Source organism: Tauraco erythrolophus, unplaced genomic scaffold (genome assembly GCF_009769465.1).
Source record: "Tauraco erythrolophus isolate bTauEry1 unplaced genomic scaffold, bTauEry1.pri scaffold_50_arrow_ctg1, whole genome shotgun sequence".
NCBI lineage: Eukaryota > Metazoa > Chordata > Aves > Musophagiformes > Musophagidae > Tauraco > Tauraco erythrolophus.
In genome coordinates this window covers 248,467-388,704 of record NW_028238618.1, presented here as the reverse complement: position 1 = coordinate 388,704, position 140,238 = coordinate 248,467, and the positions used below count along the sequence as shown (strand labels likewise).

At 52.2% G+C, this 140,238-nt stretch overlaps 7 protein-coding genes across 7 annotated transcripts in view; 3 read left to right on the top strand and 4 right to left on the bottom strand.

Moving 5' to 3' along the window:
* The window catches only part of LOC147525910 (coiled-coil domain-containing protein 63-like), a 5,737-nt gene extending 782 nt beyond the window's left edge, over nt 1-4,955 (top strand). Inside the window, exons 4-12 of the mRNA XM_086630811.1 lie at nt 577-690; nt 1,187-1,368; nt 1,611-1,792; nt 2,212-2,432; nt 2,889-2,963; nt 3,366-3,558; nt 3,898-4,104; nt 4,664-4,767; nt 4,872-4,955. Coding sequence (XP_086486937.1) covers nt 577-690; nt 1,187-1,368; nt 1,611-1,792; nt 2,212-2,432; nt 2,889-2,963; nt 3,366-3,558; nt 3,898-4,104; nt 4,664-4,767; nt 4,872-4,955 — 1,362 coding nt within the window. The remainder of the gene's footprint in view (nt 1-576; nt 691-1,186; nt 1,369-1,610; nt 1,793-2,211; nt 2,433-2,888; nt 2,964-3,365; nt 3,559-3,897; nt 4,105-4,663; nt 4,768-4,871) is intronic.
* A 68-nt stretch (nt 4,956-5,023) lies between these two features.
* LOC104375552 (myosin regulatory light chain 2A, cardiac muscle isoform) lies at nt 5,024-8,682 on the bottom strand. The gene is given in 6 exon segments (XM_086630816.1): nt 5,024-5,122; nt 5,254-5,302; nt 5,373-5,457; nt 6,641-6,745; nt 7,612-7,687; nt 8,599-8,682. Coding segments are annotated over 6 exon segments (450 nt in total). The 5' UTR covers nt 8,635-8,682.
* Nucleotides 8,683-19,005: 10,323 nt separating this feature from the next.
* LOC147525909 (uncharacterized) lies at nt 19,006-47,748 on the bottom strand. Its single transcript, XM_086630810.1, has 18 exons — nt 47,572-47,748; nt 47,218-47,340; nt 46,581-46,742; nt 46,383-46,433; nt 46,154-46,245; nt 45,904-46,006; nt 45,533-45,736; nt 45,148-45,261; nt 44,869-44,943; nt 44,365-44,529; nt 44,086-44,207; nt 43,823-43,888; nt 42,993-43,146; nt 42,751-42,838; nt 42,509-42,617; nt 21,162-21,274; nt 19,487-19,617; nt 19,006-19,413 (listed from the first exon to the last, which is right to left on the bottom strand). Exons 1-18 carry the CDS (start codon nt 47,746-47,748, stop codon nt 19,006-19,008), a joined length of 2,457 nt encoding a protein of 818 aa, XP_086486936.1.
* A 7,380-nt stretch (nt 47,749-55,128) lies between these two features.
* On the top strand, nt 55,129-58,627 carry LOC147525908 (sperm-associated antigen 4 protein-like). The gene is made up of 6 exons (XM_086630809.1): nt 55,129-55,188; nt 55,742-55,826; nt 56,399-56,511; nt 57,102-57,269; nt 57,626-57,715; nt 58,460-58,627. Exons 1-6 carry the CDS (start codon nt 55,132-55,134, stop codon nt 58,625-58,627), a joined length of 681 nt encoding a protein of 226 aa, XP_086486935.1. The 5' UTR covers nt 55,129-55,131.
* A 14,006-nt stretch (nt 58,628-72,633) lies between these two features.
* On the bottom strand, nt 72,634-85,746 carry LOC147525907 (uncharacterized). Its single transcript, XM_086630808.1, is given in 10 exon segments — nt 72,634-72,651; nt 72,920-73,048; nt 73,478-73,548; nt 74,049-74,228; nt 75,119-75,432; nt 76,376-76,436; nt 80,886-80,922; nt 82,002-82,817; nt 82,819-83,547; nt 85,516-85,746. Coding segments are annotated over 10 exon segments (2,586 nt in total).
* Nucleotides 85,747-109,474: 23,728 nt separating this feature from the next.
* Nucleotides 109,475-110,422, top strand: LOC147525906 (olfactory receptor 6E1-like). Its single transcript, XM_086630807.1, has one exon. It carries the CDS (start codon nt 109,475-109,477, stop codon nt 110,420-110,422), a length of 948 nt encoding a protein of 315 aa, XP_086486933.1.
* Nucleotides 110,423-131,382: 20,960 nt separating this feature from the next.
* On the bottom strand, nt 131,383-132,330 carry LOC147525905 (olfactory receptor 6E1-like). Its single transcript, XM_086630806.1, has one exon. It carries the CDS (start codon nt 132,328-132,330, stop codon nt 131,383-131,385), a length of 948 nt encoding a protein of 315 aa, XP_086486932.1.
* Between the last annotated feature and the right edge of the window lie 7,908 nt (nt 132,331-140,238).

The following is a 140,238-nucleotide window of genomic DNA, read 5'->3' as shown; positions in this document are numbered from 1 at the left end:
CTGGCAAAAGGCACATGACAATGACAGATGGATAGAGCCAGGGTCCCATTCAAGTCAGCAGCACTGGCTAGAAAAGGGAGGTCTGACTCGCAGCCTTCTTGTCCCACCGGTGTCTGCAGCTCCTCTTTGATGGCACGTACCTGCCTGGGGTCACGCAACATCCCTCTGCTTTTCCTTTGACTTCTTTTTTCTCCTGAAAAAAGAGGCAAAAATGGAGCATTTTTGTTCCCTGCCCAGCCAGCACAGTATCACTACCAAAAAAACCGTCCTCGATGCCTCTTCTGCTCTGCACAGTGCTGGCTGTGCGTTGTCCAACACCTGCTGAATTTCCCTCCACAGGCAGCTGTGTTTCCTTCGTGACACAAAAATAAATCCATTCCTAGTTATGGTTGATGTTTCTGCATGTGCAGGATGGGATTCTTTGGGATTAATGCTGCCTCTCTAACTGGGAGCTCATTAATGACACGATTGCTGTAGTTCAGGTCAACAGAGGGTATTTTCTTTGGCTGAGTGTCCTGACAAGAGTCCAGAACGTAAGGGTGGAGATGATACTTTTTTTTTTCTCTGTGTGTGCAGATACCAGAGCTGGAAAAAGAGATTGTGAGGCAGATGGCATTGAAGGTGGAGGAAGCCAACAGTAGCAAACAGCTACAAAAGCAGATGAAGATGCTGGAGATGCGGCTAAACCACGTAAGCAAGCGTTTTGCAGAGCTTTGGAGACCACGGGCAGGACCACGGTGGGGCCTCTGTGCAAACCCCTTTTTGGTGAGGACAAAAGGTAACGGTGCAAATGCATTTGGTTGACACAAGCTGCGTAAAGGAGCTGGCTTGTTCCCCTGGCCTGATTGCTGCCAGGCTTTCTCAAAGGCCCCTTCTAGCTTGGTGACAGCTAAATGCAGCACTGGTGCCATGCCAAGAGGCCTGAAGGTCTGCGCCTCTTTAGTGGTAAAACCAAGCTGCCTGAAGCACCTCGCCTTGGACAATGGCAGCTCCAGGTCTCTGCTGCCATCAGCCAGGCCTACTGTTGCCCCCTCTGTCTTGGGGAGGAGGATAGTGCGGGGCCAAATTAACATCTCTTAACATCGCTTGGGCTGTGTTTGTCCCAGCCCTGGTCAAGGTCTTTCAGCAGAGACCTGAGCCTCCCAGTCCTGCACCAGCTTCAAACCGTTTGCTTCCCTCTCCCCAGGTCACTGTCCAATTTGATACCACCGTGACGAGAAACAGCATGCTCAGAGACGAGATTGAAAGCTTGTGGATTCAGAAGAAGATTTTGGACAAAAACTACCTGAAGATCAATAAGAAGCTGGATCACCAGAGGAGAGGGATGGACGCTGCCGTTAAGGAATGTAAAGAAGCCTGCGAGCAGCGGTACGTGGCCTTGCGAACCCTCTGTGACAACCTTGGCACAGACGGGCAGTGCTGGTGATGAGTGTCAATGTGAAGAGAGGGTGACTGCAACTTCAAAGAGGGCATTCCCTGCTCTCGATGAGAGCTGGGCGCGAGGGGCTGGGTGCCTGGTCAGTGCAGGGAGGCCGGAGATGCACGGGAACTGCCAGGAATGCAAATCCTTGTACCTACACGTGGTGTAACCTGCTGCTGTCTGTGGGCAGGATGGAGGCTCTGGCACGCATTTCCTCTGCGAAAGAACAGCATGCTGAGGACACCAGCAACTACAATATTGAGCTTCAGGAGCGGAAGCGTGTCCTTGCCCAGGACACCAAGCTGAAAAGTTTCATGTTTATGAAGAGTACAGATCGCTCTGAGCTGGAGCAACAGGCCAAAGCCAAAAAAGGTATCGGATGAGGGAAAATACGTGCAACAGGGACCGCAAACCAGGAGTCCGGGGTTGGCAAGGGGGCTGCTTATAGCGATTTATAACGCTGCACGCCAAGGCAGGACCTCTCCCCTGCAAGCCAAAAGGACAAACAGTGATGACCAAGTGAGACCAGCCAGCACCCCGCGTCTTGGGGTGCCCATGGGCCAGAGGGAGGGATGGGGAGGCAGAGACCTGCCGCTCTGTGCACCCACGGCTCCTTTTAATCCTCCTGGAGAGGGATCCCACTGTGTTTGCCCCCTTCCCTCTGCCCTTCCAGCACTCCTCCCCCCCTGTGCCGAGCTCCTTGCCAAACCCCACCACACCCACAGGGGAAGGCTCTGCAAAGGGCAGCCCGTGGGGACACGCACAACTCAGGGTCTCCGTTTCACCTTCAGCTTTGAAGGCAGCCAAGGAGGAGAAGCAGTTCCGATGGGAGACCTTCGAGAGCTGGGAAGTGACTTATGAATATCTGCTGGAAATGGCAAAGGACAGAGACCTTGATGGGCTGGTGAACAGCTTCCTCCTAAAAGAGCACAACAACTTTGTGCGCTTCAGCTCTGTCGTTGAGCTGAACAATGAGATAGAGCGGATGCAGCAGAGGATCCGTGACCTCCAGGTCTGTTCCGGGCTCTTCATCTCTTCCCTTTCTCAGCTGGTACTTTTGAATTGGGGTGGTTTTCCCCTCCCATGTGTCCAGCATCACTGCCCACACCAGAGCCCAGCTCGCAGCCTGCCACATGGCATGACTAGGGGAATGCAAAGGGGCAGCCAAAAATATGACTCCACTAGTCAGACCCCGCTGCCTTCTCAGAGCTAAAACTGTTTCAATGCTGCCACCATGTACCCAGCACAAATACTGCACTATCCAGGAGGGCCAAGAGCCACCTCAGCCACCGGTGGGGCTGGCTGCAGTGGGAAGTGCTGCCCATTGTGGGGTCATCACCTGCCCTCCTGGGCTGGGGACAGTGGTCCCCAGAGGGGTCAAGCGGGACGTCCCTGGTCCCCAGGCTCGGTTGGGCACATCTGGTGGACATTCAGCCAGTAATCCCTTCACGTGCTTGTGTTCACACAGAACGAAATTGCATCTCTCGTGAGAGAGCAAGAGGACGCCGAGAGCAGCAGCCTTGATGTCCTGAAGGAGCTGGAGGTATGGCAGCCCAGATTTCCCTCTGCAAGGGCAGCAGATCCTTGTCCATCCCAGCACGTGTCCTGGGGAGTCTGGTCCTGTCAACAGTGCTCCGGCCAAGGGCTGGAGAGGTGTGGGCGGAAAAGGGCCCTGGAGTGGCTTTGGTAGCCCTGTCTCCTGAGAGGCCCCAGTGCATGGTGAGAGGGTGACTGCAGGGCTCCTGCCAGCCCTGGTCCTCCAGCGCCTGGGGCCTCACCTGTGGGTTGGGGAGCTTGGGACCCCCTTCGTAGGGTCTTTCTTCTGCAGGGACAGGAGCATCCCTGAACTGGGATGTCTCCAGTGTCCATACTGGAACTGACCAGCACTGGGGTGGGGGGAAGAGCAGGGGGCTGGTGTGACCTCTGCCAAAATCTTTGCTGATAGGAAAAACTCGGGCAGACAACTGAGGAAGCGAACTGGCACGAGGACAAATGCAAAGAAAGCAGCAGAGTCGTGGGCCAGCTCAAATCCACTGTGGAGGCGCTGTTCAAGAAAGCCAAGTGCGACCTGTCCAGGATAACGACCCGACTGGGAGAGAACGGGGAGATGTCCCCTCTGAATGTGCAGCAGTTTTTCGGTGAGTCGGGGCTGCCCGTCTTTCCCCGCCGTGTGCCCTGGCTCTTGTATGTCCCCACCCCTCGCACTCTGCTGTCGTTCGAGCTGGTTTTCTCCCCTTCCTCCTCCTGTGTGGGTGTCCAGTTCCCAGCGAGTCTGGGAGCTAAGGAGCTGTATGAACATGCCCATGGAGCCCCAAGCCTTCCTCTGGGCTGTGGGTGTGGGACCCCGCCCGAGGGAAACCAACAGGCCCCAGTTGCCCACTGGCACAGTCCCGTCCCAGCGCGTGCCCAGCAAACAGCCGGGTGGCTCTGGGCAGGGCTGGGCGGGGGCTCTGTGGCACAGCTCTCCCTCCCACCAGGTGTCATGGAGGAGATGGTGACCGAGCTCCTGCTGGCGGAGTCGTTCCGGCGCTACGTGTCGACCCAGGACACGTACCCGCCCCAGCCCATCGCCAACCCGATGCTGGGCGGCGCGGAGCTGCTCCATGGGATGGATCGGGCCCAGCTCTGCCCACCGCCCCCCGCTCTGGAGGACACCGCGGACACCGTGGACGCCACCGATGGCCGTGAGTGTGGGAGGTGGGAGGGAGGGGCCACGGCCGTGCAGCCAATCCACGAGCGCCCCCTGGCTGCTCGGCCAATCCCCTGCTGGCCAGCTGTCCTCCCTGGCCAATCCCAACCAGCCCGGCCCACCCCCGGGGTGTGGTGCTGTGACGGGGCGGCCATTTTCTCGTGCAGTGGATGTTATAGGTTAATTTCAATAGTTTGGCGAGAAAATGATTCTCAACAGCCAATAACTGTAAAATTAATAGTTAAAATTTATTTAGGGCAAGCAAGCAAACAGCGCTGGGTGCGCCGGGAGTCTCCGCTCCACCAAGACGCCCCCCCGCCGTGGCAGTTTTCTTGTATTTATACAAACACACTCACAGCCCCCCCAATGTCAGTCTCTCCCAGGAAATCATTTCCATAGTCCCCGCCTCAGGATGCGCCTCAGGCTCCTCCTTGACACGCCTCCTGGTGGTCGTGGGCAGGGGTCTTCAGGATGAAGGCTGGAGGTCTAGCTAGTTCCTGAGACGATGGTGGTTTCTATTTGATTGGCAAATTCTAATATGTCACTTATTACAGTGGAGGTGCCGCTGGACCGTGGCCAACTGCACCAGTTGGTTCTCCAGAGCCGGGAGAAGGAGCAAGCCAGCGCTGCCAGCCCGGGCAGCAAGGGGAGGAGCAGAGTCCGTGGGGGGAAAGCCCGGTGGAGGCAAATTAAACGTTTTTAGACTTGAGCTCTCGTCTTGTTCTTCGCCCCGGCTGTCACTCTGGTTCCCTTCTGCTCCAGAAGGAGCCCAACGCCTTCTGCTGCTCCCATTGCTCCATGGGTGACATTTTGCTGCAGCTTCGCCCACTGCTGACAACAAAATGATCCCCCCGGCCCTGTGCGACCTAGAGAGAGGCGATCTCATGGCACTGGCAGCGGCGCTGAGCGGGGCCCTAGTCCTTCTCTTCGCCGTGCGTAATGACGTGGACCAGGTTTTTGTAATCCAGGTTGGCAGACATGTCTGGAGGGAAGGCTGCGAACATCTGATCGATCTGCTAGGAAAGAGCCAGGGTGGAAAGGTGGTGCAAGGAGGCGATTGTGGCTGGGCTGGGAGGAGGGAGGGCTGGGGTCTCTCGGCATGGAGGGCATGAGGGGCTGGCAGAGGGTGGGAAGGAGCACGTACCTCTTCCTGGGAAAACCTCTCACCCGGTGTCATCAGCGTTTCTTTGATGCTGCAAAGAAGAGAGCGCGGTGAACACCGGGGAGACTGGGGTGGGGATGCCCGCCCTCCCCCCCGGTCACCCCTGCACTCAATAGGCAGATTTCAGGCCTTTCCCCTCTGGATCAAACACCTTGAACGCGTTCAGGATCACCTCTGGATCGGCACCTGCAGGTGACATGGCCAAGGCCATTGGAGGTGGCAGAGGAGGAAGTCAGCCGTAGCCTCCTGCTTCGCCCAGCCTTTGGGGGGAAGATGGGGGCAGGCTGGGAAGCGGGGGTCCCGCAGGAATGCTGACCCTGCAGCCGGGGTCTCGAGCGCAGGCGGTGGCACATAGCAGAGCAGGTGTAGGGTTGTTGTGTGCCCTCAGAGCAGGCTGTGAGGCCGCCTGTCTGGCATCCGGTGTCTTATCTAATCTTTGGGGTGTATTTCTAGAGCTCCAGGCACCGGCCCTAGGGGCCTCGGAGTCTCCTGGAGATCTGCCGGGAGGCTGCGTGCCTTGGGTTGTGTAAGTGACACAGGAAGCAGCCGGACCGGGCCGTTGGGTCAGAGTCATGCTGTAGCCAGTGCCCTTGCCAGGGTGGCCGTTGGTGTCAGCAGGCTCAGAGGTGCTGCAAGATCTTCTGTCCCCTCTTTCTATGGGAACAGCAGCATCACAGCCTGTCGGGTTTTTTTAAATGGCTGGGGAAACTGAGGCTCAGAGACCTGCTCTTACCACCCAGCAGACTGGGGAGACATGGGATGAGATGCAGGTCTCTGGACAGGAAGCCCCAGCCCTGCCTTTGGGACTGTTGGTACTGCAAGTCAGCATGAGTTTTGGGGTGCAGGGACCTCCCTGGGGACAGTTGCTCAGGGTACATGACGCTGAGTTTGTCCTATCTGCAGTGTCTTGGGATGGGGAGGCAGGGAGAGCATCCAAGTCCAGGATTTGGAGGAGGAGGACTGGAGCTCTTGGGGAAAGAGGTTGTTGCCAGTGATGGTCTCAACAAAGCCTGTATCTTTCGGGGGGTCCATGTGCTGCCACTGGGAGAAGCTGGCACTAAGGAATGTGGGAGGGATGGGTGAGGGAAATAATTTCACAGGTATCCCATGGTCATCCCAGGTGTCACCTCTTGGCATCTTTGCTCTGACTCACTTGCTGGGCTCTGCACACTGCAGTATGGCAGTCGGTGCCACCTGCCTTCACTTTGTCAGCTCCCACCTGAGGCCTCCATGGAGCCTCTGACAGGTCTCACCTGGAAGGGTGATGGAGGCCCTGGGAGTTGGGTGGCTTCTGCAGCTGGGGTGGCATATCGGTGGTGGTGTGTGGCCCCACTGACACCCCTCCCCAGCTCCCTGGGTGCCTTCTCACCCTTGAGTTTCTCACCAAACATGGTGAGGAACACGGTGAAGTTGATGGGGCCAGGTGCCTCCTTTATCATCTTATCGATCTCCTCGTTTTTCACATTCAGGCACCCTAGAGGAGAGCAGCTTTGGGTGAATCGTGTGTCCCTGTCCAGCTGCAAATCCGTGCAGACCTCCGGGCTCTGCTCTACATGCTGGAAGCTAAAGGACACATCATGGAGCTTTGCCCTGGAGATTTTTCCCCCATTTGAGGGAAGCAGCGCAGCCCTGGGGAGCCACCTCTGCCCAGGAACGGCGGTAGCAGGAGCGGGAAGGGGTAGTGGGCTGCAATTATCCACCTCTGGTTTCTCGGGCTCCAGATCACAGAAAAAAGGGCTGCAAAGGGCCGAGCTGTCCTGCTTCCTTCCCTCACTGCCCCATGGATCAGCCTGCTTCAACCCTCCTTGGATGACGTTTTGGGTCAAAACCACCAGGGTCGTGGTTCCTCCTGGCCTCCAATGTCAGAAGTGAACAGGACTGAACGCCTACGTCCTTCTGCCTGAGGATGGGTTGTCTTTGGGACTCCCTGGCCCCATCGCTGGTTTGTGCTGGCCTCCGTGATGAGGGAGCCAAGCTCCCAACTTCACAGCTTCCCACAAATCCCGTAAATCCCCCCAGTGCCTGTACAGCCGGGGACGCCGTGGGATGGGCACAGCCACGCGAGAAGGCAGGGAGCGTTTGGCTGTGGGTAACCCAGGAGCTGGCTCTTCTCTGGGACCTACAGGATCAAACACCTGCTGCTGCGGGAGCAGCTCTGAGTGCCCCCGTGTGGGATCTCACCGGCTGGTAGAAGCAGTTTGGATCAGGGGGTTTTTGGCAAAACCGGAGATCCAGTTAACTGCTGGGGCTTCGTTAAACGGGAGCTCACAGCTGGGTTCTCACTTAGGAGGTCTAACATCGTCGAAGCTGTTGAGGGGAAGGTCCGAACAGGGGACTCACCGAGCGCAGCAAAGGTGTCTCTCAGGTCTGCCTTGTTGATGAAGCCATCCTGGTTCTGATCCATGATGGTGAAGGCCTGGAAGCACAGGAGGAGGGCAGGGAGCACAGGGAGAGCTGTTGGCCCTTGCAAAGGCTTTAGTACCCTCCTCCTCCTCCCTTTGGCTTGGATGGGACAAGGGCACTTTGAGCCTTGCCCAGGATGGGGCTTTGGGGGTCCTCACTCAGCAAGGGAGCAACAACTTGATCCAGCAGCAATCCTGGCTCCTGTGCCCTTGGGCAGCGTGGAGTCACAACGTCCTACAGCAGCCCAAACCCTAATGCCCTACAAACCCTCTGCCTTGGACAAACCCCTCTTGCCCTGGAATGAGACCAACTGGGGAGGACAGCCTGAGCCATCAGCTCCCCCAGCTGGGACCAGTTATCGCAGAATGACAGAACGGTTTGGGGTGGGAGGGACCTTCAAGATCATCCAGTTCCAACCCCCCTGCCACCCTCCACTACACCAGGTTGCTCAAGGCCCCATCCAACCTGGCCTTGAACACTTCCAGGGATGGGGCAGCCACAGCTTCTTTGGGCAACCTGTCCCAGTGCCTCACCACCCTCATTGTAAAAAATATTTTCCTTATAATTTCTTCTTATATCTTATCCCTGTAACTGGGATCTACCCAGGACTGTGCCAGCCATGCAGGGGGTAAGTCATGCAGAGCTCCTGGCACAGTAGGTGGGAGCTGGCTGGGAGACGTGCTCCCGCTCTCCCGGATGCTGCTGGCTCCTCTGCGGGGTGCGGGCTCCCAGGAAGCTTCGAGGCGATGCCGTATTTAACAATGTCACTGAGTTGTTATTCGCACTTTTAAAATAAAATGACTCAAAACCAGGCGTGCTGCCTCTTGTCGCAAACCAGCTGCCACCCATCTGAAAGCGCGGAGGAAGGAGCTCAAGGTCACGTTGCATCAAGGACCCTCGGTCGTTTCTACCAAACCCACCTACCTCTTTGAATTCTTGGATCTGGGCCTGCTCGAACATGGAGAAGATGTTGGAATTAGCACCTTCAATCCTCTTCTTGGCTTTCTTGGGTGCCTGCAGGGGTTCAAGTGTGTATCACTGGCTCACTGCCTTTTTGTGGTGTGGAATAAAAGCGTGGAACTGCCCTGTTCTTAGTCGTGAGTCCTTCACGGTAGCTCTGGGCTGGTGCTGTCACTGCGCTTGGGTGCTCGGTGGTTTTCCTGTGTTTTGCTCAGGAGCTCTGGGCACACACAACCCTCTAAGCTACGGAGGGACATCAGGGTTCCTGCTTAAATTACAGCTCTGTCTTTGCTTTCCTGGTGAATTTAGGCAAATAGGTCCAGGGAAAGATGAGTTGGGAAATTGCGTTCCCCCTAAAAGGCTACGGCAGGTAAAGGGATCGGCACTGAGGTGAGATGTTCCCTGATGGAAACCCGGGTCTGGGAGCGGTGCTGAGGTTGCACGCAAGGGCTGTAGTTGTTAGGTGCTTCCTTACCTTTCTGAGCCTCTTACTAAATCACCACTTATTAAAATGTTTGCTTATTAAAAAATCTGCCTCCTCCTACATCGAGGCTTGAAACAACCAGAAATGGTTTGATGTGTCTTTTGAACAGGAGCAGAGGACAGAGCCGTGCGCCCTCCCACCCTGCCCATCATCCCTCGGTCCAGCCATGCGCTCCAGCACCTTTTCCCTCTAATTGGGGGGGTCTGCCAGGAGGAGGCAGCGCGGGATGGTTTTAGGGGACACACGGCCCTTCCTCTCGCTGCATGGAGGAAGGGGAAGCAGAAAGATAGCGTTTGGACCCCAAAGTGGTCTGCTCCAGTTAGAAAGCTCTGCTAGCGTGCGAGACACCTTGCTGTTCCCCGTGGGATGCTTCCCATGCAGCCAGATGCTCCCTGGCTTGCGGACCTCCTTTCTGGAGCAGGAGGGATCCTTGGCCATCAGCTCCCTGTCACCTCCACCGCTCCGTGCCCGTTAAAGCTATCCTGGTGAAGAAGCTAACAGATCTTGCCTTTTCCTGCGGGAGCCTCAGGCTCTCGGTACTCACCATGGCTTCGCACAGCCGCCGATGTTGCTGCGAGAGGTGTCTGGAGTCCTCACAAGAAATACATCCCACTCCGGGTTAAAAATAACCCCATGCCCACTTTTGGCTGTAATAGGTAAGTTAGCCGCCCCCAACCCTCTTGTCTTGGACTTTTCTCTGTCCCTCTCTCTCTAATCTGGAAGAGCAGCTTGTCGTTGTCACCGGCTGACGGGACATGTGAGCCAGAGAGGGTTTCAAGGTTAACGCAGTGCCAGGCGGCCCCGCAGCTCCCACACTGGAGATGCCGACCCATAGCGGGGACGGCACAGGAGCAATCCCACCTGTGTTTGTCACTCGGGCTGCGGCCGGGCTTTTCCTCTCCGATGGGATGTGCGGGAGGACTTGGTCAGGGGGGGAATCCCCAGCTACAGTCCCCCAAGCCTTGCGACGTGGATGTTTTGCTGTGGTCCTGCCAGGCATCTTTGGGAGCCTTCATTCCCCATCGCAGGGCTGGCATGCTGGAGGTGGAGGAGCCTCCTGGCCCTGGGTGCAACACGGTCACATAGTTTGTGGTGCCCGAAGACCAGAAGCAGCTGCCTGGCCACTCCATCTCTGGCCAGAGGGGACCGTCCCTGCCGCAGCAGCAGCTCGGATGCAGCGCCCCATCCGAGAGTGCTGGGATGAGGCCGGAGGCAGATGCCGAGCTCCCACAAAGCTGGGCAGGCACGCGGGGCTCCTCTCTCATGTGTCACCCCCCACCGAGGCACCTGTCGTCCAGTTAAGCCAAACACTTGCTCGCCCTGGTCCCAGCGAGACGCACACAAAGAACTCTCCCTATCCTGGGAGCTGGCAGCCGGTGTGGGGCCACATCCTGCAGCACCCGGGAGCGGTGGCAGTCACACCGCCCGGCTGCTGCGGCTTATCGGCCCGGGCATGGCACGGCCACCCCGGCCAGAGGCTGCATTTCTGCAGCGGGAGCCCCCGAACCCATGGGTGGGCAGGCAGAAATCCTGCAAAACCTCTGCGGGGGTCCGAGACCTGTCCCCACCGCCCTCGCAGAGCAGAGCTGCTGGCGATCGGGGCGGTTCTGGTTTGTCTTCCGTACTTTTAGCCTGTTAATTTAATTGTCTTCCCTCCCTCTCGTCTCGCTCTGGTGGCACCGGCGTGCTGAGGTGGGAAGGTGCTGGTGGTCCAACGGTACTGGGGTGGGAATGGTGTTGGTGGTCCAATGGTGCTCTTCAGCTGCCGCCGTAGCCCCCTAGGCTCTGCTGTGCCCCTCGTGGCCATGACCCGGTGGCTGGGCCATGGGTGGCTGCCGGACTCATTGCCCGGCATCGTCCCCTCCATGTGCCGAGGAGGTTGGAGGGCGGGCAGGGAGAGCTGAGACAGGGCTGGGAACAAAGGCAGCGGGAAACCGGATCCCCGGAGCGCCAGGCTCTGCCCAGACGCTGCGCTCCTTCCCCCAAAGGACACAAATACCGTGTTTGATCCCTGGCACTTGCCGTTCAATAGCACCTCGACACCCAGATGCCACGGCTGAGCCAGCGAGGATGGCATTGCAGGGAGGATTTAAGTAGGCAGCAGGGAAACGTGTAGGGAAAAGTGCCCGGAGAGGAGAAAACTCCTGATCTGGGAATGCCCTCCTCATCTGGACGGAGCTGCAGCTGAGGGAAGGGATTTCAGGATGGGGTTTGGGGTCTGTCTGAGCAAAAGGGCAGGCAAGAGAGCCGAGGGGCAGAGCTGGAGCGAGGAGCAGCCCCGGGCACACGGGCACAGCTGGGAACGAGCCAGATCAATCTCAGCACGGACGCTCCCTCCTCTTGCCAAGTTCAGCTGGATTCATTGGCCAGCCGAGCTCAATTACCTTAATTTGTGGCATTAAGGAAAAATCCGTAAGCATCAGGGAAGTGATGTGTAGCGGTTTAACTGGACCGGTCGGCCATGGAGCCACCGGCACTGCCTGGGCACTGCCCATCTGCGGCTCCATGCCCGTGCCGGGGCATGGCTTCCCACACGGAAGTAGCCCTGGAGCCACGGAGATTTCCCAGGATATTTTCTGGGGAAGGGAAAAGCACCGTTTCTGCCTGCCCAGCCTGGAAGAGGTCAGACCTCGGTGTCTCCCTTGTGTTGCCCACGTTGTGGTTGGGGGTGAGATGGTGGCTGGGGGCTTTGAGGGCCCGTCTGTGTGCCCAAGGCGGAGCACGGCGCGGGAATCCTGGCCGGGGACAGGGTGCAGATGGCTGCCTGTGTTTGTGCCATAATTTGTAAGACGGTGCATCTGCTCTGCTTGCTCACTTCTTGCTGTCAGACACCATCCTCTGTGCTGCACGGGCCACATCCTGCACCTCCCCTCCAGTGAGGGCCCCATGCCTGGGGGTGGAGGTGGCTCCGGGCACATTTCCTTCCTCTGCTGTGGATACTGGGGGGCTTACTGGCAGCCAGGAAAACCCGGGTGCTTTCAATATATATGTACGTACATAGATGCCTCTAGAGCTCCGTAGTGAACAAAAGAGCAGTTGGGAAGCGGCTGCAGCCTGTGAACGGATGTCAGGGAATAACACACGTGTGTGTGCCACGGCAAAATCAAGCGTCATCCGTTCTTATCTGCAAAAGAGCCTGTGTTTTACGTGAAAAAGCCTTTCTAATTAATGGGCCAGCCCCTCTCGGGCTGGATAAAAAATGGAGTCAAAAGGATTTGATTAACCCCCACTCTTGTCAAGGCGCGTGCTCCGCCTGAGCGAGACGCGCGCCTGCGCCCCAGCCAAGTCCTGCCCGTGGCCGATAACGGGCTCCCTTCGTCCCATGGAGCCCGGCAGCTTCGTGCCCATGGATAGCCCCGAGTCCGGACATCGACGGAGCGGATTTGGGGGTGTCCTGGCCCCAGGGCCGGGCGAGCGCGGCTGTGTCGCCGTGTCAGGGTGCTGCAGCCCGTGCAGCCGCTCGCTCCACGCTGTTGCGGTTCCCTTATGAATATCTTTTGCTCCAAGTGTTATTTCTTCCGTGATCGGATACTTCTGACTAAACTAGTGCGTGTGTACACACGCCCGTACATTCCCCTTCAAACCCAGGTAAATTACCTTTGACCAATACATTTTTCCCAGGAAATCAATGCATTTTAACAATGGACAGTATTTATGAAATTGAATTCTTTATTGAAGCTAATGCAACGCTCTTCTATTTTATGGATTTTTATTAAACTAATGCATTTTAAATTAAACTGTTGTGTATTAACTACAACGGCTGTTGGTACTTACAGTAAAATAATGTTTGCTGAAATCAATACATATTCCAAACCCAGGAATTTCCAGTTAACAAGGCTATATCAAGTGTAACGAATGCATGTAGCTACTTAATATGATGCCTATACACACTGGCTGGTATATTTGTTTATTGGTAATGATTATTTTTAAAGGGAGAAAGCTTATTAAAGGTAGAAAGACGGATTGCTGTGCAGCTCAGAGCTGCAGTTTGAAGCCAGCCGCGGTGGCCACTCTGCCCCTGGTGCTGATGTTGAGGGGGGCCGTGGGGGTGGCCGGTGTGTCCCGGAGCTGGCTGGTGGCTGAAGGCCATCTCCTCCACCACAGACGGCCTCTGCACCCTCAGCCACATCCCTGTGCCTCAGTTCCCACTACATGGAGGTTCAGGGGCTCATCACACTCTCCCACTCCCTCCTCCACAGTCCCTTTCTGCTGGCAACGGCCTCAGGAGCCTTCGGAAGGTTTTATCCGTCTCCCCTTGGTGTTCAGAAGGTGTCAATGTTTAACGGCTCGTTCCAGACAGACTTAATTTAGCAGCTTTGCCTGATTCAGCTCCATTTTCACTTGGAAGGATATGTCACCGCAGTAATGTGAGGAGGATTTGCCTAGCTCGGGAGAACTGGGAAAGAGCTGCTGCCCGTGAAGCAGAGCCAGGAGCTGGCTGGCCTGAGGATGGGGCAGGTTATGGGAACGAGTATGGATGATACCCACATCCCCGACCCGCTGGCCCATCCCGGGGATGTGTCCCGCGCTGTGCACAGGATGCAGCCCCCAGAGGAGGTGGCCGGCCTGGCTTCCTGAGCCACAGCATTGACAGGGGAAAGCCATAAATAGCAGCATTAGCTGCTGTGCACGTGCTGAATGGCGCCATGGTCGAGATAATTTGGGTGAAGAGATAAAAGAGGAAAATTAATTAAAGAGCATGTGCTAATTGTAGGGGGAATGTGCCTGGAAATACGTAGCTGAGGCAGGGACCGCGGCCGGTGGAGGGGCCCGGGCACTGTCGCACCCAGGGGGCACCGAGGGCTGAGGCCGGGCACGGCTCAGTGCATGTTCTGCGGGAGCCGCGGCGGGCACCGCGGGGAGACGGAGGGGTGCCGTGCCCCCCGCGGTGTCTCACCCTGCGCGCTCCTGCGCCCCGCCCACGCCCCTCAGTGCCCCGTCGGGGTGCGCCCCCGTCGCCCCCGCCCCGCCGCGCCGTGTCCCCCCGCGCGCCCCCGCGCCGGGCCGCGCTGCAGCTGCCGCGGCGGCCGCCAGGTGGCGCCGTTGTAGCGGGCGCGGCGCGGGCGCCGCCGGTCCCGGCGGGGCGGGGGGAGGGGCCGTGGCGCCGTGAAGCCGTCGGTGCTGCGCGCGGGCGCTGCTGAAAGAATCTGTGGGAAGGGGGGGAGGGGCTGGAGCGGCCCCGGCCCCGCTGTGGGGGCGTCGCTGCGGCGGCCCCGGCCGCTCCCGCGGGGGGAGGCAGCGACCCGCAGCGGGGGGCGCGGGGCCGGCGGCGGGACCTTTCCCGGAGCGCAGGGCCCGGCTCCGCTGGTGACGGCGGGCAGGGGCTGTGCCGCCTTCCCCCGCGCGGGGTGGGCACGGGGCTCCGGGAGCGGCCCTGGGCGGCTGCAGGAGGGTCCGCTCTGCCCGGCGCCCGGGGCTGAGGCTGGGCTGGAGCTCCCGGCCAGCCCCAGTGCTTGACTCGTCCCTGCTCGCCGCGACGGCACTGCTGGCCCTCGGTGCGGCTCCTGGTGTCCCCCGCCCCGGCTGCGGGACGAGGCGGCCGATGGAAATCGCCGTCGCCGCTGGCACACGGCTGCCGCTGGCACACGGCTCCCGCGGGCACACGGCTGCCGCGGGCACACGGCTGCCGCTGGCACACGGCTGCCGCGGGCACACGGCTCTCGCGGGCACACGGCTCCCGCGGGCACACGGCTGCCGCTGGCACACGGCTGCCGCGGGCACACGGCTCTCGCTGGCACACGGCTCCCGCGGGCACACGGCTGCCGCTGGCACACGGCTCCCGCTGCCAACATCACCCTCGGCCGCCTAATGGGGCCGGATCATGGCACAAAGGACTTACCATGTGGATCACAAACGGCAGGAAGGCGAGAATAATTAAACGCCAGAAATGGCAGTGTGCTGACATCTATTATTTTTTTTTTTTAAGTACACAGAAAAGCCCCTTCCATATTTTAATTAAAAGCCTTTCAGAAGGGGAGGCAAGGGGCTGCCGTTTACAACAGGCTATTGTCGAGCGCACAAAGCAAACCATTCTGGAGACAAACTGATTTATTAACCTGCAACTCGCAGCGCTCCCCGGGGCCAGTGAGCCCTGGGTGTCGGGAGGGCAACGGGACAGGGCTCCCCCTGCCCTCCCCAGGGCACCCCGGGGCCATCCAGGCAGTGCCCGAGGGGACACGGGGGCAGCAGGGACGGAGCGTGCGGCCCCGCAGCTCTCCATCCCGCTGCGCGGCGCGGGGCACAGCCCTGTGATAAATGAGTGAGTCCCAAACAGAACTCCAATTAAAGTTTACAATTTACTAAGCGAATAAAAGCAAGCAAATGGTGCTGGGTGCGCCGGGAGTCTCCGCTCCACCAAGACGCACACCCGCCGTGGCGGTTTTCTTGTATTTATACAAACACACTCACAGCCCCCCCAAAAAGGTCAGTTTTTTCCCATGAGATCATTTCTATAGTCCCCGCCTCAGGATGCGCCTCAGGCTCCTCCTCGACACGCCTCCTGGTGGTCCTGGGCAGGGGTCTTCAGGATGAAGGCCGGAGGTCTTCCTCACGTGGGCAGGGGTCTTCAGGATGAAGGCCGTAGGTCTTCCTCACTGTGCACTTTTCACCTCTTCTCTAAAATTCCCGATTTGGCTGCGTTTGCAGAGCCAAACCGGTTCCAGCCTGGCCTGTCCTTGAGTGGACATCTGGTTGTCTCTTACCTATCACTGCCTGAAGACAAATGTTAGTTCTTGTTAGTCCTTATCTTGCCCACATGGGCTGGTTTTTGTCTCCCTTCCTCCCTACAGATGTGTGGGTCATGAGTTACGACTTCGCTGGCATTTGTCTTATCTCTCTCACCAGCCTCCTCCCTGGGCAGCCAGCAGGGACTGGCACTTCACAACTTAATTAAGGCAAGCAATAATTCATACAGCAGTTAATGTAGCAGTTAGTATTGAACATTTAAACAATAACTTGTTAGTATTTAAAAGCAAGCAATAACTAATATATACCCTCTTATGTGATTTTGGGTATTTCTATATTCCCTCTGTCAGCCCCCCCTTTTTATTAAATCAAGTAAATTCTTTTACTTGCATAAGTTTCCTGATTGATATAACACTTTGTGCACTGAAAATATACACACCAAACCCACGTGTACAGCAGTGTCAGTAGCAATATTAAAGCAGCTGCAGCTATTAACAGTATTGTCACAGGATATTTTAAATGACTGAAAAATCCTGGAGCTGAAGGTGACCACCTGAAGAGAGCTTCCCAGCGTTTATGCTCTCCATCCTTTTCTACTTTTCACCATTTCCTTTTATCTCGTTTTGCATCACGATGAACTGTCACCAGATCTCTTTGTTCTGCAGTGCCAGAGCATCCTGTGTGTCACTCTGGTGGTCGGCAGCATCATGAGGCATTTCGCAGGTTTATGTTTTTGCATTTCACAGAGATCTTAAACTATGATAATCATTTATCTTGAATGGGCACACCCCGTTCCTTACCACCATATTGACACAAATCAAACGAACATATTTCACATTGGCTACCCCGAAACTGGGGGTCGGGGCAGCTACGCAGACTCTGCACCCCCCAGACGGTGATGATTATGCTGAGCCTAAAGATCTGCGAGAGGGCGACACACCCCCTCAACCTCCAAACCCCGACCCGCTTACGGAGGGACAGAAACGAGCAAAATCCTTCTGGGGTGGGTGAGCCGAGGGAGCCAGGGGCGCCGCTGGGAAACCAGAGCCTGAGGAAGTCCGGGCGAAACCACCGCCCCATGCGCCCCGAGATGGCGCCGAGCGGCAAGGGGGAAGGCGGGGCGAGAATGCCGCCGGCGGGAATAGGGAGGAAGTGCTAGAAGTGAGGAGCGCATGTGAGTGGGAAGGGCAGGAGAAAGGGAAGGAGAAGGGTGGTGGGGCGATAGTAAAAGGGAGGGGAGTGCGAGCCAATCAGAGCGTCAAGGGGCGGGGAGCCAATCAGAGCGTCGAGGGGTGGGGAGCCAATCAGAGCGTCGAGGGGTGGGGAGCCAATAGGAGCGTCGAGGGGTGGGGAGCCAATCAGAGCGTCGAGGGGTGGAGAGCCAATCAGAGCATTGAGGGGGGGGGAGCCAATCAGAGCGTCGAGGGGCGGGGAGCCAATCAGAGCGTCGAGGGGTGGGGAGCCAATAGGAGCGTCGAGGGGTGGGGAGCCAATCAGAGCGTCGAGGGGTGGAGAGCCAATCAGAGCATTGAGGGGCGGGGAGCCAATCAGAGCGTCGAGGGGTGGGGAGCCAATCAGAGCGTCGAGGGGTGGGGAGCCAATAGGAGCGTTGAGGGGTGGGGAGCCAATCAGAGCGTCAAGGGGTGGGGAGCCAATCAGAGCGTCGAGGGGTGGAGAGCCAATCAGAGCATTGAGGGGCGGAGAGCCAATTGGAGCGTCGAGGGGCGGGGAGCCAATAGGAGCGTCGAGGGGTGGGGAGCCAATCAGAGCATCGAGGGGTGGGGAGCCAATCAGAGCATTGAGGGGCAGAGAGCCAATCAGAGCGTCGAGGGGCGGGGAGCCAATCGGAGCGTCGAGGGGCGGGGAGCCAATCAGAGCGTCGAGGGGCGGGGCGCCAATCAGAGCATCGAGGGGCAGAGAGCCAATCAGAGCGTCGAGGGGCGGGGAGCCAATCGGAGCGTCGAGGGGCGGGGCGCCAATCAGAGCATCGAGGGGCAGAGAGCCAATCAGAGCGTCGAGGGGCGGGGAGCCAATCAGAGCGTCGAGGGGCGGGGCGCCAATCAGAGCATCGAGGGGCGGGGAGCCAATCAGAGCGTCGAGGGGCGGGGAGCCAATCAGAGCGTCGAGGGGCGGGGCGCCAATCAGAGCATCGAGGGGCGGGGAGCCAATCAGAGCGTCGAGGGGCGGGGAGCCAATCGGAGCGTCGAGGGGCGGGGCGCCAATCAGAGCATCGAGGGGCAGAGAGCCAATCAGAGCGTCGAGGGGCGGGGAGCCAATCGGAGCGTCGAGGGGCGGGGCGCCAATCAGAGCATCGAGGGGCTGAGAGCCAATCAGAGCGTCGAGGGGCGGGGAGCCAATCAGAGCGTCGAGGGGCGGGGAGCCAATCAGAGCGTCGAGGGGCGGGGAGCCAATCGGAGCGTCGAGGGGCGGAGAGCCAATCAGAGCATCGAGGGGCGGGGAGCCAATCAGAGCGTCGAGGGGCGGAGAGCCAATCATAGCATCGAGGGGCGGAGAGACAATCAGAGCCTCTAGGGGCAGGGAACCAATCAGAGCATCGAGGGGCGGGGAGCCAATCAGAGCGTCGAGGGGCGGAGAGCCAATCAGAGCGTCGAGGGGCGGGGAGCCAATCAGAGCGTCGAGGGGCGGAGAGCCAATCAGAGCATTGAGGGGCGGAGAGCCAATCAGAGCATCGAGGGGCGGGGAGCCAATCAGAGCGTCGAGGGGCGGAGAGCCAATCATAGCATCGAGGGGCGGAGAGACAATCAGAGCCTCTAGGGGCAGGGAACCAATCAGAGCATCGAGGGGCGGGGAGCCAATCAGAGCGTCGAGGGGCGGGGAGCCAATCGGAGCGTCGAGGGGCGGAGAGCCAATCAGAGCATCGAGGGGCGGGGAGCCAATCAGAGCGTCGAGGGGCGGAGAGCCAATCATAGCATCGAGGGGCGGAGAGACAATCAGAGCCTCTAGGGGCAGGGAACCAATCAGAGCATCGAGGGGCGGGGAGCCAATCAGAGCGTCGAGGGGCGGAGAGCCAATCAGAGCGTCGAGGGGCGGGGAGCCAATCAGAGCGTCGAGGGGCGGAGAGCCAATCAGAGCATTGAGGGGCGGAGAGCCAATCAGAGCATCGAGGGGCGGGGAGCCAATCAGAGCGTCGAGGGGCGGAGAGCCAATCATAGCATCGAGGGGCGGAGAGACAATCAGAGCCTCTAGGGCAGGGAACCAATCAGAGCATCGAGGGGCGGGGAGCCAATCAGAGCGTCGAGGGGCGGGGAGCCAATCGGAGCGTCGAGGGGCGGAGAGCCAATCAGAGCATCGAGGGGCGGGGAGCCAATCAGAGCGTCGAGGGGCGGAGAGCCAATCATAGCATCGAGGGGCGGAGAGACAATCAGAGCCTCTAGGGGCAGGGAACCAATCAGAGCATCGAGGGGCGGGGAGCCAATCAGAGCGTCGAGGGGCGGAGAGCCAATCAGAGCGTCGAGGGGCGGGGAGCCAATCAGAGCGTCGAGGGGCGGAGAGCCAATCAGAGCATTGAGGGGCGGAGAGCCAATCAGAGCATCGAGGGGCGGGGAGCCAATCAGAGCATCGAGGGGCGGGGAGCCAATCAGAGCGTCCACCTGAAAAAATGCCCTTATAGGGCAAACCCCTGGCCGAGCAGAAGGCGGGGCGAGCCGAGGGGGAGGGAACGGCCCGCGTGCACGGGAAGTGGGCGGGGCCGGAGTCCGACAGAAAGCTCTCGGAACCGGAAGTGAGCAGCCAGTCGAGCTCCGGCTCCGGCTCAGACACCAGCTGCGGCGAGTGGCCCACAGCTGGCCCAGACTCTGAGGGAGAGGCAATGGGGGCAGATAGAGTCAAACGCCAAAACATCCCCATCCGAATTAAAGGAGAGCCGAGAGGGGCACAAATCCCTCTCACGGATGGGAGGGAAATAAAGACAGTGTGCGCCGACTGGGTCCCATCGGCCAAACTAGCATTCCCGGTCTGGGTGACGGATGGGGGACAGAGGATCCACTCGCCAATGAACCCTAAGGATGTACAAGCGATTGTTAAAGCAACGGCGGACAAAGGGCTTAATTCTGCCATGGTCTCCACCCTCATAGACGGTGTCTTCGGGGGAGACGACACGCTCCCGTTTGATATAAAACGAACTTGTAGGCTGATCTTTGACGGGGCAGGGATGATTGTTTTCAAACAAGAATGGGAAGACAACTGTGTGAGGCAACTGGCCCAAGTAGCTGGGGCAGATCATCCACTACATGGCTCCAGCCTGCAAATAGGGGGGGACTATTTTTTATTAAAAAACAGGAAGTAAAGAGCAGCACAGCGATTGGCCCTAAAGCCGTAATCAAAAACGATAACCAGCAAAGAAAAGAAAGCTTGCCGATTTCCACCCCCATTCCAACCAGTCCCCTACCAACTAAGCAAATAGTTCCCTCAAGCGAACCAAGTGTGAATCGCCACTATTTGTCCAACAAGCCATTTTTTGATGTGTTGGATGCTACCTTTCGGTCGCTGAATCAATCAAACACGAATTTCACGAGCTCTTGTTGGTTATGGTATGATGTGTATCCCCCCTTTTATGAAGGCGTCGCCCTCGATGTTCCCTTTAACTACTCATCAGACAGCAGCCCAACCCAATGTAGGTGGAACACACCACGGAAAGGGATCACCCTGAACCGAGTCAGAGGCCAGGGCGTGTGTTTTGGTAATACCTCACTGGTGAACCAGAATGGTGCTGTTTGTGCGAAAATTGTTGCGGTTGATAGGACCTATAGATGGGCAATCCCATCCGTATCCGGAATGTGGATCTGCCACCAATCAGGGGTAACCCCTTGTGTGTCCCTTAAACTTTTTAATGACTCTGCTGACTTTTGCGTGCAAATTTTGATTGTTCCCAGGGTTCTATACCACCCAGAAGAAGAGATGTACCATTACTGGGGAGAAGCTGACAACAGACTCCAAAGAAGGGAAGTACTGACAGCCGTAACAATAGCGACGCTGCTTGGTTTAGGAGTAGCCGGTACGGCCACGGGAGTGACCTCCCTAGTGACCCAGCAACGAGGCCTGTCTCAACTGCAAGCCGCCATCGATGAAGATTTGCAAAAAATCGAAAAATCTATGACCTTTTTAGAAAAATCCCTCTCCTCGCTCTCCGAAGTCATTTTACAAAATAGGCGGGGATTAGACCTCCTATTCATGCAACAAGGAGGCCTTTGTGCTGCCTTGAAAGAGGAATGCTGCTTTTATGCCGACCACACTGGAGTGGTTAGGGACTCGATGGCTAAACTGAGAGAAAGATTAGCTCAAAGAAAAAAAGACAGGGAAGCCCAACACGGGTGGTTTGAATCATGGTTCAGCCATTCACCATGGCTAACCACCCTGATATCTACCTTGATGGGCCCAATCGCAACGGTCATGCTGGCATTAATCTTCGGACCCTGCCTGTTAAACAGGCTCGTGTCGTTTGTTAAGAGCCGGCTAGAGAAATTAACATTATGTTCGTAGAACACCAACAATTACTTTAAGAATGTACTTATTTAGCTTTACCCCCAGTCACACCCCGTTGCTCCCAGTCACCCCCCATTTACCACTTACCCAATGGGCCTTATGTTCGTTATTATGACACTATGATGTATATTTTTAAACTTTAGATTTTTAAACTCTGGACCTTCTAGCAAAGATTTTAGATTTTTTAGACTACCTCGTTAAGCATAGGGAGGGGGGAAATGTAGGTAGTTAAGGCTTGGCGGTTGGAAGATGTTGCAGAGCCCTTCTGTGGACGGCCCAGAGTCATGACCATACACCAATATGGTTAGAAAATCACGCTCCGTTTATTACAAACAACACACAGGTTATATAGCGGAATGTGGCGTGACACGACTACATTCTTCAATTGGCTTGCTGAGCGTAAACACACTCTCGTGGGCTATAGCGATAGAGCAGCGCTAGCAGACCACAGGTAATAAGCTCATCCCTTCAGTCTCCTCATTGCGGTCATCGGAGAGGCATCCAGGAGGCGTGCATCTTGGCAGGCTATCAGTCTACATTTCAAGGCCATTGAGATAACTTGAAGGACAAAAGTAATCTAGCTGGTAACCTTGTGCTCTGGGGCCCAAACAGGGATTGTCCATACCCGAAAGAATATTATTGCCAGTCTCGGAGAGGAACTCCTCCACATTTCCCCCTTTTTGTTTTTGGACAATCCATAGCCCTGGCACTGCTTTAAGGAGGACCCGAGAGGCACACTTCAGGACACACCGTGCTAAGAGAATCATAAACAGCAATGCAACTAATATCGTTATGCCTTGTATGATTAATCCTTTTATCCAACCTGGTATGTTCCAACTACCGAACCAGTTTGAGAACCGGTCATCTTGTGTCATGATATGATGCATGTTACTTTGGAAATTTGCAAGTTGCTTATGAATGCTTTGAGAGTGGTCAGATAGGTCCATACAGCACATGCCTTCAAAGTCAGTACAACCATGGCCTTGAGCTAACAATAAAAATCAATAGCAGTGCAACTTTGCAATACAGCATGCTGGATATCATCTACATCAAGCAATAGAGAAGTGAGAATATTAGAGGTAAGATTAAATTGTTTCAATGCCCAACAAGCAAGCTTAGCCAACTGACTATTAGCATTGCCGTCAGAGGCTCCTGGAAGGAAGACAGATAGTGCTGCTATTTCAGCTGGATTCAGCAGCTGCACGTTGTCATTACAAGTGCCGTCAAATTCTTTTAGGCTCCTCTTACCCCGACTTGTTCGGGTTGTTCGTTCAGCTAGAAAATCATGAATGCTAAGGGCAAAGAGAGTTAGGCGACCCAAATAGCAAGGACCACCGATAGCTCCTTGTGGAATTCTGGCCCAGGCACGATCTTCACAGATCAGAAAAATTCCGGGGGGCAGGAGCGTATCGTGTGTAAATACTTTCCCAATGAGTGCTCCAGTTTTTACATCTCCCCCATCGATGTGCCGGACACATTGAAACGCGGTTTATCTTGGAAGGAAAAGCTGTGTCCTAATTTAGCCTGATAGGCTTGCTTCAGCGTTTGGAACCAAACCACTCCAGAGCCATTTAGAAGTTGCATAGGAGGGCGAATGGTTTTACATATGGCGTCGTGACTCATCAACTGGTTCCATAAACCAGAAACATTTTTCCATGTTCCTGGTAACAGGCTACCTAAGAGATCAAGTTCTTGCAGTCCTGCGGGGAATGGTCACATTGAGTGATCTAATCAAGGCGGCTTGGACTTCCGATCCTACATCGAAAGGCCAATCCCACCCACTGCAGATCCGTCTCATGCCACTGGGTTATTGGTATGAGAGGGCAGAGGCATTGACGAATCTTTGAAACTCTGTAATGTTAGTGCTATTATTTGGCCAAAGTATTGGCACACCAATAAGGCACGTGCGAAATGGGTCAGAGGCACTTTGCATAGATAAACAGAATTGTGAGACGTTGGTTTTGTTAGCCCAGGTGACCCAACTTATTCAGTGTAGTTAACACTTCAAACTCCTGGTGCCACTCCAACTCCTGGTGCAAATATTGAAGCTGCAATGATTTTAGCTGGTTTCCCAAATTCTGCTCTGGAATTGCACTAGCTATCATAAGCATGTGTGCTTCGCTTATTCCGGGTGTGTCTATGACTTAGGATCATGGTGGTATGAGGTAAATACATTCCTAAAGTCCCTATAGTGCATAGATCTCCCCTTATATGCGAAGGAATACCCTAAGCTCTACTATAGCCCTACAGAAGCAGTTACTAGCATTTTGTTTTGGTACAGCCTTGCAGAAGCAGTTACTGGCATATTGTTTCCCTTTCTGGGAGTCTCACCATCTCGACTATGCCCAAGATTCCGCTGAGCAGGACGGTGTCAATCAACAGGGTCATCATGGAGAAGGGAGGCAGGCACAGCACCTTCAGGGCGTCCCCTGTTTATCCACACAGTGTGCTCTGCAGCCTCCCTCAGCTCCGCTCTGAGCCATCCTTCTTACACCCTCAGCAGAGTCTATGACAAAGGTACTGACACGGCGTTGCCGCACGCGTGGCCAGTGCGTGCAACAAGGCTGCCCAGTATGTGCTCTGCTGGCCAACAGCGGTTTTTGCGAATCGCAACATGTTGTTCAGTAACAATCCTCCTAACTTCCTTTTTCAGAGTTATGTGCTCACAACTAAGTCCAGTTAGTAATTCTTTGTCATTAATTTGGTACCAGTTAATTCTTTTCCTTCCAGTAGCTACGGGTGGAATCCATACACCTTCCAATCGGAGAAAACACACAAAGCATATATACAAGCAACTTTCACACACGTGATATACCTAACAATGAGAAACATAAGAACAGTTGATATATTAACATGAAATCTTCTATTACAAGTCTGTCCATTTGAAACATTCTCCTCATTCGGTGTTTCTGTGATCTCTGCTTGCTCTGCTAATTCTTGGATCTCCCTTTCTCTGTTTGTAGTTTCAAAAGTCCTGGCTGGCTTTACGTTTCTTGCTGGTAACCAGTATGGACCTGTGGGAAAGAGAACACGAGCATACCCTCTTCCCCATGCAAGCAGAGACACAGGGCCATCGCATGAGTTGAGTCCAGTTTCTTATAACATGCTGTTGATTTTTCTGCAAAAATGGCACTGGGTTTAAAATTGTGATCCACAGCCGTAGTATGTTGCCTAGAAGCAGACAAATTAAGAAGATTTAAAACATATGTGGCTTTGTCCAAGGATTCTTGCGGGGAAATATACAGAAGACTCCCCCTTTTTTGTTTATCAAGCATTTGTTTTAACATCAAATGAGTTCGCTCAATAACAGCTTGTCCCGTAGGCAAATGAGGGATACCGGTAGTGTGAGTCACTCCCCAATCCTGTAAAAAGGCACCATACTGGATCACTGTCTGTCCTGATTTTCTTTGGTACTCCCATGGTTTCCTTCAGTGTGAGCAGTAGCAACAACAAAGGCAGAAAACATATCAACAGTTACATGGACGTATTTAGATCAAAGAAACGATTGAATATAAGTAATATCAGTCTGCCATAATTCATTGGCACATAAACCTTTTGGATTTACTCCTGCTGGAGTATTTGAAGGCACAATACGTTGACGGTCAGGGGAGACGTGTACAATCTGCTGAGCTTGATCTGCTGTCGGACCTGATGGGAAGTATCATCAACCACCAATTGACAAACTGTAGGACTGATCATCATTCCTTGAGGCAGTACAGTCCAATGATATTGTTGCGTGGGTTGTTCATCGTTAAGTACTGGAACTGAAAAGGCAAATCTAGGACAATCGTTAGGGTGTAAATAAATAAAAGAGTAAAAAGGTAGAAAAAACCCAGTCTTTTAAATCAATCACCATCAAATGCGAACATTCTGGAATCTTGATATACCCGGTTGTAATGTACCCATTGGTGAAATGATTGCATTAATAGCTCTTAAAACTTTCAACGTAAATCTCCATTTTCCTGATTTCTTTGGGTTAGCAAATATTGGAGTATTCCATAGGGTAGTGGAAGGAATTATATGTCCTAATTTGAGCTGTTCATCGCCTAATTTTTGAGCCCACATTCTGACACCCTTTATTAAATCTGCAATTGTTTTTGCCCGATTTCTGATAGGATCAAGAGCTCGCCTGTGCAAAAAGTATTCATTTGATTCATGTCAATATGGGACAATGGATGTGCAAATAGGTGGCGAGGAGTAGGGTGTGCTATTCAAGATAAGTGATTGTCTTAGTTTAAGATCTCTGTGAAATGCAAAAACGTAAACCTGCGAAATGCCTCATGATACTGCTAACCACCAGAGTGACACACAGGATGCTCTGGCACTGCAGAGCAGAGAACTCTGGTGACAGTTCATCACGATGCAAAACAAAATAAAAGGAAATTGCAAAAAGTAGAAAAGGATGGAGAGCATAGATGCTGGGAAGCACTCCTTAGATGGTCACCTTCCGCTTCAGGATTTTTCAGCCATCTAAAACATCCTGTTATAACACTGCCAATAGCTACAGCTGCCCCAATATTGTCACCAACACTGCTGTATACATGGGCTTGGCACGTACTTAAGAGGATATCTTCAATTACTAACTGGAATAGCAAGACATCTGCAGCAGCTGGATTTTCTGTTTGTCTCTGAACTGCTGTTTGCAGCCGATCAAGGAAATGTTCATAAGGTTCCCGTGCTCCCTGCCGAATGGAAGCAAAGGAAGCCTCCCCGTCCCAAAAATCAGGGACACGTCTTAATGCTCTCATAGCCAATTCAGTCAGTTGTTGGAAAGCCACTTGCTGTAACCCTGCCTGTGCCTGATTTTGACATGTGTGACATTTTATTCATCCCAAAATGTTTAGCTCTCGATTTAAGAAATTTAACACCTATAACACTTTAGCTATTGTTTCATTGGGAGATTTCCCTGTCATTCCCCCTTTTTGTTTTAAAAGCATATTCTCCAAAGTACCATGTGCGTATTCTATGATCGGTTGCCCAGTAGGATTGTAAGGAATACCAGTAACATGCTCAATACCTTATGATGACAAAAATACATACGTCTGATAAGAAGTGTATGCCAAAGTTCCTGCAAACATAAACCACGAGGACTAACACCATTCACTGGTGGCATGATCATATTTTAACAGCTAGCACACAATTGTGCGATTGAGCGGGCTCGTTGTCGTGTTAAACCAAATTGTCACCTAATAGCGTCAGCGTTCTGATGGTAGCAGTCATGCAAGATTTTGCCTGTATTAACGAGTTTGGTACCAGAGCTGCACTCGTGAGAGGCTCAGCTCGCCTGTTCCCTTCTGCTATAGGCCCTGGCAGCGTGGTGTGCGCTCGCAGATGTACCATGGAATATGCATGTTTACGGTTTTGCAACACTGATATTAACTGTTGGAATTGCTGGAACAAAGGAGGATTAGTTATTTCCCGCAACACCGATCGAGACGATCCAAGTCAAGATGTGCTGTCTCTTGGTAAAACCCGGGCCACGGGCAGCGGCGAGGCGGCCGCTCTCCAGGCGCGGCCTGCCGGGGGGGGGGGCGGGGAGGGGTGGCGCGGGGGCAGCGGCGGCGGGGGGTCAACCCTGCCTCACCTCAGCCGAGCGGGGACGACGATCCATCCGCCCGGTGCCGGCCGCCCCGCTTGTTGTTGCTGTCGCTGTTGTTGTCGTTGTCGCGGCTCCGGCCGCTCGCGCTCCGTAACCGCTGCCGACCCCTCCCAGCGAGGACCATCAGCTGCAAAAGAACCGACACGCCAGAGGAGGGCAAAGCAGGGTTAAGTTTTGGGTGGCAGGGGGCTCCTCCTTGGCCCGACGACAGCGATGACGAAGCCGTACAGTCACCACCCCCCGAGTTCCCTTGGGCTGGCACTTCCGCTTTGTGCCCAGTTGGCGCTGGAGGGGCGGCGGGCACTTCCTCTGTTGTCCCTGAGCAAGCTGGGGGCCCCGTAGGCTCTTTAGACTCAGTTTTTTGTTCGGACACAGTTTCTCCCAGCCCCTCGGCTTGTTTCCACACCTCAGTGATAGTAGAACAGGTGGGAGCTCGCACGGCTTTTGTTGGGCGTAAATGTCCGACCCCAAAGAACTGCGCAATACGGGAGGGCGGCGGCGGCTCCTCGTGCGGCTCGCCAGAGGTGTTATCCGGCTGCAGGGCTTCTATGGCCGCAGCAGCAACTTTTCGCTCAGCTTTGATCTCCCACAAGGTGTTAATTACGACACGCCACGTCTGTCCCACTTCTTTTGCTGTTTTTTCCTCTTTTCCTCCCGCTAAGGTGGCCTCCCAGAGATGTTCTCCCACTTCACGCCATTCATCAACATTAAAGAGTAGCGGACAGGTTTTACAATGTCCATTTGCTTTCGCCCACTTAATGAGGCTTTCTATCTCCTTAACGTTAACCGTTTCTCCTCTCTTAGAGAATATACTGGTTAACAACTTGATTGCCGCATCCGTTTCCATCGCAGTCTTACCTTGCAGGGGTTCGCTCGGCCGCTGCGAAACTTCCAGGCTCCAGCGATTCTCTTCATCCCGTGCCCTTCCCTGCTGCCTCGTCCACAGGCTCCCAATACCGTATTCACGATGCTATGGAGACTTCCGCATTTAAGCGAGTTTATCCGCATTTAAGCGAGGTTTTCCGCATTTAAGCGAGTTTATCTGCATTTAAGCGCTTTTTCCGCATTTAAGCGAGTTCAGGGTCCCTGCTCATGCGCCACTTGTTGCAGAGCCCTTCTGTGGACGGCCCAGAGTCATGACCATACACCAATATGGTTAGAAAATCGTGCTCCGTTTATTACAAACAACACACAGGTTATATAGCGGAATGTGGCGTGACACGACTACATTCTACAATTGGCTTGCTTAGCGTAAACACACTCTCGTGGGCTATAGTGATAGGGCAGCGCTAGCAGACCACAGGTGATAAGCTCATCCCTTCAGTCTCCTCATTGCGGTCATCGGAGAGGCATCCAGGAGGCTGCATCTTGGCAGGCTATCAATCTACATTTCCTTTTAAGGCCATTGAGATAACTTGAAGGACAAAAGTAATCTAGCTGGTAACCTTGTGCTCTGGGGCCCAAACAGGGATTGTCCATACCTGGAGAGAGAATATTATGGCCAGTCTCGGAGAGGAACTCCTCCACAGGAAGATATCGCGCTGTACGGATAGATAGGACCCCCGCCCCGGATAGCCAATAGCGGTCAGCTCATGATGTAAGCAGACGGAAGCGACGTTGTAAACCCAAGCTATATAACGCTGTGCCACTCACCAATAAACGCCATTTGCCATCCACCACATCGGTGTCTGTGAGCAGATGGCCCGAGCGGCCAGGGGTTGGTCGCCGTGCCGTTCCTGAACCCAGTCACCACGCCTCCAAAGGCAACAAGTAAGCAGTGTAAGCAGTGTAAGCAGGCAGTAAAAGTAAGCAGTGTAAGCAAGCAGTGTAAGTAAGCATTGCAAGCAGTGTAAGCAAGCAGTGTAAGCAGTGTAAGCAAGCAGTGTAAGTAAGCAGTGTACGCCAGCAGTGTAAGTAACTACTGCAAGTATTATTCTATGATAAGTATTATTATTCAGCCATTTTTCCTCATATTTCAATTTCTACAACAGCCACCACTGGTTACAATATTTGACTAAAGTTTTCTTATTTACGTTTCCTCCTGGGAGACCCCCAATATCTTTCCAATGTGCCAGGACACATCCTAATGGACTCTTGTGCAAAATTCTCCCGCTCTATTGGTTACCCATTATTTACTGGATGATTATTATTATCCCAATCCTGTTGGTACTAACCAAACGACTAAAATTAAAATCACACCTCCTAGGTATAACTAATTATCATTAAAATAACTCATTCACTCTCATTTTTCAATCGCTTCGTCCATCTCCAGCTGTTTCCCTGGTGGGAGAACAGAACCGCGGATCAGAACTGCACACGCGCTTCGTACTGTAAGTACATCTCACACACACAAACAGGACAAAAACAAGTTTTACAACCACGAAAATATCCAACCATACAAACAATTAATACAACTCTTAGAATCATACAAACAGTCCCATATGTCGTGGGTTAGGTTGAACCGCCCCCCCCCCCCCCAGCTGGTCACTCCCACTCCCCCATCCCCAGGAATGAGGGAGAGAATTAAAGGAGAAACGGGAAACCCGTGGGTTGAGATAAGAACAATTTAATACAGATGATTTAATACAGTGTAGGTGCTCACCACCCCCTCGTATGCGAAGCCCGTCCCGTCCCGAAGCTGCAATCCCGGACGAACGCGAGGCCCCGAAATAGAGAGGGGCAGAGAGAGAGAGAGAAAAGAAAGAAAAACAACAGAGCAACAGCGCAGCAAGCGCAAAAGAGCAAAAGTGGCAAAAGAGCCAAAGCGCAAAAGCCCTTCTGTCCGGCTGCCCCTCACCTTTATACTGGGCATGGCGCTGCATGATATGGAATACTGATTGGCCAGTTTGGCCTCAATCTTAAGTTCCACCACAAATGACAAGGGGAATCGTGTCCCCCTTGTCCCAGCCATGCCCCCCCCTTATCCCGCCGTGCTTCTGCACTCCGGCACACTGAAAAGTCCTTGGAGTCTCAAACACCAGCTTGCTGTCAGCATTCTTCTCAGAGCGAGCCTCTGAGTGAAACCAAAACACGGAGCTCTTCTAGCTGTTAAAAACTCTGTCCCAGCTAAAACTAGGACACCATAGGATTCAATCATTAATATTTCAGCCTCCAGATGGTTACCAGCTACTCGGTCTTTAATATTTCAACTTCTGGATAGTTACTGACTCCGGTGGGACTGGAACCCACAATCGTAATCACTTTTACCAACTCCGGTGGGACTGGAACCCACAATCAAAATTGATTAAATACCCAAAGCACACCTTTAAGGCGCTGGCTGTCCAGTATACACTGTCCTGCACAAGTCTCACCTTACAGCTTACAGAGAGCTCCCTAACGGACCGGTCCCCCAAAAACAATACCTTTTCTAAGATGGTCCTTGTCTGTTCCCGCAGTGGTCCGACTGAGGCGAGGAGTCCCTCCAGAGAAATCCCCGGGGGTACCCAAGGAGTCCTGTTCTCAGCAGGTCCTGCAGCCGAACAGAGAGAGTCCCATCTGGGTCGCCAGATCTGACACCTGAAAAGGAAACTGAACTTTCCAAGACTCGTTCTGGAGTTTTAGAAAGCGGCATTCTTTATCGCAGCGCTGGGTGCACGGGGGATTTCTCCTCCTGGCGTGCACACCTGGCCCCCAGATGGAAACTTAGTTATACACTACAATCATGCATAATTCATAACATATTTACATATTCTTAAACAATCGGTTCATTTTCTCTCGCTTTACATGGAAATTCCTTCGCATGATCAGTTCTCTCCTCCGCCACTTTCTTTTGGGTCTGGGCTGTGTTTGGGGCAGCTGGTCCGTGAGTCGGTGGGCACCATCTCCCGCTGCCGGAATTCCCTTTTCCCCACGTCACTGCTGCGCATGTTCCCAGCTCAGAGTAACACGACCACAAAGTTTATACATTTTCTGGGATGTTCCCTCCAAGGGCAGACAGCTCTGGATAAAGAGTCTCCCTTCTAATCACTCCCGGCAGCTTCAAGGATGGACATCTGTTAGTTTCTTTAGGTACGTGTGAATCACCTACTGCCTGCTAAACCCTCATGAAACTCTTACACAAAAACTTCAACCCCTTCATTGCTGGGTAACACCGCTCGTTTTGCACGATATCTAAATATGGAGAAACTGCTTTACTGCTACAGACTGCGCTTTGCTTTAGGAACGAATGCAAGGGGGTGACACCCCCCCAGGGACACAAACGGAGGCCCAGGCCGGGCAGCAGAGCAGAGACGTGCCCCGGCACTGAGCTGCGCGTGCCCCGCTGCCAGGGCTCCCCGCGCCCCGCGCGGCCCTGCCGGCACACCGACGGCATGTGATGAGCTGCGTCCGCTCTCAGCCTGAGCTGGGGGGGGGAGCAGCCCGCGCTGTGACGCCGCTCCCCGCCAGCGACCCGCCGCTGGGCACGGGAACGGGGGCCGGGAATTGGGGTGGGCGCCCGCCCCGTTTCCCCCACCGGGACAAACCCCCTGCACAGCCCCCGCGGGGGCTCCGCCGAGCCGGGCCCGGGGCCGCCGGCAGGAGCCACGCAGGGCCCGGCTGCTGCCCCGCGTCCGGGGGGCGCTGCCCGCCCCGTGCTCTGCCCCGACGGGTGCCCAGGGGAGGGGTCCTGCGGGCCAGCCGGGGCCCCACTGCGCTCCCCTCCCGTCGAGCAGACCCCGTTGCGGCAGTCCCGTCCCGCGGGGCAGCTGCCGGCAGCACAGCCACCCCCTCCCCAGACCCACGGCGCTGATACGGGGATAGGTACAGCAGTAGGCATAAGACCACATAAGACTATATTAGCTGTTATTTCTATGGACAGGTATAAGAATGGGCATAAGACTCCGGGAAATACACAGCTCTGTGAAATAGCTCTGTGAATTGTTAGAAGTTATCAAACACTAATCCCTGCTGTGAAACACTGACTGCCCGAAAAGAAGGCCGGTAAGAGAGACAAAATAAATGATGGCAAGGTTGTAACTCGTGACCCATAGGGAGAAAGCAAAGACAAAGAGGAGAGACAAGGACTAACAAGAACTAACATTTGTCTTCGAGCAATAACAAGTAGGAGACAACCAGGTGTCCACTCAAGGCCAGGCCAGGCTGGGAAATGGTTTGGCTCTGCAAGCTCAGCCAAAACAGGAATTCTAGGGAAGAAGTGAAAACACACAGCGAGGAAGACCTATGGCCTTCATCCCAAAGACCCCTGCCCACGACCACCAGGAGGCGTGTCAAGGAGGAGCCTGAGGCGGATCCTGAGGCGGGGGCTATGGAAATGATCTCCTGGGAGAGACTGACCTTTTGGGGAGGGGGTTATGAGTGTGTCTGTATAAATACAAGAAAACTGCTACGGCGGGTGTGCACGTCTGTGGTGGAGCGATCCCCCGTGCGCCCAGCGCTGCAATAAACACACCTACTGGGCAACTTTCCCAGTTGTGGAGTCTGTTTCCACACATCAGCGCCCCAGCGCTCGGAGCACCCAGGATGGTCCCGAGTGTCCTTCCCAGCCCGCGCTGGCCACCCTCCGCGGGCAGCTCCCCGCCTTTGGGGGACCCCAGTTGCAGCCAGACCTGGGCTCCCCACGTCTCCTGGAGCTGGGGGGTCCCGGGGGTGGGATGCAGTCAGGAGCCACAGCGATGGGTCCGGCTTCATTCCCTGGGGAAGGGCCCTGAGCAGGAGTGGCAGGGACAGGGGGGCATCACCAGGAAAAATCTCCCTGGGCCCTGGGCGTGCCGAGGGAGGGAGGACAGGGAAGGCGGGGTGCAGGGGGGTCTGTGCAAGAAGCTGGGCTGAATTTCAGAAGGCAGAGGAGAGGAGCGTTTCTCTGGGCGCTGCAACAAGCGTCTGGGAAATCCAGAGCCGGGGGGGCCCAGCAGCTCCGTGCCCCCGTGGCCACAATCTGGAGTGCCGACAGCCGCTTCCATACATTTATTTTTTGTTATTTCCCCTCCCTTCACTCTCCTGTCCTGCTGCAGGGATGCTGGCGGGATGTGTCACAGAGAATGCCCCCCCCCGACCAGCAGCCACCTCCATGCTGTTGCTCCATCTCTCTGAATTTATATATATTAATTTCTATATTCTACTGTGCTGGGTTTATGCCAAGGGGTTCTGGTGGCAGGAGAGGGGATTTGCTCCCTGTGACTTCCCTGGTTTCAAAACCGGGTCAGACCCGGCTCTGACCACCAGATCGGACCCCCATCCTCTCGGCCGGGGTTGGGCCATCAGCACCTCTGCGAATTGCCCTATTTAACGTGGGGACAAAGGAACCGAAAAAGGTGCTTTGCCCAGGAGCAAGGACAGAAAGGAGGAGGTGTCGTGGGTTAGGCCACTCCGGCAACCAAACCCTACACAGCTGCTCACTCCCCCACCCCCAGGGATGAGGGAGAGAATCAAAGAAGAAAAAGAAAAGAGACTCATGGGTTGAGATAAGAACAATTTACTACTACCGCTACCAATACATATATATACCAATATGTACAAGGATAAATATATCCAAACGAATAATGTACGGTGTGATTGCTCACCACCCCTTGACCAAGGCCCGTCTCGTCCCGAAGCTGCAATCCCGAAACAGATAAAACATGATACCGCAATCCCAGATGAACGGGAGGCCCCGAGACAGAGAGCAAGAGAGAGAAAAAAACACCCCAAGAGCTCGAAAGTGAGAGTCTCGGAAGGGCAAAAGCCCTTCTTTCCGGCTGACTCTCACTTTTATGCTGGGCATGACGCTGCATGATGTGGAATACTAATTGGCCAGTTTGGCCTCAATCTTAAGTTCAAGTACAAATCATAAGGAGAGTCGTGGACTCCCTTGTCCCAGCCATGCTCCCCCCTTATCCTGTTGTGCTCTTGCACACTGGCAAGAACACGGCAAGCTGAAAAGTCCTTGAGACCTCAGTGCCAACCACAAACATTAGTGCGCTATCAGCATTCTTCTCAGAGCGAGCCTCTGAGTAAAACCAAAACACTGAGCTCTTCTAGCTGCTAAAAAGAAGAGCTGACTCTGTCCCAGCTAAAACCAGGACAGGAGGGCATGGCCCTCCCTTTCCTCCCCCAGGCGGGGGCTGCCTGCGCCCACCCGGCCCCACCGGCTGAAATTGGCCGTGGCGGAGCCACTTGGAGAGCTCGGGAGCACCCCGTGCTGGAGTGCTGCTGGGCCAAGTGCGTCCGGAGAGAGCTGAGATCTGGGAGAAACGGCCACAAGGACACCGGTCAGAGCGGATGGAGCAGGAGGAGGTGCTGGAGCTGAGTTTCCCATGCAGCCCATGGCGAGACAGCAGCAGCCCCCTGCAGCCAGGATGAACTTAGTGGGGCACAGATCCACCGCAGCCTGGGGAGAAGCCCACGCTGGAGAAGAGATGCTGAGCCTGAGAGAGGTTGTGAAGAATGGGACGCACAACAAGGTAGAGACGCATCTAATGTCCGTGGGACAACCCACACCGGAGTGAGTGGCAACAACTCCCTAAGAATCCGTGACTGTGGTAAGAGCCCGCACTGGAGCGATCTGATGGGTAAGGATTGCATCCTGCATGTGGGACTCATGCTGGAGAAGTCTATGGACTGCCTCGTGAGTAGGGGATCCACTGGAGCAGGGAAAAGGGTGTGAGGACTCCTCCTCCTTTAAGAAAAGGAGCGGCAGGAACAACATGGGATGAACTGACCTGCACTCGCCCATTCCCTGTCCCCCTGTGCGGCTGGGGGAGGAGGTAGAGCTGGGAAGAAAGGGAAGGTGGGAAGGGAAAGAGATGTTGTTTTTAAGATCTGGCTTTGCTTCTCTCTATCCTCTCAAGTAACAATAAATTGAATTGTTTTATTCCCAAGCCGAGTCTGTTTTGCCTGGGACCATGGTGGGTGGGTGCTCCCTCTGTTCTTGTCTCAACTCCCAGTCCTTTTATTACTTTTTTTCTCCTCTCCACTTCACTGAGGGGAGGAGTGAGTGAGCAGCTGAGTGGAGTTTAGTGCCGGAGCGGCCTAAACCACATCTAGTTATCTATTTAAAACAAAAACCACAAAAACGAAGAACACGGAGGGGGAGGAAAGATCCGGTAGTGACTATTGCAGAGACTCTCGTGGGCTGGTGCCCTTCCCAACAGCATGTGCCCCCCCCAAAATAATAAGAAACCCCAGAAAATGATTGCAGTGCGTTTCTGGGGGCCCCCCGCTCAGTAAGTGCTGCTTTCCCAGGCATTTCTTGTGTGGGTGCCTGTTTTACTGTATGTCTATTCAGTGCCTTACTGGGAATCTGAGCATCTGTAATTTCTGGTTTTGGAGAAGATGCAGCTGTTTGATTTGGCAGCTGTCAGTCTGAGATGTGGGGCTCTTCTTGCGATATTTCAACAAGGCTTCTGAGAGAAACTCTTCCTGCGGCCAGGATGAGCATCCATAAAAGATCAGTGCTTGCGTTCACTGGGTTTTTTTTAATTTTCTTTTTAAAATTGGTAGTACTTGCAAGATTAATTGACTTATTTCTGCAAAAATGGAAAATACGGAATGGTGTAGTTTCCACAGATGACTGTGCCGAGACTTAAATCTCATCCAGATCTGTGTATAGCACGAATTGTTTATGTGTGGCTGAAATACCTGTTAAACTGGCTTCTGGAGTTATTTTGACAAATATCCCAGCTGGAGATATTTCTATATACATACTAAACCAGCGAAACTATCTGGAGCTGTTCAGAGGTGAAAGATGGCATGTTTTTGCTGGAGCAATGTCTTTGCTTTGATTTATTTGTTTTACGCCCTTCCTTTTCTTTCCCTGTGTTTGGTGGAGAAGAGAGAGTGTCCTGGTCAACAGGAGGGGGCTGAGGCAGGGAGGCACGTGAGCGCACGGTGCGTCGGGTTGCTTCTCCATCCCCTCAGCCACTTTGGAACTTAATGTCCAGCTTTGGCAGAGGGGTGAATGTCTCAACGGTACAAATTCCCCACGTGTCACAGAAAGACGTCGCACGGTGGGACAAGAGGTATCAGCCGAGAGCTGGCCCCTTCCCACGTGCACAGCACACCGCAGGCTGCGGCCAGCCGAACGGGCTGCAGGGGAGGGCAATGGAGGGGAGAGACGATGGAAATTGTAGGATGGGGATGGGAATGACAAAGGGAAGTGGTGCTGGAGACCACGGGGCACTTAATCCATACACGAGTCCATGTCAGTTTTGCTGCGGCACAACTGTCACATCACAGAGACTTGAGTTCTCTCAGCTGCTGCGGCTGTGCCCCAGGTCACTCCGCCGCGGGCTCTGCATGCTGCCTAGCTCAGGCTCTGTGTTCATGGGACTAACGCAGGCACGCTGTGAACTGCATCATTTCTGACTGTAAAAGAAGTTATTTGTCATTTCTTTCCTCCTGATGCGTAACGCTCCAGGGACACAGACCTACTCTTCACGTTTTCAAGCCAGTGCAGCTCAGCCCATGCCAATCTTACACAAGACGCTTACTCCAGTTCAACGTTCCAGCTACAACTGAACAAGGCTGTCCTTTGTACTGCCAGGTTTATTTGTCAGGCCGTAGTTGAGCTGGACTGAATGCTGTATTCAGAAGCTGTTTGGCCCCCCTGAGCTGTGACTATTTCCAAAGCTGTTGTCCTAGTTTTAGCTGGGACAGAGGTTTTTTTTTTAACAGCTAGAAAAGCTCCATGTTTTGGTTTTACTCAGAGGCTCACTCTGAGAAGAACGCTGATAACAAGCTGCCAAGGACTTTTCAGTGTGCCGGAGTGCAGAAGCACGGCGGGATAAGGGGGGAGCATAGCTGGGACAAGGGGGACACGATTCCCCTTGTGATTTGTGTGGAACTTAAGATTGAGGGCCAAACTGGCCAATCAGTATTCCATACCATGCAGCGTCATGCCCAGTATAAAAGTGAGGGTCAGCCGGGAAGAGGGGCTTTTGCGCTTTGGCTTTTGCCGCTTTTGCTCTTTTGCGCTCGCTGTGTTTTTCGCTCTATTGCTTTTCTTTTTTTTTTCTTTCCTCTCTCTCTCCCAGTACTCCCACTCTCGGAGTACTCTCTCTCTCCCTCTCTGCCCCTCTCTATTTCGGGGCCTCGCGTTCGTCCGGGATTTGCAGTTTTCGGGACGAGACGGGCTTCGCATACGAGGGGGTGGTGAGCACCTACACTGTATTAAATCATCTGTATTAAATCACTCTTATCTCAACCCACGGGTTTCCCGTTTATCCTTTAATTCTCTCCCTCATCCCTGGGGGGGGGGGAAGGGGAGTGACCGGCTGTGTGTGTGGGGGGGCGGTTCAACCTAACCCACGACAGCTGTCAACGTGAGGTCAGTGCTCTGGCTGCGGGATGGTCGGACCTGGAGGGAAAATTAGGGAAAAGAAGTTCTTGTGAAATATGTTCATTTGATTCGTGTTAATATGGGACAACGGGTGTGCTTATCCAAGATAAGCAATTATCTGACCATTATAGTGACCATTTCCTTAAACAATTTGGCTGTATTGGAATTTTTGAAATAGCGAAACAAATTACACAAGGTTGCTTAACTTGTCAGAAGATAAATAAAAAAGTGTTTCGACAAGTAGCTGCGGGAGGAAGAAAAACAGCTTACAGACCTTTTGAAAGAGTACAAGTGGATTTTACAGAATTGCCCAAGGTGGGAAGGATAAAATATTTATTGGTGATAGTGGATCATTTAACACAATGGGTAGAAGCTTTCCCTGTAGCACGAGCTACGGCACAGATGGTGGTGAAAATTTTACTAGAACATCTGATACCTAGGTATGGGATAATCTAGTGCATTGATTCCGATCAGGGCACACACTTTACCTCAAAGATAGTAAAATTATTATGTCAATCACTAGGCATCCAATGGGAATACCACACCCCATGGCATCCGCAAAGTTCAGGGAAAGTAGAAAGAATGAATCAAACAATAAAACAACAATTGGCTAAATTAATGATTGAAACTCAAATGCCTTGGACAAAGTGCTTACCTTTGGCACTTTTAAATAAAAGGACAGGAAGGGGAGACGAGGAGGGGGTGTTGCTCTCTAGGTCAGCAACCAGCTGGAATGCGTAGAGCTTCACCTGGGGTTGGAGGACGAGCTGACAGAGAGCTTATGGGTCAAGATTAGAGGACGGGGACGGATAGGGGATGTTACGGTAGGGGTCTGTTACAGGCCACCTGGCCAGGAGGACAGAGCAGATGAGGCGCTTTATAGCCAGATAGAAGCAGCCTCGCGGTCACAAGCCCTGGTCCTCATGGGGGACTTCAACCACCCTGACATCTGTTGGAGAGACAATACGGCAGGGCACAGGCAGTCCAGGAGGTTCCTGGAATGCGTGGATGACAACTTCCTCCTGCAGGTGATAGAGGAGTCGACAAGGAGGGGAGCCATGCTAGACCTTGTGCACACCAACAGGGAGGGACTGGTGGGCAATGTGAAACTTAAGGACAGCCTTGGCTGCAGTGACCACGACACGGTGGAGTTCAAGATCCATGGGGCAGCAAGGAAACCATTCAGCAAGCTCTGTGCCCTAGACTTCAAGAAGGCCGACTTCGGCCTCTTCAAGGACCTGATGGGCAAAGTGCCGTGGGAGGCGGCCCTGGAGGGACGAGGGGCCCAGGAAAGTTGGTCCACATTCAAGGAGCACCTCCTCCAAGCTCAGCAGAGGTGCATCCCGATGAAGAACAAGTTGGGCAAAAAGACCAGGAAGCCCGCGTGGATGAGCAAGGAGCTCCTGGACAACTGAAAATGAAGAGGTTAGCCTGCATGAATTATTGCTTGCCTTGATTAAAGTGTGAAGTCCCAGTCCCTGCTGGGCGCCCAGGGAGGAGGTTGGTGAGAGAGATAAGACAAATGCCAGCAAAGTTGTAACTCATGACCCACACATCTGTAGGGAGGAAGGGAGACAAAAACCAGCCCATGTGGGCAAGATAAGGACTAACAAGAACTAACATTTGTCTTCAGGCAGTGATAGGTAGGAGACAACCAGATGTCCACTCAAGGACAGGCCAGGCTGGAACCGGTTTGGCTCTGCAAACGCAGCCAAATCGGGAATTTTAGAGAAGAGGTGAAAAGTGCACAGTGAGGAAGACCTACGGCCTTCATCCTGAAGACCCCTGCCCACGTGAGGAAGACCTCCGGCCTTCATCCTGAAGACCCAGGCCCACGACCACCAGCAGGCGTGTCGAGGAGGAGCCTGAGGCGGATCCTGAGGCGGGGACTATAGAAATGATCTCATGGGAAAAAACTGACCTTTTTGGGGGGGCTATGAGTGTGTTTGTATAAATACAAGAAAACTGCCACGGCGGGTGTGCGTCTTGGTGGAGCGGAGACTCCCGGCGCACCCAGCGCTGTTTGCTTGCTTTTATTCGCTTAATAAATTGTAAACTTTAATTGGAGTTCTGTTTGGGACTCACTCATTTATCACAGGATGATTATCCAGGCAGTGGCCAGGCAGCAGGATGAAAAAGAATCAATCCCAAGGCTCCCACCAGCACATAGTGAATAAAGTACTAACAATGTACCATAGAAAATGTTCAACTTTTAGCATTAAGATTAAAGTATTGAAAGTATTTTCAAAACTTTCAAAGGGGGAAAATGTTACAAAACTTTGCCAAAATAATCCAGATTTTATCAAGTTAAAAAAGAAAAAATTTAGGTAGAAAACTGGAAAGCACAATGTGTAAGTTAGGACTGTTCAGTTTAACGAGTAGCTATAGAGACCTCACTAGGAAATTTCTGGGTCTTTCCAGGTATTGTTTTAAACCAAGGAGCCGCGGATACCTCCTCACCCAGCTCCTGCATTTTTCTGTGCTTTAAGAAGTTAAGGGAACCGCCACGAACACCAGCTGTGCTGCCTGGAAACCCCCTTACTCCTTCCCATCTTGATTTGAATATCAAGGATTCGAACCAGTAAAATTAAGGAGAATTAACCAATGATCGTTATAGAATAAGAATACTGATAAGGTAACACAGCAGCAAAACCAATCACTTTAAAGGTCAAATTGACAAGCGAGGATAACATGCAATTTTATGTAAAAGAACTTCTGTAACGATGACTCAACAAAATGAATGTATAAAATCCTATGGATTTGGATGCTGGGGGTCACGCTTGGCCGGAGCTGCCCCCCGTGCCGCCATAACGCGGTGCCTGTTTATCCGCCTTGTGCAGGTGAATTTCCTTCCCGGCTGGTGACAATTCCCCCAAATTTATCTACAATTTACGCCCCCCTCCCCCCGAAAATCTAGGGGGCACCCCGGCCCCCACCGCTTCCCTGCCCCAGCGCTGGGGTGCGCACCCCCGGTATCCCCCCACCCTCGCGGGGCACCCCGGAGCCCCCAGCCCCACAGCCGGGTGGCGCCCCGAGACAGCCCCTTCTCAGGGCAGAGCGGCTGCCCAGACCCCAGCCCCGCGCCCCCCGGCCGGGGCGGGGCTGCGGCCCGGACACCCCCCTGCAGGGGCACCCCCGGCCGCGCAGCCACCGCCCCGCCCCGCAGCCGAGGGGCCGCCCCTGAAACCCCCCTCAGCGCAGGGACAGACACGGACACGGCCCCGGCCCCGCCGCCCCCCGACACCCCTCCCCGGGAAGGGCGGCCGGTACCCGCCGGGCCGGGCCCGCGCTCACCTGCCGGCAGCTCGGCGCTCCGCTCCCAGCACTGCCGCCGCTCTCGGCCGCCGCGGCGGAGGGGGGGGGGGGGGCGGAGCGGGACAGCGACAGGGACAGGGACGAGGAGCCCCCCGGCCGGCCGGGCCCGCGGAGGAAGGCGGCGGCCCCCGCACGCCCTCAGCGCCGCCGGCCCGCAGCCCCCGTCACCGCCATCTTGGGGCCGGGCGGGCAGAGCGCCGCCATTGGCTGCTCCGCGCGAGGCGGTGAGGCTCGGCCAATCACGAGCGGGACGAGGGAGGGTCGGACCGAACGGGCGGGGCCTGCCGGGCTGGAGGGGCGGTGTGAGGCGGGAGAGACCATCGGAGGCGGGGAGGGCGGGAGAGACCATCTCGCCCCGGGCGGGGGGAGCGTGGGGCGAACCACCGGCACTGAGGAGCGGGGCGAGGGGCGCGGGAGCAGCGCGGGGGCGGCGGTGCCGGCGCGGGCCGGGGGACAGCGGGGACCCTGCCCGGGGAGGGCGGGAGGGGTCAGACTGTCCCGGGACGGGGAGAGACCGTTCGCGGGGGAGGGGGTCACGGACAGGCCCGTCAGCACCGGGGCGGAACCATCGGCGGAGCGCGGGGGGGGGGGCGGTTCAGCCACCCGCGGGGGGCGGGGGGCAGAGCCGGGGGCGGGCGGGAAACAGCGCGGGAGCGGGGCCGGCCCCGGGGAACGAGCAGCCGCCGGCACGGCCGCGTCCTGCCCGAGCCAGCGCCTCACGGAGTGCCTCAGTTTCCCGATTGCCGAAGGCAGGAGGGTGGCAGGAGGGCAGCCGGGCGTCCCGCGGGGTGTCTCAGGCGCTGAGGGCATCGGAAAAGGGACCCTGGTACCGTGCTGGGGTAGGTACCCCTGGTATCCCCCCACCCTTGCAGGGGGTCCCCCGGAGCCCCCAGCCCCATAGCCAGGGTGGGTGGGTGGGTGCCCCTGATGCCAAGGGAATTTTTCGCATAATCCTTGGTAAATCTGTTCCAGTTATTTAGCTGCAGCTCTGACTGGCGTGCAGGACATTCACAAGGTCGAGGATGGAACTTTGTACAAAACTCCAGCAAGGACAGAACTTTGTCACAATCGAGGAGGCTCCTACAGCATTTGGCAAGACCAACCCCCCAGCTGCATCCCGAGGTGACTGTCGCCCCAGAATGAGTAGGGGGCACCTGCCCAGACGACCCCCGACCACCACCCGAGACCCCCGCGCACGCCTAGGATGGTTTTGCAACGCCAGCACTGTGCAAGTGTGGGAGATCAGCGGGGCTCAGTGTGATGGATGTGCCCCGCAGGCAAGACAGGCAAATCTCCGTCTGTAAATCCCTGAAGTTTTCTGTTCCATTTCGCACTCGGGTTGGGAACTTCCCCGAGTGCCCGATCCTGCGCCCTGTGGAGGAAGCCATGTCTCCTTCCTGAGCGGAGTCTCTGTCTGCGCTTTGGAGTTACATTAAAATGATGCCAAGAGCCCTTCCCCAGCGAGGGGGGAGCTGGGGGGGTTGTAGTTTTCCAGCCAATCTTGCTTAAGCAAAGAAACAGAAGGAAAAAACCAACCAAAACAGGTGAAAGGGTTTTTATTGATTTGAAAAGAACAGAGAAAGAAGAGGAAAACTAAACGAGGTTTTCAACAGCCACTGTCCTGCCTCTCCTCTGTGCCGGGAGGACGTCCTGGTCAGGGCGCTGAGTGTGACCTGGGCTCTGTCGAGGTGACTGTGCCTGGGGGCGAGGGGCTGGGGTCAGCCCCCCTGCAGCCCCTGGCTGGGGCAGCTCTGCCAGCCCAGGACAGGGCAGGCAGCAGGGGCACCTGCCCGGCCAGAGACACCCAGAAAGGGGGTCCTGGCCCCCACCCTGAACCCCACAGGCTCTTGTCCCACACGAGCCAGGGCTGCCCCCCCACCTCGCTCCAGCTCCAACATGGGCACCAGTTTCCCCATCTGCCAGTCCTCCCCCCTCCCCACACGCCCATCCCACCCTGCCCGGCTGCAGGCACAGACCCTGGCTCGCCCCCCCCCCAGCAGACAGCAGGGTGCCCTCTCCCCCCCAGTGCCCTGACAGGGCTGTACCCGGCTGGACGAGCACGGGCCTGGCGCTCTGGGGCCTCGTGAGCAGGCGGCCGGTGTCCTGCTGCCTTGGGGATGGCTTGGGCTCGTCCCTCGGGGAGCCTGGCAGGAGAGACTGGAGTGAGCCGGTGGGGACACGACGGGTGGCAAACCTGGCACCCTGTGGGCGCCCTGCCCACCCCGCTGTCCCTTTCACACCCACGACATCCCCCCCGCAAGCCTGCCCCAGCCGTACCCTCTTTGCCCACGAGCAGAGGGAGCTGCCCGTTGCGCCGGCCCCTGTAGATGCGGCCATCCTGGCCCAGCAGCTCCATCTCGTCGTCCTGGGAAGGAGAGAGCGGGCTGGCTGGAACACGGGGCCCAAGCCAGCGTCCCCAGGCAACCCTCCCACACCCAGCTCTCCCTGGGGAAACTGAGGCACAGACCCCCCTCCAGCCTCGGTCATCCCCACTGCATCCCTACCTTTGGCATTCCTACCTTGTTGGGGAGCATGATCAGGGGCTGGAGTCGGGGGGTGCGGGGTGGGCGGGGCTGGAGAGGTGGGCTGGGCTGCAGGCGCAGGGTGCTCATGGTGTGCTGGCCCCCGCTGCTCCGTGCCACTTTGGGGTACCTGCACTCGCCCGTGGGCTCCCTGTGGGATGGGGCACAGGGGTGCTCAGTTCCTGGCACTGCAGCACCCCAAACCTCATCCGAGGCCAGGGAGGGGGCCAGGGGTGTTCCCCAGTGGGGTACATCCCTCCCGGCTCCCCCCTGACTGCTGCCGGAGACCCCCACCCTTCCAACCATGCCCAGCCTGCTCTTTCGCCGTCACGCCGCTGAGCTGGCCGTGGCCGTGGCAGGTCCCCACGCCTCACGCCAGGGACACGGGGCAGCAGGAGCGGGGCTGTCCCTGCTGCAGTGCCGCGTTTCGGCGACTCGTATCAGAGCAGGCACCTGAGCGCCCCTGAGCCTGAGGCCAGGCTGAGACCAGACACAACTCATCACATGCAGCTTCAGGGCCCTTGAGATGCAGACCTGGGCCAGACGGGGCGGTGGGTGGGGGCTGTAAAAGTCCCACAGACCCAGGTAGGCACAGCTGGCCCCTGGCCCTGCGCCGCACATCTGCCCTCTCCTGCCCTGCCCAGGCCCTCCCCAGACCCCTCCGCCCCCCCCGGGAACAGCTCTCCCTCGTTGGAGCCGGGCCAGGGCCACCCTGCACCCAAGGGGCCAGGGATGGCTCCCCGTGTCCCCTGCCTGTGGCCGTGCTGCTCTCTCTGCTCCGTTATCCGTCTCCCCCCGTCCCACCAACGCTGTCGGGGGCTACTCACGGGCCAGGCACCAGCATGTCGACGGGCCGGTCGCAGGACAGACAATGGAAATGGGCCGGCAGCTGCCTGGAGCGGGGAGAAAAGGGCTGGGCGACCTCCTGGGGGGGGACACAGCCCTGCCTGCGGGCAGGCAGGCAGCAGCAAGGGGCCAAGTGCCCGGCTGGAGCCAGTGCAGTGGTTGCAGGGGGCAAGCATGGAGGTTTCAGCCTGGTTTATCTCCCCCACCCCAGCAAGGTCCCAACTGCTGTCCCCATCACACTCACTTCTGAAGCCCGGCCGCACCATCAGCCGCTGTCTGCAGCATCTCGTCCTTCAGCTGCTTCGCGGTGCTCTGCCAGAGCTTCTCCAGCTGCTCCCGGAAAGGCCCCAGCTCCAGGCGGTCCAGCTGCGGACGGGTGCGCACCCTCAGCCAGCCACCCCGTAATGGGACGTGGCAGTCCCGGGGGGAGACAGCGGGAAGGGAGCCCCTCGGAGGGACGCTGGCTCAGGCTGCCAGGCTCTCAAGGGGCCAGTTTGTGCAGCGGGGACCAGTCAGCCCTCACCTTGCCATCCAGCTGCTCGCTGAGCTGGTGCTGCACCTGCTGCCAGCTCTGCTCCTGGCTCTTCGCGTGGCTCACCAGCTCCTCGATCTTCTCGTTCAGCCGGTCCATGTTCGCCTCAAACTGGGCGCGACCGACTTTGCTGGCCAGAGTGGTTCTGTCTGCTTTCTAGCAACGGGGAACAGCAGGAGAGCGGTGAGGGAAGGATGGAGGAATGATGGCCAAGGCCAGCTCGCGCCAGGAGGAGAGGGAGAAGCAGCCCCGCAGCACCATGGTGCTCCTTGCACAGCTCCATGACCCCACTCACCCCATCGCCCCCGTGGGGTCGGTCCCACCAGCTGAAGGGACCCGAGGGGAGACAGAGGCACCTGGCAAGGGACCTGCAGCCCATCTGGAAATCCTCCCTCCTCCCCAGCTGGTGCTGCCTCCTACACCCAAGGGACAAGGGGCCTTTGTCACCCTGCCCAGGACCTCCTCAGCTGCCGCCGGGGCCCCTCGAGAACATACCACATCCATCGCCAGCACCAGGTCCTCCTTGTCGGCTTTGTTCTTCTGCAGCCTCTCCAGGGACCAGAACAGAGCCTTCCAACAGAGAAAGCCCCCCATCACACCACGGCAGGGGCACAGCTGCCTCCTGGGCAGCCCAGAACCCCCCACTTCCCCACCCCACCCAAAAACCTCCGGCAAAGGGACTTGACACCTCTGCGGGCTGTGAGCAGGCTGGTGGTCCCAGCCTGGGCTCTGCCTGGAGGATGCTCTGACCCCACAGGGGTTTCAGCCACCTACCCCGACATCTTTCTGCTGCTGCTGCTGCTGGTCGTCAAAGAGTTTCTGGAGCGTGTTATGGTCCCCTTGAACCTGCTCAATGGTGGCCTGGATGTGCTTCAGCAGCTCCTCATCCTGCTTCACAGAGGAAGATGACAAGGTGGTGACAATCAAGGAGGGGTGGCTGCCCCGCAGGGACAGACCCGGCTTACTCGGCCGGTGACCACGGGCTGTCAGTGCCAGCAGGACGTTTGCAGCGAGGCTGTCATTTCCTTCCACGCTGCCGACTTGGACAAGTCAATTTGGGGGTGTCAAGAGGCTCCCCTACATTACGTGGAAGCACAACCAGCCAAGGGGGTCCCAGCAACGCCCTCCTAAGAAGCCCCCCATGCCACCATCTTCCTACCTGGCTCCTCCTCGGCAGCTGCTTCACCACCTTGCCCACTGCCTGCCGCGACCCGAGGGACTCCACCCGCTCCTCCAGCTTCTCGCAGCGCTGCAGGAGCTGCCCCAGCTGCACACTGGTGTCCCTGCTGCAGACGTGGCACGCTGCCTGCGCCTCCGCCTGCTCCTGCCCTGCACTCTCCACCTTTGCCCGCAGCTCGTCCAGCTGCAGGAAGGCGACAAGGAACCCGCTCTGAGATGGGATGGATGTGGCCAGCAAGCCCGGCTGCCCAGGAGGCTCCATGGCTCCAGCCAGGGGATGCACCCGGGACTCCCACCAGGACCACCTTGCCGGGCTGGCAGGCAGAGGGAGCGCTCCTGCTCCGGCCTCACCTGCTCCCGCAGCTGCTCGGCTGTCTCGGACACACGCTCCAGCGCAGCCTTGCTCCTCTCCTGCTGCTCTTGCAGCTCCTGCTTTATCTCTGCCAGCACGGACCTGGCCAGGGAGAGAGGCACCCAGGCAGGCTTAGCCTCTGCAGGGCCACTTGGCCAATGCGTCCCTTGCCCCCAAAGGAACATGCTCCCAGCCCCCCGGGCTCCCTTGCAGCCTGGGGGCATAGGAAACCCTCTCCCGGCCTTTTACCCCTCTTGCAGGCTGATCCGGGTGCTGCCATCCGCTTGCCCATCGGCTCCAGCCACCCGCAACTTGTCAAGGGCATCCTCCAGCTGCCTGATCTGGGAACAGCAGTGATGGCAGAGTCAGGGCACAGTCCCCCATGTCATCCCAGCATGGGGGCACTTTGCCTGCCCCCTCCCTGCCCAACCTCCCCCTGCCATCCCCGCAGCCCCCTCGGGGACTGCTGCCAGCTTACCTTCTCCTTCTGGCCCTGAAGGTCACTGGCCAGGCCCTGCAGGTCGGACACCTGGCCCTGCAGGTCAGACATCTGGCCCTGCAGGTTGATCACCTGGCCACGCAGGTAGGACACCTGGCCCTGCAGAGAGGACGCCTGGTCCTGCACAGAGGACGCCTGGTCCTGCAGGGAGGACACCCGGCCCCGCAGATCAGACACCTGGCCCTGCAGTTCAGCCAGGGTGCTGGTGATGCTCTCTTGGTCTGCTGCCTCCAGACCCAGTGCAGGATGCGGGCGTGCTCGCAGCTGTACCACGTCACTGTCTGACATCACCTGGTCACAGTGCGCTGGCAGCTGGCCAGTAGTGTCCTGGAGTTTCCTCTGGAAAAGGGCGAGGGCAGAGATGGCAGTCAGGACGTGGGAGTGGTTTTGAAAAGGAGCATCCACCAGTTCACTTGGGCACAAGACAGAAGGACCCTGGGCTGGGCTGTGCCTGGGGTTGGATTGCACAGGTACGTCCTTATCTCCCCTCCTTCCCAGCACCCCTCTTCCTTTTCTTGTGCTGTGGAGTTCCAAAGTGCCCGAGCATCACTTTGGTTGACGCACATAGTTCTCCCTAGCCTGACCTGCAGGCTGCAGGACCTGATTCTGCCCTCCCCGCAGCAGTGTGGCAGGCCGAGGGTGGGGGGCTCCAGGCGGGGTGGGATGAGCTCCCCTGCTTCCTCCTTTGGGGCCCTTCCTGCTGGGTGACACCACTGGCTGAGGGGTAGGAGCCGGGGCAGCAGGGCGATGGGGAGAGGGACAGGGAGGGGGGCAAGGGCTCAGCTCCCTCCCGGGGGCACCGGCCACAGCTCACCCAGCCAAGGGCCTCCTGGATCTTGGAGATGTCCGCTGCCATGCGGGACTGCGCTGCCAGCAGCTGCTGGTAGAGAGTCGTGTCCTGGGAGAGGGGGGTGGAGGGACCTTGACCCTGTGGGCTCTGCACAAGGGGCAGCACAGGCCCTGGGGGAGGGGGCGTCTGGCAGGGAGCACCCGGGGGATGGGAAAGAAGCTCTACCTTGGAGACTTCGCTCTTGCAGGCTGTGTCAGTCTCCATCGCCTCCACTTCTGCGGCCACAGAGGCGACCTGGGGGCTGCTGGGAGAATCCTGCAGCAGCTCCTTCCCGAGCTGCTTTCCCAGCTCCCAGGGCTGCTGCCCCCTGCCCTGGGCCTGGGCCTGGGCCCTGTCCCCCTTCTCCTCCAGGCTGGGGGGTGCCTTGGGGGGCTGGGCCTCCAGGAGGGCCTCCAGGAGGGCCTCCAGCAGCCTGTGCAGTGCCCTGTAGTTTACATTGATGCTGGGCAACTGGATGGCCGCGTCCAGCAGCTGGAACAGGCTGGGAGAGGCCATGGCTGCTTCAATGCCCGAGCAGCCGGAGCCTTCCCGAGGGGGTGAAGCCCTTCTGCTGGGGGACTCCTCCTCCTCCTCCGGCTCCTCGTCTACTTCTTCTCCTTCCTCCTCTTCCTCCTACTCGTCCTCCTCCTGCCGCTGCTCAGCGCAGACTGACCAACCCGCCGCGGCGCCCTGAGGCAGGTGCCCGCCCCGCGCCCCGAGCCCGCCCCCGCCCTCGCCGCCCATTGGCCGAGCCCGCTGCCCGCGGCTCCCTGGATACGGCGGGGACAATGCCCGTCTCGCGTTGCCGGGCAACGCCCCGCCCCTGCGCCCGCCGCGGCTCGGGGCGCGGCCGGTCCCTCGGCGGAAGGTGCCGCGGTGCCCCGGGGCCGCTGCCCGGGGCCGGCGGGCTCGGCCGCTGCCGTGACGCAGCTCCGTGCAGCCCGTGCCCGGGGAGACGCGGCTGCCGAGCAGGGCAGCCGTCCCTGCAGAGGAGGGTGAGCCGGGGCAGAGGGACCGTCCCTGCCGCCCGCACAGCCTGGGCCCGCCGGGAGCCACCCGGGAGCCCCGGCCCGGCCGGGCAGCACCTCCGCTCCCTGCGCGTGGAGGCGGCGGAAGCACGGCGGAGTTTGCCCGCTCCCTCGCACGGGGGAAGGGCGGAAGCTGCTGCTGGCTGCAGCCACGCACGCGGTTCCAGCATCCGGCTCTGGAGCCAGGAGCCCTGGAAGCAGGGAACGAGAAATGCAGGGAAACGCGTGCTTCCAGACAGCCCCAGGAAGCAGCCAGATGTCGGGAGAAACCTGTGAACCCCAGCGATCCGTCAGACAAGCGAGTGATAAACGAGTGAGTCCCAAACAGAACTCCAATTAAAGTTTACAATTTATTAGGCGAATAAAAGCAAGCAAACAGCGCTGGCTGCGCCGGGAGTCTCCGCTCCACCAAGACGCACACTATGTAGTCCTTATTTCTGGTTTATATTCCTTTTACTAATACATATTCTCAATTATTTCCGAGAAAAAGGTGGTCCTATTACAACGGGCTCGGAGAAGTCATCTCCATAGTCTCCACCCCTAACCCCCCCCAGTTGCGCGTGCGCAGTGTCTCCTGGTGGTCGTGAGTAGGGGTCTCAGGGATGAAGGCTGTATGTCTTCCTCGTGATGACTTTTTCACCTCCCCAGAAGATTAGCCAAGTCATCATGACTGTGCTCTGCGAAGTCATCAGGATCGTCCTTGTTCTCCATCTTGGCTCCTGCTTATCTTACACAAGGGTTATGCAAGTTACAGATACATGACTTAAGCAAGCTGACTCAAAAGTGGCTCAGCGAGATTAGAGATTAAGGGCGTACAGGCCCCCGGGCCCCTCTTGTCTAACAGCTTGCAACTGGCAGTAAAGAAAAAGAAGAAAGAGAAAAAGAAGAAGGGAAAAAAACCCCAAAATGTTAGGTGGCTTTTGCAAGAAGCGAGAGCTATATACATACTATTCTGCTTTCTCTAGGGCTACAGTTATACAAGAACAAACAGAATGGTTAAAGGTTACACATACAAAAAGGTCATATTTCACTATGCGACCCTGACATTGTTTTATATTGCCATGTATCAGGGGAACCCTTTTCACAATTAGGGCCCCTGGTTAGTAGCATCATGAGACATTTTGCAGGTTTACGTTTTTGCATTTCACAGAGATCTTAAGCGAAGATAATTGCTTATCTTGGATAAGCACATCCGTTGTCCCATATTAACACGAATCAAATGAACATATTTCACAATCCCCCATTTTCTTTTTTGATGGTATTGATTCGTGTTTTTGTTTCCAATCGTGTCAGCACTTGCTGAATGGGTGTCAGTCCCTGATCTTCCCTTGTTTTTATTACTAGCAGGGAATGAGTTTTCCCTTCCTGTGATTCCGAATTAACAGGTACTGCAGATACCTGCATTCCCTGTATAGCCGAATGTACTAGCCTAATGACACAAGGTATCAAACATGGAATTATTAACAATCCTCCGAATGTTCCTAGTATAATTATTCCAATTTTGGTTAGCCAATCACCATTCACGAAATTTCCAAAAAATCCCCCTAACTCTCCTAGATTGATTCCATTCCAAGTTTGAACTGGGACATGAGCTACTTTTTTCATTTCCTTTACAAGTTCATCTATAACTTTTCCTTCATCATCAATTGCCAAACAACAATTACTAAGATTAAATTTTCCGCAAACACCTCCCTCTTGTGCCAACAAATAGTCCAAGAGAGGCGATTCCGATACAGAGCCGTTCTTATTTTGGTCTGTTGTTTAGCAATTAAGCCAAGTGCAGCCCCAGTTTTGTTTACTCCTATTTCCAGCACTGCTTGTAATCTTATTCTCCTATTCAGCATATATATTGGGGTTCTGTAACCCCAAGACCCATCCTCTGCCCAGGTGGCCGGTCCATAATAGGAAATAATTCTTTCAGGTGGCCGTTCATTATCTTTCCAATTCCCAATTTGTAAATCCCGTCTTTGGCCCCTTTCTCTTAACTCAGCAGCTTCTGCATGTACCTGCACTCCCAACCGCTCTCCCCGACTCATGGGTAACAGAAAGAAACCGGGTCTTATAGTTCCCAATATACAGGATCCTGTCCAATTTTTTGGTAAATATGCATAGGCCAGTTTGCCACAAATCCAATAATGTCCTTCAGGGGTTTTCCACCCGTTTGGTATATTTGCCCCATCGGTCCAATTTCTAAATTTCCTATTCATCTTTAGTGGTTTTCCCCACTTGTCCCACTTATTTCTTGTTTCATTCCATAAGTAACCCCCTTCACATTCCAGGTTGCCTACTTGCTTTCCACCATCTTTTAAATTTTGCCAACAACTCCTTCCAATTATATTTGTTTGGAGTATCCATTGTTGCTTTCTGTTACCTTCTGTTGTAATGTTTTCATTTTTCCATATTCGGGGATCACTTATATGACTTTCCATAGCTTCCCATGGCCACCTATCACCTTGGTTTGTTCCACCACAAACATAACAGTTGGTCACCTGTAACGACTTAGCAATGTTTTCACCAAGATTCACAAATAAATTCTTGGTCATTGTGGGAATTTCATATTTCACCCCTGTTTCTATTTCATGATAAAATGAATTAAAGAGTAGCTCATTTCTTACTGGTTTTTTAGTCTTTTCTTTATATTCTATGAACAAGCTGATCCCAGGATCCTTTCCTGAGCCATAAATTTTTAATCCCAGCTTCATAGATTCATAGATTCATAGATTTCTAGGTTGGAAAAGACCTTAGAGATCATCGAGTCCAACCATCCCTAATCCTCATTAAACCATATCCCTAAGTAGATCATCCACCCTATTCTTAAACACATCCAGGGATGGGGACTCAACCACCTCCCTGGGCAGCCTATTCCAGTGGCTGACAACCCTTTCAGAGAAGAAATACTTCCTAACATCCAACCTGAATCTCCCCTGACTAAGCTTATGCCCATTTCCTCTTGTTCTATCACCCGTCACTAATGTAAAGAGCCCTTCCCCCACCTCCCCACCATCCCTTCTCAAGTATTTGTAGGCCGTAATCAGGTCTCCCCTCAGCCTCCTCTTCTCCAGGCTAAACAGCCCCAACTCCCTCAGCCGCTCCTCATAAGTTTTATTTTCCAGCCCCTTGACCAGTTTGGTCGCCCTTCTCTGGCCCCGCTCCAGGAGCTCAATATCTCTCTTAAAGCGAGGGGCCCAAACTGGGCACAATATTCCAGGTGCGGCCTCACCAGTGCCGAGTACAGGGGCAGGATCACTTCCCTGCTCCTGCTGGTCACACTATTCTTGATACACGCCAGTATCCCATTGGCCTTTTTGGCCACCTGGGCACACTGCTGGCTCATATCAAGCCGGTAGTCAACCAACACCCCCAGGTCCTTCTCCGCCAGGCAGCTCTCCAGCCACTCCTCCCCGAGCCTGTAGCGATGCTTGGGGTTTTTGTACCCCAAGTGAAGGACTCTGCACTTGGCCTTATTAAAGCTCATGCCATTGGACATGTCTGACTTCCAGCTTTTTTGAAGGTTCTGAAACTACTTGTACATATGCAGACAGCGTACAAGACAATGATAATAAAACCGTCAGTAATTACAGAAATCTCTTCTACTTCTTTTTCTGGCTGTCATGGTTTGAAGTGGGGGGGAGGTCCGGGAAGAGAAGAGGCAAAGGAGGGGAGTGGTGTTATTTTTAAGATCTGGCCTTGTTTTCTTGTTATCCTCTCAAGTAACCATTTTTGTTTGCTTTTCTCTTTGTAGGTAGCTGTTAATAAATAGTTTTGCTTTAAGAAAACAGCCTCTTTTGCCCGGGACCGTGGTTGGTGGGTGCTCCTCTGTTCCTGTCTCGATCCTCAACTCTTTTATTACATTTTTCTCCTCTCCATTTTACTGGGGTGGGAGAGCTGCGTGGGGTTTAGTTGCCGGATCGGCCTAACCCACGACGCTGGCAATGCTGATAAACCCGTTAACATACATTGCTGCTTTCAGAAGTAACGCTGCGAGGTTTCTTTGTGAGGCTGTTTGATGTGTCAGTCAGTCGGATGCTGTGGCTCGAGTTTAACATCCAACTCCTGCACGGGAGATGACCGGGTCCTCTAGCACCAAAAGTGCCAGGAGGGAAAGCCTTGGCTGGTGCTCACTAGCTCTTTGCTGCCTACTCGCTGCCAAACAAAACTGTGGCTCTGCCCTTATTCACCTGTGCTCCATACGTCCTGTGTCCCCATGCTGCCATGCTGGGACCCTGGCACAGGCTGTGCAGCCCAGTACCCTCAGCACAGCCGGTACCCCTTGCAGAGACCCTGGTGTAGTGGAAGGTGTCCCTGCCCATGGCAGGGGGGTTGGTACTAGATAGTCTTTGAGGTCCCTTCCCACCCAAACCATTCCATGATTCTGTGATTCTACCAGGCAGTTCCCAGAGGAGAAACGCTGCTGGAAGCAATTGTCCCATGGGGCGAGAGCAAAGCCCCCTTTCCAGCAGCCTTTCTGGTTTCCCAGGGATGCCCAGGAGTGCTGGAACCTTGCCTGGCTCAGCCCTGGGGAGCCCCAGCATGACGTCACAGCCGCGGCCACTGTGAGGTCAGAGCTGGACGCCTGTATAAATGCAGCGCGCGGGGAAGGAGCCCCACAGTTGCTGCGTGGCTGTTGCCCCGGGCAGGTGCACTCCTGCTGGAGGGCAGCTTGGGGCAGGTGCCAGAGCTGTTTTCGCCCGGGCAGGCGCTCTGCCAGGGCTGAGGCGACAAGCCGAGCGGGAAGTCTGCCTTTGCCCGGAGATGCCAAGGAGAAGGGTGCCCCCGAGGAGACGCCAAGGAGCCTCCAGAGGCTCCTCGGACAATGCAGAGGAGGCAGCAGGGCAGAGCTGCAGCCAGACCAGCAAGTTCGAAGTGGACTGCTCCTGCCCGGGCGTCAGGTCGGGGTGGTGGCACGGACGTGGCCTGATGCGGTCAGGGGGGTGCGGAGCAGCGTGGGGAAGCTGGCAGAGGTTTTCTGAAGAGCCCCATGGCTGGCAAAGCCCCCCTTCCGTGGGGACGGGTCTGGGCTGAAAGCCTGGCTCGCTCTCCCGGCCAAGAGCCAGCGTGCAGCAGGGCGCCTGGGGAGGGGCAGCCTCGCGCTGCGGGGGTTGGCCAGGGAAGAGGTGGGGACTGCGGTGGGGGGCAGCAGCCTGGGCCCCCTCCCCACGTGGCCGCTGAGAAGTGGCTGCCGAGGGGCAGGTTGGTGCCAGGGAGCCGGGAAAAACGGTGAGAATCAGGCTGTGCTGCCGGGTGGCCTTCCCCAGGCGAGAGGCTGCTGCTGCCAGCAGCTTCCTCTTCTCCCGCCGCAGGCCTGGGAAGCAAAGGGTGGGCAAAGGGGGGCGGGGGGCCCCTGGGAGCAGCCCGTCTGCGCTGCCCTGTCTCGCTGCTGCTGGGATGGCCAGTCCTCTGGCAAGGACTGCCGCTCAGGCTGCTCCTGCCCGCCTCGGCTCGCATGGCGTGGGGACGGTGGGCAACCAGCATTTGTCCGTTTTCTCCCACAGGATCGTCTACACTGAGGTGCCGCCCTCTGTGGCATCAGCTGCGGGCTCTGCCACTCCAGGGCCTGCCAAGGCCGGAGAAATTGCAAGTAAGCCGGGCACTGCCACTTGCTGCGAAGTCCTGCGGGGTGAACTTGGGGAGCTGCGCTGTGCCAGAGCTCTGGCCTAACGTCGCGCGTGGCAGGAGAAATGCCGGCTGCCCTGCGCCTTGCTCCAGGGAGGGAGTGCGTAGGAACCGGTGCCCAACTCCCCGCAGGCAGCTGAAACGCGTGGCTGGGCATCCTAGAGAAGAGCCTTCAAGGCACGGTCCTAACTTTTCTCTGGTTTCTTTGCCCAGGAATGGTCATCAACTTTATTTGCCAGCTGGCCAGTGTCCTTGTCTTCCCGTGGAGACAACTGCTGTGTGGATGTGCCTTCCTCGTGTACGTACTGCGTGTTCCTGCTGTGTGTGGCGGGGAGGGCAGGAGGGGGATGCCCGAGGGCCAGTGCAGGCAAAGGGGAGCGCAGCGGGTGTTCCCGGCCAGCATTCCGGGGCTCCCACTCAGGCACTGAAGCTCGGGCTCTGCTCGTGCCGTGGCTGTTCTCAGGGAGAGCCAAGAGCAAAGCCCCTCGGCAGTCTCGCTCCCACACGTTTGCCAAAGCCCCAAACTTTGGCTCTGGTAGGACAAACTGCCGTGTGGCCAGACACTGAGCGGGTGCAGAGCCAAGCCTCCGCAGGGGAAGAGTTTTCCCCAACTCTGGCAAGAGACCGTGCGGGTCTGGGAGGGCTCTGGGAGGGAAGCCAGACCAGGCTCCCGCACTCCCGTCTGTGCGGAAAAGGGCCCCTGAGAGCTCTGTGTGACCGCCCGGTAGGGAGCTCTGAGCTGAACGGCGCGGGCAGAAATCGTGTTCTTCCTGGGCGCTGCTCCGGCAGCAGCAGGCTTCCCAGCGGTGGCTTTTGGCCTGAAAAGGGAAATCCACCTGTGAAGAGGTTTGCCTGAGCCTTGGCTCACTGACAGCCGCAGGCCTGACTCTTTTTCAGGCGAAAGATGTCCCTGTGGAGGTGGAGGGTTTTGGAAGTTGCCGTCCTGTTGCTACTTGGTCTTGGTGAGTTTTCGTGAGCAAACCCCTGGGAGCGGCAGCCTGGCTGTGCTGTGCATCCTCACTCCGCGCTCCACGTTCCCCACCTGCTCAGCTAACCTGCTGCTGCCCCACGAGGCAACAGGGAGGGGACGATGTGACTGCAGCGATCGCTGGCAACCCCAGTCGAATAACTGTCTCTGTGACGTGATTTTGCAGTTTGCAGTCAGACCGGTTGCTGCTGGAACTTTAAGGCTTTCACGGCAGAGACCGAGGAAAAGATGAACGGAATGAGTGAAAAGCTGAACGGAATAACTGAAAAGATGCAGTTTCTGATGGAGGAAGTTGGTCAACTGAGAGCAGAGCTGAGCAGCGTGAAGGTGACCCTGCCTGTTTGGGGAAGGAGGCTTGGCTGGGCACAACTCCTTGGGGTTGTCGCTGGGGTGGGACTGCTGACCGCAGCACCCCAGCCTTTGCCAGGGGCTTGCTGGGTGAGCTTCCGCGCAACACTGGCCCTTCTCCGGCCCCAGTTTAAGCGGGCTGCGCCGGGCAGAGGAGGACTGCCGGCAGCCTGCCCTTGGCACGCCGGCACCTCTGGCTGCTCTGGCCGGCCCCTGAGGCAGTGATGCGACCCAGGCTGCTCTCGGGGCCGCCATCGCTTGCAGGGCCTGAGCCTGTTGCGCAGCCGAGCTGGAGAGCGTGGAGGGTGGGGAAGAGGGTGGGGACCCTCATCCGCCTCGCTCGGGCCGTGGCCGTGGCCGCAGACACTGTTCCTCTGCCCTCGGGGCTCATGTCAGCAGGAGTCTTGCAGCTCTGTGCCCAAGGCTTGCCTCGCCTGTCTGACACTGACCCTTTGGCTCCCCGGGCGCTGGTAGCCATGCGGAACTGCCCGCTGATGTGCTCCTTTCCTGTGTCCGTTTGTGGCGTTTCCAGGAAGCTCAGGAAGCGAACCAGGCAGCGCACGACATGGCTGCGGACGACTACTACAAGATGTCTGACTGGGCCCTGCAAAGCTCTGGTACGGACACGAGCAGCCCGGTCTCCTGGTCTGTAGCACTCCCCAAAGCAGCCTGTGCTGCAGGCGCTGCTCTCCACAGCGGGGGAGCGTAAAGGCTTCCCGGGGCCCAGGAGCAAGGCTGTGGCAGAGGGGCGCTCTCAGACTCCCTCCCAGTCCTGCCCTCGCCTCCGCACTGGTGCCTCTGGCGCTGCCCCTGCACGTGTTCCCGTGCTGATGGAGGGTGGGGAAGAGGGTGGGCTGGCTCTTCCTCTCCGCTGCGTTGGAAAAAGGAGTGGCCAGGCCGTCCTCTGCTGCCCACGCAGCCAGCCCTCAGCTTTGGCCTGCTGTCATTCACGGGGTGCCTGCTGTCTCCCAGGGCCCTCAGACCTGCTCCTCAGGGCGCTGGGAGAGAAGCGGTCACCAGGCACGTGGCTGCTGCTGTTCCCCTGTGCAACCAGGCACCCCCACCAGCACGGTGATGAGGACAGGACTGACGGTGGTGGAGGTGGCCAGCGGGATCAGAAACAGTGTCTGAGCACCGAGTCCTCCTGGTCTGTGGCCTCTTGCAGTCATCTGCTCTCCCTTCCTTATAGGTGCCAGCATCGACGTGCGGAGAACTTCGGACACCTACGACGGCAAAGGGAATTGGCGGTGGAGGGTTTTAGGGTTCTTGGGTCTTCTGAACCCTCCTGAGACTATTTTGCAGGTATCGTAGCAGAAATCGCCAGGGAAGGTTTCCTTCCGTCCTGCGAAGCTGGGGACCGAGCTCAGGGGCTCTCTCCTCGGGCCAGTGGTGCTGCTCAAGGCCACGGTGTCGCTCCAGTTCCTGAAACCAAAGCTCTATCACCGGGCTGGGCTTGCTAGAAACCAGTGGTTCCCCTCAGGAGGGGGATGGAGCTGAGCTGAGCTGCTGCATCTTGCTCACAGTCCCCTGTCACAGCTGAGGGCAAGACTGGTGGCCCCGTTTCCACACGCATCCCTCAGAGCGCCTTTTCGGGGTGGGAGATGGGAGGTGGGGGGTGCCCTGCAGTGCCACTGGGCAGAGACGTGTTTCTGCCAGGCACTGACGAGGATGGGTTCATAGCCGGGATTCTCCTCTGCTCCGTGAGACTGAGACCCCCTTTGTCAGGCAGGCAGGAGAAGGCCTCCTGCTTCTACCCGTTTCCTCATTCGTGCCTCACTCCCGAGCTGAAGCAGACCCCGCAGACACGCCGGCGCCGACGCGGCGAGCTACGGAGGCACTTGCGCTGCCCCGGCGCTCTCTCACCCTTCACCGCTCTCCCGTTCTGGTTGCAGCCAGACTTTTACCCAGGAAGCTGCTGGCCTTTACAAGGGCATCAGGGCCAGGTGGTCATCACGTTGCCAGCACGAGTCCATCTGACTGCCATCGCTGTGCAGCACATCACCAAAGAAGCGCTTTCATCTGGGACCATCGACAGTGCCCCCAGAGACATGGCTGTCTTTGTAAGTCTCTACTGGGCGCATCTGGCGGGGATCTGGCCCTGGGGCAAAGCCATGACAGGGTCTCGTTGCTTTTGTGCGTCCTCCGAGGTTCGTGTCCTGCTTGCTGCCGAGCACTGCAGTGCCCTAGCGGGACACTTCAAGGGCTCTAGAGGTTTCATCCCTCTTAAGGCTTGTTCTGGCCGAGCACCTCAGGGTTCTTGACCAGCACTCAAGGCGGAGACTGAGCTCCACCCGAACCAGTGCTCCACTAGGGCTAGAGCCCCAGGAGAGGGTGGGTAGGGGACAGGGCTGTTCCAGCACATGTGTCTCTTTGTTGGGACGTGTCTGAGCTGCTCTCCTTGTGCTTTGCCTCCGAGGGAGTGGACACAGACGGAGAAGAGGAGACTCTCCTTGGGACATTCACGTACAACGTGGAAGCAGAGGCTGTTCAGATCTTCCCTCTGAAGGTACGGTCCACGCACAGGGGCAAGATGCCAGGGAGCAAAACACGTTTGCCTGCAAGCCCACGGCAGGAATAGCGTGAATGGTTTTTCCACCACCGAGAGAGCCCTGGCGGGGCTGGGAGGGCTGAGGAGCACGCGGTGGTGGTAGCGAAAGGACAGCAAGGACAGGGTCAGGCCTGTGGGAGCATCATCCCGAGAGATCCCTGGCTGCACCCACTGCCTTCAGCAGAGCCAGCTGCACGCGTGGCCACTCCACCCAAGCAACGTCTTTGTGCCGTGGAGAAACAGGGACACCTGGTCAGGCAGCACCGTCGCTCCATCCCGTGGCCCGCTGGCAGGCTGGCCAGTGTCCTCTGCTCCCAGCGTAGCATGGCCCTTGTCTCCCATCTGCCAGGAGGAAAGCAGCAGAGCAGACAGCGGGAGCTTGGTGGGGTGGAACCCCAGCTACCCCACGCGTAGGAGCACCTGCCCGGCCTCTCTGTTGGCACAGAGCAAGCAGCAGAGGAAAGGGGCAGAGGGAAGGGACACAGCCCCAGCCGGGCGGGCATGCAGAGGATGCCGGGTGCCTTCCCCCCTCCCACATTCCCAGCCTCCCCAGCAGCTCCGGCACCAGCAGCGAGCCCCGGAGTTGCACAGCCGCCCCCACCCACTCTCAGGAGCTTGTTCCTGAGCAGGAGCGGGGCTGGCGAGAGGGGAGACGTTGACTGCTTTGTCACTCCCGTTTCCTTGTCCCTCTTTTCTTCGCAGAACGCTCCGTTTCCCAGAGCCTTTTCCTACATCAAACTTGTTGTGAAGAGCAACTGGGGACAACCAGAGTACACCTGCATTTATCGAGTGCGGGTTTACGGCAAGATGGCAAGATGGCACAGGAAAGCCTCAGCTGAAAACAGCGGGACAGAAGAAGGACAAACGTAAAAGAGGAGAGGTGTAATAAGTAATATATTAGAATTTGCCAATCAAATAGAAACCACCATCTCTCAGGAACTAACTAAGATATATATTAGTTATTGTTTAAATATTAAATGCTAACCAATTATCGTTTAAATACTAACTGTCACATTAACTGTTGTATGGATTATTGCTGTAAAATGTTAGAAGTTGCAAAGTGCTGGTCCCTGCTGTAAGATACGAGCTGCCCAGGAGGAGGCTGGTGAGAAAAGAAAAGACAGATCAGACGGACTCCGGCAAGGCTGGGACTCACGTCTCACACCTCTGCAGGGAAGAAGGGATGCACAGAAACTGGCCCGTGTAGGAAAGATAAGGGCTAATAAAAACTGACATTTGTCTTCAGATAGTGACAGGTAACGCGATCAGATGTCCACTCAAGGACTTTGAGGTGTGGACCTCAAACCACTTTGGCTCTGCAAGCTCAGCCAAATCAGAGATTTTAGAGAAGAGGTGAAAAGTGCACAGTGAGGAAGACCTCTGGCCTTCATCCTGAAGACCTCTGCCCACGCGAGGAAGACCTCCGGCCTTCATCCTGAAGACCCCTGCCCACGACCACCAGGAGGCGTGTCGAGGAGGAGCCTGAGGCGGATCCTGAGGCGGGGACTATGGAAATGATTTCCTGGGAGAGACTGACCTTTTGGGGGGGCTATGAGTGTGTCTGTATAAATACAAGAAAACTGCCACGGTGGGTGTGCGTCTTGGTGGAGCGGAGACTCCCGGCGCACCCAGCGCTGTTTTGCTTGCTTGCCCTAAATAAATTTTAACTATTAATTTTACAGTTATTGGCTGTTGAGAATCATTTTCTCGCCAAACTATTGAAATTAACCTATAACAATTTGGTGCCGTGACTCGGATGCGGGTTAATTTGGTTTGAGATCCTCTCTCTGGGAGGGCGCCCCCGTCTCTAGACGGCCCAGGGTGAGGTCCCTCAATGCCAAATCCCGTACATTCGAACTTGATATAGGGTAAGCAAGCAAAGGAGAAAAGCCGGCAATATGCCCCGTAATATTTGTGCACAAAGACTGGATATTGAGTATTCCAGGAAGAGAATACAGGTATGCCAGGAAGAGAATACTGGTAAAATATTCGGTTGGGGTACCATTCGGTATTAGGAGTTCAGGCAGAAACTCCGAGGCTCCAGGCAGAGGGCCTGACACCGATTGGCCGCGGGACGATTGCGATAAATCGTCAGGAAAAGGTTTTTCAGTAAGTGAGGAAAGGCGACTTCGGGTAATGAATCACAGGACCGGAAAAACGGAATCGGGTAAGTAAATGCGTTTCTGCTCGGATTTATTCGGAACCAAGATGCGAATGAGTGTGTGTGTCTGAGACGTTCACCGGACTTAGAAGTCCACCGGACGAAGCGAGTGTGGACCTCCTAGTAGTGCGGTTCCCATCGCCCGCGAGGGACTGGGCCACAAACGGAGGGAAGCGAAAGGTTATTGTGTGCAAGAAGGCACCTTTGGAATAGGGGACAGAAAAAGACTAAGGCTGCCAGCCCCTTAGGGAATTATAATGCTAGATTACCAGATATTCCCCCAAATAGCCCTCTGGGCCTAATGAAAGCTCATTGGGACAACTGGCCATCTATGCAGGGGAAAAGTAGAGAGAAAATGGTACATTACTGTATGAAAGTTTGGGGTGGACAACAGATAAGAGGAGACCATTTGTACTGGCCTGTTTTTGGATCCTTCGAAGACTGGATATGCCAGGCTCTGAATCTTTATGTAAACAGTAAAGAGCCTTTCAGTCAGGAGGAGAATGAATATGCTAGTTTATGGATTAGATCAGATACCCGTACACATATTTTTACATGGGTGGACATAAGAAAGAAACTCGAAAAGATTGAAGATTGGCAAGGAAGAGGGTTGGATGAATTATTGCGAGAGGCGCAGAAGGTGTATGTAAGAAGAGAGGACGAAGATCAAAGGAAGCAAACCAAAATTTTGGTGGCAGCAGTACGTGAAGGTACTCGAAGAGCTTGGGAGCCAGATAGGCCACGACCCCCTCGGGTTGACAGGCCACAGCAGACTCTGAAGGGACGGGAGAATAGGAAAGAAATAGAATGTTATTATTGTCACAAGAAAGGACACTTGAAGAAGAACTGTAAAAAGAGGCAGAATTATGAGAAAATTTTTAAGGAGGATTAGGGGGGTCAGGGGCTCTATCTGCTGGGGACTCTGAAACAAACTGAGCCCTTGATAAAATTAAAATTGGGTCCCCAGCAACAAGAGGTGGAGTTCTTAGTGGACTCTGGGGCAGAAAGATCTACTGTCCAAACAGTACCCTGGGGATGTAAAACTTCCTCGGAAAAAGTATCAGTTATTGGAGCTAAAGGGGAGCCTTTTACAGTTCCTGTTATCAAAGACGTACCCATAGAAGCTCCCTCTAAATACGGACTGGGATCATTCCTACTAGTCCCAGAGGCAGAATATAATTTATTGGGAAGGGACTTAATGGTAGACTTAGGAATTGAACTAAGAGTGCAAGATAAAGAATTATAAGTGAAAATATATGCTCTAACGGCAGATGATGAAGAACGGATTAACCCCGAAGTATGGTATAGCCCCGACTCAGTGGGAAAATTGGATATATTACCAATTGGAATAACTATTAAAAATCCTGAAGAGCCGATAAGGGTAAAACAATACCCTGTCCCGTTAGAAGGACGGCAAGGATTACAGCCTGTAACAGACAGACTGTTGGAACAGGGGCTGTTAGAGCCTTGTGTGTCACCTCATAATGAACCCATCCTCCCCGTAAAGAAACCGGGTGGGTCATACAGAATGGTGCAAGGCCTGAGAGCTGTAATTCAGCGAACAATCACTAAATTCCCTGTGGTAACAAATCCTTACGCTTTACCGAGTCATACACCCCCCCAAACACACTTGGTATAGCGCAATAAATGTGAGAGATGCCTTTGGGGCTGCTCTCGGGATGCCAGACCCAGGAACCATTGTCCCTTGCAGCGGGAGCCCGGCTGCCCGCGGCTGCTCGCGGAGGTGGCGGCGGGGCCCGGCGCGGCGCACGGCCCCCCCGGGCCGGGCTGCCGGCGGCCGCGGCCCCTCGGCGGGGCTGGCCCTGCCTGGCGCGGCCGCGCTCGGCCCGCCCCGGGCCCCCATTGCCGCCGGCGGCGGGACGGGACGGGACGGGGGGGGCGGCTTTGTGGCGGCCGCGCCTCCCCGTGCGCGGGCGGAGCGGGTCCGGGCCCGTTCGGCTCGGCCCGGCCGGCGCCGGGGGCCGCCGAGCCCGGAGCTGTGACACGTCGGGGAGCGAAGGCGTTGAGCGGTCGCTGCCCTGAGCAGTTCGGCTGCGGTGGGATTTACGGAATAACGAAGCAAATCGCACAAAGCTGCGTAACTTGCAAAAAGATAAATAAGAAAGTGTTTCGGCAAGTGGCTTCGGGAAAAAAAAAAAAATAGCTTACAGACCTTTCGAGAGAATGCAGATTGATCTCACTGACCTGCCCAAGGTGGGAAGAACAAAATATTTGTTAGTAATAGTAAATCATTTAACACGGTGGGTAGAAGCTCACCCTGTAGCACGAGCTGCAGCACAGATGGTGGTAAAAATTTTGTTAGAACACTTGATACCTCGATATGGGATAATCCAGTACATCGATTCTGATCAAGGCACACACTTCACTTCTGAAATAACAAAATTGTTATGCCAATCGTTAGGTATTCAATGGGAGTACCACAATCCATGGCATCCACAAAGTTCGGGAAAGGTGGAAAGAATGAATCAAACAATAAAACAGCAATTGGCTAAATTAATGATTGAAACTCAAATGCCTTGGACAAAGTGCTTACCTTTGGCACTTTTAAATATAAGAACAAAACCACACAGTGAGACTGGATTATCACCATATGAAATGTTATACGGTATGCCTTATTCCCGAGGAGTGCCCTTGGGAAATAATGTAATTGAAGATGATAATATCCAAAAATATATAATCACTATTGGAAAAAGATTGAAAGAGCTCAGAGAAATTGGAATGATAGCTCAAACACCTTTAGGGTTTGCAATTCACTAAATAAAACCGGGAGATAAAGTTTTGATGAAAGCATGAAAGGAAGAAACCTTATCTCCCCTCGGGGAAGGACCTTTTCTTGTTTTGTTAACTACAGAGATAGCTGCAAGAACTGCTGAAAAAGGATGGACACACACGTTGCGAGTGAAAGGTCCAGTGAAGAAGTGGAAAATAACATCTGAACCAAGAGAAACTAAGCTTACCTTCAGATGAACTTAAAAGGGACTCCACTGGAAAAAAAAAAATATAAAAAATTAAATATATATATACATATATGCGCTAAGTTTACTGTGGGAATTTCATAGCAGTAACTCCAATAAAGCTTAGCAGGAGGTAATATTTCTATAAGCCTCTGGAGAGAAGTTGGCACTTGTGCCTGTTGATTGTTTAAATAATGTTGTTTGTTTGTTAGTGTTAAGTGTTCTGCGTGTTTAATATTTACATAATTATTCAAATTTTTCAGAGCATTCACTGGGGAGCTACCACTCCCTTGATATAAATAGAGAGTAGGATGACAAAAACTGAGTATAATATACCAATTAAAAAGAGCTAACCTTGTAACCCTGCAGGTGCTAAAAAGGACCACCCCTTCGAATTTAAGGAAGAGGGCAAGACTGGATAGGGAAACAGTGGTGCGGCTTAGAAGGTCTGCCAAGGGCTGCAACCCCTTCGGGCTGTGACCGCCGACCACCTATGGCCCTTACCAGGACCTCTTCTAGGCCTATATGGGGTGAGTTTCTTGACTGACTGCAGCAAACAATTGCAGCCGATGTGTGGTCATTACTAGAAGGGGACGAGGTAAGCTCCCAAACCTTGGTATATCATACTATTTATGATGGTAAGACTAACCTAACTCAATATGATTTATGCAAAGAAGGAAACAGAACTGTATGTTATGATCCGAAAGAACTCCCCTATCAATATTGGATGGAAATAATAACAAATTCAAAAGAAAGCAGACTGATTGGAACAAGTGAGGATCGTGAAATAGAAACAAGAATAAAATATGAAATTCCCACAATGACTAAGAATTTATTTGTGAATCTTGGTAAAAACATTGCTAAGTAGTTACATGTAACTAACTGTTATGTTTGTGGTGAAACAAATCAAAGTGATCAGTGGCCATGGGAGGCTATGAAAAGTAATATAAGTGGTCCCCGAATATGGAAGAATGAAAATATTACAACAAAGAGTAACTGAAAGCTACTCCAAACAAGTAAAATTGGAAGGAGTCGTTTGCAAAATCTAAAATACGGTGAAAGGCAAGTAGGTAACCTGGAATGTGAAGGGGGTTACTTACGGAATGAAACAAGAAATAAGTGGGACAAATGGGGAAATCCACTAAAGATGAATAGGAAATTTAGAAATTGGACTGATGGGACAAATATACCAAATGGGTGGCTAACCCCTGAAGGACATTATTGGATTTGTGGCAAACTAGCCTATGCATATTTGCCAAAAATTGGACAGGATCCTGTATATTGGGAACGATAAGACCCGGTTTCTTTCTGTTACCCATGAGTCGGGGAGAGCGGTTGGGAGTGCAGGTACATGCAGAAGCTGCTGAGTTAAGAGAAAGGGGCCAAAGACGGGATTTACAAATTGGGAATTGGAAAGATAATGAACGGCCACCTGAAAGAATTATTTCCTATTATGGACCAGCTACATGGGGAGAGGATGGATCTTGGGGTTACAGAACCCCAATATATATGCTGAATAGGATAATAAGATTACAAGCAGTGCTGGAAATAGGAGTAAACAAAACTGGGGATGCGCTTGGCTTAATTGCTAAACAAGAGACCAAAATAAGAACGGCTTTGTATCAAAATCACCTAGCCTTGGACTATTTGTTCTAATTATTTTTATGATAATATTGACTTTTGGACCTTGCATATTGAATAGAGTCATTGGATTAGTTAGAAGAAGACTCGAGGCTGCCAATTTGATGATGCTAAGAAAATATTATGAGCCTTTAGATGAAACAAAATTGGATGTGGATAACAGAATGGAAATGGAGGTTCTGTCCTGATTTGATGAGCAAATTAAGAAGGATAAAAAGAAAAAGGGGGAATTGTAATAAGTAATATATTAGAATTTGCCAATCAAATAGAAACCATCATCTCTCAGGAACTAGCTAAGATATATATTAGTTATTGTTTAAATATTAAATATTAACCAATTATCGTTTACATACTAACTGTTACATCAACTGTTGTACGGATTATTGCTGTAAAATGTTAGAAGTTGCAAAGTGCTGGTCCCTGCTGTAAGATACGAGCTGCCCAGGAGGAGGCTGGTGAGAAAAGCAAAGACAGATCAGACGGACTCCGGCAAGGCTGTGACTCACGTCTCACACCTCTGCAGGGAGGAAGGGATGCACAGAAACTGGCCCGTGTAGGAAAGATAAGGGCTAATAAAAACTGACATTTGTCTTCAGATGGTGACAGGCAAGGCGACCAGATGTCCACTCAAGGACAGACCAGGCTGGAACCACTTTGGCTCTGCAAGCTCAGCCAAATCAGGGATTTTAGGGAAGGGGTGAAAAGTGCACAGTGAGGAAGACCTCCGGCCTTCATCCTGAAGACCCCTGCCCACGACCACCAGGAGGCGTGTCGAGGAGGAGCCTGAGGCGGATCCTGAGGCGGGGACTATGGAAATGATTTCCCGGGAGAGACTGACCTTTTTGGGGGGGCTGTGAGTGTGTTTGTATAAATACAAGAAAACTGCCACGGCGGGGGCGCGTCTTGGTGGAGCGGAGACTCCCGGCGCACCCAGCGCTGTTTGCTGCTTGCCCTAAATAAATTTTAACTATTAATTTTACAGTTATTGGCTGTTGAGAATCATTTTCTCGCCAAACTATTGAAATCAACCTATAACAGAGGGGTGTCATTGTGGAGAAACCCTTTGGCCGCTGCAGCACCCTGTGAAGGTTCTCTCCCCATGCAGGCTGACTAAGAAACACCTGCGGCTCGTTGCACGGGGAAAGTTGCCCTGAAACAGGTGCTGCAGCGTTCAGCCAATCACTCTGGGAGATGGATGGGCAAGTGACCAATAGCCTTGGCCCATCTAGCAAACCACGTGACTCCTGACTATTTAAGGCAGGGCGTTTGCTCCTAAGGGCGAGGCATTTCCTCCTGAGCCTTGGAGGAGTGTGGGCCTTCCTTGGAGTAGAGCCTGAAGCCTTCGCATTAGAGCATTGGTCTGCTTGGAGCCGCCTGAAGCCTTCCAGCTGCGACATGTCATGGACAGTCATACATCAAAATGTATTTATATATTAAAATAATAGAAACCATAAAAATCCAGCTAATAGAGTTCATTCTCATTGCCGAAATGTCTGATACCAATACCTGGAAACGTTTAAAAGGATAAAATCTAAAACCAAAGGGGTTTTACTTCGGACAGAGAGAGTCTATGGCACAAGACGCTGCGCTGTTCCAGGACATGTTGGAATGTCCTCGGCTTACACGTCGGCGGGGGTTCTATACCGTGCTTTTGCTAAAAGGTACAGAGCCAGAATGCTGAACTAGCCCAAAGCCAGCGTAGCCAGAAAAACCAGTGCACCATTAGGAAATTCTAGACAAATATATGGAAAATGATAACGCTAGGTGTTTTATTCAGCTTTTTATTTTTATGAAAAACGAACAGCTGGAGCAATATTATTATTTGGGTGAATCCTAGACCTCGCAAACATCCAGGACTCATTGGGGCCTCCTGCTTCTGCCCGTTTCCTCATTCGTGCCTCATTCCCGAGCTGAAGCAGACCCCGCAGACACGCCGGCACCCACGCGGCGAGCTATGGAGGCACCTGCAGCCTGGGAGAAATCTATCTGGGGATGGAGGCAGAGGAGCTGTGGGGGGACACGGGATGGGACCTGCCACCGTCCCAGCCTCCCACAGCAGAACGGCAGGGGGTGAAGCAGGGGGCGAGCACCTGGCCAGAGCCCCCCAGCAAGTGCTGGGCTCTGGCAGCAGCCGGATTTCTTGGGACAGAGGCCCAGGAGCTGGGGGTCAGCCAGGATGGTGCCACCAGGGTCCACAGGCATGGGGACGCTGGTGTCACCAGCGCAGACATCTTGCCCTGCGACTTCCCGTCACTGGATCTGCCCAACGAGCTGCTCCATGCTGACATCATCCCTGAGACCATCGATGGCAACGAGAGCCTGGAAGAAATCCTGGGGACGGACATGATGCAGCTGTGGGGGGACGCGGGATGGGACCTGCCACCGTCCCAGCCTGACATGGCAGAGCAGCGGGGGGCGAGCACCTGGGCAGAGCTCCCCAGCAAGCGCAGGGCTCTGGCGGGCAGCACGGGGGTGGCCGGGGGGGATTAGAGGGAGATGGGGGGACTCAGGGGTGGGAGGGGAGGAGGCGTGGTGTGTTTTGGGGTGGGGGGAGAGGGATTAGGGTAGATTTGATGGGAACTTTTCTGTTGTGTTTTTCTTCCATTAAATGTTATTTTTCCAGAACGGCTCCGTGCCTGTGTGGGAGGGGCAGGGAGCGCAGGGGGCACCGGGAAAGGGCACCCAAGAGGTGCCAAAGCCCCGCCGAGCCCCACATCAGAGCCGGTGAGCCCCGAAGGGCACCGAGCCGCCCCCAGGGCTGAGTCACGGCCAGCGGGGCAGGCCATGGCAGGGGGAGTCCTCTGGCCCCTTCCCCGGGGGAAGCAGCCCTTTGGCGGGGGGGCCAGGACAGACGGGTCCCTGCAGGACTCACGGACATGGCCCCAGCTCCCGCCACTCTCTGCTCCGGAGCCCAGCTTTGCCTCACGGCCCCCGCAAAATAATCCCAAATCTCCCCCAGAACAGCGAGGGAGGGAGCTGCAGGCCTGGCAGGGACCCTCCTCCCCTTGTCTGGCTGCACCGTGGGCAGCCGCACGAACACGATAAGAAGGGAAAAAAAAAAAAAGAGAGAACAACAGAAAAACCCAAATCACTCAGTGATTTGGAAACTCCATCTCTATTTATCTCCCATTTCCCATCCCAGCTCCACAGCCCGGAGCCAGTGCAGCCACCGGCGCTCTGGGACGCGGTCCCCTCTGTCCCAGTCTGGCTGCAGAAGGTGCAGGTGAGGGCCCCGCCGGGCAGTCCCAGTGCCGGGCTCGTTGGGGGATAAGCCCCTTCCTTAGGGCACCCAGCGCCGCTGCAGGGATGCAGGAGCCGCTCCGGGCCCCGGGCAGGTGCGGTGCAGCTCCTGGTGCCGCTGCTGCTCCGCCGCTCACCTCGCACCTGCCCCGAGCATCGACCGTGCCCCGGGACTCCTGTCCCCGGCGGCAGCTGCAGCGCCCGCAGCCCCGGGGGCCACCGAGAGTCCTTCTGCTCCAGAGAAGTGGGAAACGGAAGAAAAGCAAAAGCGCAGAACCCAAACCTCAGGGCTGACCCAACGGTCAAGCACGGTCTTGGGGGCCTTGTCCCAGCTGACCCCTGCTGAGCTGCTGCCCCCCAGCACTCCCACATCCCTTCCTGCAGGGCTGCTCTCCAGCCACTCCTCTCCCCGTTTACGCTCCTGCCCGCCGTTACTCCCTCCCAGGGGCACAACCCGGCACTGGGACTGGTTCCATTTTGTGCTGCTGACGATTGCCCCATGCTCCAATCCATCTCGATCCCTCGAAGCACCATTTGTTGATTTTTTTTTTTTCTTTAAGAAACCATCATGAAACACAAAACGAAATGTAAAGTGTGAAGTGTGGATTACCACGGAATGCGCGTGTTGGCAGAAGGGAAGAGGAGAAGAAAGAAGAAAACCAGAAGAGAATGAAACTGAGAGCATCCCTGTTAGCAGCGGCAATAAATGGAAACAATATCAGAGGCAAAGGTAGAGGAAGATGTGGGAAGAGGAGAATGGAATGGGGCTGGACAGGGACACCCCTCAATTAGATGCCCCCTTTTAGGTCTGAACCAGCGTGCCATCTGGAGAAAGGAGGGACACTGGGAAAATGAGTGTTGTATCCAACAGGGAAGGAATGGAGCAGGGGACAAGAGGGATGCAGATCTTATTCTGCTGGAAGATGTTAATGAGGATTGAAGGGGACCAGAGGAAGAAGATACGGAGCTGGAAGTCTCCCCAGCCAATCCCCTGGTTCCAGTAAAGCCGGGGAACAAAACCATCAACTTTAATAGACAGTGGGGCTGCTCCTCCTGCAGTTCAGGGGACCTTTGCGTAAAACCCGTATGCCGATCGCCGGGGCAATGGGAAGGCAGGTTTTGAGGCTGTTTTTAAAACCTATGGAGTGTACAACTGGAAATACAAAACTGCCCCATGAATTTGTCTATTCAACCCCAAGCACAAGGACAGGCTGGGTGGAGAATGGATTGAGAGCAGCCCTGAGGAGAAGGACTTGGGAGTGCTGGTGGGTGAGAAGCTCAACATGAGCCGGCACCGTGCGCTGGCAGCCCAGAGAGCCAACCGTGTCCTGGGCTGCATCCAACCAAAGCAGCGTGGGCAGCAGGTCAAGGGAGGTGATTCTGCCCCTCTACTCAGCTCTCATGAGACCCCACCTGGAATATTGTGTTCAGCTCTGGGGTCCTCAACACAAGAAGGACATGGAGCTGCTGGAGCAGGTGCAGAGGAGGCCACAGAGATGATCCGAGGGCTGGAGCACCTCTGCTATGGAGACAGGCTGAGAGAGTTGGGGCTGTTCAGCCTAGAGAGGAGAAGGCTCCGGGGTGATCTTATTGCAGCTTTCCAGTACCTAAAGGGGCTACAGGAAAGCTGGAGAGGGACTTTTTACAAGGGCATGTACTTATAGGACAAGGAGAAATGGCTTTAAACTGAAAGAAGGGAGATTTTGATTAGAAATAAGGAAAAAATTTTTCACTCAGAGGGTGGTGAGTCACTGGCACAGGTTGCCCAGAGAAGCTGTGGCTGCCCCATCCCTGGAAGTGTTCAAGGCCAGGTTGGATGGGGCTTTGGGCAACCTGGTGTAGTGGAGGGTGTCCCTGCCCACGGCAGGGGGGTTCGAACTAGAAGATCTTTAAGGTTCCTTCCAACCCAAACCATTCTATGATTCTATGATTGGTTAGAAGTTTACAATGAACTTGGAGATGGGGACCAGCCGTTATCAGAGGTGTGGCTGCTTTATAAAGAAGTCACGAGATTGACCAGTGGAAGATCAGGGTGTCAGCCTGGCCTTGTGCTGAACAGCTAACCAAAGTCAACAGCTTGTCAACTCCCACCTCCGCCTGTCAGCTCTGAACCACACACACACGTCATGGTCCTGGAGGGCTGCAATGGTCCTGCTGAGCCAGCTGCTGCAGGAGACAGCCCTTCGAAGGCTCTGACACAAACAGCTCAGGAAGGACAGCAGGCAGCTAAGCAGAGGAGCCAGCTGGCAGCACAGTGGGTCCCTTCCAACATCTTGCAGTCAACAAAACACCTGCTCTGAAAGGAGAGCAGGGGCAACAAACCCACGAGGTTTGAGAACAGAGCCAGTGCTGGTGTCCATGTCCCAGAGCCAGCTTTCAAGGAAAGGTGAGGGAATCTTTTCCAGGCCAGTTGTACAGACACTTTGAACACGGAAATACTCTCAGATGACATACAGGTGTACAAGCCCACAGTGGCTCTGTGAGCACGGGCTGCCTGAGCCACATAGATTGTCTCCTTTCCCAAGGGGGAAACAGCTTGAAGAATACAAGCAGAACTTCCTTTGAACGAGAGATTCCCCACAGTACGGTGAGATGTCCCACGGCACGTGCTGTGCAAGGATTACCAAACCATGCAAGGCCTCTTTTGGCTCTCCTGCTGCAAGGATTCAGGTGCAAGGGCAGACCTGGCTGATCCAGGGATCCCAAGAATTAGTGATCCAACACAGAGAGCCTCCAGACCTGCCCAGCCCAGAACCAGCCCTGCAGGGGCTGTTGTAGAGAAGAGCCAATGCTCCAAATCAGCGACTTCAAGCCTGTTGCAAAAGTGACACTAAGCACTGCCAGTTCTTCCCCACGTACATTCGAGGCAACTACCTTAAACCCTGACTGCTACACAGCCAGACCAGGGAGGAGGTGACCACTGAGAGGAGAACATGGTGCTTCTGACCGAAAGGCTGGCTATGAATCCCACGCCCTGGGCACAGAAGGGGGGTGTGATGTTGCTTGGCCAAATTCAACACAATGGGTCTCACACAGAGGATTTTTTTCCTCCAGCAGAAGTTTCAGAGATAGATGGAAACGGGAAGGCCACATTCAGAGAGGAAGCTTCAGTCAGGCGTGAAAACAGCCCTGGAAGATGGCAAGAAGCACAACCCCAGCACGAGATGGACAGGTCCAAAGCAGCATGAATTCTGCAGCCACACGCAGAGAGCTGAGCCCCGACACCCCACACGGTACAGGACTCCAGGAAGCCACAGCAGGTACCTGCAAGCAGCTCTGACGCTGCAGACCAGATCCCTTCTTGCACTGATAACTCACTGTGCACAACTCTGCTTCTAAGCCAATAAATCAATCCTGAGCAACCAGCCTCCGTCACGACTAAGTGCCATCAAAGCCTCTCAAGCAATATGGTACAGGAGAAGCTGCTCAAAGGGAACCTGCTCAGACCTCACCCACCAGGCTCTTGACCTCCCAGGAAAGGGAACTCACTCCAGCTCATAGCAGAGCCACATTTTGTGCTTTCTGCTTCAGGCTGTAAGGAGCAACAGCACTTCCTAGGGATCAATCACAGAATCCCAGAATGTCAGGGATTGGAAGGGACCTCAAAGGATCATCTAGTCCAATCCCCCTGCTGGAGCAGGACCACCTACATCAGACCACACAAGAACGCGTCCAGGCGGGTTTGGAACATCTCCAGAGAAGGAGACTCCACAACCTCTCTGGGCAGCCTGTTCCAGTGTTCTGGTACCCTTACTGGGAAGAAGTTCTTCCTCATGTTTAAGCGAAACCTCCTATGTTCCAGCTTATATCCATTTCCCCTTGTCCTATCATTGGATGCCACTGAGAAGAGCCTGGCTCCATCCTCAGGACAGTCACCCTTTCCATATTTACAAACATTAATGAGGTCCCCCCTCAAGTCTCCTCTTCTCCAAGCTAAAGAGACCCAGCTCCCTCAGCCTTTCCTCAGAAGGGAGATGCTCCACTCCATCATCTTTGTGGCCCTGTGCTGGACTCTCTCCAGCAGTTCCTTGTCCTTCTTGAACTGAGGGGCCCAGAATGGGACAAAATATTCCAGATGCGGCCTCACCAGGGCAGAGTAGAGGGGGAGGAGAACCTCTCTTGACCTACTCACCACACCCCTTCTAATACACCCCAGGATGCCATTGGCCTTCTTGGCCACAAGGGCACATTGCTGGCTCATGGTCATCCTGCTGTCCACCAGGACCCCCAGGTCCCTTTCCCCTGTGTTGCTCCCCAACAGTTCAGTTCCCAACTCGTACTGGTACCTGGGGTTGTTCTTACCCAGATACAAGACTCTACACTTGCCCTCGTTGTATTTCATTACATTTCTCCCCACCCAACTCTCCAGCCTGTCCAGGTCTCTCTGAATGGCAGCACAGCCCTCAGGTGTGTCAGCCACTCCTCCCAGTTTAGTGTCATCAGCAAACTTGCTGACCGTGCACTCTATTCCCTCATCCAAGTCATCGATGAATATGTTAAACAACACTGGTCCCAGTACTGAACCTTGAGGGACTCCACTGGATTCAGGCCTCCAACTGGACTCTGTCCCATTGACCACTACTCTTCAGCCAGTTCACAATCCACCTCACTACCCGATCATCCAGACCACTCTTCCTCAGTTTAGCTGTGAGGATGCCGTGGGAGACTGTGTCAAATGCTTTACTGAAGTCAAGACAGACCACATCCACTGCTCTACCATCATCCACCCACTGGGTGATGTCCTCATCAAAGGCTATCAGGTGGCCCCCCAAGCAAGAGCTGCCCCCCAAGCGAGAGCTGCACTTGCTGACAAGCACAGCAAAGGCTACAGATGACAGCTAAAACTGTAGATCATTTTCTCAGTGCATCTCCAGCCTCTGCAGTGCAGGTGTGGGCAGGTGGTCAGAGCTGGGAAAGAGCTGAGGTCTGAAATCTAGGCACTAGATCAATTTAGGGAAGGCTTAAACTAACACCCATAAGAAGATGGACAGAAACATGGTGCCCTGTCCCCAAGGAGAAGGCTCCTAATAGCTACAGCTAGAGCAAGTCCTGGCATGACTCCAGCCGCATGGACAAGCAGCAGCAAGAGGGAGGAAAGAGATACGACCAAGGCAGAAAGCCAGGCAATGGGCAGAGGGCTCGTACCTGTCAGTAGGTGTCTTGATGGTGCTCCTCATCCCGGGAATCATAATACTGCTGGATGAAGCCAAAGTACTCCTCCTGCTTGCACTGCAAAGCCAGCTTTCGCCGCTCCATGTTTGCGGGGAGATAACCCTGCGGCAGGAAAATCCATGTCAGGGCAGACCCTCTTCCCTCACCACAAACCACCGCCTGAAATCCTGCCAGTCAGCTGTGCACCCACAAGCACCTGGCACAGAGACTCGGGAGCTGGGGAAAGAGCTTTCATGGGATTTGGCTTTCCCAGCCCTTGGTGCCTTTAGTGATCTTGGAGCAACTCAACTTCACAGGATTCAGTTTCCCAAAAACAGAGTGAACCACATACTCCCGGCACCAGTCTGGGCTTCATGCTCAAAGAGAACGTAGCGATTACACTCCCCAGTCAAAAAAACTACGGCTCACCCGTAGGCTGGGCACAGATACGACAGGAGCAAACCTGTTACGGGACACGCGAAGGTCTAGAAGCGTGTGTCCCTGGCTTGGCACATTCCCCCAGGCTCCTGCGTCACAGCTCCGAGTGCTCACGGAGAGGAGACGTCGCGTCATGGGCCGGACCTCTCTGGGCACACCAGGCCAGCTGCATTTCCTCAGCTCATCTGCAAACGGACAGTGGTGGCAATGGAGTAGATCCTAGGCACGTCCAGGCACCACCATACCTAGAAGAAGAGGAAAGCCCAGTCTGCTCCTGCAGGCTCTGGAGACACTGAGTCTCTGGGAAGGCTCAACATCAGCAACGCCTCGGGATGTGGGTCTGCGGTAAGGGGAGCAGAGACGATTTCAGCTCAGCCTGGGTACAGAACCAGCGGCTGCAGAGGCTCTGATGTGCCGGAACCTCAGTTCTCATGCAGAGCCCAACAGACCCCAGAGATCACAACCACCATTTGTGAGACGCGGAGAGACTGGGAACAGACAGGGAGCTGGTGGAGGACATCACCATCTGCCAACAGAGCAGTTCATGCAACCATCCCACTTGGTGCAATTGCAAGCAGTTATTTTTTCCACCCTGGAGCAGACCCGATCACAACCTGAAGCAGGCATCAGGCCCCCTCTGCCTTCCCCTACCCGCCCACCGGCAGCCCCGTTTTGCCACACTCACCCAGGTCCGTGTTGTGGCTGGAAAGGAGCTGTCAAAACTTCTCCAAGCAGTTTTTTCCCCTCACCGTCATGGGGGGAGCACCTGAAGTGTTTTGGTCAGAGACTCGGGTGACGAGTGGAATGACAGGCCGAAGGGGAAGAGACTGCTGCTTCTGAAGAGGGGTCCGCACACAGGCCTCCTCTGCAAGCAGCAGATGCTGCAGTGAGGTGGGGAAGCAGACAGCACCTCTCCAACCCTGCCTCGCTCCTCTGGCCACTGTCAGAGACCTGCCACTGCAGATTTCACCTTTCTCTTCCCCAGCCTCAGCAAACAGAGCATCACTGGCCCACTCCGAGGGATCAGCCGGTTCACAGGCACCTGTCGTGGCTCTTCCACTACTCCTTCTCTTTCTTCCTCCTACAGCCAGACACCTCTCCGCCAGCGGATCAGACTTCTCTGTTCACATGGGAAGCCATGGGCAGAGACGAGGCAGAAGGAGTCCGTGGGAATCCCAGAGGAACTGACCTTCAGACCTGCCCCTGCTCGTCTCTGATCTAAACAGTGATCAAGCTAATTGCTAGCACAGAGGAGGTGACGAGCTGCCAATGCCACCTGCTGGCAGCAGGGACCTGCTGGGTTACTCCCACAGCACAGGCAGCTGTCTGCCTGCAACAAGGCAGAATGAGCAGGGGCTGATGCTGCCCAGTTCCCTGCCCAAGCTGGGGCCAGCAGGACCTCGTCCAGACCTTTACTAAGAGCAGCACACTGGGCCACAAAGGAAGCAGATGGTGAGCAACCCCAAGCAAGAACTTAACAGATCTCCAAAATCCCTTAGCACCCAGAACATGGGATCCTCTGGGGCAAACATGCCCGTATGCAGGATACTGAACAGGAAAGGACACTGAAGCATTAAGGCCAGGCCTCCAAAAATGGCTCCTTGGAGTACAGGATACTACAAGGAGGCAAAAGTCTCTGTTGAGCTTACAGGCTGTGCCACAGCCTCTCGCCCATAACATGTGAGCAGCAGCAAGTGGCTGAGTTCAGTGGCCAACCGGGAAAGCACTGGAGCTACACCTGAAGACAGCTCTTACCAGATGTCCTAGAGAGCTGGGTCTCACTGCTGGACTTGATGACCTTGCAGTTGGTGGGCATGTCACTGAGAGCAGACTGGGCCCACTCGGGTTTTGCCCGCAGCTTATTGTGGTTCTCCAGGACCTGGGCTGCCGTGGCCTTGGTCACTTTAGAGTTCAGAGTTTGCAAAGAGGAAGAGGAGGAAGAGAAATCCTCATCTTCATCATCGCTGATGTCCCAGGCATCACTGGTATTGCAGGCAAACTCGTGAAAGCTGGAGGCCTTCTTGCTTCTTATAGGCAGCACGTTGGCTTTGGAGCGGTCCTTGATGAAGCTGGGAGCCAGAGAGACAGAAACAGTATCAGAGCCATGCTGTCAGATGAATCCATTTTCTTTCCTTCCTTACGTCCTCACTCCAATCAGCCACTCCCTTTTTCCCATTTCCCTGTCCCTCCTCCCAAACCCAAGGAACATGTTAAGTCTCTCCAGGCTGCCTGGAGGCAGAGCCCAAGCTGGTATGATGGCAGGGCACAGAGGCCATAGTGCCAGCAGGCAGCTGGAGAGGCACCAGGCTTCCCGGCTCAGAAGGGCAAAGGGGCGAGACATACAATTCCTCCAGCTTTGCCTCCCCTCACCCTAGAGAAAACTGGTAGATTAACACCCAAAAAGTCTTGCGACCTGGGGAGAGGCACGTCAGAGGTCAGACGGAGCCAGTCTGCCCTCATGGACACTCCTGACACAGCTGCGATGGCTCCCAGCAGACAGACCAGCCTGGCTCTTTTCTCAGGCAAAGGAGGAGCCTTCGGATTTACCTTTAAGCTCCAGGAATCAAAGTCCACCACCTGAAGTGTCACAGCAAACGAGGAACCTTCACCGCTACACAGCACGAGACAGAGACAAGGAGGCAGTTCAGATCAGCTCTGCCCTTTCCTGCCAGGAAAGGTGCTGCGGTTCTCCAGCCTCGCAGCTGCTGGGCAGCTTTAACTCCCCCTCCGCGTAATTTTTCTGTTTCCCAAGGGAAGCACGGTGCTGAGACACCATTGCTAAAAAATACACCTGTCTCCTTCGATGTGGCTGGTACGACATGGATTTCTGGCCATAAAGGGTGCCAGTAGATAAGCTTTCCCTGCAAGCATTCGCAGAGCTCAAGACAGCACCAAACACCACTGCCAGAACATCACAGTGCCAGGGGATGCTGGAGACCTCCACCTGCTGCAGGATGGAGCCAAAAACCTGCAAAGCCTCATGGCCTGGGTCTCCAGAAAATACACACTTACCTTTTGGTGAGCCGGGGATCCAGCGGCAGATGCTGTGCTCCATAGACAGGTTGAATGCTGCAGAAAAATGAGAGAAAAAGACAATGCAAAAAGCCACAGAGCACCCATGAATAATCTCCTCAGCCTAGACTGGGGTCACGCTTCCTGCCTGCTGTTGGGAGCTGAATACAGACCAAAAGCAACTTCAACAGCCTTCTGTCTTCAAAGCCTTAGGTCCAAAGTGCCACATTCAGCTGAAGATTTGTTCCCTGCAGCAGCAAAGAGAAGCCTTGTTCAAACCCTTAGGCTCTCTCCAGCCTGAGCTGGGATTTGAGATCCGCTCCTTCTGCACCACGGATTCACTCCGAGTGACCACGTCTCAGCTCCCCCTGCCTTCACACCGATGTTCACTCTTTTTCCATCAAGGGGTTTTCCAGGTTTGGGAATTTACGCTTCCAAGTCCCATGGGTCAGGGAAGGACTCTAGCCAGCGACACTGGGGCTCCTCCACAACACAGCTGAGGGTCTGAACCCCACACTGGCTCTTGGGCTTGTGGCCAACGCTACAGCAAAGCGGTCTCTGGTACGGTAGGGGGTTTGACTTGGGTCCAAATCCCACCTTAATCAACTACGTCCTACGTGGCCTGAAATGAGTCACCACGTCTCAGTCCCTCAGCTCCCCTCTCTGTGGATTGGGTCTAGTGGGACAGGGAGCCCGAGGGCTGCAGGCACTGCAACATGGGGAGCACCATCTTGGAGAAGAGCTACTAGACAAGAGCTCATCACTAGTTTTACGGGCTCTGGATGTGAGACAGGGATCCTGAGTTATTACCTCCCTTTGGGTAACTATTCACAGCCACCTCACCCTGAAAAACCAACTCTGGAAAACAAGTCTTCCCCATCCCCTGGTACACAGCACAGTCCCGCATCCCACTGCAGCGACAAGGGTCTATTCAGAGCTGGCACACAAGGGACAAGCTCCTCTTGGGTCAACAGCGCTGGCCCGGTTTCCAGGAGCTGCAGATGGTGCCCGGCAGTAAAACAAGCAGAGCCCAGCCGTGTAGGAGGAGAACAGCGGCATGGTGCAGCTGGAAAGCATGCTGGGAACCAGTTGACGCTGGGAAGGTGGCAGCAACATGACCAGCTGGCAGGGGAGAGCTGCAGAGATCCACAGCAGAGCACAGAGATATCCTGGTGGTGAAGCCTGGCGAGGGGTGGGCTCGCTGCTGCAGCAGCCACCCCTCATGGCTGGAAGCACTGAAAAGGCTCACTGTGTTTACCCACCAGCGATCCAGCCTAGGAAAGACTTTGCTGACTAATTAGCATCTAGGAGTCAGGACAGCTATTAAGTAGAGGCACCCCCGTGGGTGGGCATAGCAAGCAGATTATCAGGAGTAAGAAAAACAACCCCTCCAGATCAGCGCTGCTTCCCAATGACTCATGGCAGCTCCTTGCAGAAGAGGAGCCGGCAGAGTCTCTCCGATACCCAGCACCAAGTTCACACCGTCTCGTGACAGCAGTCACGACGCTGCTCCCCACCACGCGGGGATCCACACGCTGCCAGCGGGTGACTGCTTTGATCCACGTGCGAAGGCCTGAGCTTCACAAGCCAAGCAAACTATGTGTCTTGGATGTGGCAGCCAGCTCTGGGTGAGGAAACCCTTTCCTGGGGCTCTGAAGCAATCGGCCGAAGCCTTCACCAGCTAACAGCTGATACAACGGCAGAGGGTCCTACCTCCGAGGCAGCTCTTTTTAAAGAATTTGAAGTCAGGCTTCCCCAGACAAAGCATCCTGAGCTGATCTAATTGCACAGCCCACCAGTCTGTGCTCCCACACAAGTGGCTGAAGACGACAGTCTGGTTTTCAGCAGGCTACAGAGGCAGGGCTGAACACCACCATCCTGCATCGGTGAGCTCGAACCGCTGCATGAAGCAGATGCTCCCCATGCTTGTCCCATCTTTGCCGATTCTCTGCCCTACCCACCCAAGCAGAGAGTGTAACAGACTGGACAAGAGGAGTTCAAATGCTCCGGGGTGTGCAACAGGCCACTTCTGAGGTCACAAATTGAGGCCGGAGGAGTGACACCACCAAATCATGCTCAGTAACTTTATTTACTCACTCTTGTCTGCTGTTCGCTGATGCAGCTCAGCTAGATGAATCTGCTGTCTCCAAGCTTAACTCCCTGTCCGAAGCCGTCTTCACCTGACTTTCACATGGCCAGAAGGCTCCGGGCAGGCACTACATCTCAGAGAACACACCACTGGATCAGGAGCAGAGACCTAAGCTGATGCTGTGCTCCCGAGCTGACTAGTTCCCTGTCCTACCTCAGTTTCAGTTCTTTGGGACAGACGTTTCTTGTCACCTGTATGTTCAGCGTCTGGTACAACAGCTGTGGTGTCTGCATTACACCACAGATCATCACAGGGTGTGGGTTACTGACACTGCAGCAGAAAGCATATCCATGAAATCTCAGTGCCACTTCGGACACAGAACATGTTTGTTCCTAGTAGACTCTGTCTCTCCCCTTTTAAAACAGCACAGAAATATCCCGAGCAGAGCCTGGCTGCCCACCTCTCTATAGGGCAGGAAATAAACAACACATCGCACAGGATAAACCCAGCAGACCATCCTGCCAACATTTACTAGTTTTGTCACCCTAAATCTAGAGGGAAAACACACCAGCTGAAAGCAAATACAAGTAAGTGACCAAACGCACAAAGTGTCATGGAAAAGAAAGCTAACACAGTCTCCAAATCTTTCCAAAGCTTCCCTCTGCCAGCTTGTCAGGGCAAAGAAAGGAGAGAGCCAAGAATCTGTACGAGAAGATCTCTCAAAGCTCAGACGAAAAAGAGGAACGGGAGCTTCACATCTAGCAACCATGGATGCAGCACGTCCCACCTCCACCTTTCGCGGTTTCGCCTGAGACCTGTTGGCAACTGCTCCTGGAAAGGACTGGCACACAGGGTATTTCGAGGTGGTAGCAAGCATCCTGGATAGCAGGATATTTGCCAAGCAGCCAGTTAGGAGCCGGGGAGAACTTTGCCAAAAACTTAACGCAGGAGTGTATTGTCTAGGCAGGGCCGGCGGCCTCCCAGACCGGTTCATCTGGCTAGAGCTTTCCAAGTCAAAGCTCACAGTCACCCACTGCTGTCTAAGACCACCAGCTGGGAGCACGGCCGGGACCTCCTGCTGAGGGGGGGGCGAGCGGCAGGCAAAGGGAGAGCACAGCCTTTTCCTGTCCCCGAGCGAAAGAGGAGGGACGCGCAGTGCTCGGTGCTTTCCCGCTGCTTGTGCAGACCCGGGTTATCCCACCGAGCAGCCCGAGGGAGCTGGTGCCACAACCAGGACCGGGTGGAAGCGCGTTCGAAAGGGAGACGGAACCGGCCCGGCAGCATTTAGAGCCAACGGAGCATTTCCGACGGTGTCCGCACACCAGGAGGGGGAGGGCAGGGTTTGGATAAGATCAAGGAGAGCAAACGTGAGGAGCACCAGATGGGAACAGCACTTCAAAGCCTCTCCCCCCGAGAGGTGGGTACCTGCTCCCCACGGCAGCCTTGTTCCCAAAGCCATGCAGGGAGCATCTCCTTCATCACCATCAGCCTCTTCCTCCTAAACCCAGCTTAAACAAGCATTTCACCTGTTTCTCCCATCCATGGGGTGGGTGTGGGTGCCTCGACAGGAACCAGGACATTGCAGCCAGAGGAACCAAAGCAGGGCAGGTGCACACAGTGAGCCCCACAGCCCCTCATATCAAGCAGAGGGGGACCAGGAGTGACACCTCGCAGACGATACGGTAACAGGGGGGCACATGCATCGGCAGGGGCACCTGCTTGGGACAGAGTTGCTGCCACACAAGGCGACATCGCTAAGGGCGTCAGGAAGCGAAGGGGTTTCTTCAGTACCTGGACAAAGGAGGACGGTACAGCCCCGGCTCCGAGGCCACCCCAGGGGGGCCTTCAACACCTTGACCTCCTCCCACCCTGCTTCCCACGGCAGAGGGTGCCCACAGGGGTCCACACAAGGCCTGCCCTGCAGCTGAGGGGGCAATCCTGGCACTATCCTTGTCCCCTGTACAGGGGCTCTCTCCAGCAAAACTCCCCTTCCTCACAGCCGAGGGTGCCCCCGCCATTCCCCCTTTGCGGGGGGCACCCCGGGCCCCCACAGCTTCCCTGCCCCAGAGCTGGGGTACATACTCCTGGTATCTCCCCGCCGTCAAAGTGGAGGACCCCGGAGCCCCCAGCCCCACAGCCGGGGGGCGCCCCGAGACAGCCCCTTCCCAGGGCAGAGCGGCTGCCCAGACCCCAGCCCCGCACCCCTGGCCGGGGCGGGGCTGCGGCCCGGACACCCCCCTGCAGGGGCACCCCGGGCCGCGCAGCCACCGCCCCGCCCCGCAGCCGAGGGGCCGCCCCTGAAACCCCCCTCAGCGCAGGGACAGGGACAGACACGGACACGGACACGGCCCCGCCGCCCCCCGACACCCCTTCCCCGGGAAGGGCGGCCGGTACCCGCCGGGCCGGGCCCGCGCTCACCTGCCGGCAGCTCGGCGCTCCGCTCCCAGCGCTGCCGCCGCTCTCGGCCGCCGCGGCGGAGGGGGGGGGGGGCGGAGCGGGACAGCGACAGGGACAGGGACGAGGAGCCCCCCGGCCGGCCGGGCCCGCGGAGGAAGGCGGCGGCCCCCGCACGCCCTCAGCGCCGCCGGCCCGCAGCCCCCGCCGCCGCCATCTTGGGGCCGGGCGGGCAGAGCGCCGCCATTGGCTGCTCCGCGCGAGGCGGTGAGGCTCGGCCAATCACGAGCGGGACGAGGGAGGGTCGGACCGAACGGGCGGGGCCTGCCGGGCTGGAGGGGCGGTGTGAGGCGGGAGAGACCATCTCGCCCCGGGCGGGGGGAGCGTGGGGCGAACCACCGGCACTGAGGAGCGGGGCTGATACCTGAAAAGGAAACTGAACTTTCCAAGACTTGTTTTAAAGTTTTAGAAAGCAGGTATTCTTTATTGCAGCGCTGGGTGCACGGGGGATTTCTCCTCCTAGCGTGCACACCGGCTTCTGGACAGAAAATTAGTTATACACTACAATCATGCATAATTCATAACATATTTACATATTCTTAAACAATTGGTTAATTTTCTCTCGCTTTTCATGTAAATCACTTCGCATGCTCAGTTTTCCTCCTCCGCCCCTTTCTTTTGGGTCTGGGGTGTAATTAGGGTAGGTGGTCCGTGAGTCGGTGGTCGCGATCTCCCCCTGCCGGAATTACCTTTTCCCCAAGTCACTGCATGTTCACAGTTTAGAAAAACATGAGAACAAAGTTTATGCAGTTTCTGCAGTTTCTGGGATGTTCCCTCCAAGGGCAGACAGTTCTTGATAAAGAGTCTCTGTTTTAATCACTGCTGGCAGCTTCAAGGCTGGACGTCTGGTTAGTTTCTTTAGGTGTGTGTAAATCACCTACTGAACCCTTCATGAAACTGCTACACAAAACTTTAACCCCTTTATTGTTGGGTAACAATTCCCCCCTTTTCTTTATCCTTGCGAATTCTTTCGCAAATTTCATATTGTTCATGTTTAAGAATTGTGAGTAGTACCCAAACTCTCCTAGTCAACTTGGTTAATTGGTACCAGAACATAAAGTTTACAATCGTTAGTATTGTTACTGCTACTAATACTACAAGCAAAGGATGTATTAATAAGTGCAGCACTCTAGTTGCTGATGGTGAATACCCTATAAAAATATTCCACCAATGATGTTCTCCATCTTTCTTCACTCGTTCCAGGACGTGGTGTATTTCTTCAGCGTCGTGATGGACAGTTATCAGAGTTTTTTTTTGTCCATCTTCTCGGACTTGCTTCAGCAGTCGTCTTAAGTCTTCATGTTGCACCAGTCTGTTCAGCAACGCTGAGTTCATTCCAATAGGGGTAGGCCGCAGGTCATGATACAATGTATAGTTAGATTTTAGTAATTGATAAGATGTGATGGGAGCTAAATAAGTAAAATCGCATCCTGTGATAGTTACAAAATTACAGATACAAAGGTTAGAGTGATCATTCATATTTCTAGTAATGTTGTCTACCAAAATGGAATTACAGGAAGTTCTTAGGCAAACACAGCCATTACCTATATATACAAGTACAGTTTTAGGTTTTTCGTCAGGATGTATCTCAAAGTGACAAACATTCTGTTCAGTGTCAAGACAGATGTCTTGAGCTCTGATGGTATTGCTTTCACAAATGAATCCTTGTTGCCCTTGCACAATGCATGTGCTAATGTCAATTGTTTGCCATTTATTCTCACTCTTTCGTGCCCACACTCTGTGTTCCAAGGGATACAGTGTAGTCCCATTGTGATTTAATCCTAATGCAATGATTGGATATATTGTGTATACCGAAGCATTGTGTATAGTTAACACAAAGGCTGTGACCATATCATTTTTGGGATCATAAGTAAAATTAACTAACTGCCACCAAGATTGGAATCTTTTTTTCAAAATTATTTGCCTTATCCCATATCACTTTCTGAATCTCATTGGGTAAAGTGCCTTCTTCACCTTCCTTTATAATCATAGCTGTTGTGGATTGAATCCACGATTGAGCTTGGATGCAGCTGAGAGCTAAAGAGATATTGTTTGGGGCTGCACCAAATGCATCTATAATGGACTGATGGTCTTTTTCATTTATGTTCTCCCACTGAGGTAATGTACGTGATAAAAGCCACTGTTCACTTCCCAGAGCCAAAAGGGAAGATCGTAAAGGATGTTCCAACTCGTTTAGGTCACTAGTTATTGTAACTAATTTATTCATTAGGACCTCAGAGTCTATATTATTTAGAATTCCCATTCCTGTTCCCATGATACCGGTAACATCCCTCTTCATTCGTTTTTCGGAGAAGATATTTCGTCTATGTAACCACATTTTCCACCCCATGTAAGAGGTTTTCAGAAATGGTGAACAGGCTGGCTGGATACTGGAGATGTTACTGTGCATTGACAATTCAACTCGTCTGAGGGATCGTGACGGGTTAAACAATATCTGCTGTTGTCCTGTATTCTGAATTACGTAAGGTCCAATTTCAAAAAATAGAGTATTTGGCATAGGTGGCGTTGTGCTAGATGAACTTGTTATCATGTTAGGGCTGGGAGTGATTGTTGTCACTGGTTCAATAATGCCCATTTTGAATTTAAGTGTGAGAGCCATGTCACCTTTCTGAGTATTCCAGAGGCAAATTATAAAGACAGGCTGGGTTAATGTAAAATTGCTCCAGCATTCTAGTTTTTCATTTTCGAGGGCACAAAGATTCTTTGTGAGCACAGAATTATTAGTTCCTTCTACAGTAATTTGAGTTGCTTTCTCATGGATGGACCCATTGGTCATTTGGCAACCTATTTGGATCCCTTCTCCGATTGTTCCCATCAAGAGGGGAGCCTCACTGTCCTTGTCCCAGCCCCACTCATGTTCTGAGTATATTTGCATTCCATGCATAACCACAGTAGCTAAATTTAAGTTCAAAGATGGTCCCATACTTCCTGTGGACTTAAGGTAGGCGTGAGACCATGGCCAACTTGGAGTGGAAGTGTTTACCATTTCAATCATACTTATCAGAATGGTGACAATTAACACCGGGTCAGTCTTATTCTTGTTGATCCTGTGGCTTCTGCTGTCCATTGTTCCTCAGGTGCTTTCTTCACCCAGGAGTAATGAATCCAAGCAGGTCGTTCTCTGATCTTGATCGCCGTGTAGGTTGTCAGCAATATCTGGAACGGTCCATTCCACTTCTCCTCAAGGGGGTGACCTGAAATGGTTTTAACATAAACCCAATCTCCAGGTTTGAATGTATGCACTGGAGAATCTAATCCCTGTGCCCTGGTGGACATTACTACTTTGTTTACTTCTTCCAATTGTTTTCCTAATGCTATCAAATATTGCTCTAAGCCCATTTCTCCAACTTGACTGAGATCTTGCCCTTGATACCTAGTTTGAAATGGTTTCCCATATAAGATTTCGAAGGGACTCAATTTTTCCTTAGTTCTTGGTTTAGTTCAAAGCCTTAATAAGGCAATTGGAAGGGCCTGATCCCATCTCAAGTTGGTTTCTTGACAAATCTTGCTTAATTGTGTTTTTATTAAGTGATTCATTTTCTCCACCTGCCCGCTTGCTTGGGGTCGATAAGGTGTATGCAATTTCCAGTCAATTTCTAAAAATTTACTAACAGATTGCACTACTTGTGATACAAAATGCGGCCCCCTGTCTGAAGAAATTACTTCAGGGACTCCAAACCGAGGGATGATTTCCCTTAGCAAAACTTTAGTCACTTCTCGAGCTTTGTTAGTCCGACAGGGAAATGCTTCAGGCCATCCGGAATAGGCATCTGTTAATACTAACAGATATCTATACCCCCTTTTCTAGGCAATTCCGAGAAGTCTATTTGCCAATTCTGACCTGGAACACATCCTTTGTCAATGTTTCCAAACTTTACCCGGTTGTCTGCCTTTGAGTTATTCTTTAAACAGGTTTCACATCTACTAACCACATTTTTACAGTTTGAAATAAACTTCGGGCTATTATTTGCTTAGAGAGAGAATTGTATAAAGCTTCTGTTCCCCGATGAGTTTTGCCATGCTCAGTTTTTATCAACATCCACAGTATTCTAAAGGGAACGATTATTCGATTGTCCTCTACTGTTGCCCATCCTGATGGATTAACCTTAGCTTTTAAATCTTTGATAAGCTTTTTATCTTTTTCATCATATTCTACCTTTTCAGGTAGTGATAAGGATTTTTCTGGGATCAAACTTAATACCTCACCTTGTTCCGCTGCTTGCCTCGCTTTACGATCAGCCAATTCGTTACCCACCTCCTTGTCAGTGTTACCTTTTTGATGACCTTTACAACGCATGATGGCCACAGCTGTTGGAAGCTGAACTGCTTCTAAAAGTCGCAGTATCATATCGGCATGTTTAATACCTTTTCCTTGTGTGGTTAAAAGTCCTCGTTCTTTCCAGATCGCTCCATGAGCATGTACTACACCAAAGGCATACCTTGAATCTGTCCATATATTTACTCGCAGCCCTTCAGCGAGCTCCAGCGCTCTCACCAAGGCAATTATTTCTGCCCTCTGTGCCCACGTACCTTTTGGGAGAGATCTTGCTTCTATTACCTGATTAGTTGTTGTTACCGCATACCCGGCCATTCGGACTCCATTCTTCACAAAGCTGCTCCCATCTGTGTACCAGGTATGATCGGCCTCTTCCAGTGGTTCTTCTTTCAGGTCCAGTCTACCTGCATAGACAGTTTCAATTGTCTCTATGCAGTCATGTACGATGGGGTCAGTTTCCTGTTTATCACTCAGGAAAGAGGCAGGGTTAACGATTGTAGATGTAACGATTTCCACATCATCCTGCTCCATCAGGATCGCCTGATATTTTAAGAATCTTGACGGTGATAACCAATGTCCACCTTTCTGTTCTAAGACAGAAATTACTGCGTGGGAAGTATAAATGATCATTTTCTGCCCTAGGGTAAACTTGCGAGCCTCTGGAATGATTACGACGACAGCCGCCCCTGCCCGGAGGCATCCTGGCCATCCTTTGCTGACTGCGTCCAATTGTTTGGAAAAATATGCTACTGCTCGCTTGTAGGGTCCCAGCTTTTGGGCTAAAATTCCCAGGGCCACTCCTCGTTTTTCATATGCAAACAGCCAAAAAAGTTTCATCACATCTGGTAAGCCCAAAGCAGGGGCTCTCATCAGTTCTAATTTTAATTCTTTGAAGGCTCTTTTGGCCTCATCAGTCCAAATTAATTGTTTCTGATTGTCTTTCAGTAGTTCATATAAAGGTTTAACTAACAGTCCATAATTATGAATCCATAAACGACACCAACCTGTCATTCCCAGAAAAGTTCGAAGTTCCTTTACCGTAGTTGGTTCTGGAGTCTTGCAGATGGCCTCCTTCCTTTCATTTCCGAGCTGTCGTTGTCCTTTGGAAATCAGGAATCCCAAGTAGATCACTTCCCTCTGCAGGACTTGGGCTTTCTGTAATGACACTCGATAACCACTTAATCCGAGAGAGTTCAGTAAGTTCACAGTCCATTCTTTACACTCTTCTCTCTTTCCTGTAGCTATCAAAATATCATCCACATATTGTAAAAGAATGCCATTGCCTGGAGGCCTTTCCCAAAGTTCCAATTCCCTTGCTAATTGGTTCCCAAAAATTGTAGGGCTGTTTTTAAATCCTTGAGGTAACACTGTCCAAGCGAGTTGAGTTTTACGTCCCGAATCGGGGTTTTCCCATTCAAAAGCAAATAAATTACAGCTTTCAGGGGCCGAGGTGAGGCAAAAGAATGCATCCTTTAAATCCAGAACTGTGAACCATTCATATGTTTCTTTCAGGCTGGTTAACAAAGTGTACGAGTTTGCTACTACTGGATACAGATCCTCCACAATTCTGTTTATTGCTCTTAAATCTTGTACTATTCTGTATTTCCCATCTGGTTTCTTTACTGGTAAAATTGGGGTATTATATTCTGACTCACATTCAATCAGTAACCCAAATTTTTGGAATTTTTCAATTGTTTCTTTTATGCCCCTTCGGTCTTCCAACCTTAAAGGATATTGTTTTATTCTAATTGCACCAGAACCAGGTTTTACTTCCACCTTTATCGGTACAGCATCCGTTGCTTTACCTGGAATCTCAGAAGCCCATACCCCTGGATACACTTGATCTAAAATTTCTTCAATCTCTGCGGTACTCTTAGTTTGTTTTTCAATTTGGATCATAGCCAAACTTAAAACTTCAATTAATCGATCATCTTTTACTTTGAATTCTACCTTACCCTTTTCAAAAATTATTTGTGCTTCCAATTGCTCTAATAGGTCCCGTCCAAGTAAAGGTTTCGGAGATTCTGGTAAATAAAGGAATTGGTGAATCCCTACTTGTTTTCCAATCTGAAATTTAATTGGCTGTAGAAAAAAAGCCTTTTTCTGCTGGCCAGTGGCTCCTATTACAGTTACAAAATCATGGTCTACAGGTATTAGTTCTTGATTCAATACAGAATATGAGGCACCTGTATCTATTAAAAATTCTACCTCCTCATTCTGGTTCCCAGCTTTAATTTAACCAGTGGATCCGCCAGGGTAGATTCCCCAGGTCCCCGTCATTTAGCTTCAGCAACCACCTCAGGCTTTAATTTAGGGCATTCCTTTTTCCAATGCCCTTGTTTTCCACAGTAAGCACACTGATTTGATCGTAATGTTGTTTGGAAACTCCCTCGAGATCCCTGGCGAGGCCCTCCTCTACCTCCAGGGGGTCCTTGGGGTCCTGCACTTTGTTGTTGTAATGCCGAGATTGTTGCTGTGGCTAATGCTCTACTTAATTTTCTCCTTTCATCGCTTTCTCTGTTCCTGTACACCCTCCATGCTTCTTCAATTAATTTTTCTAAATTCCGCACTTCAGGCTCTTTTAGTTTTTGGAGTTTTCTTCTAATATCGTCTGATGACTGGCCCAAAAATAACGATACCAATTGTTGCTGCCCTATTTCAGATGAGGGGTCTAAAGTGGTATATTTACGCATTGCCAATCGTAATCTGTCTAAGAATTCCGTGGGGGTTTCGGTTTGCCCTTGTTTTACAGCATAAAGTGCTGACCAATTTACAGCCTTTGGGATCGCGTTTTCTAGTCCAAATTTTATCCAGTTTTGATATTGCCTTAATGTGCGCTGATCTGTATTATCATTCGGATCCCAGTGTGGGTCAATCAGGGGAACATACTGATCGACTCCCCCTGCCATCGTTCCGGCTCTCATTTGAGCCTGCACTTGAGTTCGGGCTGTTTTTAGAATTAACTGTTTCTCAGTTTCAGTCATTGCATCTAACAGTATGTCTATATCTTTCCAGTCTGGGTTTTGATTTTTAACTATGAATTCAAATCTTTTGGTAATTCTTAATGGATCATCTCTGTAATTTTTAACCTCTTCCCTCCAGGTGTCCAAATCTCCCATATAAAAAGGGACCTTAATTGTCATCGGTCCTGCTGGCCCCATAGCTTCTCTAAGTGGTGCCTGGAGAATTGGTCCTGTTTTACTACGCGTTCGGGCAGTAATCGGGGTTGATTCCCCCTCTGCTGCAGGGGGTGATGGTGGTGCTGCTGCTGCAGGGGGTGATGTTGGTGGTGTTGATGCAGGGGGTGATGTTGATGTTGATGCAGGGGGTGATGTTGGTGGTGATCCCCCCACTGCTGAGTTACTGTTCCCATTGTTCCCATCAGGAAACCCCATGGGTAATGCAGGAGGTGGTGATATATAATCTTCAATCCTTTCCTCACTTTCCCGATCTTTTGCTTTCAAACACCTTTCTCCAATACTACATGCTGAACAACATCGTTTCAGCTTTCCTTGTTCCTTCTTTTTATCTTTCTCTAGTGCCAAAACAAAGGGGTCTTTAGGGACTAAATTTATACCACATTCCTTTTGCCACTCAGGATGATCTCTTAAAGTGAAAAACATATCAGCATATAACACCTCATCCCATTTTTCATTTCTTCTGAGAAACAGCATCAATTGCAATAGAGTATTATAATTCAAAGTTCCATTATTTGGCCATTTTTCCCCTTCTTCCAATTTATATAACGGCCACCACTGGTTACAGTATTTAACTAAAGTTTTCTTATTTACATTTCCTCCTGGGGGACCCCCAATATCTTTCCAATGTGCTAAGACGCATCCTAACGGACTCTTTTTTAAAATTTCCCCGCTCTGTTGGTTACCCATTATTTGTTGGATTATTATTATCCCAATCCTGTTGTTACCAAACAAACAACTGGAATTAAAATTAAAATACGTTCACTCTTATTTTCTATTGCTTCGTCTATCTCCGGCTGTTTCCCCTGCGGGAGGACAGAACCACGGATCAAGACTCCGCACTCGCTTTGTACTAAAAGTACATTTCAGTCACACACACACAGAACAAAAACAAGTCTTACAATTGCAACCACAAAAAATCCAACCATACAATTAATACAACTCTTAGAATCACACAAACAAACACATAGAATTCAATACAGGATTAATATTTCAGCTTCCAGATGGTTTCCGGTGGGACTGGAACCCACAATTGTAGTCACTTAAGTGTGTTTTTTTTTTTCTGTTTTTCTTAAGGCGCCTTTGGTGGGACTGGAACCCACAATTGTAACCAAAGTATACCTTTAAGGCACTGGCTGCCCGGTATACGCTGTCCTGCGCAAGTCTCAGCTTACGGCTTACGGAAAGCTACCCCGAGTGGGACTGGACCCCACAACTGTAATTGCTCCCACAACTATAACCAAAGCACACCTTTGAGGCGCTGGCTGCCTGGTATACGCTATCTTGCGTACGGCTTACAGAGAGCTACCTTAATGGACTGGTCCCCAAACCAAAAGAATCAAAAGAATACCTTAATACCTTCTCTAAGATGGAAGATGGTCCTTGTCTGTTCCCGCAGCGATCCGATTGAGGCGAGGAGTCCCTCCGGGGAAATCCCCGGGGGCGCCCAAGGGAGTCCTGTTCTCAGCGGGTCCTGCAGCCGAACAGAGAGGGTCCCATCTGGGTCGCCAAATCTGATACCTGAAAAGGAAACTGAACTTTCCAAGACTTGTTTTAAAGTTTTAGAAAGCAGGTATTCTTTATTGCAGCGCTGGGTGCACGGGGGATTTCTCCTCCTAACGTGCACACCGGCTTCTGGACAGAAAATTAGTTATACACTACAATCATGCATAATTCATAACATATTTACATATTCTTAAACAATTGGTTAATTTTCTCTCGCTTTTCATGTAAATCATTTCGCATGCTCAGTTTTCCTCCTCCGCCCCTTTCTTTTGGGTCTGGGGTGTAATTAGGGTAGGTGGTCCGTGAGTCGGTGGTCGCGATCTCCCCCTGCCGGAATTACCTTTTCCCCAAGTCACTGCATGTTCACAGTTTAGAAAAACATGAGAACAAAGTTTCTGCAGTTTCTGGGATGTTCCCTCCAAGGGCAGACAGTTCTTGATAAAGAGTCTCTGTTTTAATCACTGCTGGCAGCTTCAAGGATGAACGTCTTGTTAGTTTCTTTAGGTATGTGTAAATCACCTACTGCCGACTGAACCCTTCATGAAACTGCTACACAAAACTTTAACCCCTTTATTGTTGGGTAACAGTTGGCTGGTGAGAACTCCATGGTTCTCTAGCTTAAAACAATACACATAGAAACCCAGCAGCTGGCTGGTGATGTCTTTATGTTCCTTGGTTTAAAACATCCAGTAATTTTCTAGTGAGGCCTTTATAGTTACTTGTTAACAATCCTAACTTACACAGTTTGCTTTTCAGTTTTTCTGTCTAACTCTTCTACCTGATTATTTTGTCAAAGTTTCGTAACATTTCCCCCCCCTTTGAAAATTTTGAAAATAATTTCAACACTTTCATCTTAATGCTCAAAGTTGAATATTCTCTTTAGTACATTATTAGCATTTCGTTCACTCTTTGCTGGTGGGAGCCTTGGGATTGATTCTGTTTCATCCTGCTGTCTGGCCACTGTCTGGATAAACATCTGATTAAATGCAGTCTTGTTATTTGTTTTTTCAAACAATAGTAAATCAAAATAGTCGCCAAAAAGAGTATTAACCAGTCAATTGCAGTGCTAATTAATGATTTTATCCAAGAACTCAAATTCTATCCTAATCCGTTAAAAATTTTATCTCTGCAGCTTTCTTGCATGTGTTGCTGAAGTTCTTGAGTGCTTTGCTCTGCTTTCTCTGGTAAGTCTGAGTCATGTTCTACATCTGGACTCACATCTGGAACGTGTGCACAGCAATGGTCAGTTCTATCTTCCAGGTACCCACAGACCCCGTGCTCTTGGAGTAAGAGCAGATCTAAAGCCAATCTAGTTTGTAGAGTCATTTTTGAAGTGGTTTGTAATTGTACATTCAAATCCTTAAATCCCTTTCTGGTTGCATTTGCCAATTTTCTGCCTGACCTGTTAGCTGATATATCCATTCTCTGTTTCTATAGATTGCCAAAGGAGTCAATAAAGATTCCAATACCCAACTAATTTTTACCCCTGATGAAGGTTCATTTCATTCTTCATTTATTTCTGACCTTTTTGTTTGTTCCAATTTCAAATTTTCTAAAGTTCCTCTGAAAGGAGCCTTTTTCCAAATCGGACATAATGTTGGCATGGCTAAAGTTATTTGCTTTATTTTGCCATCCAGAGGTGAATGTGTCGTCCAGGTTCCGTCACTCTTTGCCCAAACCAAATGTCCTGGACTCTGAATTGAAGATTTTTTACAACTGAATATTGTTCCTCTTTTAGGAGTATTTGGTCAATACGAGGCTGTTTTTAGGGCCTCGACAAAGATATGTATATTTTAGAGCAGCAGCTAGAGGGGGAATATCCTGGATTATTCTGTCACCAGAACTGCAATTCTGTATCTTTTCACGTTTCCACCATGACACAGGATTCGCTTTGTCTTGTGTTGAGCTTCCTTTATCCTGTACCCATGGCCAAGTTGCAAAAATTGATCCGTCCCGAGTAAAACACCAAGTAGCCTTTGCCATGTGCTGGAATTGTGCTAAAATGGTCATTGACCAGACAGAGTCCCAACTTGTCACCTGATTCGATGTTTGATTAGTTTTATCACATTTCCATTCCATGATCGCTGGGCTTGTATTTTTCTTTATTGGCTGATCATAAGAACCATCCTACATCCCAAAACCTTGCTATCTTAGTAAAAACATGATTTAGTAGTTTCTCACAATCAGCTCAATCTCCTGGAGATTTTCATTGTTTTCTAATAATCTCCACTTTTTCTTTCCATTTAGTAACTGTTTTCTGTTCACATTGTGTAGTTTCATTTTTATGTCCCAATTTAGTCAAATTCATGGTTAGAATTCCCCATGGAATTCATTCACCTGCTGCTCTTGGTGTGTGGTTAAACAAGCAGTACTTTGTGACACGTTTTGTAATTTGGCAAATTCTTTGATCAATCTTGAGTTTTTCTTGGGAGGTTTTTTATTTTTTAATTTTTTTTTCCTTTGGGCCTGTGTAGGGACTTGAACTTTTACTCTAAAGTTTTTATAGTCTGATTTTCCGTATCTTAACCAATAACGATATTGACTTTCATTTTACAAGGTAATATTAATTACCTTTAATGAGTTCTTTTGATTTTGTTTGTGTACTTTATTTTTTATAGTCAGGGTGCACTATTACTTTATTTCTGCATCTAACTTTAAATATAATTTTTTTCTTTATTTTTTTTTTTCTCCCCCAATTCACCTGGTATTTGTCAAGATTAAAGTCTGGAATTTTAGTAAAATTATATTTCAGTTTTAATTAATTTTCATATTTCACTGATATTTCTTGTTGCTCAATTTTTATCTCGAACCAGGCTCCCACTAACACCAATCTTCACCACAGTATCCGTTTTCTAAAAATCTCAGCGGTTCCCAGCCGCGCGGCCGAGCTCTGCGCGGTGAGAGGTTTGTTTCCGGGAGCTCCGCTGGCTCCGAACAAGCTCCCGGTGTCTCCCGTGGTGAGCGCGGCGTTTGTCCTGCCGGCAGCGCGGAGCTCCTGCCGCAGGGCCCGAGGTGCTGGTGCGCCCGGCTGTGCCCCAACGGGGCGTTGTGCCCTCACACCGGGCCGGCTCTGGGTGGAAAGAGCCGGCACCGTGCGCGGGCAGCCCAGAGAGCCGCCCGTGTCCTGGGCTGCACCCAGAGCAGCGTGGGCAGCAGGGCGAGGGGGGGGATTCCGCCCCTCTGCTCCGCTCTCCTGAGACCCCCCTGCAGTGCTGCCTTCAGCTCGGGGGGTCCCAGCATCAGAAGGACATGGAGCTGCTGGAGCGGGGCCAGAGGAGGCCACAGAGGTGATCCGAGGGCTGGAGCACCTCTGCTATGGAGACAGGCTGGGAGAGTTGGGGCTGTTCAGCCTGGAGAAGAGAAGGCTCCGGGGAGACCTTCCAGCAGCCTTCCAGTGCCTAAAGGGACTACAGGAAAGCTGGAGAGGGGCTTTGGACAGGGGCATGGAGTGACAGGACACGGGACAAAGGCTTTAAACTGAAAGAGGGGAGATTTCGACGGGATACAAGGAAGAAATTCTTCATTGTGAGTGTGGTGAGGCACTGGCACAGGTTGCCCAGAGAAGCTGTGGCTGCCCCATCCCTGGCAGTGTTCAAGGCCAGGTTGGATGGGGCTTTGGGCAACCTGGTGTAGTGGAGGGTGTCCCTGCCTGTGGCAGGGGGGCTGGAACTGGATGATCTTTGAAGTCCCTTCCAACCCCAATTATTCCATGATTCTATGAATATTCCTCCTGGGAAGGCAGCTGCCATGCCTGAGTGGGAACATGGTGTATAAAGTCAAACCCAGCAACGGTTCCTGTGCGTGTTTTACCTCCAAGAGGCAGGTCGTGGTGGGTCAAAGCCACGCTCGGTGTTAAGGAATCCCGTGAAGGTGTCGGCAAAGGTCACGGGCAGAAGGAGCAACAAACCCCGACATTTTTATCCTGTAGTGTCGCTCACCAGCCTGGGCTGCGGCACCAAGGACGCTGTTGCATCCTCCGCAGCCAGGAGGAAATGGCCTGCCCCTTGTAGGCAGGATCGGTACCTTGAGTTAATTAATTAGTAACTCAGTCCAGCTGGGTAATAATGATCTGATGCCATACTGTAGTTTCCTTATCCTCTGATTTCATCCACGTTGAGAGCAGCGGCGGGGCGTCCCGAGAGCTGTTCTTTTAGGAAAGCGCCCGAGCCTGGAGACAGATTGGGCAAAAACCCATCCCTCCGACGCGTTTCCACCGTCTCCCTCTCGACGCTCTCCGCTCCCCAGGCCGGCTGGACGCGGGCGAAGCCGCGCAGGCGGAATATTCGCATCCGGACGCTGCTCTTAGTGGAGCTCTGCGGGAGGAGGCTCCGCGGGCGGCGTTTCCAGCCCGGCGCACGCGGGGAAGCGTTCCCTGCGGCGGGTTGTGACCCAGCACGTTCCAGCGCGGCAGCTGCCGGCGGAGATAGGGGAACCCGTTCCGCTCCCGCCCAAGCTGGGATGTGTTTTGCCAGGAGATGTTGAGGTCGCTCCCGCTCCGTAACGAACATTTGCTGCGTGATCCTCTTCCTCTTCGCCTTCATCCATGGAGTGTTTCGTGGGACTTGCTGACGGAGTAAGCGCTGCTCCTCCTGAAGGAATTTGGGGAAAAGATGGCTTATTGCTAAATTTAGCTTTTTTAAAGGAAAGCCCTTAGGCTTAGTGCTTTATAGGGAGCCTGGAAAGAAAGAAAATACCGTGTGTGACAGAGAAAAGCTTTGCTCCAGCCTTGAGGTCGGCCCCGTCCAAGTGGGAGCTGCTGGAGGAGAAGTCTCGGGCAGAGGCCCCGTGGCTGCAGAAGCCGGAGAGGTGCCGTGGTCGGAGCGGTGCCGTGGCCGGAGCGGTGCCGTGCTTGGGGTGGCAGCAGGTATTTACTTACCGTTTTTCCCCACAGCGCAGAGCAATTTGGTGGCAACTCTAACCTGGAAGGGTCTGGGGCTGTCTGGGACCCTGATGTGTTCCAGACTGTGGTGTCACAGCTCTCCACGATGGCATCTGGCATCGCACTTCCTTCCGGGGCAGCCCCCCAGCCCCACCAGCCCTCCGGCAAACACCCCGCAGACCAGAGCTGCTTTTCACTGCCCCGCTGAGGCTGGAAGAGCCGGTGGCTTTAGTGCCAGATTTCTGCTGCACCGGGTTCCCAGCAGAGCTGGCAAAAAGTGGGACGGGGAACCTTAACGGTTCGGTGAACCCTCATCGCTCCGCACCGCCGCAGATCCATTCTCCTGCGTCCTCGTCCGGAGCAAACGCTCGAGGTTATTGTTAAAGTGGTGGAAGAAGCAAACCCTGTGCCTGAGCACTTGCGCCGTGGAGGGTTTGTTGGGCACAAGTGGTGAGTCAAGAGCTCCTGAAGACTGTTTTATTCGTCCTGTTGCCCTAAAATCAACCCTTTGGAATCCTGAGTGTATTTGGCTGGATGGGTAACGATTGTAGTCCTGTCTACAAGGAACGGTGTTGCTCCAGCCCTGCATGGAGTAACCCTCTTTGGATTGTTTTAACGTGCCTGGCTTGGTTACAGACCACCTTCAGAGCTGGTTATGGAACCAGAGAATTAGTCTTTGAAAATCTAAAATTGTTTCAAATCACTTCAAATGAATTCCTGGGGAATGTTTTCCTTTTATGGCTTCACTGAACCGATGTCACCTTGTTCCAAGGAAATCTCCCGTTAATGTGTAAGGGGCTTTGAGGGAGATTAAGAGCTTTACCTACCACACGTAGATCCTGTTGGTACGTTGGATTGTCCTTGAGGGGTTTGGGGATTGACCTTTTGGAGCCCGGAGGACGTCAGCTTCATCCGAAGTCCCGTACCGGATCCCGGTTCCTTTCTGCGGCGATTGGATTTAAAAATACGCCGTAGGGAGAGAGTTACATCGTGCCCTTAAAAGCGACTTCAGGTGCCCCGTAAAGGAGCGGGGGAGCCGTGACAATCCTGATACTGTGTGTCATCATCACTACCGTTGCTGTATGCTAAATTAATGGTATTACTGCAAGAATCACCTAAATTAATGAGGGGTGAACTTTGATGGAGCCGAGAAAATGCAGCAATCATGGAGCCTAGAACTGGCTTCAGCAACTGGTGTCCAGCAACTTTCCAAAGTTTGACCTCTTCAACCAATGGACATGGATCATGCCAGATACACCAGCCGTGAGCTCCGGGTGCAGCGTGCAACAACCTAACACTGCACACTGTCTCTCCTGACCTGAAAGACTGGTATGCCAGATGGAGCCCCAAAGTCATGGATTCAATGAACTCAACAGACACGTTAGAGGGACGGCCCATAGACTTAGGAAATGACATCAGTGTGTGTGTGTGTGGGCGCACGTATATCTATATATGGCAGGAAAAGCGGTACACAAGGACCCTCAGCATTGTTGGCTTGGAGCCGGCTGAATGGGTGGAGACCAGGAGAGATCAGTGGACATCCTGGGGCAGGAACGGACAAATCATCTGCAGCGAAAGACACTGAGGAGGAGTGAGACACCGTGGCAGCGTTGGTTCACCCTTGGGTAAACTCCCTCTGGGCTTTTCCCAGGGACTGAGGACATCAGCAATGACAATCCCAGCTTGGCAGTTAGACCAGCATCACCAGGCCCTGCTCTGGCATCTGCTTCTTGCTCCCTGAGGGCACAGCCAAGGTTCCTTCTCCCATCTGGAACCCAAACGTGGGGAAGAGGTTGTCCCCTTACCTGAACACATCACTCCAGCATCTTCAGTGTGAGCACAGTCCTGTTCACCCCATCCTCTGTGTGTGCACTCAGACAGTGCTGACTCCGTGCCATTACAGTCAACCTCATCCATCCAAATGGGGCCAGATCCTGGACCAAAGTGTCCATGCTGAGGAGCTCCAACAGCAGATCCACAGTCCAACTGCTTACAAACCACTGCGGCATCGTTCATGTCCCAGTCATCATCACACACGGTGCCCCACTGGCCCTCATGTTTCACCTCCACTCTCCCAGCACAGCGCCTGCCACCATCCGCCAGCCTCACCTCTGCAGTGCCTTCAAACACCAACATGAGATCGGTTAGGAGAGCGCGGAGGCCCAGCACTGTGGGGCTGGGGGAACTCCCTGCTAGGGTAAAGTCAGCGTGGGAACCCTCTTCCGTCTGGGCTGTCCGCACTGCAGTGCAGGGGTCCCTTCTATCGCCACAGGTTGTGCAAGGCTGGGGATGCCCAGGTCCAGCCCTGCTGGGTCATTCACAATCTCACCACACATGGCACATTTTCCCACCCTAGTGGCCATTTACCCATGCCCACCCACACGCTGCCCAGCCCCACACTGGGCACCCACTTCTCTGGGCATCCACTCCTCCCCACCCCAGCAATCCTTGAACAACCCCAGGAACCCAAACCTGCAGCTTCCCATGCAAACCGCCTGCCCTGGCACCATTCAAACCCACGCCCACCCCCAAGGCTTTCCATGTTCCCACTGAGACGATCCAGAGGATTGCCCCTCCCACATCCCCTCCTCGCCCCAGGTGTCAGTCCAGCCCCTGCACTTGGCCAGGCCCCCAGAAAGGATGTCTCTCTACCGAAGATGCCTCAGTCCTCTTCCCTTTGTGGGGCACAAACTGCCCTCATGGGGTCACGGCTTCCCTGGAACAAGGGGGCAGTGAGCAGCACACAAATTCTCCAGGGACCCCAGAGGTTATCAGTGCCCTGGGCATCTCTGGGTGCTGCCATGACCAGCTTGGCCACCACCAGCTCCAGAGGCACAGTGCTGGGGAACACCAGGTCCCAAAACAGTGCCCCAGGACAGGGTGCCACAGGCTGCCCTAAACACTGGAGCCCTGGAAAAGGAGAGACTGTCTCCCATCCCGATGGGCACAGGGAAGGGCAGAGGGTCCATGGACTTGAGCACCTTCTACCCCTTGTCTCAGGAGCATCTTGCAAAGAAAATCCCGACAGATCCTGATGACCACGCTGGTACCCACTGGCCCTGGGCTGTGGAACAGGGACCCGGTACTTACCCCTGCACAGCTGCACCCAGAGGAGCAGCCACAGCATCTGAGGGGACAGGAGTCCCTCTCTGCCCATCCTGAGCCTCCTGCCCTGCCAGCACATCCTTGCTGTGCCACGCTCCCCGCCACAGGTCCTGCGGACTCAGGGAACAACGACGATGGGAGGGCAATATATCACTGCCGATGCCAGCGCAGCTACAGGAGAAGCCAATCAAAGCAGCAGCACCTTTTTAGACATTATCGGGAGCTATCTCCCCTCCGACGCAGCTCAGCCCTCCAATGAACTTCTCCAGCGCCATTCATGACCATATATGAGGGATGGCTCTGCTGCAGGTGTCATGTCACTGCGGTGGGAGGCTGTCACAGGACAGGACTGGTTGTAGTGGAGGAAATGGGTCTTTCGCTCCTTGAACCCCACCGTGTGGACCAGGAGCACTGAGCGTCTCCTATGCTGGGCACATCCAAGAGCCCAAGGAGCGAGTGTCCAGCCATCCCCATACCATGGGAAGCACAGTGCTGGGACTGTGCTGGGGGCTGGGTCAGGATGGGAACAGCCCTGGCCCCTGATACTACACCCTGCTGTGCTGGGAGGAGCAGGTGGGAAAGGGCCTTAGCCCAGCCAGAGCCCCATCCCAGGAGCACTGACTCACCCATCCCTCCTTGGACAGCCCCATGGAATCACAGAATCATAGAATCATAGAATGGTTAGGGTTGGAAGGGACCTCAAAGATCATCTAGTTCCAACCCCCCTGCCATGGGCAGGGACACCCTCCACTACACCAGGTTGCCCAAAGCCTCATCCAACCTGGCCTGGAACACTGCCAGGGATGGGGCAGCCACAGCTTCTCTGGGCAACCTGTGCCAGTGCCTCACCACTCTCAATGTAAAGAATTTCTTTCTTATATCTACCCTAAATCTGCCCTCTTTCAGTTTAAATCCATTGCTCCTTGTCCTATCACTACTCACCCTTGTAAAAAGTCCCTCTCCAGCTTTCCTGTAGCCCCTTTAGGTACTGGAAGGCTGCTATAAGATCACCCTGGAGCCTTCTCTTCTCCAGGCTAAGCCAGAGCTGGGACACGTCCCTGCCCTGGCAGCAGACATGCAGCCCAGGGGCTCAGACATCCCCCTGACTCTCGGGCTGTCTCCGAGGGGCCGTTATTCCCCACAGGCACATCGGGAGCTGCAGCCTGCAGGTGCACAAACCACAGCCCATGTGGCCTCGCAGCGCTCGCCGCGCTCCCCCCGCCATGCCCGGGCAGGAAGTCTGTGGTTTCCTCCTGGCGCTACGCATAGGCGCATCCCCGCCGTGGCCCCGAGCCGCCCCCACCCCAACTGCTCCAGCCAGGGCTGCTCCCTTGGCCTCACAGACACGAGGCCGGGCAGCTCTCGTCCTCCATGATGTCCCTGTGACAGCACACGGCTGCTCTGCACCGAGCCCCAGAGCCATGGGGTGCTTTCGGCGATGTGACCTCATGCCCTCCTACTGTCGGCGCGGTGTGCCCATGCGCTGTGTCAACAGTGACCTCGCATCCCCCCTACTGCCCTCGCTGTGTGCCCATGCGCTGTGTCGGCAGTGACCTCACATCCCCCCTGCTGCCCTCGCTGCGTGCCCATGCGCTGTGTCGGCAGTGACCTCGCATCCCCCCTACTGCCCTCGCTGTGTGCCCATGCGCTGTGTCGACGGTGACCTCGCATCCCCCCTGCTGCCCTCGCTGTGTGCCCATGCGCTGTGTCGGCGGTGACCTCGCATCCCCCCTGCTGCCCTCGCTGTGTGCCCATGCGCTGTGTCGGCGGTGACCTCGCATCCCCCCTGCTGCCCTCGCTGCGTGCCCATGCGCTGTGTCGACGGTGACCTCACATCTCCCCTGCTGCCCTCGCTGCGTGTGCGTGGGCTGCACTGCCGCACGTGCGTGCGCAGCATATGGACTTCTGCTGACAATGGTTCTTCCAAAGAGCCGTATTTGGGCATGGTCGAAATATGATTTTGGTGGGGCGATGCCCCAAGAGGCCCAGGGCCGGCAGGTGCGAGGGGTGACGCGCGGCCAGGGAACGGGTCGCGGTGGCGTCAGAGCTCAGTGTTTGTGCCCCACGTAAGAGCTGCCCCCGCCTCTGCCTGCTTCCAGTCTGCACAGCCCTTCTCCAGACAGCCCCTGTGGGACCCTCCCGGGTCTGGTGTGAAAATCTTCACAGCCGTGCTGAGGTCCCCCCTGAGCAGGGGTGACACACAGCCTTTTCCACGTGCCTCCTCACCTGGCCGTGGGCTCCCTGCTTGGCAGCACCTGGAGCCCTCCTCCGTTTCCTCCCCATCCCTGGACCTGGTGGTGGCACCCAGTAGTGCCTCCAGCTGTGAACTCCCTCATCTCCAGCATGACGAACCAGGAGCTCAAGGATGCAATTAGGAAAGGGCTTACCTGGAAGTTTTTGCCATAGTGATAAACTCTCCATCTCCCTCCACAAATGACTCCCTGGACATTCCATCCAAAACTGGTGCTTTGGTGTGTTCTCCTTATTGCTACCATTATCATTAGCATGAACTTCGACATTGATACTCGTGGTTCTTGTGTTCCCAGAGAAACGTTTGAACTTGTCTCACTCCTACAGAGTCATGAACCTGCTCTATCTCACTTGGAGCCTGTGCAAAGCTGTGTCTAACACTGGGGTGCAGCTGGGTCCCCCATAGCATCTCTGTCATAAAACAGCATCTCCCCAGTGCACTGGGGAGATGAGCAGCTGTCATGCCCATCCAGCTGGAGCTGCTTCCCAGCCTGACCACCAAGGCCAGTGTGGAGTCCCCCTGTGACCCCAGGCACCACAGCCAGATCGCTCTGCAGAGCAGCACCAGCAGATCCAGGCCCTGCGGGGATAATGCAGAGGGGCCCGCAAACGGCCAGGTAGATCAGAGAGGGGTGAGGGAAAGATCAGAACAGAGATGAGCTGGGTTGCAAATCGCCTCAGAGAGAAAAATGCCAGGACCCAGCTGATCCAAGACAATGCCCAGACTCTGGTACTCTAAAGCATGCTCATGGTGCAGAGCAAGAAGTCCTTGCTGTCCTGTTGCTCCACCAGGCCTGGGAAGTGGATGAAGAAGGGTCATCTTAGTGCATCTCTTAGTGCCATCGTCACTCCTCAAGGATGGAGTCCAAAGGGAAGCTGGGATCCTGCATCAGGGCTGGCACTGGAGGAAGCCTGACTCAGCAGCTGTATGAGTTTGCTGCTGTCCTTCAGTCCCTGTGCCCAGCACATGTCTTTGAGGCAGCCTCTTCCACGCCGTGCGTCAGCCCTTATACCACATTCACCCGCAGTCCTAGTTCCCCATCCCAGCCATTTCCAGCCCTGGTCAGCCACCATGGACTAGGTGAGGGCTGATCTTTGGAATACGACCAGCTCCGTCCTCTTGCTAGGCTCACTGTCTGCATCATTGTTCATGCTGTGTGCATAAGGGTCTTCTTCAGGAGGTGGGTAGCTTCAGTGATGGGGGGGTTTCCTATTAAAATGAGCAAAGTTCAGCTAGCGGACAAAACATTTGCAGCTAGTTAAAGATTGACATGACCAAATTGCCAAGATTCTGGTAGAACGGGATGAGGCTCCTCATTTCTTAAATTTAAATGCTTAGCCAGGTGTTTATGACCTGACTTTATCATAAATCTGGTAACCTAGTGACATATCTCACATCACTGGGGTGAGCAGCCACTGGCACTGCCTGCTGAGACCCCCAGACCCGGTGCTGAGCCCCAGCGCCATGCACCACAGCTCTTAGTACCTCCCCTCCAATGCCACCATCCTCTTTCAGGAGCACCATCAAATGCATTACTCTCTGACCAGGTATGCAGAGGAGCTGCTGGGGGTCCTCTCTGCTCACCTCTTCTGCCTCCATCTCTGCGCCGGTGTCAGCCCACAGGCACTGCTACAGTTCCTCTGTGCTGGGTGTTTGGTGTCTCGACGTGGCCTTCTCTGAGCCTATGCAGGGAGCCCCAGTGGGTGTCTCTGCTTGCAGCTGGCCACCACATCCTGGCTGCAGTCACAGTGTTGTCCCAAAACCTGGGGTTTGTTCACCTGGTGTGCAATATACCAGTCCACACTTCGAGTGGGGGCATTTCCTTTTATCACAGATACACGTATATAGGGGTGCCTGTCCCAAGACAGCACATGGAAGATCCAAATCAACAGTTATTTACACACAAAACGTTAACATATTCATCTTTCTAATACATATACCTTGTTATTCTGTTAAATGATTAGTTAAGATTTCTTTGTCTAGAATGCAAATCAGAACACACGCTCAGTTTCCTACTTCTATTGTTCTCTTTTGAGTAGGTGGTGTCATGGTTTTATAATAAAAGAACGAAGGGTTGAGACAAGAACAGAGAGGGAGCACCCACCAACCATGGTCCCGGGCAAAACAGACTCAGCTTTCTTAAAGCAAAACAATTTATTAACAGTTGCTTAAAAAGGACAAAGGGAAACAAAACCAGTTACTTGAGAGGATAAAGAGAAAACAAGGCCAGATCTTAAAAACAACACCTCCCCCCGCCCCTTTCCTTTTGTTCCTGGCTCTACCTCCTCCCCCCAGCGGCGCAGGGGGACAGGGAATGGGGGAGTGCAGGTCAGTTCATCCATGTTGTTACTGCAGCTCCTTTCTTAAAGGAGGAGGAGTCCTTACACCATTTTCCCTTGCTCCAGTGGATCCCATACTTACACCATTTTCCCATACTCCAGTGGTCCTCTTTTAGGGTGAGTGTATCTGTAGGATACGGTTTTGCATACATTATTTCAAAGGGACTTACTCTTTCCCTATTTCTGGGAGTTATTCTGACTCTCCATAGGGCTAAAGGTAGGGCTTCTACCTATTTAAGTTGAGCTTCTTGACATAATTTTGAAATTCGCCTCTTAAGAGTCTGATTCATTCATTTCACTTTTCCACTGGATTGACATCTCTGTGGGGTGTAGAGCTCCTACTTTATCTTCAGAAGTTTTGATACTCCCTGAATCCCTTCTACTATGAAATGAGGTCCATTGTCAGAAGATATTCCTTCGAGAATACCAAATCTTGGGATTATTTCCTTTAACATTACCTAAATTACTTCTCTTGCCTTATTGGTGCAACAGGGGAAAGCTTCAGGCCAACCAGAAAAGGTGTTTATAAGAACTAATAAATATTTATGCTGGTTACATCTAGGTAACTCTGATAAAACTATTTGCCAGTACTCTCCGGGAGTTATTCCTTGTTTTACATTTCCCTCTACTGCTTTCTTGTCCACCTTTGGATTATTAGCACAGTATAATGGACATTTGGCACAGCATTATGTCTCATAGCGATTTCATAATTTCATTTCTGCATTTAACAGGAGTTCCTTGTGAGTTTAGAAGTCCTCCTTCTTTCCAAATAGCCCCATGAACATGGGCAACTCCAGAAGCATATTTAGAATCTGTAACAACGTTGACTCTTTTTTAAGCACTTTCTAAGGCTCGAGTTAAAGCAATTAACTTCGCCTTTTAGGCAGAAGTATTACATGGTCAAGGTTCAACTTCTAAAACCCAATCTCTAATCACTATTGCATATCCAGCACAACGTTTTCCTTCAGACATGAAGCTGCCTCCATCTGTAGATCATTCTAAATCAAAATCAGAAAGAGAAGTATTCTGTAAATCCGTTTGGCCAGAATAAACTTGTTCGATTGTTGCCAAACAGTCATGTTGTAATTCTCTTTGTTCTGAGATCAGCAGCAGAGCTGCAGGATTTAAAGTGACAGATATCAAAAGGGTGACATCATCGTGCTCCAACAGAACAGCCTGGTATTTAGCCAATGTGCTAGCAGAAATCCAGTGATGTCTCTGGTTTTCTCAGAGAGAGATGGCAGCATGAGGTATCAGCACAGTTACACTGTTTAGAGAACTACCCCACAGGTCTCTTCCATCTTCCCAAGATTTGGGTTAGCACTCCTAAAGCCACTACTTGTCTCTCATGCGCATATAGCTGAAAGGGCTTTTCCAAATTTGGAAGTCTTAATGCAGGAGCTTCCATAAGTCTTTTCTTGATTTCATCAAACCTTTTTGGCACTCAACAGTCTATTCCAACAGTTTTTCTGGACCCTTGGTGGCAGCACATAGTGGATTAACAATCAGTCCAAAATCAGGGATCCACAACTGACACCATCCAGCCATATCCGCAAATTCTCTCAGCTGTTTTTTTTGGTGTGGGTACAGAAATTCTGCAAATTGACTCCTTCTGTTCTGCACTCAATTTCCTCTGGCCTTGCATGGTTTCAAATCCCAGCTATTGGATTCTGTCTTTTGCTATTTCGGCCTTTTTCTTGGAAACACAATAACCTGCAAGTCCTAGAAAGTTTAACAAACTTATTGTAGCTTCTCGACGTTCACTGATGTTACTTGAGTCAATTAATAAGTCATCAACATACTGCAACCAGGTTATGTGACCATTATTATTGTGCCATTGTTCCAATTCTTTTGCCAATACATGATTAAATAACGTTGGGCTATTTTGAACCCTTGTGGTAGTACAGTCCAACATTGTTGGCTCTTTGGTCCCAAAGTGGTCAGACTTTCTCATTTGAAAGCGAAGATGAGCTGACTCTGTTCATCCACTGAAATGCAAAAGAAAGCACCTTTTAAATCTGAAACTGTAAAATACATATTATTTTCAGGGATGGAAGCAAGTTAAGTCTATGGATTTGGCACCACAGGGTGGACATCGAGTGTTCGAGTGTCGATTTCCTGCAAGTCCTGCACAAACCTGTATTTTTTTGACGGTTAGGCTTTCTTACTGGCAAAATGGGGGTAGTAAATTCTGATTGACGCTCTCATAATTGTCCATATTCTAAAAAAAGAATTAATGAGTGGTTCCAGTCCCTTTCGCACCTTGAATTTGATAAGATATTGTTGGGTTTTTTTCTTACCAGTCGGGCTCAATTTTGATTGGAGCAATTCTTTGTTTGTTCGTCCCAGTTTCCCTGATGCCCACACCAGGGGTATCACCACATTCGATCCTTCTTCAGAAATGTCTGCATCTTCATCCTTTTCCACCTTGAATCAGCAAATACATCTGGGCTTTTCAGGTGTTTCGTGGGGCAATGTGTAACTGTATCAAATATTCAGAAAAAGTTATTTGTGCATTTAGTTTACATGACCAATCTCGTCCCAACAATGGCAAGGGGCACTCTGGCATATAGAGAAATGAATGAGTTACTGTAGTATTTCCAAGAGTACACTCCATTGGTGGTAAAAATAATCTTAGAGTTCTTTTCCTGGTGGCACCAATTACACTAGTCTCAATTTTACTTAAGGTCCTTTACAGTCAGTAAGTACCCAATGAGTTAAAGTTACCATACTACAAGGTTAGGTGCGATATCAGTCGCTTAGATAAGATCTGCTGTTCATAGAAGTTATCTCTGCCTCGAGGAGCAAACTTGAGAGGTTGTGGCTGCCCCATCCCTGGCAGTGTTCAAGGCCAGGTTGGATGAGGCTTTGGGCAACCTGGTGTAGTGGAGAGTTTCCCTGCCCATGGCAGGGGGGTTGGAACTAGATGATCTTTAAAGTCCCTTCCAACCCGAACCATTCTATGATTCTATGATTCTATGATTCTATGATTCCCAGGTCCAAAGGAGGTCACCACCATGCAGCCATGCTGTCCAGCAGGGAGAGCTCAAAGAAAGCTCACTTGGACTGTCCTATGTACCAGCTAAAGCAGTTGTCTCATAGTCAAGTCACACGAGATGGAAAGATGTGCATGAGACTCCTTGTACCCACAACTTCCTTTGTTCCTTGATAAATGAGTTTTGAAAAGGCACCCGTTATTTGTGTGTTAATTGCATGATTGGTGTTAAAAAGCCTATATGCATCAATGCTCATGGCGTCACTCTGCTCCTTTCTGGCTTTTCAGAGAACAAATTGAAACTAGAAAAGTTTTTGGGCAAGATGCAGCTCAGGCCTTTACCTCCTTTGGAGCCTCTACCACACTGTCACTGGTTTGGTTAAGGGGTCAAGTACATCCATTGCAGGTGCACTCTGTCTTCTTAGTGGGGTTGTGTGAATGGCAGTGAACTTCAAGCTGGAATCTATGGAGAGGAGGATACAAGGTCTGTGTTCCAGAAACTGGAGCAGGGCTGCAAACATCCTGGATGCCAATGCCTGCCTGCATGCAATGGGGAGACCATGAGGAAGTGGGTCGAGGTGCTGGACAGAATGAGTGCCTAAGGCAGACCTGGGTCTTCTCTTGAGGGACTGGACAAGGTTGACTGGTTTCCTCCCTCCCAATGGCAGCACAAGCCAGGTTTCATAACAGAAGGCAACGCCAGGGCTGACATGCCAGCTAACCCTGCGTGGGCAGCGCCCCAGCCTGACAAAATCGCACAAGCCAAGGCATCGCATAGTTTCTTTCATCAAAGTGCGCACACCCTGCAGAAACAGTTCCACGTAACGCCCACGGAGGCTCGGGACATTGTCAGCGCTTGCGCTGACTGCCACGGACTCGCTGCACCTCTGCCATCGGGGGTGAACCCCAGGGGCCTAAAGGCCCTGCAGCTTTGGCAGGCGGATGTAACGCATGTGCCTGAGTTGGGCAGGTTTAAGTATGTGCACGTGTCTATTGACACTTTCTCCTCAGCCATGTGGGCAACTGCTCATACTGGGGAGAAAGGTCGCCATGTCATTGCCCATTGGAAACTCACCTTCGCCACCTTGGGCGTGCCTTTTTCTGTGAAAACCGACAATGGCCCGGCCTACATCTCACAGAAGACGCGGCAGTTTTTACACCTATGGGGTGTAAATCATACCTTGGGTATTCCACATTCTCCTACTGGCCAAGCCATTGTTGAACGCGCTCATGGCACTTTGAAGCGTGTTTTAGAGAAACAAAAAGGGGGAATGCATGGAGAAACCCCGCAGAGTCGACTAGAAAAAGCGTTATACACAATTAACCATCTTACAGTGCCACCAAATTCAAATAATCCTGTTATTCTGAATCACTTTCTTTCGTTGCAGTCTTCAGGCGAGACGCACCTGCCCCGAGCGAAAGTCTGGGTACGGGACCTGCTCACTAAGAAGTGGGAAGGCCCGTGTGAGCTTATTGCTTGGGGTCGTGGGTGTGCTTGCGTTTCCACAGATACTGGGCTACGATGGCTGCCTGCAAGATGCGTTCGCCCTGACCTGTGGCACCAGAGGAGAACAGGCAACCACCAAGGCAACTTTCAAATGATGGCCAGAATGCGGATCATCAGTTGCATAATCCTTCTGATGGAAATAATGACAGAGATGTCGACCATCAGCCTGGTCCTTCTACGAGTAAAGACTGAACTTTAAGTTTCTTTCAGAGTCAGAAGGGTCGAGCCCTTAAGGCTACTTAGAATTAATGACTGAATGTATAACTGGGTTTGCTAGATGTGTATCTCCCATGGCATTGCTGGAGAATCTCTCTGCCTGCTTTAAATTAGTCTTAAACAAAAAGGGGGAATTGTGGAGAAATTTTCCAGCTGCTGCAGCATCCTGTGAAAGTTCTTTCCCCGTGCAGGCTGGCTGAGAAACATCTGTAGCTTGTTACACTGGGAAAGTTGTTGTGAAACAGGTGCTGTAGCATTCAGCCAGTCGCTCTGGGAGGTGGATGGTCAAGTGACCAATAGCCTTGACCCGTCTTGTGAACCACGTGATTTGTAATAAATTAAGGTGGGGCATTTCCTCCTACAAGGTGGGGTGTTTCCTCCTGAAAGCAGGGCATTTCCCTCCTGAGTGCTGGAGGTGCATGGGCCTGCTTTGGAGCTGTACCTGAAGCCTCTTGTTGCGACAGACAAATTCAAGGAAAACCAGGAGATTACTCTGACATTGTAAGCACCTCTCCTTTAGGTGTCCAGCATTACAAAGACAGGGCAGAGAGCGTGGAAGTAACTTCACAGAAGCTGCTTTCACTGTTGACATCTCTTGACACCATCTTTTAAGATTCTGTGCTTCTGCCTCACAGAAAGCTTCACAGAATGCATCGAGACATCCATAGGGATTAGACCTCCTAGCTACCAGCTATCATTTTAATTAATCTCTCATCACCCTCTCAGACCTGCTCTGCTGAGGAACCTCTTAGCCCACAGGGCCATGATTCCTCAGGGAACGTACCAAAGGGCTTAGAATGCTTTTACATGAAAGGGGAAGGAAAATCGGAGACAACTTCAGCCTGGAGAGAGTTCCCCAGAACAAAGGGCATTACCAGCTGACTCCAAAAGGCTTTACAACAGCCGTGAAAGGAGACATGAGAGTCTGGTTTAGGGGTAGTGGGAGGGGAGGGAAGGAGATGATGCTTCACACAAAGTCTACTGGGCTTCCGTTTCCCTCCCATAACGCTCCCAGCACATCGTAGATTAATGTAAGTGCTTTGTCACGTTTCACCTCTGTTTTCCTTGCTGTCTGCCTGCCTTCTTACTTGCTATCCTGTCTTTGATATTCCTCCTTATCCTGTGATATTCCCAGGACACGAGACTTGTGCCAGGGTCTCTACCCCTTCCTTTGATTGTATCTTGTTGGCTTCTCTCAGCTCAGCTGCACAGAGCGGGATGGTTCTGAGGGTTTTAGGTTTGTGCAAGTTTTGTGAGGAAAACGAGCAGGGCAGAAAGGAGGTGGCTGCACAGGGGAAGGCTGTCTGGAAAGAAGCACTGCTCCAAGAATTCAAACTTTTCAAAACCTCAGGTAATAAATTCAGGACCAACTCCTTACCAAACTAAGCTTCATTTGTACAGCGTTCACAGGAAAGGAAAGAAAAAACCCCAAACACAAACATCAAATGAGAGCAAAGGCTTAACTCTCTATTCATTATAGTTTCTTTATTTATTTGCTTTAAAAGGTAATTTTTTCCCCCCAACTGAATGAATTTCCCTTCTCCCCCAAAGTACTTGTACAAAGTACAACACGAAAGTTGTCAGTGACTGAGGAGGAATCTGCTCATAAAGCTTTCTGTTCTACCTGCTCAAATTCTGTTCACGTGTGGATGGAAAGACACTCCTGAAAACAGAAGAGTTTTCAGCACAGCATGTTTGTCTTTTCCCTGTTTGGCTCTGGTTTTCCTTGAAAACAAAACTATTTCAGAGAATAAAAGGTCCCTCTGCTCTACCTGTCCTGCTTCCGTTTACTTCCCACACGTCTCCTCGTTTGTCACCATCTTCATGCCGCCTTCTCTCTGTTTCTCTCCTAACCAAAAGATTAAAGCCAGTTTGCTGAGGTGTTTTATCTTTCAGTAGAACGCATTGTAGTTCATCCTAAAAGAAATGTTTCAATAGACTAGAGTAAGACATTCTGAGAAATGACCATTTTTTCTCTGTTGACTATGAAGGGACTCTGGGGTGAAGAGCTCAAATACAATAACTTACGTGTTGTTTATAGTGGATTCCTACTCTAACCCCCACACTAAGTTTGCTCCTTGTGCATAAAATGGTGTCCTCTTGCTCTAGGTTGATTCTCCTCTCCTCCGTTTTGTTTTCCTTCCAGACTTTGTGTGTCTTCTCCTTCTGTATTCTTTTGCTCTGTCTCATCATCTTTTAACCTCGTGAAGCGTTGTTTCCTCCACTGACCCTCTGCCCTTACTCACTGCAGCTCAGATGCAGAAATGTTGAACCACACGACGGTCACAGAGTTCCTTCTCTTGGGCTTCTCCTCCCTCCGCCATCAGGAGCACCTCATGGCAATCGCTCTCCTCATTTTGTACCTGGTGATCTTAGGGGGAAACCTGCTGGTCATTTCCCTCGTTCTTGCTGAAAGAGACCTCTACAGGCCCATGTACTTTTTCCTCTGTAACTTCTCCTGTTTGGAGATCTTCGTCACGACATCCATCATACCCAAAGCCATGGGAAACTTGCTGATGGGCAGCAAAGCCATTTCCTACCCAGGCTGCTTAACTCAGTGCTACTTGTACTTCCTTCTGGGCTGCATTGAGTTTGTCCTTTTTGCTGTCATGTCCTATGACCGTTATGTGGCCATATGCCACCCTCTTCAGTACCCCATGCTCATGAGCAGTCGACTTTGCCTTCAGCTACTGTTGGGCTCGTGGGCTGCAGGCTTCCTGGCCACTGTTGTCCCCATTGTCCTGATTGTCAGGATGCCCTTCTGTAGCGCCAATCGCATTGACCACTTCTTCTGCGACAGCGTGCTTTTGATCAAGTTGTCCTGTGCAGAAACACAGACTGTTGAGCTGATCAACTTTGTGGTCTCGTCCATCATCCTCCTGGGTTCACTAAGCATGACAGCAGTGTCCTACCTTTACATCATTAACACCATATTGAGGTTGCCCTCAGCTTCCTCACGACACAAGACATTCTCTACCTGCTCCTCTCACTTCACCATGGTCATCTTGGGCTACGGTAGCTGCATTTTCATCTATGTCCAGCCTTCAAGTCACCACGTTTCCTATAACAAGGCTGTGGCCTTTCTAAACACAGTGGTCACTCCTTTGATGAGTCCCTTTATTTTCAGCCTGAGGAACCAGCTGATGAAAGATGCTCTCAAGGCACGTTTGAAGACGAGTGTGATAGTCTTCAGGAAACACTTTTCCACCTAAGAAGAGATTTCAAAAGTGAATTTTGAAAGGGGAGAGGGCTGGGGAGGGCAAACACATCATTCTGATGCATTTCTGGAAATGAGGCCTTTCTTTCTTAACAGTGTAAAGTTTCCTGAAATGAATATCGCATCGGGTTCTTTCCTGCAACAGATCACCATATGAAGACCTTACCAAGGAATGCCTTTCCAATGGTCTAAAAGGACTTTACAAACCCTGGTGAATACCACAATGGCATTTTCTAAGTGTGGAAACAGAGACAGAAAGCAAAAAGCAGAGGACTTCATTCCTCTATGACACATCCAATTCTCAAGAAACTTCACCCTCCTCCAGGTCTGATGAAACCTCTCCTTGCTCCTAAATCTGGTTTCCTGATTATTTGGGTGGCAGATCTCTTAGTCTTCAGCTGATCTGGCAAATTCAGTGGAATTAGCATATTCGAACAGATTTTTATAACGTTACTATCTAAAAAGATGAGTTCATTGTTTGGTCTCCTTTGGTAATGGGGAGCAACCAGCACTCCAGAGGGTGATATCACCTCTTCCCATAGTGGTCTTCAGGAGAATTGTACTCACCACAGACTTGGCAGCTTAATTTTGCACGATGTAATGCCAGGTGCACTGAACCACATGCTGGGCAATGGGTGGTAGTCTGCACAGGTGAGGGACTCTTGCTCAGTGGGGCCATCCTTTGAAGACATGAGGATTACAACTGTACCTTAAAGTCTCTCCAGAAATAAATAGAAACATCTCCTCTTCTCTAATCACAGTGTTGCCATTTTGTAATTTCCCTGGAATACTTTCCACACATGGTTTGCATGAAAAATACGCTCTTTCAGGAAAGGGAATCAAAAGCAGGATTTGCTCACTCATTTAATTGAAAATATGAAATTGTCACTTGATATGAGACCTTTTTTTGCCTTTGATCTGAGAGGGTTTTCTTGCAGTTTTTAAATATCTTCCCTCCCAAGCCATGGAAACACTGAAAATAGAGATCATTATATCAAACTGACACACACGTTAGTAATACAGAAAACTGAGATGAATGAGTGTGGTCTTAAATGCCTCAGTTAGTGGGGTGAATCCTGTCCCATCCAAGCTGGCAAAGAGTGCCACCAGTGCCACCAATGCTTCTTCTCCAAAGAGATTTTGGAATCACAGGTGGTGATTTAGCTTAGCTGTCTTATGCATTGTATTGCAATAAATCACATTATCCTGGAATGGTTTGGGTTGAAAGGGACCTTTAAGATCATCTAGTTCCAACCCCACTGCCATGGGCATGGGCACCTTCCACTCGATCAGGTTGCTCAAAGCCTCATCCAACCTGGCCTTGAACACTTCCAGGGATGGTGCAACCACAACTGCTCTGGGAAGCCTGTTCCATCGTCTCACCACCCTCATTGTAAAAAATTTCTTCCTGATCATAGAATCATAGAATCATAGAATGGCACAGGCTGGAAGGGACCTCAGAGATCATCTAATCCAACCTCCCTGTCATGGGCAGGGACGCCTCTCAGCTAGACCAGGCTACTCAAGGCTCCGTCCAACCTGGCCTTGAACACCTCCAGGGAGGGGGCATCCACAACCTCTCTGGGCAATTTATTCCAAAGTCTTACCACCCTCGTACTGAAGAATTCCTTCCTAAGATCCAATCTAAATCTGTTCTCCTTCAACTTAAACCCATTTCCCCTTGTCCTATCAGTGGACACTCTTGTAACAAGTCCCTCCCCAGCCTTCCTGTAAGTTCCCTTCAGGTATTGGAAGGCAGCTATTAGGTCCCCCTCAAAGTCTTCTCTTTTCAAGGCTGAACAATCCCAGCTCCCACAACCTGTCCTCGTAGCAGAGGTGCTCCAGCCCCTGGATCATCTTTGTGGCCCTCCTCTGAACACGCTCCAACAAATCTATGTCTCTCTTATGGTGGGGACACCGGAACTGGACGCAGTATTGGAGGTGGGGTCTCACAAGAGCAGAGTAGAGGGGGAGAATCACCTCTCTTGACCTGCTGACCACGCTTCTCTTGATACATCCCAGGATGCAGTTGGCCTTCTGGGCCGCATGAGCGCACTGCCGGCTCATGTTGAGCTTCTCATCTATAAACACCCCCAAATCCTTCTCTTCAGGGCTACTCTCAACCCACTCTGTGCCCAGTTTGTATTTGTGCCTAGGATTGGCCTGACCCAGGTGAAGGACCTTGCATTTTGACTTGTTGAAGCTCATGCGGTTTGCACTGGCCCATTTCTCAAGCCTATCAAGGTCCCTCTGGATGGCATCTCTTCCCTCAAGTGAGTCCACGGCACCACACAACTTGGTGTCATCGGCAAACTTACTGAGGGTGCACTCAATGCCGTCATCCATGTCACTGACAAAGATGTTGAACAGCACTGGACCCAGAACAGACCCCTGAGGGACACCGCTTGACACTGGTCTCCATGTAGACATTGAGCCATTGACCACAACTCTTTGAGTGCGACCATCCAGCCAGTTCTTTATCCACCGAGTGGTCCATCTGTCAAATCCGTTTCTCTCCATTTTAGAGACAAGGATGTCATGTGGGACAGTGTCAAACGCCTTGCACAAGTCCAGGAAAATGACATCCGTTGCTTTACCCACATCAACCAGCGCTGTAGCTTTGTCGTAGAAGGCCACTGAATTAGTCAGGCACGACTTGCCCCTAGTGAAGCCATGTTGGCTGTCACCAACCACTTGGTTATTTTTTACGTGCCTTAGTACAGCTACCAGGAGAATCTGTTCCATGATTTTACCTGGCACAGAGGTAAGGCTGACTGATCTGTAGTTTCCCGGGTTGTCCTTGGTCCCTTTTTTAAAGATGGGGGTTATGCTCGCCCTTTTCCAATCTGTAGGAACCTCACCAGACTGCCAGGACTTCTCAAATATGATGGCTAGTGGCCTAGCAACTTCAGCCGCCAGTTCCTTCAGGACTCGTGGATGTATCTCATCAGGTCCCGTGGACTTGTGCACCTTCAGGTTCTCTAGGTGTTCCCGGACCTGACCTACTCCTACCCTGGGTGGTTCTTCACTCTCTCAGACCCAGACAGCATCCTCTGTGATTTGGGTGGTGTGGTTCGAGTGGTTGCCAGTGAAGACTGAGGCAAAAAAGTTGTTGAAAATTTCAGCCTTCTCCATGTCCTCAGCAACCAGGTCACCCGGATCTTTCCGGAATGATTCGAGTCGTGTGCCATAGGGAAACCTCAGTCTCACTCTTCTCCTTCTGCTCTATTTACTAGATCACCACTGACTGCCTTGGCAGTTGCTTCATGTTCAACCCCACATTGCTTTACAGAGTTCGGGGTATCTCCTCAATTGCATGTTCAAACCCAGGCCCTCAGAGCTACATGAGATTGCAGAGCTTGCAGGAATGGCAGAGGACTTACAGGAAAGCAATTCCCACTCAGAGCACGTGTGTGACAGACACCCAGGCAACATTGCAGGGAGGGTGATTTGCTGCCTGTGGCCATTGACTGCTGCCATCGGTCAGAGGCATCAGTCCTCAGACACCATCAAAGAGGCAGGGCTGTCCCTCCTCTACCCAACCGCTGCAGACATTACATGGACATGAAGTACATCACGCTGAGGCCTTTACTCACTTCCTTTATGACACAGTCAAGGAACACACCAATCGTTTTAACACACCAATCGTTTTCACAATGTGCCTGGATTCATCTTGTCTGCAAGGACAGCATCCATCAAGGACGGCTGAAACTGGAAAGGGAATGCAATGGGAGTCAAGATGAGCTGTTGCTACGTCAGGAACTGTTAAAGAAGAAATAGAACGTGGGAACAATGCTGTGTTTAGTAAGAGGAGGTGTAGATAGATCTATGCCCTCATTGCCTGAGCAGCAGTGTCTCCCAGGCCTTTGAGCTTTGAGGCAGGACTCTGGAAATGAACTGCTAGCAGTGGATGGGGATCGAACCAGGGGTTGATTTAGCAAATTACATCCTTCCCAGTCCATGGCATCGGCGAGGTTACATCCAAGGGTCCTGGTCAGCAAGCTCAGCTTATGTGGATGACTGAGCAGAGCCACCCCCAGTGGTAAGAATTCCTCATCTGCCAGGCTGAGGCATCCACCCAAGATTGAAACATCTGATTGACACGGGAAGGAAATTCCTTCCCGTTGTATTCTCAGGACCATCTTTTAGCTCCTCCTCTACCTGCAGACATCCACTGCTTTCCCTTTCTGGGCTCAGATACAGCTGTAAGGATTTGCTAACACCATCAGGTTGTTTCTCACTGACATCCCTCTCCCTCCCAGACCTACAACCAGCCCATCACTGCTGCTCAGGGCCACTCACTCTTCAGAAGAGGCCTTGAGCTTCCTGGATCTTCCTGGTGATTACTACAGTCTTCCTGGCTCCCTCCAGAGCTCATGGTGAGACTTCTTGGACATAACAGGGCCTTTAGGACCATCTTTGATGAAATGGTTGTCTTTTTATGATTGTCTGGTGTCTGTGCAGAAAGTGTAGTCACAGAAAAGCACCAAATACATCCAAAAGGACACTGAGTGAAGTGCCAGTAAGAACCAGGTGGGCTACCCCCATGGATGTGGCCTCCTGGCAAAGAGTCTGCCCTGAGAAGGGGATCCAGCCTCTACCACTCTCTGGAGAGGGAAACGCCTGGTGTCCATGCCACCTGGGGACACAAAGGGTGACTTTTGCAAGACCACTTTTCATCTGAACCGCTTCAAGTACGTACTTGTGGATGGGGTATCAAGCTGCATATTGCAAATACTGATTCAGTTGGCATTGCCCAAAGTGGCGACCACAGGTGCCAATTGCTCCCCTGCAGGCAGTTATGTTGAGGCAGATTCATGCTTTTGTGGTGGTGGTGGTTGTTGTAGATAATGATATCCTTAGGGAAATCACAAAAACATTTGAAGGATAACCAAAGGATGACCACGTCAGTGCCTCTCCAGGGAACTGGTTCCTGTTTGTCAATGTCTCACTGTCCTTGTGCAGGGTGTGATGTAAAAGGTGCTGAGCAGAGGGGAATAATCTCTTCTTCTGGCTGTGCTCCTGCTCATACAGCCCAGGATGCTGTTGGCCACCTTTTCTGTGGGCTCATGTTTTGCCTAATGAATCTCAACGACCACCAGAGCATTTCCCACAGAGCTGCTGCCCAGCCATGCAAACCCCTGGCTTCTGTCATGGCAGCCTGGAATTCCCCTGCTCTGTCCTTGGGTCTTTTAGAAGAGGTATGGGAGATTTGCTTTTTGCTTTCTCCAGTCATGACGGCCTTCCAACATGTATCAGAGCAGCTCTGCTCTCAACATCCTTGGATTCACCCCACCTGGTGCAACAGACTATTGAGGGTTGACCTCACCTAAGCCACCCCTGACTTGATCTGCATCCACTGCTGGATGTCACCTGGGGTTCTGCCTCTTAGGCACACAGAAATGGCAGAGTTGCTGCTGAAGAAAATGGCCAAGAGGTTCTCACACCTATCTCCACCTACTCTTAGTAAATCCAGCAGTGGACACACATTATCTTCATTATTTCTTTAGCTGTTCCTGAAGTAGTAACAACTCATTGTGGTGCCCTTGAACTCCCTTGCAAGTGTCAGCTCCAGGAGAGCTCTGGCTTTCCTAAAACCAACCGTAGTTCTGAATTTCTCCTTTATTTCAATCCTAGCATCCACCTCTTGTAGGCTTCCTTTTGTCTATGGAGCTTCCCCATGAGTTCTTTGTTTCTCCAAGCTTCTCTCCTGATGTCTCTGCTTGTTTTCCTGACTATTGGTGTGGACAATCTTGTCCTTGAAAGACTCTGTCCTTGAGGACCAGCCATACTGAGCTCTGCTGTCCTTCAGTACTTGGCATTCAAGGACATACGGGAGATGCAGCTCTTGCACTTCTGGCTCTTCCTGGGCATCTACCTGGCTGCTCTCCTGGGAAATGGACGCTTATCACAGCCATAGCCTGTGATCACCACCTCCACACCCCCATGTACTTCTTTCTCCTCGACCTCTCTTTTCTTGACCTTGGCTGCATCTTCACTACTCTTCCTCAATCCATGGCAAATTCTCTGTGGGACACCAGGGCCATCTCTGACTCAGGATGTGCCGCCCAGGTTTTTCTATTTGTCTTTTTGATTGCAGCAGAATTCTATCTTCTCACCATATGGACTATGACCACTACGTTGCCATCTGCAAACCTCTGCACTACGGACCATCCTGGATAGCAGAGCTTGTGTCCACATGGCAGTAGCTGTCTGGAGCGGTGGTTTACTCACTTCTGTGCTGCACATGGCCACTACATTTTCACTACCCCTCTGCCAAGGCAATGCTGTGGACCGGTTCTTCTATGAAATCCCACAGATCCTCAAGCTCTCCTGCTCAGATGCTTCCCTCAGGGAAGTTTGGCTTCTTCTGGTTAATGTCTTTGTGGTCTTATGGTGTTTTATTTTCATTGTGCTGTCTTATGTGCAGATCTTCAGAGCTGTGCTGAAGATCTCCTCTGTTAAGAGATGGCGCAAAGCCTTTTCTACATGTCTCCCTCACCGGACCATGGCGTCCTGGTTTATCAGTGCTGCAGTGTTTGTCGACCTGAAGGCCCCCTCCATCTCCTCCCCATTGCTAGATCTGGTGGTGACAGTTCTGTACTCAGTGGTGCCACCAGCCATGAACCCCCTCATCTACAGCATGAGGAACCAAGAGCTCAAGGATGCCCTGAGTAAACTAATGACTGGAATCCCTTCAAAAGACATAAACTGCCCACCTTCTGCACATCACTTGTGATATAACTCATGACAGACTCAGCCTCTGTTTTGTATGTTTTGTAGTGTTTGATGTTGGTTTGGAGTTGGGGAGAGGCTTGTTTGGTTTTGCTCTATAAAATCGTGATACTATTGCTCACAAAGAAACAGCATTATCCATTCCACTTCCAATTCATCATCCACCCTGACAGTTTGGTTCATAGACTATGTAAAAGAGAAGCCATGCGCTCTGGGTACTTCAACACAATAAAGGACTCTGCACCAACTCGTTTGTCTGAGCTCCTTCCTCTGACACCTTTGTGAAGCTGAAGGCAAAGTGCCTGGGTGCAGAGGCGGAGGGAGGGAGAGTCCCAGCACAGCAGCACTGCCAGGGAGCATCAGCCTTGTTCTTTCCAGAGTTGTTCACCTTCCACTTCCCCACTCTCCTCCTGAGCCCTTGTGTTGGTGTGAGGCCTGAGTGCTCTTGAGGCTCATTCTTTTCTCCTTGTTGCTCTGTGGGCTCGGTGTGATGAGCTCAGGGTCCCAGTATGGCCTTCTAGGACCTTAGGGCTGGCTCAGCATTTCCTTCTTGGTGGTCAGAGCCCATGCAGATGGTGAATGGTCTCACAGTGACCTGCCTGGTGCTCTACAGCATATATTAGCACTGACAGCAGGTAAACATTCTTCTGGAGGGCCCTGGAAGGTGCCAGAAGAGCACAGAGGTTCTACAGTCACAGGGTGTGTGAGGGAGTAAGCAGTAATGAGAGCCCACCCAGTGTGTGCCTATCCATCCTGGAGTCACCCAGAGATAATATGCTAGTTGTTGACCAGTGAAGGAGAGCTCTGCAACCCCAGGGACCACAGCAGGCACAGGGAAAAGAGTCTGGCAAGTGATTTGTTTAACCTTCTGGTCTGCCCTCCAGAGGTCCAAGGTAGCAGTTCTGCTGCCCCTTCTCCTTACTTCTCCAAGAGTCAAAAACTCTCATTTCATGATTGCTATGTCCAAGACATCCTCCAATCGTCACATCACCCATAAGTTCTTCTCTGTTTGCAAACAACGGCTCTAGCGAGGTGCCTTCACTATAGTCGGCTCATTCTCTACTTGCGTCAGGAAGTGATGTTCCACACACTCCAGGAACTCTTGGATTATGGGGGCTTCATCGTACTCCCTGTCTCTGTCTTCCAGCTCAGGGGGCTGGGTACCCAGAGAACAACTGGTCTTAAACTTAATGACTGAGGAAAAGGAGGCATTAAGTACCTCATTCTTTGTTACTATGTTTCCCCATGCATCCAATCAAGGATGGGGATTCTCCTTAGCCCTCCTTTTGCTGCTAATGTTTTTAGAGAAAATTTGTCTTTTATGGCAGTAGCCAGATTCAGTTCTAGTTAGGCTTTGGCCCTTCCAATTTTCTCCCTGCATAACATCTCAACATCTCAATTGCCTGCCCCTTCTTCCAAAGCTCATAAACTCCTTTTTTCTCCCTGGGTTCCAGTGAAAGCTCTCTATTCAGCCAGGAGGGTCTTCTCTCCCACCGACTCATCGTTCAGCACGAGGACGGCCTGCTCCTGCACCTTTAAGATTACCTTCTTGAAGAATGTCCAGCCTTCCTGGACTCCTTTGCCCTTCAGGACTGCCTCCCAGGGGACTCTGTCAACCAGGCACCTAAACAGGTCAAAATCTGTCCGCCAGAAGTCCAAGACAGCAGTTCTGCTGCCCCTTCTCCTTATTTCTTCAAGAGTCGAAAACTCTCATCTCGTGATCGCTATGCCCAAGATGGCCTCCAACCATCACATCACCCATAAGTTCTTCTCTGTTTGCAAACAACAGGTCCAGTGAGGTGCCTTCTCTAGTTGGCTCGTTCTCTACTTGCGTCAGGAAGTGATGTTCCACACACTCCAGGAACCTCCGGGACTATTTACTCTCTGCTGTACAGTATTTTCAGTAGACATCTGCTAAGTTGAAGTCCCCCATAAGAACAAGGACTAATGATTCTGAGACTTCTGGCTGCTTATAGATCATTTCATTTGCCTCTTCTTCATGGTTGGATGAGCTGTAACAGACTCCCACCATGATACCTGTCTTGTTGGCCTCCCCCTGATTCTTACCCATAAGCACTCAACCCTGTCATCACCATCTGTAAGCTCTAAACAATCCAAACAATCCCTAACATACAGGGATACCCCACCACCTCTCCGTCCTTGTCTGTTCTTTCTGAAGGGTTTATACTCATCCACTGCAGCGCTCCACTTGTTCGAGTCATCCCACCATGTTTCTGTGATGGCAACTATATCCTAGTTTTCCTGCTGCACAGCGGCATCCAGCTCTTCCTCTTTGTTGCCCATGCTGTGTGCATTGGTGCAGACGCAATTCAGTTGCGATATTGATCCCACCACCTTGTTTGGGGGAGAAACCCTAATTCCTATGTGACTATTCTCAGATTCTTCCATGGTTTCTAACACACTAATAACCCTTGTGTCCTTGCAGCCGCATGGATCTCTATTCCCTGCCTCCACTGAGACAGTAGACCAAAGGACCTCGCTAGCACACAATATCTTTCAAACATTGGTGTGCCACCCCCAGGCTTATCCCTAGTGAACCTGATTTATCCCTTGCCCCCTTCAAATCTAGTTTAAAGCTCTTTCAATGAGCCCTGCTAACTCCTGGGCAAAGATCCAAATGCGTCACAGGACACATGGGAGCCCTTCTGAAGCATGAGCTAGCAGGCACATAGGCCACCTTGGGGTGGTGGAAGGCATCACCTGCCTTCAACACTGCTAGGGAGGCTGTGAAGAGACCTCTCCAGCACAGCAGCACCTCGTGTCCCCTTGGATGCTGGCTGTGAGGTCATTTCTGACCAGCCAGCAGTGGGGAGACACATACTCTGAGGTCTTGAAAGCCATTACAATGCTGCCCCCAACAAGAGGAAAGATTTGTGGAGGTCAGGGGTAGGTGGGACATGATTTGAGGGAGGGAAGAGAGGTTTGGGCAACATAGATGAAAGATTTTGAAGCAGAAAGATGTGTTTAAATAATTTTGATGCCACCGTGACACTGACTGTGAAAACATTCGCATTAGGCCTTTATGCCGTTTCTAACCAGTAACTTTAAACCCTGACCCTACCCCTAGATGGCACCGTCACCCTGACAGGAATCCACTACTCTAATCCATAACCTCAAACCTTACCTATAAACCGAAGCCCAAAACCACCAACATCACCCTTATCCCATTATTCACTCTCATTCCTAGCCTTTATCCCAAACATTAAAACATTCCCCTTGACCCTGCCCCTGCCCCAGCCCTACACAAAACCCTAATCCACAAAGCGAGCCCATGCCCTAACACCAACTAGACACCCTCAGCAGAACACCAGACCCTCCCTCTAAGCCCAACAGGACTGAGGTCTTTGTCCTCTTGGCTGTGGCACCTGCCTCCGCCATAGAGGTCTGCCAAGAGAAATGTGATTTTGAGGCTCTGCACTCAGTTTCTCCCTCCCCGTGCTTGGGGAGACTGGGAAGTGTTTCCCAGTTTTTCGACACTTGCCATTGCTCACCCTCACATCCCACCAACCCCAGGAAGTGCCCTGAGCCACGCAGGAGGGACAGGATCTGCTGTCCCGGGGCCTGCAGGTTGGGACTTGGCCTTTCTGCTCCATAAAACAAACCAAGGGGGTTTGCAGCATTACAGCCACCTGCTCAGTGCCTTTGCCCACCTGCAATCATGGCCTCCAATTATCTGCTCTAACGAGTCCATGGGGAGGCTTTGTCAGTGATGGCCCTCAGTGGGGCCAATCAATGCTTCAGGGTTTTTCTTCTGGCTTCAGCTTCTTGAGAGGTTTGTTCAGGCTCCTCTCAGCATTGGAGGTTCATGGACTCAGGGCCAAACACACCATGGGGCTCATTAGAATACAGAAAGCCCTAACGAGCTATTTCTCTTCCTGTAATTCTCTTCAAGACTTGTACAGCTAATTAGAGCTGTTTCACAACATAGTTAAGGAGGAAGATTTCCAAGTTCACCTAATAAAATATATTCTTTATTTTAAAGGTTATATTTATTAATTTCAGTGTAGAGAAGAGGTGATAGAAGCATTCTACAGCTCATGCAGAGGGTCTCCTCAAGAGATCTGGATAGGGAGGAAAAGCAAATCCTTGAGGTCTGACACTGTATGGACAACGTTGCCCCTCACCCCCTCTAACCTCACCATCTCTCTCATTGGCCCCCTGGGATTTACATCACTTTTTTTACATCAGAGTTCACTGAACTCAGAGCTGAATGTTACAGCTCCATTGCACCATCTTCCAACTGCTCTCCTCAGAGATCTGGCTGCCCGCAGGCACAGCAGGATTTTTCCTCTTTGCAAGCAAAGAAAATTAAGCATGATAAAGTTTCATAAACAGTGAAATACTGTTTTACTCATCATGCCATCCTCAGGCATATGGCAAGGACAAGCTGCCTCTAATGAGGTTGCCTTTCTACAAGGGATGATTTTAGGGAGATGTTTTAGACAGATAGATGCAGAAAGGTAGATAAACAGAAACACCATACAGAAACAGGTACAGAAACACCATAAAAGTGTTGACTAAAGAGACAATTATGGGACAGAAAGACAGGCAAGCTTTTACTTCCTGAAGCTCAAAGTAGCAGCAGAGGTGAGAAGTATCTGAATGAACAATGAGCAAGGGCAGGAGAAAACCAGAGACTCTAGAACATGCCAAAGTCTGCTCTCCTGAAATTGAGTGTAGGGACCTTGCTGTGCACCCTCCTTGCTGCCCTCAGGATCCTGAACTCCACCATTTCATGATCACTGCAGCCAAGGCTGCCCTTGAGCACCCCACCAGCCCCTCCTTGTTGGTGATAATAAGGTCCAGCATAGCTCCTCTCCTCGTTGGTTGGAGGAGGATGTTTTCATCAACACCTTCCAGGAACCTCCTGGATTGCTTATGCTCTGCTGTATTGTCCCTCCAACAGATATTGAGGTGGTTGAAGTCCCCCATGAAGACCAGGGCTCATGAACATGAGGCTGCTTCTATCTGTCTCTAGAGGGCCTCATCTGCTCAATCTTACTGGTCGGGTGGCCTCTAGCAGATCCCAACTACTATGTCCCCCGTCCCTGCCCTCCCTTTAATCCTGACCCATAAGCTCTAGGTCAGCTCCTCATCCATCCCAAGGCAGCGCTCCAGCTGGTCATTGACATAGATGATGACACCTCCTCCTCGTCTCCCCTGCCTGTCCTTCATAAAGAGCCTGTATCCTTCCACTCCAACACTCCAGTTGTAGGATTCATCCCACCACATCTCCCTGATGCCAATAAGATCATACTCCTGCAGGTGCGCACACACTTCTAACTCCTCTTGTTTATTCTCCATGCTTTGTGGGTTTGCGTAGAGGCACTTAAGTCGGGCCTCCAATGGAGCTGACTTACTGGCTGGAGTGTCTGGAATTCCTTTCTGCTGCTCCTCAGGTGCTCTCAGCTTCTCTTGATCAAGCTTGATATTGTCCCTATCCCCCTTCAAATCTAGTTTAAAGCCCTGTCAATGAGCCCTGCTAACTGTGCTGCTAAGACCCTTGTTCGCCTTTGAGAATGGTGAATCCCATTTGGTGCCAGCAAGCCTGGTGCCGTGTCGGCCATCTCATTATCAAAACCCCCAGAATTCTGACAATGACACCAGCCATGGAGCCATGTATTAATAGACTGAGTGGTCTGTGTCTTTCAGTGTCACTGGTCGCAACTGGAAGGAGAAAGGAAAAGATAACCCGTGCCTCAGATCCCCTTACCAACCGTGCCAAGGCCCTGAAGTATCTTTTGATTGCCCTTGGACTATGCATTGAAGCTTCATCACCACCCACATGGAAGAGCAGTAACAGGTAATAGTCCGAGGGCCATACCAGGCTAGGAAGTTTCCCAGCAATGTCCTTAACCCGGGTGCCAGGGAGGCAGCAGAATTCCCCAAGGGGAGGGTCTGCCCAACATATTGGACCCTCTGTTCCCCTCAGAAGGCAGTTCCCTACAACTATTACCTGTCTTTTCCTCCTTGTGGAGGTGGTCATGATATGCCTTTCTGACCCTGGCAACCCCTCTAGTGTAGATGGACAGTCATCCACATCATCCATCGACAGGCCTTCTACCTTGAGAGCCTCATACCTGTTGTGCAGAGGCACCTGGGAAGGCAAGGTGGGCAAGGAGGAGGTTTACCTGCCACCTTGAGCACAGACTTGCCTCCATTCACTGCTTTCCTTTAAGCTACTGCCTTCAGCCTGGTGAGGAGAGGATGCAGAATCACCTTGTTTTTGGGGTTTTTTTTGTGGCTCTTCCTATTGCTGTCTCAGGTTGGGCAGAACATGACACCCTCAGTCTCTTTCTCAGACTCCCTGATGCTCCTTAACTTTCCTACTTCCTCTCGCAGCTCTGCCACCATGCTGAGAAGACCGTCCACCCGCTCACCCCTCGCCAGCTGCTCTCACCACTGCCATCCCTCACCAGGGAATGGCTCTGGCACTCCCTGCAGCCTGAGACCTGCTCAGCTGCGTGTTTTCGTGGCAGCTCTGTCTGCGTTGTCACATCCCTCCTGCCTGAGTGCAGAGGGCTCAGCCTTCCGTTGAGTGGTCACCACAGCTGAGCGCCTTCTGAGAAGGTGGCGGCCACCAACTAAAGTCACCTCTCCAGCTGCCGAGGTGACCATGCCCTTCCCACACGCCCTTCCTCTCAAACTGCCGCCCACACCCTTGCTGCCCTGCCACGCCGCGTGCCCGCCCTGTTCGCAGCACCCCTGGTCGCCAGCGCTGCCCGGATTGCCTTTGGTAGGGCTGGGGCTGGCGGCCATTGTTCTGGCAATGCCCAGGCCATGTCAGCGTAGGGCCATGCTCACGCCACAGAGCGGTCAGGCTGGCACCGGAGCAGCTCCCTTGGGCAATTCTTCATTTCTCCAGACTGAAGATAATTCATTTAGAGGGAGAACCCGTTTGGAAGTTTTCCCAGTTTGGGAACAGAGGCCACGTGGTGTTTGAGGGCCTCGGGGGAGGAGCTGGTGCTGCCCCGTGCCCTTGGCCTGGTGCTCACAGCTGGGAATGGGCTTTCCAAAATCCTGCTGGAAGGAGCCAGACATGGCCACCCCCAGCATTGCCTCAGGATCTGCTGCCAACCTGCCTTCAAATCAGCTCTTCCAATCTGGACATTGCCCAGGAGATACTTGGAGTTTTGCTGTTCTCCTTCAGGAAGCATGATGCACACCAAGCACACCCACAGAGCTGTTCCTGTGGCAGGAGAAGACTTCAAGCACTGCTGTGGCTGATGTGCCCACCAGCCGTCCAGCTCAGGAAGATACCACAAATGGGACATCAACTAGTTGTCACTTCCCTGCAGGAACAGGAGTCAAGAGCAGAAGAGAGGCAGGAAGAAAGGGCCCTGTGAGATCAAAAGTGCATCAGACAACTGGCACAGTGGCAATGACAGCAGAGGGAAAAGAGAAAGAGATGAAGGTGACACCGCTGGGACAATGCTTCCAAGGTAACATCTGCCACACAGGCACAAAGACAGAGGCATTGGGGAGTCGCACAAGTGGGTGAGAAAGGTGCATGGGAGGGAGGAAAACATGGGGAGATGAGAGGCAGAGATGGAGATGGAGGTGAAAAAGTTATGTTGCTAGAAGTGAGGAGGTGCTGAGCAGGTGCTTGTGATGTCATAAATGGCTGAGGACGTGACAGGGCACGTGAAGGAACTGTCTTGTACAGCTGCTTCTGATGTCACTATTGGATAGCTAGCTGCTGGGTATTACTGCCTACCTGTCTTGTAGAGGTGCTTCTCATGTCACTGGTGTCTAAGTAGGTCCTGGGTGAGAATGGCCACCTGGCTTTCGCATGTGCTTTTGATGTCAGTGATGACTGATTGTCCTGGGTTTGGCTGAGAAAAAGAGTTAACTTTTTGGTGGGAAACAGTGCAGGCAGCTGACCCAGTCTGGCCAGGAGGCTATTCCATGCCATGTGATGTCATGCTCAGAGTATATGTTGGGGGAGACAGCCAGGGGAGGGGCATTCCCTTCGCAGCTCTGGAGCAAGCAGAGTTCCAGGTTCCGCGTGGTGAGCAGCTGTAGCGCTCGTTTTGTATAGCCCTTGTATTATTGTAGTTATTATCCCTTCTCCTTTTTCTTCTATTGTCCAACTAAATTGCCTTTATCCCAACCCACCAGTTTGGCCCTTTCCTCCAGATTTTCTCCTCCCCACTCCACAGAGCAGGAGGAGTGAGCGAGCAGCAGCATGGTAGCCCAGCTGCGAGGTGGGCTAAACCCCAACACTGATGAGGTGGGAGGGCTGAAAAAGGCCCCTGGCTTGCAAAGGTCCTTTTGAGGTATGTGTTGTCTGAGTATGTGCTACAGAATAAAAGGACCTCTGGTTTGTGGAGGTGCTTGTGATGTCATAAGTGGCTGAGTAGATGATATGGCAAGTGCAAGATCTGGATTATACAGCTATGTCTGATGTCAGTGGTGTCTATGTAGCTGTTGGGTATGAATGAGCACCTGGCTTGTGCAGGTGCTTGTGATGTCACAGATGGCTGAGTAGGTGATAGGGCAGATGCAGGACCCTACAACACCAAAACCTCTTCTGGAGCTAGCCCCCAGTCTCCTCTACAGCCCAGCAGAGCCCTCAACCCTTGATGTCCCAGGACTTTGTCAAGAGCTGCCTTCTCAGCAGCCAGACCACCACAGAGTAAGAATGGTGGAGTGTCCAGCTGTGTCTCCCTGTCCTGCCTTCCTTGGCAACAGTACTTTGCATGTTCCCTCTTGTCCCTGCTGGCCATTGCACTTACTGGTGTAGGGGGTGTGTTGCTCACCAGCCTGGGCTGCAGCTCCAAGGATGTCATTGCATCTTCCACAGCCAGGAGGAAATGGCCCGCCTTTTGTAGGCAGGGTCTCAACCTTAGTTAATTAGTTTAATTACATTCAATTCAATTCAAGCCAGCTGGGTAATAATAATTGGATGCCATAGGGGTGAGGGTTCAACTGAAGCCCACACACAGACATTGAGGGTCCCATCATGCAGGTGTGTCCATGGAGGAAAAGCACCCAAGTCCTCTGCTCTCTTTGGATCTGGGCACTGCATGGTGTGGGACTGGCAATGACCTTATCCTCTTGACAGGACATGTCATCTTTCTGCTATTTGACTCTTTCCCCAGGGACTCCTGCTGGGCTTCAGGCTGTCTTCCAGAAGGGCATAGATCTCCCATGGCATCTCTGTGTTTTCCAAGACTCCAGGGGAGAAGATGTCTCCATGCGAAGGCCATGGAGATGCTGCTGGAGGGTTGTATGTGGGCAGCAGGAATGAGCCCCTCTGGGTCCTTGGCTGGGAGGGCAGAGCTGAGATTCTGCTCAGGTGCAATGAGATGGGCTGAGGGGTTGGAGACCTGCACTTGGGAACTGGAGTCCTCTGCTCTCAGCAGTGTCCAGGGTTTTTTGGGGGCAACATCTGGGTGTGATTGTCCTCCAGCTGAAAGAGGTGCCAGCACAGGGCAGATGAGACCAGGGCTGACTGGCTGTCCTCACTCTGCACTGAAGGACAGGCCCTTTACCTCTCATGACCAACAAGGATTCACTTGCAGTGCAGCAGCAAAGCCAGTTGTTCTGCCTGAAAAACACTCCTCAGGTGTGGTGGGGCAACTAGAGCAGAAGAAGAAAACCAAAATGCCTTCAGCTTAGCTCTGCAATGGCCACCTGTGTGTGGCAATTGTATCAACCCCTGATTGAAGATGTTAGGCCGAAGTTGAATCATTTGTAGGAAATATCTCAGTGTCACAAGCGTGCAAGAAGTCTTTGCTTTCAGAACTTTGATGCTGGTCTGTGAATTGTCATGATTTTTTCACGGGTCATGGACATGGTTCAGCAAGCCAATGACATCATCTCTCCCACTGTGTAAACAGAAATTTGTACATCTGGTCCCTTCTGACTGATAATGTTTGAGTTGGTTCAAGTAGCCCCTCATTGGATTCCCACCCACTGTTACCTTTTTTCCTTCAGAGTCATGTCTTGAGGAGCAAACGCCTGGGAGACCTTTCTGGTGATAACTGAGTCAAAGACCACAGAAAATATCTCAACTCTGTCTCCACCTGCGATTACTAAATTCAACCGTGACCACACATTATCTTTATTTCTTCTTTAACTCTTCCTAAAGTAGTAAAATCTTATTATGATGCTCTTGAATTCCCTTTCAAGTTTCAACTGAGTTTTGATAGAGATGATTGCTGTGCTTGGAGAATGCTGTCCTTGAACACCAGATATATTTGGCTTTGTTGCCTACCAATGCTGCTGACCATGGGATCCCCACTAAAATTCCCCGGAATAATCTAAAGTCTGCTGAACTGATGTCCAGCTTCTGCAGTGTCTATTCTCCTTCCTCACTCTCTTCTGGAGGTGGGACCCCACTATTCCAGGGTCAAAACAGCCAGTATTCACACCCCTGACCAGCTCTTCTTTGCTTGCACATATCAGATCCAAATTTGCATGGCGCTTGTTGCCCACCTGGCAGCTTTGCTAAGTTCTCCCATGACACTCAAGAAACTGCCTGGACTGTTTGCATGCTCTCTTTCTCTTCCAGAAAATGCCATGGTTGTTAAAGTCCTCAGTGAGACCCAGTCTTCTCCATCCAGAGACTTCCTTGGGGTGTTTAGAAGTTCTCTGCCTACTTCCTCACCCTGAAGAAGATGATGAGAGGGCTGGAGCACCTCTCCTATGAAGACAGACTGAGAGAGTTGAGGTTGTTCAGCCTGGAGAAGAGAAGGCTCCAGGGAGACATTCTAGTAGCCTTCTGGTACTTGAAGGAGGCTTTAAACAGAACTGGAGAGAAACTTTTGACAGAGCATGTAGTGATAGTTCAAGGGATAATGGATTTAAACTGAAAGAGGGTAGATTTACATTAGATCTAAGGAAGAAATTCTTCACTCTGAGGGTGGTGAGGCGCTGGATCAGGTTTCCCAAAGAAGTTGTGGATGCTGCATCCCTGGAAGTGTGCAAGGCCAGGCTGGATGAGGCTTTGAGCAACCTGAACTAGGGGAAAGTGTCCCTGCCTGTGGCACGGCAGGTGGGACTAGAGGATCTTGAACGTCCCTTCTAAACCAAACCATTCTGTGATTCTATGACCATCTAGTGTCTCTGCTGAGTTCATAAAGCTTATAAGTGTCTGTCTTGTACAGGGGTGGTAGGGTGCCAGATGTAGTATTCTGGATATGATGTCATGAGTGCTGATGTACTGAGTCTGTCTATTGCCTACTCTCCTGTTGATAGAACCTGAAGTGCTGTTACCCTTCCATGCTGTCAGCACTCACTGCTGAATGGAGTCTGACCTACTGTTCATCAAGGTCTGCAGATCCTTTTCAGCAGTTGCTACCCAGCCAGTCAGGCTCCTCAATCATCATTATAAAGGGTTAGTCTGTCCCATGTTTCCTTCTGTCAGGATGGATCAGGACATTTCTTTTTGGTCTATTCCTCCAACACCAAATAGCTCCCATTACAGGGAGGAGACCCTGGTCCTCAGGCCATGCTGCTCAGGGTGCATAACTACTGTGTCTCCTGGTTCTCCTCTGACCCATGAGGATTCTCTGCAGCCCAGAGACACAGTACTAGATTTCTGTGGTTCTTCTACCCAGAGAACATGAAATCGAGTAAAGGCTGTTAGGTGTGCTTTGCTTTGTTTGTAGGATGACAGCAAGGAGGTTCTGCATGCGTGTGTGGCATGAAACACAGTTTGGTGTCTGCATAGAGTGGAGGAAGCAGCACCTGGCACGGTCTTGTTCATATGTCTTGTAAGAAGCAGCTCTTGGAGTGATCTGTGCCTAAACTCTAAGGAGCACTTTCCTGAAGGAACTATGCCCACGGTTGCACCCGGACATTTCCCTGGTGTGAATGAGGTGAATAAGGTGAACAGCCAGGAGAACACGGCACTAGAGCACCACAAGGGCCGCTGATATTTGCTGCGTAGAGGCACCAGTGGAGATTCAGTCAAACCCAAGCTATCTCCCCAAAAATATCAGAGCCATTGGTGCACAGTGGCCTTGGGGAGGATTTATCACAATAACATACCTAAGAGAGCCATGCTAAGTCACCACCTGTGATTCCAAAGTCTCTTTGGAGAAGAAGCACTGGTGGCATTGGTGGCACTCTTTGCCAGCTTGGATGGGACAGGATTCACCCCACTAACTGAGGCATTTAAGACCACACTCATTCATCTCAGTTTTCTGTATTACTAACGTGTGTGTCAGTTTGATGTAATGATCTCTATTTTCAGTGTTTCCATGGCTTGGGAGGGAAGATATTTAAAAACTGCAAGAAAACCCTCTCAGATCAAAGGCAAAAAAAGGTCTCATATCGAGTGACAATTTCATATTTTCAAATAAATGAGTGAGCAAATCCTGCTTTTGATTTCCTGTCCTGAAAGAGCATATTTTTCTTGCAAACCATGAGTGAAAAGTAATCCAGGAACATTACAAAATGGCAACACACACTGAGACAGGGATTAGAGAAGAGGAGATGTTTCTGTTTAATTTTGGAGATACTTAAAGGTACAGTTGTAATCCTCATGTCTTCAAAGGATGGCCCCACTGAGCAAGAGTCCCTCACCTGTGCAGACTACCACCCGTTGCCCAGCATGTGGTTCAGTGCACCTGGCATTACAGAGTGCAAAACTGAGCTGTGTCCTGGTTTGAGCTGGGACAGAGTCAGCTCTTCTTTTCAGCAGCCAGAAGAGCTCCGTGGTTTGGTTTCAGTCTGAGACTCGCTCTGAGAAGAACGCTGGCAGCGCACTGGTGTTTGTAGTTGGCACTGAGGTCTCAAGGACTTTCCAGCTGCCGTGTTCTTGCCCGTGTGCAGGAGCACAACAGGATAAGGGGGGAGCATGGCCGGGACAAGGGGTCCACGACTCTCCTTATGATTTGTACTTAGACTTAGGATTGAGGCCAAACTGGCCAATCAGTATTCCATATCATGCAGCGTCATGCCCAGTATAGAAGTGCAGGACAGTGGAAAGAAGGGCTTTTTGCCCTTCCGGGACTCTCACTTTGGGGCTCTCAGAGCGCTCTCTCTGTCTCTATTCTCGGGCCTCTCACTCATCCGGGATTGCGGTGCAGGGACTCATCTGTTTCGGGATCGTTAATTCGGGATGAGACAGGCCTTGGTCAAGGGGTGGTGAGCAATCACACCGTACATCACTCATTCGTATATATTTATCATTGTACATATCTGTATATATTCATATATTGGTAGCGATGGTAGTAAATTGTTCTTATCTCAACCCACGGGTCTCTTTTCCTTTTTCTCCTTTAATTCCCTTCCTCATGGCCGGGGGGTGGGGGAGGGTGAGCGAGCAGCTGTGTGGAGTTCAGTTGCCGGAGTGGCCTTAACCACGACAAGCTGCCAAGTCTGTGCTGAGTACAATTCTCCTGAAGACCACTATGGGAGGAGGAGATATCACCCTCTGGAGTGCTGGTTGCTCCCCACTACCAAAGGAGGCCAGGCAATGAACTCATCTTTTCAGACAGCAACATGATAAAACTCTGTTTGAACAAGCTAATTCCACTGAATTTGTCACAGTAGCTGAAGCATTGGGTCTGAGGGCACTTTGAAGGACTGGACATTTGTTCCACCAAACGTGATCAGAAGACAGGTGCATTGGTACTCAAATTTCTGATCAATATTGTAGATTTGTACCAAATTAGAAGAGTGCTAATTTTAGACAGTTAAACTGGACTTTATTTCAGGCATGTTTTTTTTCTAACCATGAGGTTAATATGGAGCGGTAAGTGCTGCTTGGTAGAGAAATAAAGCCATTATTATTCTCTTTATCATGTTCTACCTATTTTCTGACATTTTCTGGAGACTAAGAGGTTCAACAAAGATCTGCCACCCAAATAATCAGGAAACCAGATTTAGGAGCAAGGAGAGGTTTCATCAGACCTGGAGGAGGGTGGAGTTTCTTGAGAATTGGATGTGTCATGGATGGATGAAGTCCTCTGCTTTTTGCTTTCTGTCTCTGTTTCCACACTTAGAAAATGCCATTGTGGTATTCACCAGGGTTTGTAAAGTCCTTTTAGACCGTTGGAAAGGCATTCCTTGGTAAGGTCTTCGTATGGTGATCTGTTGCAGGAAAGAACCCGATGCGATATTCATTTCAGGAAACTTTACACTGTTAAGAAAGAAAGGCCTCATTTCCAGAAATGCATCAGAATGATGTGTTTGCCCTCCCCAGCCCTCTCCCCTTTCAAAATTCACTTTCGAAATCTCTTCTTAGGTGGAAAAGTGTTTCCTGAAGACTATCACACTCCTCTTCAAACGTGCCTTGAGAGCATCTTTCATCAGCTGGTTCCTCAGGCTGAAAATAAAGGGACTCATCAAAGGAGTGACCACTGTGTTTAGAAGGGCCACAGCCTTGTTATAGGAAACGTGGTGACTTGAAGGCTGGACGTAGATGAAAATGCAACTACCGTAGCCCAAGATGACCATGGTGAAGTGAGAGGAGCAGGTAGAGAATGTCTTGTGTCGTGAGGAAGCTGAGGGCAACCTCAATATGGTGTTAATGATGTAAAGGTAGGACACTGCTGTCATGCTTAGTGAACCCAGGAGGATGATGGACGAGACCACAAAGTTGATCAGCTCAACAGTCTGTGTTTCTGCACAGGACAACTTGGTCAAAAGCACGCTGTCACAGAAGAAGTGGTCAATGCGATTGGCGCTACAGAAGGGCATCCTGACAGTCAGGACAGTGGGGACAACAGTGGCCAAGAAGCCTGCAGCCCACGAGCCCAACAGTAGCTGAAGGCAAAGTCGACTGCTCATGAGCATGGGGTACTGAAGAGGGTGGCATATGGCCACATAACGGTCATAGGACATGACAGCAAAAAGGACAAACTCAATGCAGCCCAGAAGGGAGTAGAAGTAGCACTGAGTTAAGCAGCCTGGGTAGGAAATGGCTTTGCTGCCCATCAGCAAGTTTCCTATAGCTTTGGGTATGATGGATGTCGTGACGAAGATCTCCAAACAGGAGAGGTTACAGAGGAAAAAGTACATGGGCCTGTAGAGGTCTCTTTCAGCAAGAATGAGGGAAATGACCAGCAGGTTTCCCCCTAAGATCACTAGGTATGAAGCCAGGAGAGCGATTGCCATGAGGTGCTCCTGATGGTGGAGGGAGGAGAAGCCCAAGAGAAGGAACTCTGTGACCGTCGTGTGGTTCAACATTTCTGCATCTGAGCTGCAGTGAGTAAGGGCAGAGGGTCAGTGGAGGAAACAACGCTTCACGAGGTTAAAAGATGATGAGACAGAGCAAAAGAATACAGAAGGAGAAGACACACAAAGTCTGGAAGGAAAACCAAACAGAGGAGAGGAGAATCAACCTAGAGCAAGAGGACACCATTTTATGCACAAGGAGCAAACTTAGTGTGGGGGTTAGAGTAGGAATCCACTATAAACAACACGTAAGTTATTGTATTTGAGCTCTTCACCCCAGAGTCCCTTCATAGTCAACAGAGAAAAAATGGTCATTTCTCGGAATGTCTTACTCTAGTCTATTGAAACATTTCTTTTAGGATGAACTACAATGTGTTCTACTGAAAGATAAAACACCTCAGCAAACTGGCTTTAATCTTTTGGTTAGGAGAGAAACAGAGAGAAGGCGGCATGAAGATGGTGACAAACGAGGAGACGTGTGGGAAGTAAACGGAAGCAGGACAGTTAGAGCAGAGGGACCTTTTATTCTCTGAAATAGTTTTGTTTTCAAGGAAAACCAGAGCCAAACAGGGAAAAGACAAACATGCTGTGCTGAAAACTCTTCTGTTTTCAGGAGTGTCTTTCCATCCACACGTGAACAGAATTTGAGCAGGTAGAACAGAAAGCTTTATGAGCAGATTCCTCCTCAGTCACTGACAACTTTCTTGTTGTACTTTGTACAAGTACTTTGGGGGAGAAGGGAAATTCATTCAGTTGGGGGGAAAAAATTACCTTTTAAAGCAAATAAATAAAGAAACTATAATGAATAGAGAGTTAAGCCTTTGCTCTCATTTGATGTTTGTGTTTGGGGTTTTTTCTTTCCTTTCCTGTGAACGCTGTACAAATGAAGCTTAGTTTGGTAAGGAGTTGGTCCTGAATTTATTACCTGAGGTTTTGAAAAGTTTGAATTCTTGGAGCAGTGCTTCTTTCCAGACAGCCTTCCCCTGTGCAGCCACCTCCTTTCTGCCCTGCTCGTTTTGCTCACAAAACTTGCACAAACCTAAAACCCTCAGAACCATCCCGCTCTGTGCAGCTGAGCTGAGAGAAGCCAACAAGATACAATCAAAGGAAGGGGTAGAGACCCTGGCACAAGTCTCGTGTCCTGGGAATATCACAGGATAAGGAGGAATATCAAAGACAGGATAGCAAGTAAGAAGGCAGGCAGACAGCAAGGAAAACAGAGGTGAAACGTGACAAAGCACTTACATTAATCTACGATGTGCTGGGAGCGTTATGGGAGGGAAACGGAAGCCCAGTAGACTTTGTGTGAAGCATCATCTCCTTCCCTCTCCTCCCACTACCCCTAAACCAGTCTCTCATGTCTCCTTTCACAGCTGTTGTAAAGCCTTTTGGAGTCAGCTGGTAATGCCCTTTGTTCTGGGGAACTCTCTCCAGGCTGAAGTCGTCTCTGATTTTCCTTCCCCTTTCATGTAAAAGCATTCTAAGCCCTTTGGTACGTTCCCTGAGGAATCATGGCCCTGTGGGCTAAGAGGTTCCTCAGCAGAGCAGGTCTGAGAGGGTGATGAGAGATTAATTAAAATGATAGCTGGTAGCTAGGAGGTCTAATCCCTATGGATGTCTTGATCCATTCTGTGAAGCATTCTGTGAGGGAGAAGCACAGAATCTTAAAAGATGGTGTCAAGAGATGTCAACTGTGAAAGCAGCTTCTGTGAAGTTACTTCCACGCTCTCTGCCTTGTCTTTGTAATGCTGGACACCTAAAGGAGAGGTGTTTACAATGTCAGAGTAATCTCCTGGTTTTCCTTGGGGTTGTCAATGGAGCTTAGGACACAACTCATTGCAGAAATGAATTTCTAAAGGTAGATGAGAGGAGTTGATTCCTCTTCTGCACTTGCAAAGGGAGACCTGAGTGACAAAGTGATGTGTAGCCTCTTCATTGCAGCCCTCTGGGATATCTGCAGAGGTTAGGCATTGGTGTCTAAGGGCCACCTTACTGACTCTTTCAACTCCAAAAGGAAGCAGATGTCCTGAGGGTTCAGTGTTAAAACTGTTGACATTGTGAAGGCCACTCTGACCATCTTAGTGTGTCTACAATAGGACAAGGTACCTCTGTGTTGATAATGGAATTGTTCCTCTAAAGCTAAGAGAGAGGAACCTCATCCTTCAAGGCATTGGGAGCCTCCTCCTTGATGACATGGAAGAGGACTGCACTTCCAGCCAATGTATCACTTTGTGGTGAGCTGGCATGCAGAGACAGTTAGCCAGTCTCCTCACATCCCGAGAGCCTCTTTGACCACAGCACTTTGCTGGCCAAGGTTTCACATTAGGGGGAAGTGAAGAATGCAGAGAGTGTGATGTGAGTAATTGCCCATATGACGTACATCCACCTGCATCAAAGAGTGAAACCATATACGTCACTGAGGGTGATGGTTCATTCCTTCTGTAACTGTGAGGTTGCAGCTCTTCCTGGTGGGGGTCTCTGTGAGTCACCTCTGATCACACCTGGAGCCCTGCTCCAGATGTGGGTGGCTCCCCTTCTGCGTAAAGTCAGACTGGAGGGATGAGGGGCCCATGAGCAGCCATCATTCAGCAGATCCCAACACCTTCAGGCGCATCAGCTGGAGTTGTGTTTAGCAGCTGGGTGGGATGAGAAACAATCTCCAGAGACCTCTCACAAACCCTCCTGGTGTGATTCTGTGATTCTGTGAGTGATCTGGTTGGAGCCAGTGCACCTAAAGGAATGTTCTAACCTGGCTGATATTCACACTCACTCTTGGCTCCAGTTAAGATCTGACCCACACTTTGACCGCAGATGAACTTTTCTGCCTGTCAAAAACAAGAGCATTTTTGCTTTCACACTGGGGTTCTGATAGTGACTCCCAGACACCTTGAACACCGTTCTCCTCAAAACATGGCTTGCTTCCAGAGACTGTTCCCCTATCTGAAAGGACCTAAGAGTCCTCACTGATTCTCATCCAATGTCAGTGGCAGCTGAGGAAATGTAACCTGATCAACCTCTACAGGTGCTGTCTGGAGAGCCAGGTCCAGCAAGGACTTAGAGCCCATTTTGCCAAGTTGCACCATGCAACTCCAGGAGTTCCTCAGCTCTTGCAGCACTGAGGCTTATGGTCAGCAGGACCCTGTGAGTCTTGTGCTGCCATTGGGAAGGAGGAAACCAGTCAACCTTGTCCAGTCCCTCAGGAGAAGACCCAGGTCTGCCTTAGGCACTCATTCTGTCCAGCACATCGGCCCACATCCTCATGGCCTCCCCATTGCATGCAGTCAAGCATTGGCATCCAGGATGTTTGCAGCCCTGCTCCAGTTTCTGGAACACACACCTGGTATCCTCCTCACCAGAGATACCAGCTTGAAGTTCACAGCCATTCACACAAGCCCACTAAGAATAGAGAGTGCACCTATGACAGATGTACTTGACCCCTTAATGAAACTGGTAATAATTTGGTGGATGGCTCCAAAGGAGATAAAGGCCTGACCTGTAGCCAGGACAAAAACTCTTCTAGTTTCATTCTATTCTCTGAAAACCCACGAAGGAGCCGAATGACACAATAAGCATCAATGCATGTAGGCTTGGAACACCAATCATGCAATTAACACATGAATAGTGAGTGGCTTTTCAAGACTCATTTATCAAGGAACAAAGGAAGTTGCGGGTACAAGAAGTTTCATCCACACCTTTCCATCACGTGTGACATGACTATGAGCCAACTACTTTATCCCATGCATAAGACAGCTCAAGTGATCTTTCTTTGAGCTCTCCCTGCTGGACAGCGTGGCTGCATGGTGGTGATCTCCCCTTGAGATGGGAAATCTCTCAAGGTTGCTCCTTGAGGCAGAGAGACCTTCTACCAATGACAGATCATAGAATAATAGAATGGTTAGGGTTGGAAGGGACCTCAAAGATCATCTAGTTCCAACCCCCCTGCCATGGGCAGGGACACCCTCCACTACACCAGGTTGCCCAAAGCCCCATCCAACCTGGCCTTGAACACTTCCAGGGATGGGGCAGCCACAACTTCTCTGGGCAACCTGGTCCAGTGCCTCACCACCCTCAGAGTGAAGAATTTCTTCCTTAGATCTAATCAAAATCTCCCCTCTTTGAGTTTAAAGCCATTGCCCCTTGTCCTATCACTACACACCCTTGTAAAAAGCCCCTCTCCAGCTTTCCTGTAGGCCCCCTTTAGGTACTGGAAGGCTGCAATAAGATCACCCTGGAGCCTTCTCTTCTCCAGGCTGAACAGCCCCAACTCTCTCAGCCTGTCTCCATAGCAGAGGTGCTCCAGCCCTTGAATCATCTTCATGGCCTCCTCTGGACCCGCTCCAGCAGCTCCATGTCCTTCTTGTGTTGGGGACTCCAGAGCTGAATGCAGTATTCCAGGTGGGGTCTCACGAGAGCAGAGCAGAGGGGCAGAATCACTTCCCTCGACCTGCTGCCCACGCTGCTCTGGATGCAGCCCAGGACACGGTTGGCTTTCTGGGCTGCCAGCGCACAGTGCTGGCTCATGTTGAGCTTCTCACCCACCAGCACTCCCAAGTCCTTTTCCTCAGGGCTGCTCTCAATCCATTCTCCGCCCAGCCTGTACTTGTGCTTGGGATTGCCCCGACCCACGTGCAGGACCTTGCACTTGGCCTTGTTGAACTTCATGAGGTTCTCACAGGCCCATCTCTCCAGCCTGTCCAGGTCCCTCTGGATGGCATCCCTTCCCTCCAGCGTGCCCAACACACCACAGAACTTGGTGTCATCTGCAAACTTGCTGAGGGTGCACTCAATCCCACTGTCCATGTCTCCAACAAGGATGTTAAATAGCACTGGCCCCAGTACTGACCCCTGAGGAACACCACTCATCACTGGCCTCCACGTGGACATTGAACCGTTGACCACAACTGTTTGAGTACAAACATCCAGCCAATTCCTTATCCACCAAGTGGTCCATTCATCAAATTCATGTCTCTCCAGTTTAGAGACAAGGATGTCAGGTGGGACAGTATCAAATGCTTTGGATAAGTCCAGGTAGACAATGTCAGTTGCTCTTCCCTTATCCATCAACGATGTAACCTCATCGTAGAAGATCATCAAGTTAGTCAGGCAGGATTTGCCCCTAGTGAAGCCATGTTGGCTGTCACCAATCACCTCCTTATTTTCCTTGTGCCATAGCATAGTTGCTAGGAGAATCTGCTCCATGATCTTGCCCAGCACAGAGGTGAGACTGACTGGCCTGTAGTTCCCTGGGTCTTCTTCTTTCCCCTTTTTAAAGATGGGGGCTGTGTTTCCCCTTTTTCAGGCAGTGGGAACTTCTCCAGACTGCTGCGACTTCTGAAATATGATGGATGGTGGCTTAGCAACTTCATCTGCCAGTTCTCTCAGGACCCGCGGATGCATCTCATCAGGTCCCATGGACTTGTCCACCTTCAGGTTCTTTAGATGGTCTCGAACCTGATCTTCTCCTACAGTGGGCGGTTCTTCATTCTCCCAGTCCCTGCCTTTGCCTTCTGTGACTTGGGCTCTGCCGCTGGAGCTCTTGCCAGTGAAGACTGAGGCAAAGAAGTCATTGAGAACCTCAGCCTTCTCCATATCCCGGGTAGCCAGGTTTCCCATTTCCTTCTGGAGAGTGCCTACCTTTTCCCTAGAACTCTTTTTATCACTGCCATATCTATAGAAGTTTTTCTTGTTGCCCTTGATGTCCCTGGCCAGATTTAATTCTATCAGGGCTTTGGCTTTCCTAACCTGATCTCTGGTTGCTCGAACAATTTCTCTGTTTTCCTCCCAAGCTACCTGTCCTTGCTTCCACCCTCTGTAGGCCTTCTTTTTGTGCCTGAGTTGGTCCAGGAGCTCCTTGGTCCGTGCAGGCCTCCTGGTGGTCCTGCCTGACTTTCTCTTTGTTGGGATGCACCGCTCCTGAGCTTGCAGGAGGTGATCTTTAAATATTAACCAGCTTTCTTGGGCCCCTCTTTCCTTCAGGGCTTCAACCCTCTACCGAGGAGATCCCTGAAGAGGCCAAAGTCTGCTCTCCTGAAATCCAAGGTAGTGAATTTGCTGTGCACCCTCCTTGCTTCCCTAAGAATCTTGAACTCCACCATTTCATGATCACTGCAGCCAAGGCTGTCCTTTAGCGTCACGTTCCCCACCCGCCCTTCTTTGTTCGTGAGAACAAGGTCCAGCAAAGCACCTCTCCTCATTGGTTCCTCTACCACTTGGAGAAGGAAGTTATCATCCATTTATTCCAGGAACCTCCTGGATTGCCTATGCCCTGCTGTATTGTCCCCAACAGATATCGGGGTGGTTGAAGTCCCCCATGAGGACCAGGGCTCGTGAACGTGAGGCTACTGTTATATGTCTGTAGAGGGCCTCATCCACCCGGTCCTCCTGGTCAAGTGGTCTGTAGCAGACCCCTACTACTAAGTCCCTTGTCCCTGCTCTCCCTTTAGTCCTAACCCATAAGCTCTCAGTTGTCTCCTCATCCGTCCCCAGGTGCAGCTCCATGCACTCCAGCTGGTCTTTGACATAGAGGGCAACCCCTCTTCCTCTTCTCCCCTGCCTGTCCTTCCTAAAGAGCCTGTACCCTTCTATTCTGACACTCCAGTCATAGGATTCATCCCATCACGTCTCCATGATGCCAATAAGATCATACTCCAACAGGACGCACACACTTCTAACTCCTCCAACTCCAGGTGCTTCCAGCAAGATCTTAACGTAAGCGAGTGATATCGCACCTAACCTTGTAGTATGGTAACTTTAATTTTGCCTTGGTAGATTTGATTACATGCTGAATTTTAATGAAAGCATTAGAAACCTTGCATTATAATCCTTTAGACATAAATCGTTGAGTAAGTCTGGGACTAAGTCTTGATCCAGCTGCATCGAAACTCCTCTCAGAGAAAGAGTTTAGAAAGCAAGGGAATCCACTCTGAACCTTGTGACTCCACCAGAGGTTGTCCCTCATTGCTCGTCTCTGGTTAGACATAAACGCTTGACCAAGTCTGAGACTAAGTTTGGACCTAGCCACACGTAGGCTCCATACAGAATTACACAGCCACGGGGTCCACTCTGAACCTTGTGACTCAACAGGAGGGTCTTCCTGACGCTTTTGTGTCTCTGGTCTCTCTGTGAATCATTTTAACTCGAGTGCAACTTAATTTTCCTTTGTATGTTTCCTCCATGCAATAACTAATAGAGTGCCCTTTCCGTTGAACTCTGCTAAGTTGTACTTTTTATTGAAATCACTTTTGCTAATACTTTTGATGGTGATTCTTTAAATTATCTAAATTCCTCATTCGCTACAATTTGTCATAGTTAGCAGGATGGCAATTGGTATCACTGATTACTTACGAAAGCATGGAATAAATCCAAGTCCCAAATTCTCAGAAGAATGGGCTCATGACCGTTGGCAGGATTAGGAAGTTGTGGAAGAGCAGCTACAAGTGCCCAGGGGCCATAGAAAGGATGGTAAAGGAAAAGGAATCACTTGTAAGGTGTTAGGCACCTGCCTCGGAGCTGCCTGTTAGGAAAGGAAAAAGCCTAACGAAAGGGAGCAGGACATAAAAGAAGAAAAAGGAGGCAGAAAGGCAGCTGAGTTAATACTGTCTTTAAAAATTGCGCAGCTGCACAGTTACAAGAAGAAAAGGAGAAAAAATAAAAGCTGGTAGGAACGGTTGAGATGATGCTTATGTGGGCTACCCACCCTCCTTACCTTATACAGACCCGGAAATTAACAGTATCCCCTGAAAAATGGGATGGGAACATATGGGGTGACTCCGACAATACTGAACCAGAGGAAGATAATTCTTTGTTTCTCTCAGATCCCCCTGAATACGAAGCCTGACCTGTCCTTAAAACCGAGCGGTCTGAAGGGCCTCGGGGTGGTGCTCCATGATGCAGTATTTGAACCACTCCCTGGGATCTGTC

What these genes read in the sequence shown, in the direction of transcription:
- LOC147525906 (XM_086630807.1), top strand. Translation starts at nt 109,475, where the DNA reads ATGTTGAACCACACGACGGTCACAGAGTTCCTTCTCTTGGGCTTCTCC.
- LOC147525905 (XM_086630806.1), bottom strand. Translation starts at nt 132,330, where the DNA reads ATGTTGAACCACACGACGGTCACAGAGTTCCTTCTCTTGGGCTTCTCC.
- LOC147525908 (XM_086630809.1), top strand. Translation starts at nt 55,132, where the DNA reads ATGCAGTTTCTGATGGAGGAAGTTGGTCAACTGAGAGCAGAGCTGAGC. An exon ending in CTGGGCCCTGCAAAGCTCTG is followed by an intron (nt 55,827 to 56,398) that starts GTACGGACACGA and finishes CCTTCCTTATAG; the next exon opens with GTGCCAGCATCGACGTGCGG. An exon ending in TTCAGATCTTCCCTCTGAAG is followed by an intron (nt 57,716 to 58,459) that starts GTACGGTCCACG and finishes TTTTCTTCGCAG; the next exon opens with AACGCTCCGTTTCCCAGAGC.
- LOC147525909 (XM_086630810.1), bottom strand. Translation starts at nt 47,748, where the DNA reads ATGGCCTCTCCCAGCCTGTTCCAGCTGCTGGACGCGGCCATCCAGTTG. An exon ending in TCCAGGAGGCCCTTGGCTGG is followed by an intron (nt 46,743 to 47,217) that starts GTGAGCTGTGGC and finishes GCCCTTTTCCAG; the next exon opens with AGGAAACTCCAGGACACTAC. An exon ending in CCCACTTCCCGTGCACGCGG is followed by an intron (nt 19,414 to 19,486) that starts GCCGTTCCCTCC and finishes GCATTTTTTCAG; the next exon opens with GTGGACGCTCTGATTGGCTC.